This window comes from Carassius carassius, chromosome 15, assembly GCF_963082965.1.
Source record: "Carassius carassius chromosome 15, fCarCar2.1, whole genome shotgun sequence".
NCBI lineage: Eukaryota > Metazoa > Chordata > Actinopteri > Cypriniformes > Cyprinidae > Carassius > Carassius carassius.
In genome coordinates, this window is record NC_081769.1 from 25,844,560 (window position 1) to 25,963,047 (window position 118,488).

General features: G+C 37.7%; 6 protein-coding genes and 2 long non-coding RNA genes across 12 annotated transcripts; 4 read left to right on the forward strand and 4 right to left on the reverse strand.

Moving 5' to 3' along the window:
- The first annotated feature begins 599 nt into the window (after positions 1-599).
- LOC132158697 (collagen alpha-6(VI) chain-like) lies at positions 600-28,582 on the forward strand. The gene is made up of 40 exons (XM_059568228.1): positions 600-675; positions 1,373-1,963; positions 2,477-3,031; positions 3,552-4,169; positions 4,531-5,088; positions 5,973-6,530; positions 7,513-8,085; positions 8,189-8,761; positions 11,220-11,569; positions 11,686-11,764; positions 11,889-12,034; positions 12,396-12,488; positions 12,573-12,626; positions 13,638-13,709; positions 13,811-13,837; positions 14,181-14,225; positions 14,543-14,596; positions 14,701-14,763; positions 15,119-15,184; positions 15,658-15,711; positions 15,807-15,842; positions 15,918-15,980; positions 16,249-16,311; positions 16,417-16,479; positions 16,559-16,621; positions 16,799-16,849; positions 17,015-17,050; positions 17,156-17,218; positions 17,298-17,360; positions 17,440-17,475; positions 18,023-18,059; positions 18,153-18,164; positions 20,348-20,841; positions 21,184-21,280; positions 21,477-22,145; positions 22,365-22,473; positions 22,859-23,004; positions 23,475-23,645; positions 27,632-27,679; positions 27,815-28,582. The coding sequence occupies exons 1-40, from the start codon at positions 600-602 to the stop codon at positions 27,985-27,987; spliced, it is 7,698 nt and encodes a 2,565-aa protein (XP_059424211.1). The 3' UTR covers positions 27,988-28,582.
- A 275-nt stretch (positions 28,583-28,857) lies between these two features.
- LOC132158698 (phosphoinositide 3-kinase regulatory subunit 4-like) lies at positions 28,858-44,850 on the reverse strand. Of its 4 annotated transcripts, XM_059568229.1 has the most exons (22): positions 44,590-44,850; positions 44,313-44,436; positions 43,212-43,972; positions 42,989-43,122; positions 41,801-42,410; positions 41,103-41,237; positions 40,727-40,948; positions 40,478-40,651; positions 40,252-40,397; positions 39,928-40,131; positions 39,196-39,397; positions 34,973-34,993; positions 33,719-33,816; positions 33,264-33,486; positions 32,762-32,927; positions 32,503-32,667; positions 32,146-32,357; positions 31,831-31,962; positions 30,307-30,407; positions 30,121-30,209; positions 29,616-29,736; positions 28,858-29,527 (listed from the first exon to the last, which is right to left on the reverse strand). In XM_059568229.1, exons 3-22 carry the CDS (start codon positions 43,927-43,929, stop codon positions 29,357-29,359), a joined length of 4,044 nt encoding a protein of 1,347 aa, XP_059424212.1. In that variant the 5' UTR covers positions 43,930-43,972; positions 44,313-44,436; positions 44,590-44,850; the 3' UTR covers positions 28,858-29,356. The 4 variants fall into 4 exon arrangements, with proteins under 4 accessions (XP_059424212.1, XP_059424213.1, XP_059424215.1 ...); XM_059568230.1 differs by lacking the exon at positions 44,313-44,436; XM_059568232.1 differs by lacking the exon at positions 34,973-34,993.
- On the forward strand, positions 35,934-37,272 carry LOC132157813 (uncharacterized). The gene is made up of 3 exons (XR_009437624.1): positions 35,934-36,021; positions 36,697-36,838; positions 36,954-37,272. It is a non-coding gene; the product is annotated as an uncharacterized LOC132157813 (long non-coding RNA).
- A 7,099-nt stretch (positions 44,851-51,949) lies between the features above and the next one.
- LOC132157814 (2,4-dienoyl-CoA reductase [(3E)-enoyl-CoA-producing], mitochondrial-like) lies at positions 51,950-57,939 on the forward strand. Its single transcript, XM_059567086.1, has 10 exons — positions 51,950-52,127; positions 52,588-52,787; positions 53,218-53,275; positions 53,740-53,826; positions 53,917-54,064; positions 55,859-55,958; positions 56,839-56,911; positions 57,147-57,293; positions 57,624-57,686; positions 57,791-57,939. The coding sequence occupies exons 1-10, from the start codon at positions 52,059-52,061 to the stop codon at positions 57,857-57,859; spliced, it is 1,014 nt and encodes a 337-aa protein (XP_059423069.1). The 5' UTR covers positions 51,950-52,058; the 3' UTR covers positions 57,860-57,939.
- A 2,012-nt stretch (positions 57,940-59,951) lies between these two features.
- LOC132158699 (calbindin-like) lies at positions 59,952-73,545 on the reverse strand. Its single transcript, XM_059568233.1, has 11 exons — positions 73,398-73,545; positions 73,033-73,109; positions 68,232-68,306; positions 67,634-67,714; positions 67,167-67,223; positions 63,926-64,003; positions 63,768-63,823; positions 63,637-63,676; positions 63,502-63,555; positions 61,271-61,342; positions 59,952-60,709 (listed from the first exon to the last, which is right to left on the reverse strand). The coding sequence occupies exons 1-11, from the start codon at positions 73,474-73,476 to the stop codon at positions 60,596-60,598; spliced, it is 783 nt and encodes a 260-aa protein (XP_059424216.1). The 5' UTR covers positions 73,477-73,545; the 3' UTR covers positions 59,952-60,595.
- Positions 73,546-78,007: 4,462 nt separating this feature from the next.
- Positions 78,008-90,309, reverse strand: LOC132158701 (purine nucleoside phosphorylase-like). Its single transcript, XM_059568234.1, has 7 exons — positions 90,225-90,309; positions 88,042-88,099; positions 86,123-86,295; positions 83,441-83,544; positions 79,561-79,736; positions 79,239-79,429; positions 78,008-78,540 (listed from the first exon to the last, which is right to left on the reverse strand). The coding sequence occupies exons 2-7, from the start codon at positions 88,062-88,064 to the stop codon at positions 78,293-78,295; spliced, it is 915 nt and encodes a 304-aa protein (XP_059424217.1). The 5' UTR covers positions 88,065-88,099; positions 90,225-90,309; the 3' UTR covers positions 78,008-78,292.
- On the forward strand, positions 90,220-101,228 carry LOC132158702 (uncharacterized). Its single transcript, XR_009437708.1, has 3 exons — positions 90,220-90,359; positions 100,215-100,458; positions 100,625-101,228. It is a non-coding gene; the product is annotated as an uncharacterized LOC132158702 (long non-coding RNA).
- A 9,305-nt stretch (positions 101,229-110,533) lies between these two features.
- On the reverse strand, positions 110,534-114,203 carry LOC132157815 (tyrosyl-DNA phosphodiesterase 2-like). 2 transcript variants are annotated; one of them, XM_059567087.1, is made up of 7 exons: positions 114,163-114,203; positions 113,728-113,861; positions 112,962-113,582; positions 112,247-112,338; positions 112,050-112,168; positions 111,776-111,946; positions 110,534-111,694 (listed from the first exon to the last, which is right to left on the reverse strand). In XM_059567087.1, exons 2-7 carry the CDS (start codon positions 113,766-113,768, stop codon positions 111,389-111,391), a joined length of 1,350 nt encoding a protein of 449 aa, XP_059423070.1. In that variant the 5' UTR covers positions 113,769-113,861; positions 114,163-114,203; the 3' UTR covers positions 110,534-111,388. The 2 variants fall into 2 exon arrangements, with proteins under 2 accessions (XP_059423070.1, XP_059423071.1); XM_059567088.1 differs by having other exon boundaries at positions 113,728-113,829; positions 114,163-114,197.
- Between the last annotated feature and the right edge of the window lie 4,285 nt (positions 114,204-118,488).

A 118,488-nucleotide genomic window follows, 5' to 3' on the forward strand; every position in this document is an offset into this window, starting at 1 on the left:
CTTCATGCCAAGAACAGATTGGTATTCCTTTCTTCTCACCACATGAAAGATTTGGGGTCTTGATCTATGAGAGCTTGAGGGTTTAGACAGGCCCTCAGTTGACCTTACATTTAAGGTCAGTGTGTGCTCTTTGTGTGAAAAAAATGCTCTCTGCTTTCATTCCAACTCAAACATTTCTTAACAGGAAAAAATAAACACTTTTGTTTGCCTAACATAGTAGCTAATTTATTTGGTCATTGCTATGTTTTTAGTTCATTTTGTAACAGACAAACAGACATGCAGACTCATTTCAGTTATTTGTTAAAATATGTATTTTAAGGAATAATTGTATCTTTCTGATGTATTTTTTTGACTTACACACACACACACACACACACACACACACACACACACACACACACACACACACACACATATATATATATATAGAATTTTAATTAACCTTTTATAAAAGCCAAATGTCCACTGAAGTATGAAGAGTTATGCTTAATTTAGAGGTCAAATTAGGTTTAGTATCAGGTGATACTACATTTTTTGGATATATGATGCTAAAATTATTATTTATTTTTCTGTTAAGGTGTTCGGGACTTGCTCAGACAATGGGGAAGATACGGACATTTCTTTCTGGTTTAATCATTATATCATGTTTCCTTGTAAGCACTGCACAGCAAAAAGGTAATCTCCTTCCAGACAAATACTTGCCATGTCTAATTTACTGAAAATGAACAATTTCCTAAATAATATATGGATATTTATTTTAACATGGTCCAAAGAAAATGAATGTTATTGATACGATTATGATTTTTGACCAATTGTGTATTTATAATTTGAATTGGGATTTCTGACTCTTTGGTCAGAAATATAAAAGAAAACATATATTCAACGAGGAGAATGCACTTTACGGATTAAAAGTGAAAGTACAGATTTAAACTGTAACAAGTAAATTATATTCTTTGTAACTTTCTATTAAAAAAAATAAAATAAATAAATGTATCATGTTTCCCACAAAAGAAAAAACAAAACACAAAAATTAAGCAGTTCAACTCTTTCAAAATGTGTTTTGAGCATTAAATCATCATCTTTGAGAATGATCTCTGAAAACTGGAGTAATTGCTGCTGAAAATTCTGCTTTGTCATCAGGAACAAAAATTACATTTAAAAATATCTATTAAAATAGAAAATAGTTATTTTAAAACTGAAATAATATTTCACATTATTACTGTTTTAATGTATTTTTAATCAAATAAATGCAGCCTTGATGACATGAAAGACTTAACATTAAAAAAATCAAACAGTAGTGTATATTTGTGTCATTTATGAAACTTATACATGTCTTAATTGTCATTGTTGTCTATTATATTCTCATTGATAGGATGCCTGGATGAAAATCCACCATATGACATTGCATTCCTTGTGGATAGTTCTAGCAGCATTGGTACTCGAGACTTCAGGGAGGTTAAGACGTTCATGCACACTTTCGTGGATGGTTTGGATATTGACACTAAAAATGTACAAGTTGGCCTTGCTCAGTTCAGCACCGATCCCCACAAAGAGTTCCTGATAGGGGACTATGCAAACAAAGCTGATCTGTTAAAGAAAATAGATAACCTTCCATACCGAACAGGAGGCACATACATGGGAAAAGCCATGGATTTTCTTAAGGACAACTATTTCACGAGTGCGGGTGGAAGCCGTATCAATGAAAAAGTGCCTCAGATTGTTATGGTTGTCACAGATGGAGACTCAGTTGATGATATAAAAGAACCTGCTGGAAAGCTGCGAGAGAAGGGTATTATCATCTTTGCCATTGGTGTTGGTCCAACGAATATGACTGAGTTAAAGGCTATTGCCAACACACCACCTGAGCGTTTTGTGGTTAAAATTGACAATTACCAAGCACTGGGAGGACTGACTGCCACCATGAAGGAGACAGTGTGTATCTTGATGAGGGATCAGGGGAAAGGTAATACTATTTATATACAGTTTGAATTAGCTTTGAATTTTCTTTTCTTTTTAAGTTCAAGTTTAAATAATTGTATGTGTTGTTTGTTATTATATAATGTACATCAGTGATGTTACCAACTAACTGTTATTGTATATTGACAATACAAACACACACAAAAGAAAAAAAGAAAGAAAAATGTCATTTATATCAAGCATGTTGATGAATATTTACTTTTTTAGTCCAAGCTGAGCTACAGTATGCTCATGCTGAGTACATATAAAACAAGTGTTGTGCTTTTGCCTCATGTCTTTTGCAGCTTTTCTTGCTGAAGTTGAAAGTAGTTCTGCCTTGTGTCTTGTATTCTAAAAATCATTATGTGTGAATGGCTTCTTATGAACTTTTATCTTAAATCACCACCACTGCTGCTTAAGTTGTAAGCAATAACTGTGTAATATGTTTAATATTTAATCATTCATCCTATGTGCAAATTTATAAAATAGTTGTCAATTATTAATTTTGTGTCTGTTTCAGCCATTGCCCCAAGGTTTGCCGATGTATTTGTCCTGGTGGATAGTTTGGCCCAGAGTGAAACGCGGCAGATAAGGGAACTTCTCAACCAACTGGCTGTGCAGCTCAATGTGGGAGATGGATCACATAAGATCGCACTGGCTCAGTTTGGAGAGAAAGTTGTCAAGGAGTTCCTGTTTAATGATTATGAATTAATGGAACAAGCCAGAGGGTACATAAATCGGTTCGAGCCCAGGCCCAATGGAGAGCGAAAATTAGGACAGGCCATAGATTATGTTCGTACTCACTTTCTTAAAACGGTGTCTGGCAGCAGAATTTCTGAAGGCTACAAACAGTATCTGCTGCTGCTGAGAACAGGGAACTCTGCTGACTCCACTCTGAGGGCCATACGAACCATGGAGAATGAGGATGTGACTGTTATTGATATCAGATTGGAAGCAAATTTACTCTTCTTGTCACCTACGCTACGCACTTTCCAGGTTGATCAGAATATCATTGATGTTGCAACAAATATCACAAAACGAATTCAGAAAACAGAAGTTTTCAATGTTACAGGAGGTTAGTTTCCCTTTATTTCAACTATGTACAATAAAGACATAACAGGACATTATGAATTATGTGTTCTTAAAGGTGCATTAAGTAAGTTTGACACATGATATGAATAATATTTTCGATTTAAACGAGATGACTCCAATCATATACATGAAGCTGTTTTATTCTTATATTTATTCTAAGGTGGGTCACCACCAACCTCATGGTGGCTGCTATGTTGACATCATGACAAGCCAAGTTTTGCAATTCAACCAAACAGTAAACATAATTTTTTTCAAAAAAGCATTAACATATGTTGCATTTCAGTCAGCTTAATATTGTTTTTTTTTTTTTTATCAAAATGAATAAGAGCCAGTAAAACAAACTGAAAACTTAATTTGATTAAAAAAACATGCAGTGTACACCATAATATACAAATAAAATGTTAATAATATGTGTAATTTTGTTATAATTGTTACTGTTAAATTTGACCACAGTATTTCCACTTGTTAACCTATATTCATGTATTTTTATTGTATTTGAACAGATTGCACATCAGCCCAAGTTGCGGATATTGTGTTTATTGTGGACGAATCAGGTAGTATCACCAGTAGCAACTTTCTACTAGTGAAACGTTTCATCCACCGCACAATTAGTGGCCTCGATGTGAACTCTGACAATGTGAGGGTGGGAATGGTTCTTTACAGTGAGACACCCAGTTCTGATTTCTACTTGGACAGTTTCAATAACAAGATGGATATTCTGAACTATATTAAAATCTTACCATACAGAGGCGGAGGAACTGCAACTGGTGCGGCCCTGACGTTTGCCAAGGACAATCTCTTTACTAAGAGAAGGGGCAGCAGGAAAGGTTTAGGTGTTAAGCAGGTAGCTGTTGTCATCACTGATGGCAAGTCACAAGATGATGTCACCGCCCCAGCTGCTGAGCTGAGGCGCTCAGGAGTCACTGTATATGCCCTCGGGGTGAAGGATGCTAGTGTGGAGGAGCTCAAAAAAATAGGATCTTACCCTGCACGGCAGTTTGTGTTCAATGTGGATAGTTTTGAGATGCTAACTTCGCTGGAGAAAAGCCTCAGAAAGAGCCTTTGTAAGGTTGTGGTCGATAGAGGTTTTGAAAAGAACAATAGATTCAACCTGAAACAAGGTAAAAGCAACAAACAATGTAGGACACCATTAACTTCCTACAGTATATTGTCAAGGGAGTACATACTATTTCAAGTAACTGATTGATCAATTTGATAAATTAGTTAGATTCATCATGATTTTTTTTTTGCCTCATAACTTTTGATGAAATTTAAAGAGAAATTATTACATAATATTAAGATTTTTTCCATATTAATTGTATTACTTTGTATTCTTTTCCATACATTTTTAGTTTCAACTTCATAATACCATTAATTTAAAGAGCTTGTGATGAATATGTTATGCTTTAATTTAGTATGTTATTTTTGCTTTTGGTTTCTGCTTATAGTTTCTTTTCCTTGTAATTCAATCCTCACTTTTAGGATGTGTGAACACAGAGGAAGCCGATATTTATTTCCTGTTAGACAACTCTGGCAGCACTCGTGCCGACTTTGAAGATGTGAAGAAATTTATCCTAGGCGTCCTGCAGCTATTCATCATTGGACCCAATCAAGTTCGTGTGGGAATTGTGAATGTCGATCATGATCCGACACTACAGTTTAACCTGACGGAGCATGAAAATATAGTCTCCTTAGAAGCGGCTGTGCAAAACATCATTCAGCCCTATGGAGGCACAGAAACAGGAAAAGCGCTAACTTATGTGGCCAGTCTCTTTAGTCAGGCTAAAGCATCCCGTTCTGCTAAGGTTCAGGAGATTCTCATTGTCATTACTGATAAGGAATCCAAAGATGAGGTGGGTGAACCAGCGGCAGAGCTGAGGATTCAAGGTGTTTCAGTCTATGCCATTGGATTAAGAAATGCGGACCAGGAGGAGCTCTTAAGAATGACGGATGACACAGCTAAGCAGTTCTATGTGAGCAACTATGATGCTTTGAATACCCTCAAGACTGAAATTATCACTGATATTTGTTCACAAGAGGGTAAGACTAATAAATATACTGATTTTTTTTTGTCTGGTTTAAAACAACATACATTCAAAACTCCAACCAAAAATGTAAATGTTGTCATTAATCACTTAACCCAATGTCGTTCCAAACCCGTAAAATCTTTGTTCGTCTTCGGAACACAATTTAAAATATTTTGGATGAAAACCGGGAGGCTTTTGACTGTCCCATTAACTGCCAAGTACATTACATCCAGAAAAGTATGAAAGACCTCATCAGAATATCATTGCCATCAGTGGTTCAACCGTAACATTATGAAGCGACAAGAATACTTTTTGTACCCGGAGAAAACAAAATAATGACTTTTGGGGGGGGGGGGGGTGGAATAACCCTTTATATATATATATATATTTTTTTTTTATACATTAATGCTTTTATTAAACATGGACACAGTAAACTGATGTGACAGTAACATTATACAATATAACAAAAGCTATTCCTTTTTTAAATGAACACTGTTCTTTTGAACTTTCCATACATCAAAGAAGCTGGGGAGAAAATACCATAGTCTCCGCTAAACTGTTATGCAACACAGTTTTTCCTTACATTAATGATAATACACTTTTTTGAACACCAAATCAACATTTTAGAGAGATTTCTGAAGTATCTTGTGAAATCGAAGACTCAAGTGATGGCTTTGAAAAATCAGCATTGCCATAACGGGATTACAATTTTGAAATCCATTAAAAAAGCTATTTAAAAATTTTATAATATTTTACACTATTACTGTTTTTACTTAAACATTTGAAAAATTATTGAAATTTCACAAACTTTTGGATAGTAGTGTAGCGTAAAGATTCTATTTCTAATTTTGAATATGTTAGATTTATTTACTGGATTTTTTCTTCTACTTTCTTTAGCCTGCAAGAACAAAGTGGCAGATATCATGTTTTTGATTGATGGCTCTTCTAGCATTTATGGCCCAGACTTTAATTCAATGAAGACGTTTATTACCAAAGTTGTAAATGGTACCGTCATTGGACAAGATAATGTGCACACTGGGGTGGTCCAGTACAGCGATAATCCGCGGGATCAGTTTCCACTGGATAAGTACTACAGCCAAGACAAAGTAGAGAAAGCGATTGACAGCATTACGCAGCTAACAGGAAACACATACACTGGAAAAGCGCTCTCATTCATTTCAAAGTATTTTGACAAATCCAACGGCGGTCGGCCTGATGTTCCACAGTTCCTTGTAGTTATCACAGATGGGGAAGCTCATGATGCTGTCGCTGCACCCGCAAAGGCAATCAGAGACAAGGGTGTGACCATCTTCTCAATAGGTGTGGGCCAAGTTAACACCACACAGCTTTGGGAGATCAGTGGAACTTCAGATAAAGTGTACGTGGAGAGGAATTTTGAAGCACTTCAGTCCATTGACAAAAACCTCCAATTCAAGCTCTGCAGCCCTGAAACAGGTGAATCATAAACATTCCTAAAATGGTCATGTATGCCACATTTACAGCACATCCTTATTGAAAAGATCAGCTTTGTTGTTTTGGTCTCTTGTTGTTTATACAAGGTTTAGATCATTTTGAATTTCTGTCTTTCATTTCATGAGTTGAATAGTGAATTCTGGAAGAACTTGAATTTGAATTTGTATTAGATTGACAGAAAGTTCAATGTACTGATTTATAGTTAAAAAAAAAAAATCATCAGGCAATGGCATTCTGCAAAATGCCACCCTTGATACATTTTAATTCAAATTTTTCAAAAGTAAATACATTTTTTTTTTTATAGGTCAGTTTTACAAACAATTTTACTTGAAGAGTTAATAAAGGGGTTCGTAAAGGCCATTTGAAGGCAAAGCAATGAGTTTGTGTTAAAAAAATATCCATATTTAAAACTTTATAAATCTTAATCTCTAGCTTCAGCTAACTGTCGTATGTGCATACAAGGGAGAGTGGCATTTACAGCAATGGAAAACCAGCCTCTTCTTGGATTATATCGAAATCCTCTGATGTTTTTCTTTAAAAACCTTTGTTTTGTACTTCTAATTCATGACCAGTGTTTTCTTTTGCCTTCCCCTTTGTACTTCTGCGTTAGTCATTTCTCACTGGATCTTAGGCTATCCCTATATCCTATGTCATTCGCTCCACTCTTTCGTGTACACGTGTATTACAGTTAGCTGTTAGGGTAAGTAAATCATGGGGCCATTTTAATTTTTGTGTGAAGTAACTTACTTGAATAGTAATTTTGCTTACTGTTTGTCACCAGGTTAAAATTATTCAAATGTAAACATGTTGGTTGACTACAAAGTATGGCTGTGAAAAACATACTGTAGATATGAACAATATCAATCAAGCACTAGAATAAACCATTTTAGAACAGCCTGGCAATTTATGCTTATTGGAGTATTTTTTTTATGAAATATTAATAAATGTCTTTCTCATATTGTAGATTGTCCGAGCAATCCGTTGGCTGATGTGATCTTCCTGGTGCAGTGCACCAGACGGATTCGTAATCAAGACTTTGAAAACATTAGAAAATTTTTAATCTCCGTGGTGAACAGCATCCAAATTGGAGACAATCTAATTCGCTTTGGTGTTATTGTTTACTCGGGCACTCCATATCAATTCTCTTTAAACCAGTACAACAATAAACGTGAGTTAGTTGAGGCCATAGAAACCTTGAAGCCTCCAATTGGAAACGTCAACACGGACAAGGCTCTTGGATACTCAGTCAATTACTTCAAAGAAGAGAATGGTGGGCGCCATGAACGGGGCATCCCTCAAATGCTGTTCGTAATTACAGATGGTGATACTAAAGACCAAGACAATTTACGTGCACGGGCTAATGAGTTACAGTCCAAACATATAAATGTGTATGGAATTGGAGTGGCTAGAGCACAAGAGAGCGAGCTGGAGATCATTACCAAGAACAAAAACAAAATCTTCCACGTTGATAATTACGAGGGCCTTAAAGGACTGCAGAAGAACATCTCCAGTGTGCTTTGCAAAGTAACCAAACCAGGTAAAAGCTTTTGCTTCAGTCTTTAAGAATTGAAAGTCAAATTATATGTCAGATTTATCAACATGACCTGAACTGGATTGTCTCTGATTGTTTTGTCTTGCAGAATGCCATATGGAGGTAGCCGACCTGGTGTTTCTGATAGATGGATCTGAAAGCATCAAGGAGGGGCCATGGAAAACTATGATTTCTTTCTTGCTAAATGTTGTGGACCGCCTCCGTATTTCTCCTGAACTTTTCAGAATTGGTATAGCCCAGTTCAGCAGCTCATATCGAAAGGAGTTCTACTTAAATGAGCACAAAGATGTGGAGGGGGTGAAATCAGCAATTAAACAAATCAAGCAAATTAGTGAAGGAACATTAATTGGAAAGGCTCTAAGTAATGTTGTGGAATTCTTCGAAAAGAGCAAAGGGAGTCGCAGAGAGAGCCACATACCACAAAATCTTGTACTTATTACGGATGGCGATTCATCAGACAGTGTGAACGAAGCAGCCAAATATCTTAGGAGCCTTCAAATTAGCATCTTTGTTATTGCAATTGGGGATGTCTCAAAGTCACAGCTCACTAATATTGCTGGGTCACCTGATAGGATATTCAGTGTGGAGAACTTCGACTTACTTGATCAGACAACAGAAACATTTGTTGATACCCTTTGTATTCCTCAATCCGTAGATCCAAGTGAGTAGAAGTACCATCTATGTATATATATATATATATATATAAAAACCTATATATATATAAAACCTTTTTATGTGTACTGCGTTGGGTTAACCGAGACTTGCCATAGCACTTGCATTTAATTGATCTTTTTTTGGATTTGATTGCTTGATTGATTTACTTCTTCATTTGTAAATCGCTTTGGATAAAAGCATCTGCTAAATGACTAAATGTAAATGTGTGATATTAAATAAATTAGAATATAACTTTACAACTAACAGCGAATTAGGAATACACAGTATGGGCCCTATTTTATGATCTAAACGCAAAGTGTAAAGCGCACGGTGCAGGTGGACTCAGGGAGTGTCCAAATCCACTTTTGCTATTTTAACGACAGAAAAACGGTTGGCATGCCCGGGCGCATGGTCTAAACGGGTAGTCCCTATTCTGTTAATGAGTAATGGGTGTTTTTTGGGCATAACATGCAATAAACCAATCAGTCTCATCTTCCATTCCCTGTAAGAGCCAACTGCGCTCGTGCCATGACGGATTTGCTATTTACACGGCGGAATTTGGCAAGCATAAAAACATAACGCGTATATATATATAATATATATATATATATATATATATTATTTATTTATTTATATTAGCCTACAAAAAAATCGTATGCCTTGCAATCCTTAAATTTTTTATATTTGGCATGTTTGTGTACTGCTGTGCGTCACTATGTTTAATAAGCAGCGTGTACACTCTTTAAATAACAAAGAAAAAACATTGCGCTAGACTTTAGACCAGGTTTGAGTTGGTCTATGGCGCAGTATATTTTTAGCTCCTTAAAGGTCCCGTTTTTCGCGCTTTTTTTGAAGCTTTGATTGTGTTTACAGTGTGCAATATAACATGTGTTCATGTTTCGCGTGTAAAAAAACACAGTATTTTTCACACAATTCACCTATCTGTATACCGCTGTTTTCACTGTCATAAAAACGGGCTGATGACTTCCTTGTTCTATGAAGTCCCTCCTTCAGAAATACGTAACGAACTCTGATTGTGCCATCGGCTCCGGTGTTGTGATTCGACAGCAGCTGAGCGCATGCTGCCCTCCTGGAAACGCGATTGGGCTAGTTTTGGACTAGTTTTGAGAAGCAAGTGGGCAGGAGCACGTGCTGGAGATGTACTTATAATCACAGGAGCGTTTTTTTACTAACAAGATGTGCATTCGATTGTTTTGCACAGCCCTAACATCTAGTTAACAAACCTAAACAGTGTTGCCCTTTGAGTTATAAGTTACAGAAACTGTTAAACACACCTTAAATTATAAAATACACTTACCGGTTGTGGTTCATAAACAACGCCTTCTCTAGACAAAGAGGGAACTGCTCCATCTTTCAGGAATAATCTTTGTGCGAATCCGGCATTAAACTGATTGAGATTGAGCAAGCTGTCCTCAGCAAAATATGCTGCACATAGTTTTACATGTGGATTATAATTTTCGGGAACCGAGTTAAACATAAATTGTAACCATTAATCTCCAAGTACAGCGTCCCTGGGAAGGCCAAACAAAGATGATTGGACTCCGAGATGAAAATAACAGCGTTTCGACGACATGGCGACAAACACAAACGCAGCTCTTCCTCTTCTCCGTCGGAGCGCAACAAGACCACGCTCCCCTTTTTGCATATTCATGTGGGCGGAGGTTAGTCAAAAAACTGTTTTAGGGATGTCACTACTGCAGGAACTAGAGCGAAATAGCCAAACGGGTTGTTTTTTGTAGGCGAATTCTGTTAAATAAAATATCTCACTTGGCATTGAACTTTGAGCTTTAGAATTTTACAGATATTATTTATACTCTAACAACAACATTACACACTAACTAAAGTTTAAAACATCACGAAGAACGGGACCTTTAACACACCTCTTTTTTAGACCGCACGCCCATGGGCGCAAAAATGAGCGCAAATGATTTTGCGAATTAAATGATGTGGCGCTGGACGGGAAAATGCGAACAGCACCGGACTGAAACTAGAAAACACACTTGCGCTGCGCCTTGCACCGGGTTTATTAGAGGGCCCTATGTTTGTACTACAGTATATTGGTTCTTTGGCCGATATTATGATTTGTTTCTTAAATGTTCAGAGTTAATTTTTCACATTTTTATTCATTTAAATTACCTTTCAGTTTACCCGTCATCTAACTCTCCCTTAAAATGAATCTTTATTAACACTAATTGTTTAACTATTAATTTACTGTTAAATGAAATCTTTAGCAAATCTCTAAATGTAGATTTTCCAAATTAAAATTTTCTGATGCCTAAATTAACTTGTAGTATTTAAAAAATATATTTAAAAAATCATTTCACTTTTAATTAAATAAGGTGATATTTTTTATATATGCGTATACTTTTTCACTTATTTTGTTGTGATTAGAACATCGACAGCATTCAATTTATCACATATAAATTCTGTCTCTCTTTATTTAGGTTGTTCTATTGACATTGGCTTTGGATTTGATAACTCACGCACCAGTTTAAGTTCTCTGTCAATCTTTAAAGACCAAAAAAAGCTGCAGACCTACCTTCCCGAGATCATCCGGTATGTTTCTGTTGTGAACAACCTGTGCTGTGTCCGCAACCCAACCATCAATACCAATTTAGGGTTCAGACTGGTCGAGGATAGTGGAAGAATACTGGATGATTTTTCCTTTGAAGAGTACGATGGCGGTATAGTAAAAAAAGTGTTGGCACTTCAGACTTCGCGATCTCTGAAATTCAACACCCAGCTTCTACGCTCGTTTGAGGAGAAGTTCAGAGCTTCGAATTCTCATGTAAAGGTGAGAACATCAGTTAACAATCCAGCAAATCTGAAAACCACAGATAGATTTTTTATGTTGTTCTAAACTGGTCTCTTCATCAGAGAAGAAAGTTTTTCCTTGATTTCTCTTTCTAGGTGCTCATCATCTTTACAGATGGATTGGATGAACCTGTTGAGAACCTACTGATTGCTGTCAACAGCCTCAAGACCAGTGGTACAGCGATTAAACAGCAATGAGTTTCTTTAAAACACTGCGCTTCATGCTGCAGTTACAGTTACAGAAAAGCCTGCTTGGTTGAATATGCTCTTTACTAAGACTCCCTTTGTGACATTCACAGGTGTAAAAGCACTGATGATTGTGGCGCTAGAAGGGTTTAAAAACTCTGCTGTCCTGCAGAGGCTGGAGTTCGGTCGAGGGATGTACTACAAGCAGCTTCTCTCTATCGGCATGCAGAATGTGGGAAGTGTCATGCAGAATCAGATTGTAAGTCAACTTAAATTTCCAAAGGATGAGACTTTGAGAGAATTGGATCGTGGCGATGAGGAATGGCTCTCTATTTCACAATTATTTGGGCCTTATTTGTCACATGCAAGTACATTGTTATTTGAAGTACATTAGCTGCCCTAGCAATCATAACAGTGTTTGGACTGCTATGTAAACAAATGGCTTCCTGTGGGTGGGAGTGTGAGGCTTTCTTAGAGGAAGGGAAACAGCTGTTAGTTTTTAAAGAGTGCTGAAGAAGATGTCATGGTGTCAAGTGCTTGGGATCAAGTATGGTCACTTTATAACATAAAACGCCTCCCTCCTAGTGTTTCTCACTCTCACACTTTCTTCCAATCCACAGGATACAGTTGCCTCAAGGGAGTGCTGTAATATAATGTGTAAATGCACCGGTCATGAGGGAGCACGTGGAAAATATGGTCGTCCTGGGGTGAAGGTGATTAGATTTAAGAATGAAGATTACTGAACAAAATTCGAAAATGGAGATAATTGTTTAATTTGTCACTGTACTGCTGATCAGGGGTCACCTGGACAAAGGGGACTTCCTGGTTTCCCTGGAGAAGAAGGAGGACCAGTAAGTTCCTCATTTTTAACTATTTTATGTTTACATTTATTTAAAAATTTTCAAAATCAATTTTCATCTGATAAGCAAGTTACAATGCCATTGTACCTCAATGTGTTTGTCGTGTGTGTATCCTTAACATGATAACACATTTTTTTGTAATAATGTTAAACTGTTACTCTGGTCTGACGCAATAATGGCCTTGGACTGGTGCGGATGGTTACAAAAGGATTTTGTGTAGGCTACAATTATCAAACTGTATAAATAGCACTTTTATAATACACATTGTTCAGTTTTATAGAAGAAAGTAATGTTGAAAATGAAGAAAAAGGAAAACAATTGAAATTAGTTTTAATTGATTACATACTATACATGTATAAATCTTACTATAACGATTAAATGTAGAATAAAACAACTTTTTCTTGGTCAATTATGTGACTGTTATGATAATATAATATGAATGTGCTATTTAAACACACTTCCATTAAAAGTTTGGGGGTCAGTAAGATTAAACAAAATATTTTTTTTTCATCAAGGATGAAATTCATCAAAAATGGCAGCAAAGAACTGTATATTGTTACAAATTAATTATATTTCAAATAATTGCTGTTCTTTTGAACTTACTTAATCATGGTTTCCACAAAATATTAAGCAATACAATATCGTTTCATTGATAATTATAATTATTATGATTATGTGTCACTGAAGACTGCAGTAACTGATGATGAAAATTCAACTTTGCCCTCACAGAAATAAATGACATTTTAAAATATATTGAAATAGAAACATTCATTTTAAACTGTAATAATATTTTACAGTATTAACATTTTACTGTGTATTTTAGTGGGCATTAGAGACATATTTAAATCATTAAATACCTTACAACCTCAAACTTGGTACTGGATTTGTGAGAAGTATTATTAATTTTTGTGTAAAACACTTATTGCAATATCTGAATGTATTGTGAATATACTAAAATACTGATGTCCTATGACTTTAATGTACAATGCATGTGTGTTTCAGGGTGAGAGAGGGCTTCCTGGTTTGAATGGAACTCAAGGACATCAGGGATGCATGGGAAAAAGAGGCGTAAAGGTAGCATGCAGTGCTATGTGTTTTCTTACTTAATTTTAAATGTGCTTTTAGCGCTGAAACCTGCAACATCTATTTTTCGTTTGTTTTGTTTTTTTCTTCAGGGTGGCAGAGGCTACACAGGCAATACTGTGAGTACATCCATAAGAATATGGGCACTGACATCTTAAGTTCACATTAACATTTAAGCTCTGTTAAGAAGGCAAATTAACTTTGAGATAGTTTTATACATCATACAAGTTTCTACCTAATTATTGTCAGACCGCAGTTACTAGCTTGCATCTGAATACTGTCTTTAATTGGCATCTGGAAAGGTTTGTTTTGGCCTGCGTGTTTTGTTGTTTTAATTCTTGCATATAAATTCTGTTCCTGTCCCCTTTCTTTTTTGCTTTCATTTGGCTTGTTAATGAATGTAATGTAACCGCCAATTATTTATTAATATCGTGAGTCTCTTTTAATCTTCTTTTTTAATAGGGAGATGAAGGAGAAGTTGGTTTAGATGGAGTAAATGGTGAACAGGTAAGAAAATTATAGTGCACTTCTAACATCCAGTGAGTAATCCAGGGCTGAAACATAGATAATGCAAACTAAAATAAACAAAAGTTATCTTAAATATATAATATCTGTATAATATCTTAAATGCTTGTTAAGGCAGTCTCATTATTATATTAAGTGTATTCACAGTCACAGAAGATGTATTATATTAACCACTTAGCAAGAACCTAATTATTACATGTAAAAAAAAAAAATCTAATTCTAATTTCCTGAATTTTCAAAATATGAAAGTCATGCATTTCTGTTGTTAAACCAATTTCACATTTTTTTGTTCCTCTCAGGGTGTAACAGGAGCATCTGGAAGCTCTGGAGAGCGAGGAGATCCAGGCAGCCCAGTAAAATCCACCACATATATTCTTCTTTGTACTTTGTCTCTCTTCAGTGCTTTAATTTAATTGATTTATTCATATGTATGATTGTCATTGTGCTCAAACCGCAGGGTCCAAGAGGTATCAGTGGAAACCCTGGGGACCCAGGACAGCGAGGCCTAAGAGGAGATCCAGTTAGTAGACTTTAGCTGCACATACTTATTCTTTTATGTAACAAAACACAGTTCATGCTATCATTAGAATGGTGATTTTAAATGTACATTGATTTCAAAAGATTGGTCAAATTAGATTCAAGTAGTTTGCATACAGTAATTCAGTCCATTTGTCAAACTCACTCTGTTCCAAAGGAATGGTTTTTGGATAACATTGTTTCTTGCAAAGAACATCTCTAGCATCTTGAAGCAAAATAGTGCACTTGTGGGGCACAAAATAGCTGGTGCAAGAACAGTGACTGATAAACATCATGCAGATGTTCCAGTAGTGTTTGGCTGAATTTTGACCCCTGTTAATCCTCTTAATTATAATCAGGGAAGACCAGGATTAGACAACAACTCCCGCGGTCCTAAAGGTGACATCGGCGGCCCAGGCATTCAGGTATGGGGAGATTATTTAAAAGTCTCATTTTACATTTACATGTCTAAGTGTATTAATACAAATCTTAGGGCTGTTAATTAAAATTATAAACTAATCTGTTCCTTGTAATCTTTTTGATTAATACAATAAACATTTTTTTCTGTATTTTCTTTTAAACGTGTTATTCTGCATCCCAGCCGATGTTCTATTCCAAAACAATTCCCATTTACAGTAATTCTATTAAAACATAAAATCAGATATAACAGCTGTAACCCAGAAAACAGTGACAAAAGACCAGACAATAACGATCGATAATGAAATTTGTTGCCAATTATATATTTATTATACATTTTCATTATTAGTATTTAATTTGTATAGTTGCTTTGTCTTTGTGTGTGTGTGTGTGTGTGTGTGTGTGTGTATGAATTTATATATAAATGATTCAACAACAAATATCAATTATTTTATTATCTTTTTTTTCTCTGTGTGAACAGGGTGAACCAGGTCAGGATGGTCTTCCTGGTCAAATTGGTGTTAAAGGCAGACCAGTAAATGAATCTTAATCTTTGATATGTAAATATAGTACAGAAGTATGAACGTATAAGCCTGTTTTCTCTTTTAATATCTTGACCTTTATTTTCAGGGTCCTGATGGCAGAAGAGGCTCAGCAGGGCCGCTGGTAAAGTACTGTCAAAATATTATTTGAGCCACTTTTAAAATTATACCGAATGACTTTTTTTGCTGGTGAATTCAGGGTCCCAGAGGGCCTACAGGAGCACCAGGACAACAAGGACTCCCTGGGGCCACAGGTCCACTGGTAATGTACAAATTGTTCCTATTTCTTTATTTTTAAATCTATCAATAAATACAAGTTGGATCCTGTAATGATAATCCAAAAAACATTTCAAGTTGTAGCTTATTTGTTTGCCAGTTTGTTAACAGTGATAAAATTTAAAGATGACATTGGTGTTAGAGTACTATTAATTAAGTGAATTGTATGTAACCCCCATTCAGTATGCATTTGATCTCAAATTGGATGTATGTAAATGTTTTGAGTTTGAGTCTTTCTTTTTGTCTCTGTTCAGGGTGCTATTGGTCCACCTGGTCCAGTTGGGCAGAAAGGTTATATTGGTCTACCTGGACCTCAGGTGCACAAACAATGAACTGATTATTTTATTTGGTTACTGTTGCAAGTAATATCCAGTAAACCACATCCGGCCATCAATGAGATTGTGTTGATTTCTTTTACACAGGGATCTCCTGGCTCTCCGGGAAGGCCAGGATCTAAAGGAAGCTCTGGGTCCAGGGGACAGAAGGTCAGTGACTTCTTCCTCTTTATTTATAAATGTAAGCTTTTTTAGCACTAAATATTCCCATCTTGCTTTTGCTTTACAGGGCCAGCAAGGTGATCCTGGAGACAAGGGAGCTTTTGGACCTCCAGGGCCTAGAGGACTGCCGGTTACTGTTTTTTTCTATTTAAACACTAACAGAACTCAGCAATGTTGGGCATTATCCATCATCATTTAGAAAATTCAGAAATGCTGTTTCGTTCTTAAATCTAACATTTTGCCTGGTTGTCTTTATTTGACATAAGATACAAAAGCAACCACTTAATGCTAAGTTCATTTCTTATAGGGAAAAGATGGTGCAGATGGCTATGGAGTCCCAGGAACCAAAGGACAGAAGGTTTATAGAGAACTATGTTGCAATAATGTGTTCTAATATATCACAAATTTGTGAGATGCCACAATATACAGTATGGTATTATTTTACTAAAAACAACAAATATTATTTTAACATATATGTAAATATTTTTTTTTTTTTTAAATCTTTATTTATTTTTTTTATTAGGGAGATTCTGGTTTCCCAGGTTACCCTGGACTTCAGGTGAGTTTGCATTCATCAATAACTTGGAAGTTCTAAAATAATCACTTGGTAGTGTAACCAATAATGAGTGAACAATGTTAAGTCACTCTCTTTTTTGACATTCAGGGTGAACGGGGTTTTAAAGGATCAAGTGGAGGTGGTGGTCCTAAAGGCAACAGAGGAAGAGGAGTAATAACAATTTAAAGCTTTATTTTTTTTTACTCATTCTATGAAACTTAAGGAGACTTAATTGGATGTCTGATAACAGGGCAATGCTGGAAGGCCAGGACAACCTGGAGATCCTGGGAGCGAGGGCATAAATGGACACAGGGTATGTTTATATAAAAATTATTCATATCATATGATCATGGGAATTTAAAGGGATACTAAATGTTGTTTTCTTCACATAGGGCCCAAAAGGACCACGAGGAACCAGACAGATTTCTGTAAGTTTCTGTCTTTAAAAAAACAAAAACAAATTCATTCCTGCTGTACAGTTTAACATTTAAAATGTTTTATGTACCAAAACCTGGAAAGAAATTGTGGGATTTTGAAATATATATATAGTTTAAAACAACATTTTCAAATAATTGTTTTTTATTTTAATATATTTTCAATATGAATTTATTTCTGTGATAGCAAAGCTAAACTTTTAGCAGCTATTACTCCAGTCTTCCGTATCACATGAATCTTCAGAAACCATTCTAATATGCTAATTTGGTTCTGAAGAAATATTTCTTAATATTACCAATATTGAAAACGTAATATTTTTGTGGAAACTGTGATGCATTTTTTTCAGGATTCTAACTGTGGTAATGTAAATTTAATACAAATAAGTACAAATATAGTATATTTGCATAGTTACTCCACAATAATCAGAATAGAGTGAAATATATATGGTGTCTAAATGTTAAATGTGAGTAAATACATTGAAATAATGTTTAATATTTAATTAAATATATATACATCTAAATAATATTCATTCTTTTTTAGGACTGTAAACTGATCTCATATGTCCGAGACAACTGTGGTAAGAAACCTTTATTTAATCTTTTTTTTTTTCTTGAAATAGATAATAGCTTTATGATGATGCTTTGTATTGACAATTTTTTTTTTTTTTCAGTTTGCTGCAGAGGTAGGTAACTTTTTATGTCATATTTCTAAGAACACTGAAAGGAGAAGCCAAAAATTATAAATTCATTTTATAAATGAAAATTAAAAATTCATTTCATTTATTCATCATTCATTCAATAAAAAATTAAAGGTAACACTTTAGAATAAAGGTCCAATAGTTAATGTTAGTTCACTACTTTAGTTAACATGATCTTAGTAAGAACAATCCTTCTACAGCATTTATTAATCTTAGTTGATGTTAATTTCAACATTATAATTATTTAACATTAGTTAATGCACTCTGAATTAGCATGAACTAACAATGAATAACTGTATTTTCATTAACTAACATTAACAAAGATTAATAAATACAGTAATAATAATGTAATAATTATTAAGTAATAATGTATTGTTCATTGTTTGTTCATGTTAATTAATGAATTAACTAACATTAACCAATGGACCATTATTCTAAAGTGTTACTAAATTAACCCTTTCACGCATAGTGGTCACTACAGTGGACAGCTATTAAAAAAGCATTTTCTTGAATTTGCACGGGTTTTTATGGCAAAGTTGCACATCAGTCTCTTCATTGGACCCTGGTGCATTATCCTATAAATTGCAACCAAGTGGCAAGCCTTTGTGTTTCGATTTTTTCCCCCTCCAAACCAAGATGGCCAAGGGTCAGTCAGACATGCCAAGTTGCTCCAGAATATCCACCCATTCCTTCTATCCTAGGAGACTCTTGTAGGTAAAAAAAATATTGCAGCATAAAGCAATATCTAATGAGTCATATCACAGTAAAATTTTCCAAGTTTTGATTTTAGATTGAGAGAAAACTCTGATTAATCACATGTCCACTGTAGTGGACGTCATGCATGCAATGGCTATATTTCAGCTACAATTCATAATTATAATGTGAATATTGTTTTTGAAATTTAAAACTTAAAAACTTAATATGCATTGACCTTTTCTACTGTAAATAAATGTATTTGTATTATTAGAATGTAATTTTCATTGACATCGAAAAAAGTCATGTGATTACATAATGTATGGCACTTGTAATGCATTACTTTACTTGTTAGATCAAAAAATCTGATTTTATAATGCATGTTATTGTAATGCGTTTTTTTTACTAATAACATCAAAAAGTAATCTGATTACGTAATGCATGTTACTTTTAATGCGTTTCTTTACTCATAACATCAAAAAGTAATCTGATTACATAATTCATGTTACTTTTAATGCGTTTCCTTTCTCATAACATCAAAAAGTAATCTGATTATGTAATGTGCGTTATTGTAATGCGTTTTTTTACTCATAACATCAAAAAGTAATCTGATTACGTAATGCATGTTACTTGTAATGCGTTTCTTTACTCGTTACACCAAAAAGTCATCTGATTAGGTAATGCACATTACTTGTAGTTAATTACTTGTTAGATCAAAAAGTAATCTGATTAGGTAATGCATGTTACTTGTAACACATTACTTTACTTGTAACATCAAAAAAGTAATCTGAATGGGTTATGCATGTTACTTGTAATGCGTTACCCCCAACACTGATCATTTCAGATGAGATTGAAAAAACGTATCGCTAGGTTTTCTCAGAGGAGGGCTATGATAGAAATGTGCATGTCCATCTTGAACATAATCATAATTATCAGCTAATAAGGGTAAATCTCCATACTCTGGTGCACTGGAGGGAGCATCTGAGTGGTTTCCACAGTTGTACCTTGACAGGCTGTAGAAAATTCTGATGGAATCACGTCCTCATGTTCTGATATCATAGATACGCGAAGTGCAACTTGTATGAAGTTGTATGAAGCCATTGCAATATTTTGCATTTATATTTTTTCATATTTTATAGTTTTCACATTATTTGATATAATTGCATTGATTCGTTTGTTAAATTCACATACTTTATCTGTTTGATTATTGTCTTATATTTAATACAGTATATCTTCAGTTTAAACCAACCGCATGCTGTCCACTCAAGTGGACATCTGAAGATCTCTTTGAAAAATTTGTAAAAAAATAAAATAAAAATCAATTCTTGTTTTTCATGCCCTAAGAGCAATAAAAACACATAGGAAAAAAATCCTGACTGAGGTTATCATAATTCTTGCATGAAAGGGTTAAATTTTAATTCATTATTTAAACATGGTCTCATACTCTTCTCTCTCTTATATATTTGTCTCTCTAGATAACGTAAAATGCCCTGCCTACCCCACTGATCTTGTGATTGGCTTGGACATGTCTGAAGATGTCCAACCTCAAGGCTTCGAACGCATGCGTTCTGTAGTCCTTAGACTGCTGGACAATATCCACATTGCAGAGAGCAACTGTCCAATGGGGGCTCGGGTGGCTGTGGTGGCCTATAGCTCCTACACCAAATACCTGATCCGCTTCACCGACTATCACCGCAAAAATCAGCTTATTGATGCGGTGAATAACATAGCACTGGAACGCACTTCAAACCGACGTAACATAGGCGCTGCCATGCGGTTCGTGGGCAGGAATGTCCTGAAGCGTGTGCGAAAGGGTGTCCTGATGAGGAAGGTAGCGATCTTCCTCACCGCTGGAGAATCGCAGGATTCGACGTCCCTCACCACAGCCATTCTAGAGTACAAAGCCCTGAACATTAAGCTTGGTGTCATCTCACTAAGAAATGTCCCAAATATTAAGAAAGCTTTAGAGGTAAAGTTACAGCAAAAACACTTAAATCTGTATTATTCTTAACTTTTTATTATTTAAAGGAATAGTTCACACAAAAATGCCACCATTTACTCGCCTTCATGCTGTTACAAATCTGTATGAAAGATCATTTTTACATTTTTAGGTCAAATTTAATTATTACTTGTTAAGTTTAAGTTAGTGAATTGGTTCTGCAAACCTTTCTGAATGCTGACTGAATTTTTACTTTTGGGTGAACTGCCCCTTTAATAATTAAACTATGATGTGTGTGCCTAACAGAGGAAGTTTTAATACAAAATGTGTAGGCCTATTCATTCTCATTGTGTGATGTTTTGTTGTATGCAGGCAGATGAAACCAAGAGTTTTATTTTGACTGTGCTGGGTAGAATGCAAGATCAGAATACTACTCTCAGTAAGGTCCAGAGTTGTGTTATTTGCTTCGGTAAGACCCAGTCATTTCTCTCCATCTCTCTCATACCCAGTGAAAAAATATGAATGTGTCCAATAGGAATAAGAAAATAAGGAAGAATCATGATTCATTTTATAGAAGATTATCTATTATTTAACAGTGCTACATGAAACCAAAAGAAGACCCATATCATATCATATCATATGCCCACTCTCTTTTCTCTTCTAAGACTCCTGCAGACCAGCTAGAGAATGTGATGGCACCAACCTGCCATCTTCTCCTCAGGAGTTAGACGTAGACTTGGCAGTGATTGTGGACGGCTCCCGTAGTATCCTGTCTGACGAGTACGAGGGTGTGAAGGAGGTGCTCGGTAGTGTGCTCGATCAGATCGTCGTGAGCAGTCAACCACAAGGGGCCGACAGTCAAGCGAGAGTGGCTGTCTACCAGCAGAGCTCCACCTACAGTGAAGCCCAGTCCGGTGTCAAAGTGATATTCGGCTTCCAACAGTTCCCAGATCGAAGTTTAATGAAGCGGAGCATCTACCAGGATCTACAGCAAACCGGAGGCTCTTCCCAACTGGATCTTGCGATGGAATACGCCATAATGCAGGGCATCCTCACTGCTTCTAAGGGCCGCAAGAACAAGATGGCTTTGTTCATTATTGGAGAGGATATGTCATCTCAGGACAGAGCGAAACTGGACTTTATCTCCAAGATGGCAAAGTGTGAGGGTGTTGTTCTCTTCACCCTGACGTTGGGTGACCACATCAGCACTGCTCAGGTGGAGCAGCTTGCGAGCTACCCCTTAGAACAGCACAACATTCACCTGGGACACTTGAAACATGGAGAACATGAGTATGCGCAGCGTTTCATGAGGACGTTCTTCCACATTCTAAGCAGTAAGGAATGCTTTATGTCCTTTAATGCAGATTTGAGGACTTAAACGTTGGGATAGTTCACCCAGTCAAACTATGCTCACACTCAGAAAGCACAAAAAACACTGAATAAATTATACTATTTTCTTTTTGGAGTCAATTATCCCCTTAATGATGGCTTTACATAACTTTGTTCATCTTGAGGGGCTTGTCTGTGTTAATATAGTCTATTTGTGATTGCAGAAAATATAAACTCCTACCCTCATCCATCACTCAAGAGTCAGTGTAGCAATTTTCAAGGACGTCCAGGTCAGCATCCGGATTACGAGGCTGCAGAGAGACCTGTGTATAGGTATCAGCTGACACAATCTGATCTGTTGTCATCTAATGTAAAGTATCTGTTTGTTTGGAGTCATTTTTTTTAATATACATAAATTTGTTTATTTACAATGTTATTTACATGGAAAGAAAACAGGTACTTATTTATAAAGATGCAGGTTATTAAAATAATCCTGCAGTTAATAAATACATATATAACATTGCTTCTTTTGTTCTCATTTGTATGTAAGTCACTTTGGATAAAAGCATCTGCTAATTGACTAAAATGTAAATGTAATTAAGTTTGTTAAAATCTAAATGTATTTATAATTAATTATAAATTAGAATCATTTAATTTATTAGAAATGCACAAAAAGTGGCGCAGTCAAATGGCCTGTTGACTGTGTGCTATTTCCTAGTGTTCTTGTGCCATCCACTCCATACCCAGAAGAAGCAGTGGAAGAGGAAGTGGAGGAAGAAGACGTTGGAGTGGAGGAGAATGAGGACCAGCAGAACTCAGGCCGTGGAGATTCAGGAGTCAAGTCTCCTTTTGACAGCACTGACAGTACGTTCTTAAAAACCTCAGTTCACATCACAGTGTCTCTAGTGTTAGTGAATTAAATTTCACTTTAAACAAAAGCAATTTTACATATACTGTACATTGTTTACATAAGTCGTGGCCTAATGGTTAGGGGAGTTGGACTTGTAACCTGAAGGTTCTAGGTTCGAGTCTCAGGTCCAGCAGGAATTGTTTGTTGGGGGAGTGAATAACCAGCACTCTTTTCCACCCTCAATACTACAACTGAGGTGAGACCCATGAACTGCTCCCCTGGTGCTGCAGCAGTATGGCTGCCCACTGTGGTGTGTGTGTGTTCACTACTCTGTGTGTGCACTTAGATGGGTTAAAGGCAGAGCACAAATTTAGAGTATGGGACACCATAATTGGCCTCACTTCACCTATTTTTTCACTTTATAAATTATTACTTTACAAGACCATCTGCATGGCTTATCAGTAAATAAGTGTTTTGCTTTCAGATCTTTGTCACCTGAACAGTGACCGGGGCACCCTCTGTGGTGAATATGTGCAGCTCTGGTACTATAATGAAGCGGTCGGTACATGTTTACCCTTCTGGTATGGGGGTTGTGGTGGTAACAGTAACCGATTTAATTCAGAAAAGGAATGCCTTCAGACCTGTGGAGAACAAAGTAAGTCCTTTGTGCAGTGTCTCATAAATCAGAGTAAATATGCTTTGCTGTTAAAGTACATATAGCTGAAAGTAACCTAACCTTGAATAAAAGATACTTAATTGTTTAATGTCTGTGGCACTAGCAGAATCAAACCAAGTTGCAAAAATAACTACTGTAGATTTTTAAAGAAAATATGGAGCTTTTTTGGTTTAAACTTGTCTTCCAGCCAGGGAAAACTGACCTTCAGCTACTGTAGAATAATGTTTCTTTAAATGTATTGTCTTCATTCTTTAATTCATTTATAATACCATGTGAGATTTCAGTGGTATTTTTATAGTGGAACTTCAAAATGTCACCGATTTCCATTTCAGAAATGCCCCAAACCCCTCTATATCTAGCCAACATACCATTCTGACAGACTGACAAAAACCAGCAAAACAGATTAGTCTTAGTCAGATTCCATATCGCCCTGTAGCCCAAGACTGGAAGCTCGCTGAAGCTAAGCAGGGGTAAGAAAGGGGAAGAAACTCAATAATTAAAGGGTTAGTTCACCTGAGAATGAAAATATGTCCATATTCTACTCACCCTTGAAGCATCCTAGCTGTATGTGACTTTCCTCTTTCAGAATAATCCAATTGAAGTTATATTAAAAATTGTCCTTGGGCTTCCAAGACTATCAATGGGGTAAAGCAGGTGTTTGTTGTCAGCTGCTCAGAAGACGAGAAATAAAGTGTCTGTAAAAAAGTTTATCTGTAATAAAACATCCCTCACACAGCCCCCTGTAGTGAATCCATGCGCTTTTGTAAGATAAATATCCAGATTTCAAATGTAATAAACACTCTTTTTCTCACTTCTGCTGACTGTTGGGAACCAGAAGACATACAGGTGGAAGATGGAAGACGTATGGGTCACGTGCCCGCCTCTGGGAAATGTAGGAAGGGAAAACCAGTCTTGCTGGCTTATTTCGAAATCCTCCGATGTTTTTCTTTACAAATTCTCCTTTTGTGCATCTAATTCATGACCAGCATTTTGTTTTGTTCTCTCTCTGTGCTCGTTACTAATCACACAGCACTGACACACTAAGACATCCGCCTGGACGTCTTCTGGTTCCCCACAGTCAGCAGAAGTGAGAAAAAAATAATATCTGGATATTGTGACGGTGCGTAACCCACATCACATGTTTAGCCTCTACCACCGCTTATTTGGTTATTGTTATATTTAAATTTACTTTGTTTATTAGTTAATGTTTTATTTAGTTATTTTGTAAATCCCCTTATTCCGGATTATTAAAAAAAAATCACACAAGGTAAAGATTACTTAACAGTTTATTGTACATAGAAGGGTGCACACTTCTTATGTTTCTTTGTTTATACTTATCCTGAGTCCTAGAGTCTCTGGCCATGGAGTGAATGGCCACATTCCATGTGTCACCAAACAAAGGGAGAGGCAGGACTTCAGTTCCTCTTCTTTTCTTTTTAATGGCGGTTAGCAAACCCACTTAAAAGGTGCATTTCCGCCACCTACTGGACTGGAATTGGAATTGGGATATTGGTATTGTATCAGACACTTGCACTATAAGGCTATGTGAAAAACAAGTTCAAATGGAGTTAAAAAGGTTTTTTTGTAGGCATATGAGTAGATTTGTGTTTTGTCTGTCAATAGAACGACTGCATCTGACCGAGCGCCAACCTCCCGCTCTCTCTCGTGAGGCCAATAAGGAAGTGACTAAAACTGCAATTCATCGACTGGCCGCTTGAGGCTGGCTGCAAAAGGGAGTCAGTCCCATAGACTCCCCATGTTAAAATGCCCAACTTTACAGCAGGAAAAAACATGTTTACAGCCTGGTTAAAAAATTATTTTGGTCTAAATAGCTAATTTTGCCCTTCATGACAACTGTGAGGGGGGTGAATTTTTTTATATAACTCATCCGTTTAAATTATATTAAGACTTAAAGTTCTGCATAATTAAGGGCGTAGCCACTTGAGTGACAGGTGGATTGCCGCTGCTGACACTGCCGTCGTGCTAGGTGGGTGTGGCTACAGCAACTAGCTCCCGCCTTATTGCCCATTTTTGATTGTCCGGGAGAGTCGCGCGGTAACACGCTGCCAAGATGGCGACGGCCCGCTCTACACGCTTTAGGCTTCAAAAACACACTTCAGGAGTCTACGGGTGATGTCACGGACACTACGTCCATGTTTTTATACAGTCTATGCATCTGACACTGTGTCTACACCAGACGCGACAAATTCCTGACAGTAAACTGCTGCTGCCTTCTATTTATGACATACTGACACTAATTTCAAATGATTTTCAACAGTCGCTTTGTCGCGTCCAGCATTGTTTGGTCTCTTGTTTCTCATTTTCCTCTTAACAATACTCCATAGATTCTCTATGGGGTTCAGGTCTGGTGAGTTTGCTGGCCAGTCAAGCACACAAACACCATGGTCATTTAACCAACTTTTGGTGCTTTTGGCAGTGTGGGCAGGTGCCAAATCCTGCTGGAAAATGAAATCAGCATCAAAAAGCTGGTCAGCAGAAGGAATCATGAAAAGTGCTCCAAACTTTCTTGGTAAACGGGTGCAGTGACTTTGGTTTTCAAAAAGCACAATGAACCAACACCAGCAGATGACATTGCACCCCAAATCATCACAGACTGTGGAAACTTAACACTGGACTTCAAACAACTTAGGCTATGAGCTTCTCCACCCTTCCTCCAGACTCTAGGACCTTGGTTTCCAAATGAAATATAAAACTTGCTCTCATCTGAAAAGAGGACTTTGGACCACTGGGCAACAGTCCAGTTGTTCTTCTCCTTAGCCCAGGTAAGACGCCTCTGACGTTATCTGTGGTTCAGGAGTGGCTTAACAAAAGGAATACGACAACTGTAGCCAAATTCCTTGACACTTCTGTGTGTGGTGGCTCTTGATGCCTTGACCCCAGCCTCAGTCCATTCCTTGTGAAGTTTTCACTCAAATTCTTGAATCAATTTTGCTTGACAATCCTGCGGTTCTCCCGGTTGGTTGTGCATAATTTTCTTCCACACCTTTTCCTTCCGCTCAACTTTCTGTTAACATGCTTGGATACAGCACTCAGCCAGCTTCTTTGGCAATGAATGTTTGTGGCTTTCCCTCCTTGTGAAGGGTGTCAATGATTGTCTTCTGGACAACTGTCAGATCAGCAGTCTTCCATATGATTGTGTGGCCTAGTGAACCAAACTGAGAGACCATTTTGAAGACTCAGGAAACCTTTGCCAGTGTTTTGAGTTGATTAGCTGATTGGCATGTTACCATATTGTAATTTGTTGAGATAGTGAATTGGTAAGTTTTTTATAAATGTGAGCCAAAATGATCACAATTAAAAGAACCAAAGACTTAAACTACTTCACTCTGTGTGCACTTAATTTATTTATAATTTAATTACTGAAATAAATTAACTTTTCCACAACATTAATTTATTGAGATGCACCTTTATATTGGCTAGACAGCATGTAACCTACATCTCTGCTCTTCAGACACACGAAAACATTTTGAAGAATACTATTGACATACTATTCAAACATCAGTTATTTACCTTTGCACTGTGAAGAAGCAGAAATGCTCCTCCAGGCTGTGTGTGGCGCGTCAATCTGAATGGACACGGCTTGAAGTTCAGAGGTTTTGCTGAGAGAGCTTGGTGTTACGAAGTTTAACTAACAAACTCTTTGTAATACTTATCATTAGTTAAACATTTGTAAAACACCTGATTTAACATAATAATCATGAATTATAATAGAGATATGAAATTTGGATCATTTTTCACGGCACACCGGACTGGGCTAGTGTAGGGCATGTAGCCCAACCCAAAATGTGTCAAGTCCTTTGAACAATTTGCGATTCTATTTGGTGCCTCTATGGCACGGAAATTACAAACTTTACTCTTAACAAATCAACAATCACACAAGGTACTTTGTCTAGGCCTATGTAAAATAACCGCTGAAATTTTTTTATTCTTTATTAAATCTCCAGATACTGAAGAAATCTTTCAGGCAAAAGAGGAAACGGCATTCATTAATGGTGAGAAATTAGCTTTCTCTGTAACTGCTTGTCTGGCTTTTGCTTTTGCATGTGGCTAAAAGGATTTGATCTGGCGATTACAATCTCGTCTGGAGTCTCACTGACCGAACTCTTTCCTGATGTTTCCACTTACAGATGCGTGCTTCATGAAACAAGATGCGGGGCCCTGCAGTGACTATGTTTTAAGGTGGCACTTTGACATCCAGCAGAATAAATGCATTTATTTCTGGTATGGAGGATGTGGAGGAAACGAAAACAGGTTTAAGACGCAGGTGGAATGTGAAGCTTTTTGTGTACGAGACATTTAATCAGGATGACTTTCCGAGTGACATTTATGAACAAAGACTTTCTTCACTCTCATATTTACCAATCATTCTCCAAGAGCTAGAAAATTATATCTGTGCAGGTTTTACAACAAAAAACACATAATTATTCAACAGTACCCCAACACAATTTGGTCAGCTGCTTCGGTCATACTTTTATGGTCAGCTACTGTAAGTAAGTATGGAAGCTATGCTGTTTTTGCCAAGGGATTAAAAAGGTAATTGTGGCTTTTTATTTCACAACTCTTACTTTTTCTCTTGCACTTCTTAGGTTATATCTCACAACTATGGCTTATTTTCCTTGAAGTCCTAAAAAAGTTCGAATTTTTATATAAAATGAGTTTTAATCTCGCTTTTTTTAAAAAGATTTTTTATTTTCTCAAAATTACGAGAATATTTTTTTAACTCAGATTTGTGAAATAAAAAGTTGCAATGACTGACATATAGCGCCATTGTGCTATGGGCATCCCAAGTTCGAATCCAGATTTAAGGACCTTTCCCAATCCTGCCCCCATCTCTCTCTCACACTTTGCTTCCTGTCAGTTCTGATCTGTCCTATCATAATAAAGGCAAAAATGCCCCCCCCCCCCCAAAAAAAAAAACTTAAACCTTCTAACAGTCACATTGTGTGTGGATTAAAATGTCAATATATATAAAGTTTTCCAGTCAAGATGTTCTGTGACAGCACTAGTAGTCTGCAATAATATTTTTTTATACTGCTTTGATTAAAATAGTTTTCAGTAATTACACATTTGTTCAAATGTATGCATTTTTTTTATCTTTAAAAATTCTGAAAAACTGATCACAACCTGTTTTACTTCTGTAATCTGACTAGGTTTTCCATAATAAAAAAAGTACTGTTGGATTTGATTTTATTCATTTGGGAATCCATGGGTCTAGAGGTTTCATGTTCACTTGAAACAATGCTAAATATGCTGTGCTCAATGTTTTTTAAACCAAATAAGCAAATAGATATATTTCATGACATTTATTCAGTAATATCCATAACTATTACACAGTGATTATAATGAAAATTTCATGCTCATCCATGTCTTGCACTCAGGCCTCAAAACAAAACTATATGAGTTTAGCTGTGCAGAAAGAACACTATAAGTGTACCTACTGTGTGAAGACCCACCATGTCCTGTTTTCTGCAGTGTTATGATAGAAAAACAAAAACATACAAAGCAAACTTTTCTGTTGGCTTTCAGGGTTTTATATATTTACATTTAATTTATTTAAAGTGGATTTGATGCTAAATGGTTTAATTATATTAATTGGCATTATATTTAAATTTACAGTGCACTTGATCAGATGTCAATTAAACGTGTCCCATCTTCGCACAGGGTTTCTCTTACTTCCAGACTTTGACAATTCCATCTCTAGAAGAGGTGACTATAAAGCCCTGGGTGGTCTGGAAAGTCGCAATATCAGTAATGATGTCATGGTGACCCACAGGAAGCGATTCTGGGCCACGGCGGGGGGTGTCTTCAGTGGGTCCGCTTTTCTGCTTACTGTGGATTTCCTGGTTAGGTCAAAGGGAGACAGAGCAGAACATCAATAAAATATAAATGTGCAGAAAACAGAAAATCAGATGGAAATAAGGTTCAGACCTGTACAACTTCTGTTCCTTCAATGATCTTGCGGTTGTAGAACACAGAAGGACAGTGAAGCGAGTCGTTTGCACAGCCTGCGACGATGTATGATCTCTCAGGGTAGGCCAAATCCCAAAACCTGCAGATATCATACAGAACACACTCAAATTCATAACATGCTCAATATACCTGCACATGCTCTCATAACTTTGGGAATGTAAAACTTTTGCACCCAATTAATAATAATATTTGAGGAAATATCGGTTGTGTCTAAATCTGAATGCAGCTGATTCTGTATAAAGGTATCATCTGAAATTCAGGGTTCGAGATATTTGGAAATTGCTTAAATTGTTTGAATGGAAACAAAAACGTTGCTTTTAAATATGAAATTTTTCACATTAATGTGTTGTAGTCTTTGTAAACAGGTTGTTGTGCAAACATTGGATTTCGAACAAGCCTTGGTGCCTTCTAACCTGCTAAATCTTCACCCCTCAACAGTGATTAGTTTGCTAACTAGTTTCACCTGATTCTCATGTCAGATCCAGCTGTAAGTAGGAGAGGGTTGCCATCAGCAGGGCTGCAGTATATCCCATGAACACTGTGTGGAGACGGCTGCAGAGAACAACAGATTCCAGTGTAATGACAGCAGGCAAGTCTGATTGTATTTTTTATTGTGAAAGTGTATTGTGATGCAGAAGTGACAACATACCTGCATCTCTGAAAGCGGAGGTGCAGAGCTAGCCCACAGGGTGAACTTCCTGTCTCCAGTCTCCATATCCCACATGGACACCTCATTGTTACCTTGGACAGCTAAAGAGAATACGAAAAACCTTTATAACCTTAACCTTTAAACCGTGTGTGTGTGTGTGTGTGTGTGTGTGTGTGTATGTATATACATATATATACATATACATATACATACTAGTGCTGTCAATCGATTAAAAACTTTAACTAGATTAATCACACATTTTTTCTGTGATTAATCGCAATTAAAAAAGAAATGTTTTTGTACGTTTTTAATATATTTTTTAATGTAATAATTTCACAGTTAAATTTAAATACTTGTTTAAATGACATCTTTTTATGAATGAAGGCCAGTATTACTGATATTAATACAGCTACTGATTTTTTTTTTTTTTTTTTTACATTTATTATCAGGCTTCAAAAATATAACAGTTTTTAATTTAAGTAAACTTAAAACAATGCTAACATAAACCCATAATAAATGTCATGTTAACATGTTTTACATGTTTGCCCTTCCTGTCTTAACGGTTAGGAAATATACAGAAATTTAATAAAGTTATCAAAGTTATATGCAGTCTGCACTGCATAAACTATAAATTAAATAGTTAATCCTTATTAAAGCTACAAAAGTTATTTAGTCAAGAGCAGCGAGTCATTTTCTCTGTTCCCTTTGTTCTTTAACTTTACTGACAGGAAGCTTTATTGGCTGCTGTCCCTTTAAGAGCAGACAGACACGCGAATCTCACCGTTTATATACTGTCTATGGATCTCGCCTCATTCTCTCACAACTCTTTTTGTTCATTTTAAACTTTATATAAATCATTTAAGATTGCTCTTATGAGGATAATCGACAAAACTGGCACTTTGGGATGTTTATTGTTAGTTCAAGCGCTTAAGAGAACTGGATTCTGGCGCCCTGTCTATGCATTGTGTGTGTGTGTGTGTGTGTGTGTGTACGTGTGTATGTGTCACATAAGGGCATTCACAGACAGCGCATTCTCTTTTGTCTTGCCGCGCTTGAAATGTTTAAAAGCATTTAAATGAATAAGAGCGTGATCATATAATGTAAAGCTAGCCAACGGATAGCAGAAAATACGGATATATATACATATACATATACATATATATATATATACACATATATATACACATATACATATACATATATATTATATACATATATATATATATATATATATACATATACATATATATATATATAATATACTTTTATTCTTAAAGGATACATTAAATTCCTCAAAAGGGACTGTAAAGACTTGTAATTACAAAAAAAATTTCAACAGAGAATCTTGAGCATCAAATCAGCATATTAAAATGATTTGTGAAGGGCCATGTGATGGAGTAATTGCTTCTGAAAATTCAGCTTAAAAAAAATCTATTTTAAATTGTAATAGTATTTAAAATATTTCTGTTTTACTGTATTTTGATCAAATAAATGTAGCAGTGGTGATCATAAGAGACTTTATACCTGCAATGACAGAGGACTGGTAGAGGGGATGCATTTGCAGGCGTCTGATTCTCGCTCGGGCTGGGTGGGAGTGGCTGGAAATTGGCAACTGAAAACGCATATCCCAGCAAGCCATTGTGCCATTACTTGTGCCTGTGTAAGTATGACACAAAATAAGTCCAAGCTTGACACGGCAAACTTTACGAATCACTACAATGGTATAGGAATTTGCTGAAAACATTCTTCAGTAATTTGGGTTTTGATTGGTACACATGTCTTCTTCACTTGCTTGTACGAGCACCATGAAACACCACCCAAACTATCCAGCCCTCTTACCCACACACAGCCAACACTGATGCATGTCCACAGCAAAGGAAGTGATGAGGCCCAGACGCAGGTCATGGCGGAGGGTCCAGGCATTGCTATTGCTGCGGAGATCCCAACCTACCAAAAAGCCGTTCACAGTGGCATAGGCCAGAACCGTCTGTGCCCCTGAGTTGAAGTGATGTACGTCCACCGCACAGCCCTCATCCTTGGGATCCAGGAACCTGGAAGAGATTCAATGGCTCACTGATCTGACTTGTTGAGTGTCACTGACCTGAGGCTGATGGTCTTGATTTACTCATTTGTACTGTTGTATGGCCTCACACAAATTTAAGATGCTAGAAGTGGAGTTACATAACCTGGACACACCTGGTCTGACAGGGCTGGACTTTGGGTGATTTGGGCGGCTTGTTTGCCTCCACTGCAAGAAGCTGGATGGAACCATTATCTGATGCAACAGCAAGGTAATGTGACCCCTGACAAAAAGTCAGTGTTTTCACATGGCCTCCAATCCGAGAATACGTCAGCACAGACCTGAAACGATCGCATTTTCAATAATTTCAGCTCACATAACAGTAAAACAACAACAACCTAGACCATTTTTAGACGTTGTATAGATATTATCTACCTTGTGGTGGTCGTCTTGCCCTCCATTTTCTGACTGTCCCAGATCTTTACAGTTCCATCATTGGAGCATGTAGCAAAGATGGAGTGCTCGTCAGAGACACAGATTCGATTCACGGCAGATTTGTGCTCGTGGAGATGGGCCACTAGAAGACCTTTTGGATGCCACCCTGCAATGAAACAGCTGTTATTACCAGTGGAAATAACCCATGTGAGGCACACAAGCTAGGAAACACCAACCAACTCCAATTAAAGTAGTTCAAAAAAGTTAGTTACACTACAAGCCACTAACAAAAAGTTACTTAATGGAGCAATATCTTTTAACTCCATGATATTCAGAATTTGATATATAGCTTTTAGTTCCCAATTAAAATGTCTATGCATTTAAAAAAAGAACAGATCAACAAAAGTCAGCTGCATATGTTTTCTATACAAGATGGAGCAAGCAGAGGCTAGACAGCCACACAATGTACTTGTATTAGCTAGATGACATGTGACTGCTGTACCTGGCGGTGGAGGCTTGCTCTCCCACTCTGCACTCTCCATCATCTGTTTGGCCATGCGCTCTGCATTGCATTGTTCTCTTTTCTGCTGCACCAGCTGCTGTAGCTCTGCCTTGCATGTGGTGATGCGCCGCTGGTACGTGGACGTGCCGGTTACAGACTGTACCACTTGAATAATAGGGACTCCTGTGGTTTTCTTGGGCTGAATGGCTCCACTTTCAGGAATCTGAAGAGCAACGGGGAGTTGTGCAAACATAATGAAAAATAATACAAAGCTGCAACATGGACAAATGCACACTAAAAAAGGTGTTGATGAAGAAAGTATGATTGAGGGGGCAGAGAAAGAGCAGGGGAGAGAGCACACTGTTGGCTCAGCAGTCGACCTGGGCTGAGGATGGAACATGAGGGAGGTAAAGAGTCTGTAAGGAGTGCTCAGATCGAATTAGAACATTAGGTACCGTTGAGGGTGCCTGGGCTGAGCTGGGAGGGTCCAGAGAACCAAACATGCTCTTCCACTCTTCGTTCAAGTTGGAGTCCTGTTTCGTATGTTTGCGAGCTGAAAAAGAGAAACAAAATTGACCTTTAGTACTTTAAATTGACCTATTTAAAATAGAAGATGCATTTCTGGATTCTAAAACACTCGGTGCTCAGTTAAAGCGTTAACATGCGGACTGACTCATGTAAATGAAATCAAGCAATTGATTTAGTCACACAGTGACATATAGTACTTAAATTAAGTAAATTCATTAGTTCAAAAAGTTAACTTTAATAGAAGCGAAGCAAACAAAATCAACTTTACTTCCCAAATGCATTAGAAATGAAGAGGACTATACAATATGTTGAAAGTCAAAAAAAAAAAAACTCCTACAACTCCATCTATAGCTGCAGTTTATCACACTTTCACACTACGTAGTTCAAAAAGTGTGTGAGGACTAATAAGGTATAAATCTATTGAGGATAAAAAAAAAGTATAAATGTATTTTAATCCATTGGAATGGGGTGCCTTAAAAAGTAATCATTTATTAAATGATTTTGAAATGTTTTTGAAAAGTCTCACAAAGGCTACATTTACTCGATTAATAATACAGTAAAAACAGCATATTACAATTTGAAAAAACTTTTCTATTACAATATATTTTCTATTGTATTTTTATAATAAAAAAGCTGAATGTTTAACTGACAGTCTTTATTGTTGCATGATCCATTAAAAATCATTCTGATATACTGATTTGGTGCTTATTTCAATATTAATGTAATAAATATATATGATTTAATTTTAGTATTAATGTAATACAAGGTTTAAAATAATCAAATGTATTTTAAATATAAATATTTTTTAACATTAAAATGTTTTTACTGTAACTTCTTATTTCAATTCATTCTTGCTGAATAAGAAAATTATTATAATTTTTTAAATAAAACTAACTGCTAGCGTATACTGGAAAATCTGTTATCCTTTATTAATTCAGTCACCAGCAGCAGCCATACTGAACACTCTGAAAGTACACTCCAGCTAGTATGTACGAAAACTGACTGAAAAAAAAGCATTAGCCAACGTGAGCTGTCGTGCAAAACAAAATGTATACATCCACATCACATCTGCTTGTTATAATGAATTCTCAGATTTAGACACACAAAGCCTCCGACTTAGTCAAAGTGAGTGATTTATAACTTCAAACAGAGCACGGCTGCTTGAGATCTAAACAATTTACCAGAGGCAGAAGGGATGAAGTCTGCAAACAAATGAAAATTAAAGACATTCATTTTAAATGGCGACCCAGTGACATGAGAAGTGTATACATATCCTCAAATAACAGTAAATATGAATGCAGACAGTAGAGCTGAAACTACGAATCGATTTAATCGATTAAAATCGATTATTAAAATAGTTGTCAACTAATTTAGTCATCGATTCGTTGCTAAATAACTTATTTGCCGTAAGCGGCTCATTTCGTGCATATTTCAAATCTGCGGTGACCAAAGTGTGGCAGTAAGGAGCCACCGGAGGTTTTACTCAGCCAGTACAACAGGAGAAGTAGCGAATAGCCAATAGCTGGCCTCGTTTTATGTCACGTGCTTCCCGAACAGCATCTCTGCAGCATACAGCGGGATGTGTGAGTACTTTACTCACGTGTCGCCCCGCCCATATTTCTTTTCCCCGCCTTTGACATTTTGCTCCGAGCCAGCAGGGGGCAGTTTGCGTTGAAATAAACAGAACGGTGGCAACTGCAGCAGCAGAGTAATAACGCTATTCCACGTTGATTGCATGAGGTGAGTAAAAGTGGTTGTGTAAATATCTTATACTATTAAATTCGATGTTCGATCATTTATTTATCCATGGTACGTTCAATTTGAATAATTATTGTTAATAATTGTTATAAATTGCTCATTTTATTGTTCTTTCTGGATTGTAACAGTACACTCTGTACATGGCTTTAGTTCTTAGGTTTGATTTTACAGAGGTATGCCATTACATTTGTCAAGTTATTTGAACAGACATGCATGATTATTGTGTGTATATTATTATTATTATTTTTCAGGATGACATGATCAGGAGGAGGTGGTGTTCTGTTCTCCTCCTGGACAGCTTCACTCCGCAAATGTATGTAGCTGTTTGAATGTTGCTACATGAAACATTACTCTGTACTATATCTAGCAATATACCTACCTCTTGACATTTGTTCTTTTAGAGCTCAACCACTGAGGGGAGGAACTTCACAATTCAAAAGACAGTGTCTTCAGGCAGAGTCCAGCAAAGCAGGTTATTTGTGCACATACATTCATTAAGAACTAATCATTACATGTGTGTACATGCAGAGGTATTTTAGTTTTTACAGCTACATAGTTGTTCAGATATGAAATTGGGATTATGTACAAGTACTATATTGGTCAGCACCGTGGATTATTTCATATATAGCTATCAGTTAACATCAGCATCAAAGACATTTAAAAACATTTCATCTTAATTCATTTTCAGACAGCAGCGAGTGTTTTAAATAACTTCTGTTTGCGATCTAATGTGGATTTTGTTCACCATATAAGACAGAAATATTTATATTCAATGTAAAAGATCTTCATGTGGATCATGCATACAAATATATACAAATATCTCACTGGATTATTACAATTAATGGCAAAATGAATGTGTGGAAATGTAAACTAATATACCCTACTGACACACTACAGCAAAAGATATAAATAATTGTCTTAAAACTATTTTTTTCAATGTGAAAATACTAACATGCCTAATACTTCTGCACAGTACTGTATATATTAACATTTTATTAGTGGTATTATAAAAGAATGAGTATGCAGTTGTGACAACAATCTATAGAGTTTGTTTAAAGCAAGGTTGTCTGTATTCAGTGTTTATATAATGTTTAATAACTTTTATATACTTGTATAAATAAACCTATGTATGTTTTTGATTCAACAGCTTCCCCTGGAAATCCTCAGTGAAGTTATTTTGTCAGCGGGTGACTCTGCATATTTGACACTTTCTCTGGTTTGCAGATGGTTTAGGGATGTGGTCACTCAAGAAGTTTTCCGGAAAGCGGCACACTTTGCCTGGCTAGACAGTAAGATTTCCCCCTGTTTAATGCTCATTCTCCAATTGAACTTTGTAGTATGAGGCTGTTAAACTTTTTTTATTATTATTATTATCTTTCCTGTATTTTGTCTTTACACTATAAGTTGTGGCCAACTGGAAGAATTGTCCTCCTGTCTACCAGAACGAGTTCAGACGGATGTACAGCATCAGGGAATGCTTGCAGTGCAGAGCCCTTTTCAAGTTTAACCCACCAGGGTACAGGGAAGAGGCCGGCGTGGTGATCTTCTGGGCTTTTGTTTACACAGGATTTTGTTCCAAGGATGGTTTTTTTTTTTTTTTTTTTTTGCGGCATGAAACACATTTTTGTGTTCATTGAAGGGAAATAGAGAATGAACTGAGATCAACTGGTTTTGATGTATTAATTGATGTCATTTAAAGTTAAACTTTGCAGTGTATAATGTTTTAATAAAAAAGCTATGGCAAACGCGTGACGAGTGACAGAAAGTGACGAGTGTTTTTGGGCAAGTTCTTCAGAACCTGTATAGTTCCTTCTTTGCAAAAGTTTATTGTAGTAAAAATATTTGTTGGCATATTAATTACCATGTGCTGTAATTATAAAAACACCATAGTTTAACTATAGTTTTTGTAGCAGATCCATGGTAAATTTTCGTAAGGGCTAAGGGAATGTTCAGTATATTATTGGTGACGTTCAAAGACTGGTGACAATTTGTTACACACACACACACATACATATATATATGTGTATATATCATTTGAATATATAAATCAAGGTACTCCATGACTATCTACATAACCATACTTCGCATTATATTGCCGTGTCATTTTCAAAAACCAGCGAGTAATGCCGAGGTAGCGTCTACAGCTGTTGAGGGAGTAATTGTAAATTAGACCATTTATTTCTGTTCTGTTCGTCGTAATCCAAAACTCTTTGTATTTATACGGGATGTTGTGGAAACGCAACAATAAATGCAAAAACACAACATTTATATTCCCTTTTTAATTTGTATTAAAAGTTTATTCATCTGAGTGTCTACTTCCGCATTCCAATCCTGCTCACAGCGTATGCGCGCTCATAATGGAAGCGACGCACCCGTTTTTCCAGGCGCGTCCGCACCGCATCGAGTTAAAAACATTTCAACTTTTCAGAACTTTTCAGAACCGCGGGTCATGTGACAAGAACTAAATAATCAGCTTCATCCTTTCCCGTAACAACGTTAAAAGCTCAGCCAAGATGAAGGAACAGCTGATCATAGCTGTATATGGATTTCCATTTTGAAATAAATTTAGTAGCAGAGCTACTGCAAGCGATTTTTAGAGCTGCAAATCCATTTATCCTTTGCTGAAATTTCCGCGTCTTCAAGGAGAGAGCACGTCATGGTTGCTTAGCAAAGGCAGACGCCTCAGGGGCGCAACTGCATGAGCGCTTTGGAAAGAAGGAGAAAGCGGTGCGCCTAGCGTTTTCCACGCGTTTTTAGGCGCGATATGTGAACGGCCCCTAAGACTTTCATTTGTGCAGATTCTCCAGTAACAATGTTGTTTGCAAATGTTTAGTTGTAAAAGCTGATAACATTGCTTTTTAACAGTTAACATTTAAAGCTTTACAAACATGTTCTGTGATCAGTTTGTCGTTTACCAGTTCCATAATTCAGTCGTGCAGCCTAATTATGACTGAATGAGAGAGGTAAATATTTAAAGATATTTGAAATGCATTTCTTTTTCTAAGTATTCACTGCTCTTATTCACACAGCAGGTTTTTTGTGTGTCCGATTTTTTTTCTTCTGGACAACCTTCTGATGGATTTTACTTTAAATTGTGAGTTCCATTCAGGTTTCATGCCATTGGCACTTTATTTGAAGGATTGTTTACAATTTCACAGCATAAGCTATAAAGCTGTTTCCCAGTAAATAAAAAAAACGCATTGCAATCTTATTCTGTTTTATCCTTATTCTTCGTGAAAATATGTTCTGAAAGATTCCTTAATAAGCTTTGTTCGGGATGTTAAACTACTTTAGGAGCTCTAAGGACTACCATGGTGAAAACATTATTTGAAATCTCCTTGTGAAATTTGCTAGAGTACGGGTCAGTGTTTTGATTGCAGAAGAGTTCAACAAAGGATCACTAACACATAATAAAACAACTCCAGGTATATTTTTTATGAGGATATGACAATTCAAAATGGTTAAAATCTCTTAAAAATATATGCTGAATGATAAAGACCCTTTATTAATAATTTACTTGGGGGGGGGGGGGACTAAAATATAAGTACATAAACCGATTAATTGATTAATCGTAAAAATAATCGACAGATTAATCGATTATCAAATAATCGTTAGTTGCAGCCCTAGCAGACAGTGTGTCACCCACCTCTCTTGTCTTCAAACTCCTGCTTGGGCTTGATGAGGTCCACCTGTCGGCCAGTGATGCCCACTGTACCGAGATCAATGACTCCACTGTGGGCTCCATCACTTAGGTGGCTCTGGTCTATGATGTTGGCTTTGGCCTTGTTGGATTTGAGCATGAAGTCTTTCAGAGCTAGGAGCTTGTCCTCTTCAGCCTCCGTCATCCCCTGATAGAAACCATATGATACGGCTTAACAATTTATACAAGTGTGACATAAGGCAAGGCAACACTTCTATTAATCAGTTATTACTCATTTGATAGCATTCTAGTGGAAGAACATAGAGGGTCCATCCACTGGTTGAAAGATTTTGTATTGTATTGGCACTTTGTATTGTATTGGAAAGAATAACCTACAGTATAAAGGGCAAAATAAAGGACTACCATAAAATTTGGGATCTTTTTATTCAGTTTCTGGAAAATAAGCAAATATTGGCACAGGAAAAAGATACCTCACCCTACTGATTGATATGCATATACATACACTTTTGTACATGAAAATATGTAGATATATCTGTCTTAGCATTTGCATAACAACTTCTTTATCTGTATAACTGAGTTTTAGATGCTTTGGAGGTGGGGAATTAAGATTTAAAACAGCAGCCTTATACATAATGAAGACAATACAAATTAAATATAAAAATAAATCAATAGTAATAATAATAAAAAAAAGTAAAAAAAAAAATTATTTTTCCTGACCTGTGAAAGAAGTTTCTTAAGCAGCTGGGCAATTGCGGGATCCTCAGGAATGGGGCATTCTGGGATGGAGCCGTTGCGCTTTTTTTGGCGGAGTAACAGATGTCTGAAGAGGCTTCCGATGTCTTTGGAACGCAGCGCATAATCAAAGATGGAGCGACTTATGGGTTCTTTCAACACACTGAGCAACACAATCTCCTTATCAATCTGTCCAAAGAGTTAAATACTGAAGTGAAAATTCTGCCATCATTTATGTTGTTCCAAACATTTATAACTTTATAACAACCTTTCTTCTGTGAAACACAAAAGGAGAGTTTTATTCATCACCTGTATAATAGGCTGTGTGATGAAAGGGCTGAGATGAGGCATGAGTTTGCAGTAGACGTCAGCGATGCTGAGGTGCTGAGCGACAACTGTGATGAAACCCACAGCTCCATAGCGGATCCACAGATTGGGGTGACATAAGAAAGGAGCTGTGGAACAGTAACAATTATACACAATAATTATGAAGCACATTATACAACGGCATACAAAAGAGCAGAATTTCTCTCACCAATATCACTGACAAACTCGTAGATGTGAGGTTTCTGCAGTAGCCCCAGCTGACACATGCAAGTGAGAGCATTGAGAGCTTTATAAATTACAAACTCCTCGGCATCACTCAGGCCTTGCTGCAGAAGAGGCTTTAGGATGGAGGAACTCTGCCAACCCACATATGCTGCTACACCTGCAGGGAGGAGGACATTTGGTTACATGTTGTGACTGTCTGATATTATATTAAGTGACAGTGACGGCAACCTACCTACTATGCTGTCAAAGAAAGCTCCACGGAGGTGCCAGTCATTCTTGTCGTTGAGGAAGGTGATCATGTGGGAGAGAAGGACATCATTGGCTTTCTGCCTGCCGAAGAACACGCAGAGGCGGGTGATGCCGTTCTCCATCAGCGTCTGTTTGACAATGTTCTCGGGGTCGCTCAGTAAAGTCACCACCTTCTGCTGAACCATCTCATGCAAGGCCTGCAGCTCTTTGGACAAGGGATGGATCATATCCACAGCATTTTAATGACAGCCGTGTAAGCTGGCTATTACTGTAGTGCAAAAAGTTATATACGGACAATATCTATTAATCTTTTTAAGACTACCATAAAAGTGAGATTTTATTGGAGAGTAGTTATTTACCTGAATCATAGTTTTCATTGGGGGGGAGGGTTTCTTCTGTGTCCTCTCCATTGAGGTCTTGCTCAGAGCTCAAATTATTCTCCTGCACCAGCTCCAGAAAACGAAGTGCTGTCTCTGCCAAGTGTGCTATGTTCTCTATATATATATAATATAACAATTTTTTAAATATTTGGGGTCGGTAAGATTTTTTTTTTTTAATTTTTTTACTCACCTAGGCTGTGTTTATTTGATTGAAAATACTGTATAAATAGTAATACTGTGAAAAATAATTACAATTTAAAACAACTGCTTTATATTTTTTATATAATTAGCAGTTAATTGAAATGTCAATGCTATCACTTTTGTACAATTGAAAGCATTACTGCAGAAAAGTGTAAAACTATGAATTTCTTATTTTAAAAAATCTTACTGACCCCAAAATTTTGAACTGTAAGATAAGGAATTGCATTAAATTTTATAAATATATATTGAGTCAATATGAAATGGCTTTCACAATCCATTTCACTTGTGTGATCTAAGAAATTTCAAAGTATTTCCAATTTAAATGGATTTTTTTGTTTTCTCAAATTATTTGTTTTATTTAAAATAAGAGACTGATTGGATTGTGAAAACTAGTATTTACACATTTAAAAAGAGCAATTTAGACAAGACAATTTAGGAACAATTTACTCCAGCATTTATTTTATTACTAAAAATACCTGCATAAGCAAGTCTGACAATTGTGGCTTCATCTTGGGCCAAGTGGGCAATCCCAGGTAAAATGTATTCTGGGTAGATATTGACATCATTGCGAGGAACTTCCTTGACCAGCGCCAGCACTTTAGTCAGTGTGCGGACAGCCTCAGCCCTGACGCGCGGCATAGAGTCATTGCAGAAGTGCAGTAAGTAAGGTGTAATCCTGTCCAGCACAATCTCCACATTCAGCCGGCCTGCCAGATGAAGAATCAGCTCCAGTGCTGCCAGCTTGGAGTCGCAGTAACGCAGTGTCTGCAGACAGGATGTGATCACTGACACCAGCACCACCAGCCCCTGCTCCTTAGATAAACTAAGCTCCTGAGATTCCTTCTCCGGTTTTTCAGTTTTCCCGGTTTGCCCGCCACTGCACAAGTTATTAAGGATGTTCTCCAGGTTCTTACGAATGACCAACACCCTTTCATCAGCAGACTGGAAGGTCTCCTTGGCAAACTGAGCCATGTAGGGCTGAAGGAAAGTATAAAAGATTTCTGGGAAAGCTTTGCCTCGCTGCTGCTTTAGATATTCTTCGGCTGTAAGACGCTTTTCCGGTTCTCGCTGCACCATTTGTGCAACCTGCATAGAGTGGATGAAATTATACAGAGTACTACCTAGTATCTAACTAACTAGTATCATATTATTTATTAAATTTCATAATTATTATGTAATTTATTACACACCACTATTGAAAAGATTGGGGTGAGTAAGATTTTATATATATATATATATATATATATATATATTATATAAATATTAAATTCTGTCTCTGCTCTTTTGAACTTTGTCAAATCCCGAAAAAGAAGGCATCACGATTTCCAGAAAAATTAAGCTGCACAATTGCTTAAACATTAATAATAATAATAATAATGTTTCTTGGGCATCAAATATGCATATTAGAATCATTTCGGATCTTTGCCATCAAAATAATAAATTTTATTTTAAAATATGTTAAAATAGCAAAATATTATTTCACAGTATTACTGCTTTTATTATACGAAAAAACAAAAAATGTCTCGGTGAGCACAAGAGACATTTTCACTCAAAAAAACAACAACTGACCAACCCCAAACTTATGAATGGAAGTGTAAAAATTTGCAAAACCTAAAGTGAAATAATACAAAGTGTCTAAAATCTCATATGAATAGAAATGCTACCAGTTCCCTAATACTGCGATCTTCAATTTTCATCAGCACTTGTTCGGTTTGGAAATGCCCTTTACGGTAAGCCAGCAATTGTGAGAGGTCAAAGAGTGGGACACCCTCTGTAAACAACTCTGCAATCACACAACCTGTCAAAAAATAATAAAAGAGAAAGATGTTTGTAAAATGTGTCATATTATAATGCAACAAACAGAACAAATATAATGGTGATGGCTACCAGCTGAGAAGATGTCCATGGGCTGCTTGAGTTCTCCCCTGGTCCTCTGGCTATTGCTGGAGAGATCCACAAGCGGAGTTGTCTGGTCACTTTCTGTGGCAAACATGCTGCCATCCACAAATCTTTCTGGTGCAATATAGCATGTTCTCCTCCTGGATGTGTCGAAGAAGTAGTTGAAATCTGCAGGGTTGTCTTCAGGTAAGTATGTAGGTTTAAAACTAGCAAAGTCTGTGAGAAGCACCCAGTTCCAGCTTGTCACCATAACATTTTCTGTTTTAATGTCACCATGACGCACTCCAGATTTATGGGCCTGGTCCACAGCATTGAGGAGCTGGAAGGCGATCCACTTCTTCTCCACATTGTTGAGGAACGGTCGCGTGCTGATGCGGTCATACAAGTTATCCCGAACATACTGCCGAAATAGTATGGCTGCTTTCTCAGTAAGAGTGGCTTTTTGAAAAGGCAGACAGTTCTGACAGGAGTGCAGTCTGATTTTCAGCTCCTCCAGCTCTTGTTTGTAGCTGGTCAGGGGCAGAGAGGGGTCCTGGATCGCAAAAACCTTAACCACAACCAATCCTTCTTTGTGTTTCGCCCGGGCCACTTTGAAAAACCGCGTACTGCCAAGACTTTTGTCATATCCATAATCATGGATGTCAGAGAAGTAACTATCCACTGAAAGAATCTGTGATGGAGCAATTCCAGCCAGCTGGTTCCCCATCTCACTGGATCAGAGATGGTTGTGCTCAAAGACAAATGTATACCTATTATAGATAGACAGAAGATGGTTCTGCAGTGTACTATTACAACATTCAGCTTTTTCTTATTACCCTGAATCAACATACAGAACTAACAAATATTGCTAATTACTATGCATTCACATAATCATTGCTGTTAATAGTGTTCATCGTCTGGTTGACTACGTCTTGTATTATTATTATTTTTTGAAATACCTGTCATATGCACCTAAACTGACAGTCACCACTTATAAGCTACTACTAAATATTGTAGAAACTTAATTTTCTGTAAAGTTGCTTTGCAATGATTTGTATCGTAAAAAACGCTATACAAATAAACTTGAATTGAATTATTACTAATAATTACCTGCAACTGGAGTAGATGCATGCAAAGTTTTGTCATAAATTTAGTATAATCTTCAGATTCGGTCTTCTGCACATACAGTGTCACGAGACATAAAATGCTGCATCATATCTGTTAGCAATACAAGCTAGAAAACATATTTACTATTTACATTACTAACTATTTACATTATTGCAATTTTCTCTCGATATAAACTGACAGTTATAAAGTATTATGTAAAGTACATTTGCGTATATATTGTTTGTTTACAGCACTGATGTAAAAATAAACGATTGTTTACCTGATTCTTTGAGCCCCGCGCGCTGTCACCTGACCGACTGGTAAGCAATAGTTATTTCTTCCCGCCTTAGTCAAAATGACATTCTACATTTTGCCCACGTTAAAACGAACGTTACTTACAAACATGTCAAAACACACGAACAATATAGTATACAGACATTTACATAAAAGAGCCGCTTCATTTGTTATTATGTCAAGGGAGTGAACTAGAGATGTGCGTCTCCATTGGTTGATCTGAGATCTGTTCCTCAGCTCAATAGCGATAACGTATTGGATGAAATGTCTTATGTGACTGATCCCAGATCAACCGCTAAACCGGAAACTGGAAGACATCGTTCAGGATGTTCGGACTTTAGTTGTGTAGAGCCAGAGCCCGTCTACGGAGAGCCTTCCCACTGTACCGAATTGTTTTTGCAGTTCCACCAGAGTTCCACTGGGGGCGATCGCCATGAGTGCAAAATGGATGGGAGTCTATGGGGCTAGACGGCTAAATTTGTCCCTTTCACCCGATTGCCGTTGAGAAATCTCAGACCTGATTGTAGGTTTTGCAAGTTCAATATGGGTTATAGGTCGAAAGTTGAATGAACGAGTACTTATGTCCTTTCGATTTCTTACAAGTTGAGTTGTTGTTGCCCATAACACGCTAGCATTCTGCTAATGAACGCTGATTGGTCAGTGAAGGACTAATTACGAACAGAGATACCGCTTGGCATCCGAATCCGAATCAGCGGGATCAGAACGTTAGAAGATGTTTTTCTTTCTCTTTTTTTTTTGGTTGCTGGCACATTTATCTGCCTATTGTTATGTATGTACTGTAAAATTTACACGGAAAATAAATTGAATTTGAGTACTTGTTGTGTTATTCTTGTGTTAAGAAATACCGGATACATATGGTATATATCGTTCGCGTATTTACAATAAGAAAGGAATTCATAAAAAAAAAGTTTTAATTCTTTGCTGTATAACTGACTACCCAATTAAATAATGTTGTCAAACCAGTTCTTTAAAAAAGAGATTTGTTTGTATTGAATGTTTCTATAATTTCGTATGAAATAGCGATGCAGAGAAAAATTATGCTTTTATAGCTATTAATGACCAAGATGGGAGCATTAGTTTGTTTATGTTTACTGCCTAAAAAGTGTGTTTTCTATTCGTAAAACCCCATTATAAAAACCCACAGGAAAACCTTGAGGGAACCAGCGGAGAATTAGTCTTTATTAGTCATGTCATGTTATGTTATTTTGACATCACAACTAAAAAGACACGCAGGGATAGCAATAATTTAAACCTGATCTAAACCTATTATACATCTATTATTATATACTTATATTTTATTGTATGTTGTACTCGTAATGTTATTAACACTTTAGTACGATTTATACTACATTTACTTTTTAAATATCACATCACTTTTACTATATTTCTACTCTATTGCTCTGCACTGTATCATTGCATACTATTTTACCACTGTAACTCTTACTGGATCCATAAAGGATTATCAGTTACATTTCTTATTGTTTATTGTGGAGTTCAATATCTTGCTATGAAAATATAGAAAGCAGACTACCAGTGTGTACATTTTTTATTTGTATTTACTGATTTTTATTTGTATTTACTGATTTTTATTATTATTATTAGTATTATTATTAGTAGTAGTATTATTATTATTATCAATGATGGTCAATTATTAGCAAGTAAATATGAATTATTTCGATTTGTTTTCAGTATTTCAAAGGGAATGAGCTGTGTTCTGCGCTGAAGCACAAGAAAAGATAAAATGCTGGGGTTGAAGACAGAGAAAACAATTTTCACAAAAAAAACAAATTTACATTAGATTATATTACATATATATATAACACAGTTATACTACATTAATATAAGAATTGTTACCAGAAAAAAATAGTCAAATCAACAAGCGTGACAAGTGTAAGCTTTCACAATTTCTAACGAAAAAAAACAGTTTTTTTTAATTCCATGTAGATCACAAACCACTGAAATCGGCCAATACAGACCTATGTGAACGTTATTGCGTTTTTATACAGAAAAAAACGCAGCTCCTCCGTTCCCTTTCATAGGTCACTTCAATGCTGCGGTGACGTCACCGCTATGGGAACACCTTCGGTGAGACGAATGTCTGAAGCCCTATACCATCCCGCCAATCCTATTGGCCAAATAGCGCGTGGCACCGCCCATGCATGCGTACGCATATATATACCTGGTGCCGCGCGCCATTTCACTCAGATTGCATTCCTTCAGTACGAAGCGAATCTTCTGTGCCCTATTATCTCGCGTTCTCAGCGATCATCTACGAGCAGTATACTCCTCTCCGCGGACGCGATGAGTCAACGAAAGGTAGGAGCCGTATGATGGGTTATCACGAGGAGGCACTTATGAGAGGTTCGTTGCAGCCTCTCTACAGGTTCTCTCCTTGATAGCCTATGGCTACAGTAAAATATGCATACACTTCCCCTGTGCACTACGCCAATAGGAAGTATCCGCGCTCTGGAGTGTATTTCTTAAGTCGCCTCGCGTCTAACCCCCACCGTTTTGCTTCTGCGGTCGCCGAGGTCCTGCACGAGGTGTTGGTTAGGGGCGATATGTGCGGCTTGACTATGAATACAGTGATGCACTGGAGTTCCATGTGCTCGCTCTCCCCCACTCGAGCGCGTTAATCAACAGTTTTTGCTCTTCAAATGGTGGATTACGGCTCACACAGCCGCCGCGTTTTCGCTAGCGGCTTGGCCCGATGTTATCTTGTTGGATTGAATCCTGCCGTGGATACGCTTTAGGATTATATGTTAATATACCAGGGACTATGCCCTTCACTGAGAGTGCTGTTAGACTGCTAATGCACATCTACCCTCTCACTGCAGTCCCCATACTCTAACTTTGACTGTCTCGCAGCAAAGGCACCTCGAGCGTCATTGAATGGAGCTATCATTCGCGCGCCCCCTCAGACACTCTGCACAATCCAGCCTTCAGAGTTTGAGGGACGGCGCGGAGGCTGGCAAATATGGCCAGCGTATGACGGCTCACACAGCCGCCGCGTTCTCGCTAGCGGCGCGGCCCGATGTTTATCTTGTTGGATTAAATCCTGCCGTGGATACGCTTCAGGATTATACACAACGAAACGCAGCGAATGTGACGCATGCGTTTTTCCTTCATGTTTGCCAAGGACTGTGCCCGCCTCCAGAGAGCGCTGTTGGACTGCTAATGCACATCTAAGCCTCTCACTGCAGTTTCCACACTCTAACATTTGACTGTCTCGCAGCAAGGGCACCTCGAGCGTCATTTAACTGAGCTATCATTTGAGTGCCCCCTCAGACACTCTGCACAATCCAGCCTTCAGAGTTTGAGGGACGGCGCGGAGGCTGGCAAAGATGGCCAGCGGATGATGGTTCACACGGCCGCCGCGTTCTCGCTAGCGGCATGGCCCGATGTTTATCTTGTTGGATTAAATCCTGCCGTGGATACGCTTCAGGATTATACACAACGAAACGCAGCGAGTTTGATGCATGCGTTTCCTTCATGTTCTCTAACATTGACTGTCTCGCAGCAAAGACACCTCGAGCGTCATTGAACTGAGCTATCATTTGCGCGCCCCCTCAGCTCTGCATAATCCAGCCTTCAGAGTTTGAGGGACGGCGCGGAGGCTGGCAAAGATGGCCAGCGTATGACGGTTCACACAGCCGCCGCGTTCTCGCTAGCGGCGTGGTTCGATATTTATCTTGTTGGATTAAATCCTGCCGTGGATATGCTTCAGGATTATACACAACGAAACGCAGCGATTTTGATGCATGCGTTTTCCTTCATGTTCTCTAACATTGACTGTCTCGCAGCAAGGGCACCTCGAGCATCATTGAACTGAGCTCTCATTCGCGCGCCCCCTCAGACACTCTGCACAATTCAGCCTTCAGAGTTTGAGGGACGGCGCGGAGGCTGGCAAAGATGGCCAGTGTATGAAAGCTCACACAGCTGCCGTGTTCTCGCTAGCAGCGTGGCCCGATGTTTATCTTGTTGGATTAAATCCTGCCGTGGATACGCTTCAGAATTATACACAACGAAACGCAGCGAGTTTGACGCATGCGTTTTCCTTAATGTTTGCCAGGGACTGTGCCCTCCACCAGAGAGTGCTGTTGGATTGCTATGCACATCTAACCCTCTCACTGCATTCCCCACACACTCTACATTGTCTGCCTCGCAGCAAACGGTGCTTCGAGCAGCATTGGATTGAGCTGTAATGCCAAGCGTTCCCTCAGACACTCTGCGCAATCCAGCTTTCAGAATTCGAGGGGCGATTCAAGGGTCCTGCACAGACGACCCATTTATGACGGCTCGCACAGCCGCCGTTTTTCGCTAGCGGCAGAGCCCGATGTTCAATCTGTTGGCCTAATTCCTGCCGTGGACACGTTTCAGGATTATACACAACAAGACGCAACGGCTCTTATACATACACTTCCCCTGTGCACGAACGCCACAAGCTTTTCGTACCCGGACATTTTAACATGTATGACAGCGTTGCAGGAAGCGGAAATTTTGAGACCGCTAGTATGGTCTCGGGCCGTGTGTGAACGCTTGCCTGACATTTCTCTATGGGTGTTACGCACGATTTGTCACGGATACACCATTCAGGTTCAATAAGGCCCGCCTCCTTTCCGCATAATTCTTTCCACGGCGGCGAAGCCGATGGAAATAGCGGTGCTACGACAGGAGATGTCAACTCTGCTGAGCAAAGGGGCTATAGAGGAAGTACACCCCTCTCAGATGGAGGCGGGGTTTTTTACAGCCGTCATTTTGAAAGAAAAAAAAAACACGACGGATTACGACCCATTCTGGATTTACACCATCTGAATCTTGCACTCAGGCTGAGGAAATTCAAGATTTTGATGATCATCAGGAGACTCAGGAAGTTCCTCAGATTCGCTTTAGAGAGCAAAGCGTATCAGTACTTCTCAAAGTGCATGGATGGATCTCTGGCCCCGTTGCGGCCCCAGGGCGTTCGTGTTTGAACTATTTTAGGCGATTGGCTGGTGTTTAGCGCAATCGCAGACTCAAGCACACTCTCATGGGGACTTTGTGCTGAATCATTTAACAGCCTGGGCTTACGCATGGAATGTTTCACCCCGTTGTCTCCGCATCGGACGATTCCGGTGACACGGCGATGTGTGATGTCGTTAAAACTATGTATGTCAACCGAATTCTCCTGACCAGAGTCCGGCTGGGGATTTGCGCTTCCCGAGAGACTGTCATGACGGATGCGTCTTTGACCGACTGGGGAGCTGTTTGTCAAGGGAGTTGGCACATAAACAGGTTGGAATTACTGGCTGTTTTTCTGGCTCTCCAGTATTTCTCGAATCTGCTGATCGGCCGTCATGTGCTGCTCAGATCAGACAACACAGCGGTTGTGTCATATCTGAATCATCAGAGAGGATTATGCTCATGCCCCCTGTGCAGGCTGGCGAAAAATGTTCTTTGGTTTCAGAACTAAATTCTATCGATCCGAGCTGTTCATGTCCCCGGACGTTGGACTTTGGAGCGAATTTGCTATCCAGGCAGACTCTGGAGCAAGCGGAGTGGGGATTGCACCCCCAAACGGTAGTCTCCTATGGCAGATTTTCGGGGAAGCAAAGTGGTTTTGTTTGCGTCAAACACGACTACGCATTACCCGCCTTGGTTCTCCCTATGCCCTCCAGCACCCCTGGACTTGGATGCATTAGCCCACAACTGGCCCAGGACCAGTTTGTATGGGTTTTCCCCCAATCTGTCTGATTTCGGCGGTATTATGCAGAATACGGGTGGACAGGGTGGAACAGCTGCTGCTGGTGGCTCCGCGGTGGCACACACACAGCCGTGGTTTTTGGATCTGATCAATCTGTTAGCGGGCTCTCCATGGGAGATTCCCCTCAGACAGGATTTATTATCACAAGCACAGGGACTGATTTGGCACCCGAGGCCAGATCTATGGAATCTGTGTGCGTGGCCTCTGAGCGGAGTGAGTTCATATGTCCCGGTCTTTCTGCTGAAACTACCGAGACTATACTGAATATAGTCAGTAACCCTAACCCTAACCCTAACCCTAACCTAACCCTGGTGTGAAACTCATAATATGGATCCAGTTTACTGCCCAGTGGCGTTAGTACTGGAGTTCCTTCAGGAACGTTTTTCAGATGGAGTGACACCAGCTACCCTAAGGTTTACGTGGCAGCAATTCAGCTTACCACGAATATATAAATGGTGCCTCAGTGGGCCGTCATCCACTGTTTCTCGTTCATACAGGGTGCGCGACGGCTGAGGCCTTTTCCGCCCCGTGCGAGTTCCTTCATGGTTTTTCCATTGTTTTGCATGGTTTATCAGGGCATCTGTTTGATCCCTTGGAATTTGTTCCGGATAAATCCTGACTTTATAGCACAGACTCTGTGAAAGTGTTGTTGCGACCAAGGCCTAATTATGTCCCTAGGTCGCATCTATCTCTTTCGCTTTCAGCAGGTGGTCCTGGAGGCTTTTTCCCCTGCTGTGGCGAAGTCTGGAGATCTAAGTCTTGCCCTGTGAGAGCTTAAGACTTATTTGGATCGTACTGCCCCATGATTGAGTCTGACCAGCTGTTGTCTGTTTGGACAAAGGAATAAAGGCCATGCGGTTACAAACAACGCATGTCCCATTGGCTGGTGGAGGCAATATATTTAGCCTATGAGGCGCGCGGGCTCGCTTCGCCCTTAGGAGTAAAAGGTCATTCCACGAGAGCAGTGGCTTCTTCTCAAGCCTTTCTCAGTGGATCTTCTATGGATGATATCTGTGCTGCGGCAGGCTGGTCCTCACCGAGCACTTTTATCAAGACTTACAGTCTGGATGTGAGGATGGCTTTTGGCTCCCGGGTTCTCTCCGTTTGAGCAGATGCTTCCTTGGATCCCAGCTATCAGGTACGTCAGGCGTGATGGTATAGCGTTCCCTTAGTGGTGACGTCACCGCAGCATTGAAGTGACCTATGAAAGGGAACATCTCGGTTACGTATGTAACCTTGGTTCCCTGAATAGGGAACGAGATGCTGCGGTTCTGGCCGTGCCGTACCTTGATAGCATTCTTCTTCAGTCATGAAATCTGAGTGAAATGGCGCGCGGCACCAGGTATATATATGCGTACGCATGCATGGGCGGTGCCACGCGCTATTTGGCCAATAGGATTGGCGGTATGGTATAGGGCTTCAGACATTCGTCACACCGAAGGTGTTCCCATAGCGGTGACGTCACCGCAGCATTGAAGTGACCTATGAAAGGGAACCAAGGTTACATACGTAACCGAGATGTTTACCTCATAGACGGGGGTTTACCTCCATTTGTTTTTAAAGCAGTCTTGCCCTGACCAACATGGCGGGTGCATCTCTAGCGGAGAGGTGATTTCCACTCTTGACTGGAGCTCCACTCACCCAGCATGTCTGCAGCCAGACGCTATTGAAAAAATATTAGTTTTGACGCAATGTCGCTGCTCAGAAGACTGGCCGTGTTAAACAGAGTTTCTCCAAACAAGTGCTTCATACCAGCACGAGTAAGAATTACATTTTGTCCACGTGCAATTAAGGTTTTGTGCATGTATTTAGGCTACAATTTAGTTTCGAAATCTTATAAAATCCTGCCAATATAAAGTAATTTCTTTACCTGGAACTTTAGGTAAATAAACCATATATAAAATATAAGATTGTGCATTTAAGTGTATTTTAGAGAATTACATTTTAAATAGCTTGCAAAGTGTGTAATATTTTAGTAAAATATATCGTTATATCGTTATTATATATGCACAGAATAGGAAAACCGTGCCTTTCAAACTTGATTTTTCATTTGAGACCTATTGCATGCATTAGAATGTATAGTTGTCTAGCTTCAGCAGAGAACTGGCATTGTCATTATGACCTTTCACCCAGTTTCTATTTATAATAGCTAGGCTACTATTTATTCCTGACTGAATTAATGTATTAAATTAAAGTGACCATCTTTGCATCCTCTAACAGCCATTTGGAAATGGGACAAACACTTTATACCAGAGCAATCCTCCTCAAGCTAGATTCTTCCCACCTTCTGAAGGTATTATGCTTCTCCCAGGAACTTACAAAAACAAAGTGGCCTTCATCACTGGAGGAGGAACAGGACTTGGAAAAGCCATGACCACCACTCTGTCTTCACTGGGAGCAGAGTGTGTGATAGCCAGCAGGTTAGTTATTCTTCTTGTAAAATAAAAAAAAAACAAATAATAATAATATATACATATATATTGGTAATAGGAATGTTTCTTGAGCACCAAATCAGCAAGCATGTAAGAATGATTTCTGAAGGATCATGTGACTTACTGAAGACTGGAATTCAGCTTTGTCACCACAAGAATAAATTACATTTTAAAATATGTTCAAATAGAAAAGGGTTATTTTAAATTGTTAAATTGTTATTGTTTTTACTGTAATTCCGATCAAGTGAATATACCCTGGTGAGAATAAAGAGACTTCTTACTTTTGGCACACCTTGAGTTTATTTGTAGGTCTTTTAGTTCTTGAATAATTGCAAATGCACCCTACTAGCATAGCCAAAACTTAAAATAACTTTGAATTTGAGCGATTATCTGTCTTCTGTCGTCACATCACTTCCAGAAATCTTGAAGTTTTGAAGAAAACCGCTGATGAGATCTCACAACAGACAGGAAACAAGGTACCTCTGCTTAAGAAAGTCTATGCAAACTATTGTCATATTCTTAGAGTGATAAAGATAAATTAGAGATAGATTAGAGCTTGATAGATTAGAGCGGGAAGTCGTGGCCTAATGGTTAGAGAGTCGGACTCCCAATCGAAAGGTTGTGAGTTCGAGTCCCGGGCCGGCAGGAATTGTGGGTGGGGGGAGTGCATGTACAGTTCTCTCTCCACCTTCAATACCACGACTTAGGTGCCCTTGAGCAAGGCATCGAACCCCCAACTGCTCCCCGGGCGCCGCAGCATAAATGGCTGCCCACTGCTCCGGGTGTGTGCTCACAGTGTGTGTGTGTGTGTTCACTGCTCTGTGTGTGTGCATTTCGGATGGGTTAAATGCAGAGCACAAATTCTGAGTATGGGTCACCATACTTGGCTGAATGTCACTTCACTTTCACTTTCACTTTGATAAATGTGTTCCTGTTTCAGGTCCATGCCGTCCAGTGTAATGTTAGAGACCCTGCTTCAGTGGAGGCTGCTGTTAACCAGCTTGTAAATGATGTCGGCCTGCCTGATGTAGGTTTAGGTCTCCATATTTACAGCAGTGATGCAATAGATTCAGTCAGATAAACAAAACTGCTTCTGATATGCTTCATCAACCCACAGGTGGTGATAAACAATGCTGCTGAAAACTTCATCTCTCCTTCAGAGAAGCTTTCCCCCAATGCCTGGAGAACCATCACTGACATAGTGCTGAACGGCACTGCATATGTCACACTAGACATCGGGAAACGCCTCATAAAAGCTGAGAAAGGTGATTCTTTTATAGAAATGGAGCAAGGAATTTGTAGGCTAATTATTGAACGTTTTATTATGATAGAAAGCTTAACGTTATAAACAGTAGAGCATAGTGCTAGCAATACCAAGGGAATGCACTAATAAAAAATAAAAATGTGTACATGAAATGCAATGTAAGGCTCTTTGGATAAAAGCCTCTGCAATATGCATAAATACAGGAAACTGATGTTCGATTGGATGAATGGAAGTAGTTGATTTGGAGTACATGACCACTAGAGGGCAGTAATTGCAAAAAAGTATACCCAAATTACTGATAATCTGCGGTATTTGTCTTAGTGATTCTTTAATAGTTAACAAAATGTTTTGAATTTAATAGAAAGTTATATCAATAACATCTGTGAAAATAATGTTGTGTTGTTCCTTGATTTGTAGAAAGCTTGACATTGCAAAAAAAATGTTTACTATGTACAACATACCAAAAGTACAGCCACAAAATTACCTAATTTTACATGTAAACATGGTAAACCATGATATTAAATCAGAAATGTATAACCAAAAGTCCATCCATCCAGAAATGTAGTCCTATTGCTAAAAGGACAGTTTAGATCATTTCATTTTTTGTTCTGAAGAGTTTATATAAGTGCATTTTTGTTTTTGAGGGACCTTTCAAAATTATTTTCAGTAGTATCTGGTCACAGATGCTGTCAATAGAGATAAATATAGAACCCTAAAATATTTCTTTACTTTTACATTAATGTTCAAATGTTGTTTTTTATGCATGAAGTTGATCAAAAATGAAAGTAAATAAATTAATAATGTTACAAAATTTATTTAAATTAATGCTGTTCTTTTGAGCTTTCCATTCACCAAATAATCCTGAAATAATGAATCACGCTTTGCATAAAAGTATCAGCAAATCATCATATTAGAATCATTTCTGAAGAGTAATGTGTGGTGAGCTTTGTCATCACAGGAATAAAAAAATTATATTTTAAGATATATTAGAATGGGAAACCGTTGTCTTCAATTGTAATAATATTTCACAATAGGATTGTTTTTACTCTAATTTTAATCACATAAATGCAGCCTTGGAGAGATTTATGGTGGTCCAGATTATCCATATTTTTCTTTCACTGCCCATTTCTTCTGTGTAATGAGCTTGCCTGTGGCTTGTTGCACATCCCATGAGCCATGCTTTTGGAAATGTGGCATAAAATGTTGTCAAAATGTGGGATTTAGTTTTGGTATTCAAGCCTGTTTTAAAATAGGCTAATTCATGTGCATTCATGCTGTTTTCTGCTCTCTTTGTTTCCTGTTAAGATAACAGCTTCTGGCTGTAACCAGTAAGCCAGTGTAATTACTTCTCTGTAAATTAAGAAATCATTTGTCTTGATGTACATTTACTTTGCAAAGATAAGAGCCAAGTATGTGTGTGGGTACAATGACAACAAGCAAGAGAAGATGATTCTGCTTCATTGCCTCAGTCACATTAGTGTGTGTGTGTGTGTGATTATTTTGACCTCTTTCTGCTTCCTTGTACATTGTGATTACAGACTGTTCAATTGCTCCATTAACTCGTAGTCTAAAGATATTATACTATTGATTATAAGTTTGATCTTCACGACACTGTATTTGTGTTTGCATTTCACTGGGAATTGAAAACAAAGATTTAATTTATTATTTTTCTTCTTGATGCAACATAACAGCTTATACTGTCTTATCATCATCTAATTGTGTCTCAGATGACCTGAAGTTTAGTTTCATGTTATTTGAAGAACCAGAAACTGATAATATTGTTGAATTCATAAAGGTGCTGCATTTCTGGCCATCACCACAATCTATGCTGAGAGTGGCTCAGGATTTGTTGTGCCAAGTGCTGCGGCTAAAGCTGGAGTGAAGACGCTTTGCACGTATGTATGAATGTTACACTACAGACACATTTTTAGGTCCAGTTGTCTCCTTTGAGAATCAGGTCCTCCTGACAAATGCCTTTCTTGGAGGGCTGCATATATTATCATAAAGATGGTGTTGTGTGCTATGTTTCATTTACATTTTAATTGTAAGATGGGGGTCTTGATCCTCTCCCCTCAAGGGGTGTTAAATATGTGGAAAATACAACAGGCAGAGGTGAACAGCACCCTATCTAACTGATGATTCAGATCAGTAGCTCATTAATAATAATATCATCTCTGCCAAAATATTTAGTTCAGTGACAGGATTTATATATTTATATAATTTATACATTTCTTTATATATTATTACACACATTTTATATTTGTATTATTTAGTTATGTATATTATATTAAAATTGGTTATGCTGTATTATTAATGTTTACATATTCATAGTGTTTTAATATATTAATATAATAAATATAATGAATAAAATATTTTAAAAATTATTACATTTTCTCATTTTGTTTAGTTCAAATGTTTGAATGTTAGTGAACCACCGATGGTACAAACTAAAGGGGAAGTTGTTACTACTTCTTGTCCCTTCTGCTTTCTTAGTGTGGAAGTGTAATAAAAGTTATTTTTTCTAAATCTTACAAATACTAAAAAGCAGCCATTTGATTGCCTTTTCCATGGCTTGACTGTGAGTCACTATGTTTCTTATTGCTTTCCCTGTGTGCTAAACATAATGGTAAAAGGTCGTCTCAGGAAGTTAATGACACTAGAAACTGTGGTGGCCATGTCTGATAGATAGGATGAGCAGATGTCCCCAAAAAGTGGGACAAATTTTTAATATATCAGAGCATGTGTAAAAAGTCTGACTGATTCAGATACCCATAGGTCTCTGGCAGCAGAGTGGGGCAGATACGGCATGAGATTCAACATTATTCAACCAGGACCAATCAAAACAAAGGTAATGTTCATGTCTTTAAGTCCTCTCTGAAAACATCATCATCCAAACTTAAGTGAATTTATGGAGAAGTAGTGATGTCCAGTTTGTGAATGAATCATACTTCTAAATGTCAGATCTTTGATCTTTCTATCCAGTTAGGCTTTTTTCAATCTTTAAAGCTTTATGTTTTTAAAATGTTATGTAATCCATATGAAAAACAGTGCTTTACAGTGACTCCTCCGGTATTTTTCTGAAGGGTGCCTTTAGCAGAATGGATCCCATTGGTACGTTTGAGCAGGTGATGTTAGAGAATATAGCCGTGGGTCGTCTGGGAACTCCTGGAGAGATTGCCAACCTTGCTGCCTACCTCTGCAGCGATTATGCCAGCTGGGTAACAGGCGCGGTGAGTTTGGTGACCTTGTGTGAAAAGTGCTTCGTCTCTGTGGGCGAGAGCTCACCTAGCACCATCCCCACAGGGCCTCTCCGTTTACAGCCAAATGGAAATGGAGCCAAGGGCACACACTCCATCCCTCTTTCTCTCTCTGAATATCTGAGGGACTTTTTTTAAGGATTAGAGGAAGTGCTCCAGAGATCAATATGGAATTATATGGTCCGGCACATTACTGTAATGACCCAATACTTACAAAGTTAAGGACCCATGACAGGGCAGCTAATATATTTTTTCACAGTGAATGACAAATTTCCATATTATATATATCCTCTGTCCTCACAGATAATTCGAATGGATGGCGGTAAATACGTTTCCCTTGCCGGCGAGTTTAATGGCATGAAAGAGGTGATTTATTTATGTTTTTCTTCAAAGTCAATCAATCTGAAATTTACAACGGGGAGTTTATATTACTTTATTTATTATATGTTTACCTTGATTTCATTTGCTAGGTCACACAGGAGCAGTGGGCCATAATGGAAGCAAAAATCAGAAACACAAAAAGGATCGTAAACCTCTGAAACTGCAGTAACTCAGCACTAATGACAGTCCTGATCTCAATCTCCCATTGTAGCACAGAGTATCAACTATTTAGATATAAGATTTTATTTTATTTTGAGTTCTAGATTTGTGTACTTTTTGACCAGTCTGCCATTTTTGCCTTAAAGGTACAGGTTGTAGGACCTGCCACGAGATGGCACACTACCAAAACAATAACAATCGCGTGGTTTGATGACGCTAAGAAGGAGCGTGGAATGATGGGATTTGTTGTCTTTTACCCAACCGCTGACGGCCATCAATCAGATGGAAAGATAAATCATGGATTTAGCGCGAGTTCAACAATTTGCGCGAGTAGATTACATACAAAGTCAATGCAAAGACGCAATCAGACTATGGATCAGACGTGTCCTCGCGCGGGTCTAGAGACGCGCCCAGCGTTTGGCATGTATGCCCTATAATACTAATCTTGTTGATCGTTATAATAGCATACGTTTTCTGTAAAGATACGAATCAAAACAACTCACCTGTCGAGTAAAACACAAGCGAGATCGGCATCTCTTTCTAGTTGAAGTTTGTCGCGAAGCTACTTCCCATTTTGTCCACAACGCTGTTGTCATGTGGTTTCTACGTCAGTAAAGGCAGTAACAAAGGGTAACTAACGTCATTGATAGGCGACTGCACTGCCCCGTGTCACTGTTTAGAACGGGAATTTTCTCATGATTTACAAGTAGTTGAAAACATTAGAGATATTGTTAGTAATCAGCTGGACAAAATATATAACACTAGCCTAGTGGTTTTTAGATATTTTACTGCAAATATCTTACAAATTGTACCTTTAACTACCCATTGTAACAATGGCAATTACATTATGTATCCTGTAAACATGTAGGTTACCTTTTTAGTAGATATAGACCGTTTGGTATACATTAACTCATGTTATGCTTAGAAATTAATTTAGTCAAATATATATATTCTGAAGAATAAATTCTTCCTTAATTCTTATTTTATCCTTGTTTAATTATCAATTTGAAGATAAAAAAAAAGGTAAAGTAAAACAGTAATGTAAAATTATTATTTAAAATATCTAATCTATCTATAGTCATTCAATTAATTTCTTTTAAAAAATTAGCTGTCTTTTGAACAGTAGTGATATCATTTAATATATTATGTACTGATATATTTAAATTCTTAATATGTAATTTAATATATTTTCTGGACAAAACCTAAATATTGATGGTTTTAGGCCTCAATATGTCTTTATAGTCATTAGCGCTAAATATATAAGTTAGCCTTAACAATGGCATTTTCAGGTCAAGCCTAAATCACTGCATATTTCTGGCTGGGTGCTAAAATAGCTCATAAATTGGCATTGAAATTCTGGTTTCAAAACAATTTTCTGGCTACAGCTCTTGAGGGTAAGAGGCACTTCTCTTAAACGCCAATCATCCTTGGTGTTCCAGTCCAAAGGTGTCTAATCGAAAATTCCACAATTCCATAATATCTTGATATAGATATGGGAAAATATGAAAATCAAATTCATTTTCAATATGCTGCTTTAGTTTCATCAAGCTCTCAACGTTCCAACTAAATAAACAGGTTTAAACACAGTGTCTCTGTTTGTTCAATGATGCATAGTTTTATGTCTTGGGGTATCTGCTTTGGGAAGGTCAGCTGTTCAATTATAAGATAAGATCACGATCTCTTGAAACTTTAAATGGGAAGGAGAACTCTGCTGAGTGTTGCTGTGTTTTTGCTAGAACTCTCTTACCCTGGCTTTATGTTCATGTACTGTTTCAAAACCAGGCATTCATTTTGAGAATGATTTTATTTACTGAGCAAACTAACATTTGCATATTGCACTGAATCGCACAATGAACAATCTTCATAATTTACTCGTATTGTTCCAAACCCAACTTTCTTTCTTCTGCAGAACACAAAAGAAGGTATTTAGAAGAATGCTTCGACTGTTTTATCCATACAAAGAAAATCTTGTTTGGGTAAAAAACCAAACAACATTGGATCCCATTGGCTTTCATTGTATGTTCTGTTCCACAAAATAATAAAAATTTGGCTGGTTTTTAGGGACTAAGGGATCCATGACAAACAATTGGATTCAGGTAGTCATTCAATAAGTTTAATGTTTTCTTACACAGTGTCTGTGGTGTTTAGCATAGAGTAGCATGTCATTCTTTACAGTGCAAAATCTAACAGAGACAGGACTGGGGCGATGCATTACATTCGGCATGTGCTTGCAGTCAAAAATACCCCACTAGCAGGGCCTGCTGTCTGATACAAACATGCATTGCAAAAGTAAATGCAGCCTTTTGGAGATTTACATAGATCCCACCAACAGGCTGTGTCTCATCTGCATTCCTTGATGACATTATTGCTTTTGTCTATGATATTGGAAGATAAATCAGTACTTATTATACTTACTGAATAGGTATTGGTGGATACTTTGGATATTGAATCGAGATGGGGATTTGTTAGCATGTTGGGTCCCTTCTTTTGTTTAAGGAATTGTTTTGTTTATGTATGCAGTGTAGGTTGTTAAGTATTGTACTTGTGCCATTGTTAAAAAATCTGTACACTTAGAAACAGTATAGAAACAACTAATTGAAAAGTGCCACAGGGTTGCCTGTCTATGTGAACTCTGTGTTCCAAATGAAAGAACGTAAGAGGGTTCTAGCTACTTTATGCATCACAGGTGAGTTGAGGACGGGGTTCTGGGATAGTGTGAGCACCCATGGAAGTGTTCACATCTCCTCTGCGCACAACACCAGTGCTAACTCTGTTCTGTAGAGCTTGCCGCCATCAGACAGAGCCATGATGGCGCTCTTGTATGTCGGAATTTTGCTGACTTCTAGAACCTATGAAGATATCAAAAGAGCATCTAAAAGAAGAGCATATAATTTATAATATAAATTTTTTTATTTTATATATATATATATATATATATATATATATGTATATAGACACACATACAAACACACACACGAAAGACAACTACACTTCATTGAATCTTAAATTCTTGTGGAATGCATTTCCCCACAGACTTCCATGGTGCATTTCTATAAGTGCTAATTTTGTTTGTTTTTACAATCTGAGGGACTGAAGCTGTTATCTATGGTGTCTATAGATTTCTAGCTGAACTTGTACTGATCCCAGACAAATGCCTTTTTAGTAATAATAGTTATGTATGACAGTAATTTCTTCCTTTTTCTGTCCTCTAAAGCTGAGAATTTGCATGCAATCCACATGAAGCAGCAGGAGATTAGAGTTCTCACTACTAGTATTTTAATTTATGAGTCCTCTTCAGGAAAATAGTTTGTGCTCATCTGGAGCCTCAACTAAGACTCAGAATACATCAACAGATCTTATAAAAAATGAAAGCTTGAAACCTCCGATCAGCTGGGGTTTTAGATGCGTACCTTGTTGTTTTTCAAACAAAGGTCTTTGAGGAGGGCGTCAAGCTCATTTTCGTCCATGTAACCGTTCCTGTCCTGGGAGAGGCGGAGAGCATAGTTAACATTAACGAGCACAGATGTGTGACAGCCACTGAGGAAACTCAGCGTCATGCCACTTTACTATCATTTCCTGTATTCTCTATTCAAACATTAGGGACGCCTCATGCAATGTTCTCTAGGGAGAGATTGGAAATCAGGGCATTAAGGATTGGTTTTGCACACAGAGTCAATGCAATGACATGCTGGGTCTTGGGGTGCTCATTTGGTGCTTTGAAGAAAAAACAGCCAGAGAAAGTGGGCCTGTAGCATCCTTTAGATGGTCTCAGACATTTAGACATGCTTCTGAAATATCAGTCTATGTACTATTTGATTTAAAGGAAAACACCTCTTTTTATTCACCATCATGACCTACCAAATCCTTTTGTTTTCATATAATGTTTATATTTTTATATTTTTTTTTTAATTTTAAGGAACACAAAAGTAGATTTGATTAGATTAGATTTATATATTTTTTTTAATAAAATGTATATATATCTAAACATTAAGGGGATAGTTCACCCAAAAATGAAAATTCTGACATTAATTAACCTCATGTTGTTCCAAACCTGTAAGGCCTTCATTATCTTTGGGACACAAATTGAGAAATTTCTGATAAAATCCGAGAGCTATCTGACCCTCCAATAGACAGCAAGGGTCCTACCACGATCATAGTCTAGAAAACGTAGCGAGTACATTTGTAAAATAGTCCATGTGACATTAGGGGTTTAACCATCATTTTACGAAGCTATGAAAATACTGCAACATACTGCAAATAACAACATTTTTCAACAATTCTTCTCTTCCTCATCCTGTATGCTGTGGTGTGCCACAGAGTATCATGATGCATGCGCTTGCTTCAGCTTCATGATGCATGTGTGTGGGTTTCAACGTAAGCAGCAGCATTATGCGCATGTGTTGTTTACATAATGTGGAAGCAAGCGCATGCGTTGTGATACTGTCTCCATGATGGCAGAGCAAGGAGGAGAATAATTGTTTAATAGTCATTATTTTTGTTTTCTTTGTGCACAAAAAGTGTACATTTCTGGATCTTGATCATGTAAGGATCCTTGCTGTCCATGGCAGGGTCAGAGAGCTCTCGGATTTTATAAAAATATCTTAATTTGTGTTCCAAAGATGAACAAAGGTCTTACAACATGAGGGTGAGTAATTAATGACAGAGTTTTCATTTCTGGGTGAACTATCCCTTTAAATTAAGAATAAGCTAATCAAGTAAGTCTCTTATCATCTACATTTTTAGGAACACAGAAGTATTTTTATTATTTATATTTTATTTTATTTTCACAGCTTTTGGACAAAAAATAACAATTTAGCAACCTGGGATTGCAAATATGCCTCATTGTCACACATTTTTTTCTGTATTATTTTTATATATTGATATAATGTTTTGAGGTTAAATAATAACATAATTAAACTTCTTTTGTGAACTATTTTGTTAACTATTGCATAATGCATTGAAAACAAGCTTCATTGTGATTGTTCAAGAGAATTAAAGCATTAAATTAGGAATAAGCCCGTCAAGGAAGTCTGTGTATCTCTATAATATTTGTAAAGTGGCTTTAAATCGCCTCTTAATGACCTGATGAAAGAATGAGCTGGCCTGTTGCGTTGTCCAAGAGCAAACAGTATGAGGCCAAACCACATGTCTGCTAAATGCAGACCAGCAGTCAGGGTGTCTGTAATGAAACGCCTCAGAGCTTTAAGCAGATGCTGCATCCTCTAATGCCGCATCATCGCTCTGTGTTTTCTAATAGCCCAAAAATGTGTGCGTTTGAGCCGGTCTCCATGTAAGTTCGCAACCAGAACCTGCCAATCAATAAAGATCAGGAGTGCTGTCATCAGCAGTGAGGTATTTGCCCTATTCAGGGACACTGTAATACATTACAATGGAGCCAGGGCCAAACGATTCAGTGGTATTGGAGGTGTTATCCAGAAAGAGCACTGTCTTTGCATACTAATGGCTGCTTTCCTCTGGTCTTATACAATTGGAGACACTATGGCTGATCTATGCATGCTTGGTTATGCATAAAATCAACCAGTATTAAGTTTAGGCTTGAGGTATTTTAAGGCTGTCGGGCACAGAGGATTTTGATAATTAAATGATTTGACAGGGTGATTGATCAGTGCAAGAGACTTACCTGATCATATAACTCAAAAATCTTGTTGAACTCTTTTCTGGCCATTTTTACCCCCTGAGGAAAAGATTTGTTCAGTTGTAGGAGGTTAAGGGTAAATTCAGTGCATTTATGGGTTCATTCCTAATGCTGACAAACCTGAAACTTGAGCAGAAAGTTCTCCTGGTCTGGTAACAGCCTGTTTAAAAAATAAGAGGTATTTGCCATTTTTATATCAAAGTTAATAGGGCAATGATGAATATTCATAACGAATTTGCAAGCTTACGAACCGTGCCATTTCTGACAGACATAATTTTCCATCCTTATTTGAATCAAAAATTTTCAGCTGTAAAAAAAGTAAATAATAATTATTCTCTCAAGTGGCAAGTTTTCAAGGTGATACTAAATGCACATTTTTGTTGGGCTGTGTAGTTCACTCTGCGCTTACCGTAGTCAATGTGTACTCCTCTAATTTCTTCTCATTATATGGTTTTTTTGCCCTCTGAAGCAGGTCTTTCAAAAAATTCTGAAAAACATTATGTTGGTTTATACAGAGTCACTAAGAAATAAGGATGTTTAATATATTTTGAACAATAACTTCTAAACCTTCAATGACAGAAATACTTTGAGGTCCAAGGTTGTTAACTGATGCTATTAATTTCTGTTGAAGCCATCAGCCTGCATTATTTTAATTTATTTTCTAAATAGTCCTGTTCAGCATCAAGATTCCTGGAGGGAAAAAAACATGATTCTGCACAGAAATCTCCACCAATCAGAGAATCGCAACAAAAAAACTGCACTTCTGTTAAGCACTGCAAATGACAAGAGTCAGTTTCTGTACACACTCAAGACTACCTAAATATTTGTAATTTTGCATAATATGCATTTTTTTTCATTAATATGCATATTTTAAAAAGCTGACATTTTGAAAGCTGTCATTTTTAATTTGATCTTTTGCAATGCTTCATGTGATTTGTAATTCTTTTCCAAGTTAAAGCCTTGTACCTTTTGTCTTTGTCTGATTTCAAATGCTAAAGTTGTGATTCACCTTGTAGGTAATTGGTTTAGGTCAAGGCTTATAACTATTAAAGAAAGACCTTTCAAAATCCATATGGGGAAAAGTTCATGAGTAAAATACTTCCAGAACCAAGGCTGCTGGCATTTTTGCATTTGTTTATAGAGTATAACCAGTTTTGACCAATCAGCATCCATGACCGGAACTATCCATATTATGTTTTGTATAGTGGTGCTGTCTCCAAAATGCAACGTCCATAATTCACAGAGCTCTCAGAATTTCGCTTTCCTGCTGGAGGTCCATTAGTGCGTCCAAAAGCAGTCCGGTGTTGACAGATTGCACTCATCAATTCACTGACTGTAAATCTGGCAGCTGTTCAAAGAAACCGCTCCCTATTTGAATTTAAATGCACAAATCCTCAGTGCTTCCTTTACTCAAGCACCTTTGAGGGATGCATAATGTTATTAGTGTTGGTCTCAAAATCAAATCTTTTGTTCTGTTTGTCGTTGTACCCTCCAGTCCACATGCTGGAGAAAGACCTAGAGCGCTGCTGACTTTTAAGGTACAAGGTGCCTTCTGAGGAGATTTGCATCTTTAGTTTAATTGTGTGTTGTTAATTAGTTTACTCTGTCCTGAGTGATATGAAACAAGATCATAAAGAGATAATAGGATGGAACTGAACTTTAAGTATGCTGATCAGCAAGTCTGTGTGCCAAATGTGTTACTACTCCCTGCCAAACCCAAAAGATGTTAACCCTCATGTCCATGTTCATCTGAGAGCTCTGAAGGCTAATTTAGTGTCTTAACAAACAAACTTCCCTAACCCTTTTTTGTTGGAACAGATTTGGTGAAATATAGCCTTATATCACTATATCACCTGCAGCAAGTGGGTGCCATCAGAATGAGAGCACAGCTGATTAAAAAAATCACACTAATCTACAAGTAATCCACAATCATCAATTAATGTCTTGTGAAGCAAAAAGCTGTGAGTTTGTAGGAAACAAATCCACCATTAAAGCATTTCAGCTTTGAACCATTGCTTCTGGCCAAAATAGCAATCCATAATCCATGATAACACTTAACATAATAATGAACAAAATCCACCAACATTTGTTTAGAACGGTTGTGGATTGTGCATATTGTGCATATTTCTCTCCCAATTTAGACAAGATGACCTTTTCACTGAAGAAAGCAATATAAAGGATTTTAGCTGGAAGCAACAGTTAGAACATCTTAATGATGGATTTATTAAAAACACACAGCTTTTCACTTCACAGAATGTTTATTGATGGCCTGGAGTTTTGTGGATTACTTGTGGATTATTGTGATTTTTTTTTCCAGATGTTTGAATATGATGGCACCCATTCACTGCAGATGATTCATTCATTCATTTTTTTGCATTTTAACCAAAAAAGTACAGTTTGCTTCAGATTTCAGTGGCTATAATCAAGCTTCCGGCTGTTGTGATCCATTTCTTCTGTATTCTAAAATCCATTGATGTGTAAGAACAAATACGCGCAGACAGATGGGATGTGTTGCTATCTTCAGCCCTCATTGCACAATGCTGATTGTGTTTTCATACTGCTTTTGATACAGATGAGAGGAGTTCTCATTCCTCAAAAATATAAAAATAAAAAATGCCCATCTTGGTATAGGACACAGAGCAGTGACTGTGCAGAAATCACTAAAATGTAAAACACCTCAGTTCATTCACATGATGGGGTAATGGTTTCGATGAAAGTTAGGTCCAGACTGCAGAGTTGGTGCATCTGCTTCAACACCAATAAAATGCAACCCACCAAGTTTTTTCTAAACTTTCGCCTGTTTACCAAGAGTTATTTGTCTTACTACAGTTTCATTGAGAATCAATAGGGTGACTGAGAGGCATATCCTCAAGCAGGCATCTCTGAGAGGGCATGGCACTGGTGTAGGGCAGAATTCTAAACTGAGTGTATACTGTTTCCAATATGATATGGAAAGTTTTAAAAGATTTTTTATTTTATTTTATTTATTCTTTATTTTTACTCGATATTTCTTGTGGCTTATAATAAAAAAATATTTAGATTTTTCATATGTAATATATGTTTCATATGTTTGAATATGATGGCACCCATTCACTGCAGATGATTCATTGGTGAGCAAGTGATGTAATGCTACATTTCTCAAAATCTGTTCCAACTGAGAAACAAACTTATCTACATATTGGATGGTCCAAGGGTGAGTAATTTTTATTTTACATGAATTTTTTTTTTATGTTTTTCATTTTTGTTGAACTATTTGTTTAATTGATACTTCATGACTCAAGTATATGAGAACAGATTATGAATGCCAAAAATGAGTCACTTCAATGCATTTTTTCATATTAAGATGCAGTACGTTACTTAGTTTTATTGTATTTTTCTATAACACGTTTTTGTTGAGGTCAAACTGAAAAGTACATGTTGACCTTTTTTGTAAAATACAGGGTTAAAGCTGTAGTGTGGCCTGGTTTAGTCAGGGCAACACATATTTGAAGGGAAAATAACAGGACTGAAATTACTAGTATTATTTTTACTCCTACAGCACTGGGGTCTCTGGGTCTTGACACACAAAGATGTTAGACCATCTTTGTTTGTTCCTCAAACAAAGCTCTCTGAGCTCACATTTTGTGAAAGGTTAAAAGTTTGTGTCTCACCTTAAGTTCGTCAGCTTCGATGTATCCACTGTGATCAGCATCATAAGTTCTCCAAGCCTGGTGGAGAAATTAATAACATTAAACATTGGAATTGTTACAGAAATCTGAAACTGATCTTCAGAATTTAAATTTTTAAATGTCTTTAAGATTTTACATATATATGTAAATATGTGAAATATGTAAAAAATATATATATATATATATGTTTTTGAAAGAAGTCTATTATACTGTTTGGTGAGAAATACATTACATACAGTAATATTATGAAATATAACAATTTATTACAAAATATTACAAAAATGTTTTCTATTTTAATATTTATGGTTAAAACTGAATTTTCAGCAGCCATTTCTCAGTGTCACATGATCCTTCAGAAATCATTTTAATATGCTTATTTGGTGCTGTCATCGCTGTAATTATATTCTTCAAAGACATGCAATGTATATTCTAGTTTGTATAAACCTCACCTGCATAAATTCTGCACAGGATTTCAGCTGTTGTCTGAAAAATAGCAAGAAGTTTTCCTCTGTTGGTAGGATTTGAACCAGCTGTGAAAGATGTAAAATCAAAGATCAGGTAAACAAAATGAATGCATTTTTGATTCATGTAATGTGCATCAATTCCTATGGGAAAGACAAGTTGACTGTCAGCTATGAAGGGATGTCAATTTATGAAATGTCAAAGGCTGCTGGGTCTGAGGATATCTGCTCAGTGATAGCATCTCTAAAATGATTCACCCCGAGACTGCTGCATCGATGGCTGTAAATCACTCCTCTGAACAGGTTACACATTCAGGAATCTGGACAAGTGATTCTGTTTTCATAACCGAAGCTTTGATTGTCAGAAGTGGCTCATGGTACTTTTGTTGGATGAAAGCATTTCATAAATGAACAACCGGTAAATCAACAGCACATGAGTTGAATACTGGATTGTGTCAACATGCCAAACCTTTTTAATTTTGGAGCCTAAACTCTGCCAGACAAAATTCCTTGTGCTAGCCATTTGGACAGTAAAGAAAAATATAATATTTTAATTCCATAGCATAGGGGGTTTTAGCTTTCCTACCTCAATGATACCTATTTTTCCATCAGCATTTTGCTCATATTTCTCCACAAAGGCCTTCATTTTGTCTGTTAGTTCCTGGGGAAAAAATAAAATAATTTAACAAGCAGGCATTCTAAAGAGTACAATTTTTTTTTTTTTTTTTTGGCATTTTAACCAAAAAAGTACAGTTTGCTTCAGATTTCAGTGGCTATAATCAAGCTTCCGGCTGTTGTGATCCATTTCTTCTGTATTCTGAAATCCATTGATGTGTAAGGAACAAATACGCGCAGACAGATGGGATGTGCTGCTATCTTCAGCCCTCATTGCACAATGCTGATTGTGTTTTCATACTGCTTTTGATACAGATGAGAGGAGTTCTCATTCCTCAAAAATATAAAAATAAAAAATGCCCATCTTGGTATAGGACACAGAGCAGTGACTGTGCAGAAATCACTAAAATGTAAAACACCTCAGTTCATTCACATGATGGGGTAATGGTTTCGATGAAAGTTAGGTCCAGACTGCAGAGTTGGTGCATCTGCTTCAACACCAATAAAATGCAACCCACCAAGTTTTTTCTAAACTTTCGCCTGTTTACCAAGAGTTATTTGTCTTACTACAGTTTCATTGAGAATCAATAGGGTGACTGAGAGGCATATCCTCAAGCAGGCATCTCTGAGAGGGCATGGCACTGGTGTAGGGCAGAATTCTAAACTGAGTGTATACTGTTTCCAATATGATATGGAAAGTTTTAAAAGATTTTTTATTTTATTTTATTCATTCTTTATTTTTACTTGATATTTCTTGTGGCTTATAATTAAAAAATATTTAGATTTTTCATATGTAATACATAGAAATAGTTTAGGTTGAGTGGGCCTCTTTCAGAGAAGGATGAACAGAGTGAATTTCAATTAACCTTATTTGTGTGAATTAATTTGAATCTAAAATATAAACACAACCAGTCAAAGGTTTTTGAACGGTAAGATTTATAATGTTTTTTAAAGAAGTCTCCTCTTCTAACCAAGCCTGTATTTATTTGATCCAAAGTACAGCAAAAACCAGTACAATTTAGAATTATTTTTACTATTTTAACATAAATGTTTTCTATATGAATGTATTTTAAAATGTTATTTATTCTGGTAATTTTGAAGCTGAATTTTTATACATTATACTTATATATATATATTTATACATTATTCCTGCATAAATCTTCAGAAATCATTCTAATATTCTGATTTGGTGCTTAAAAACATTTATTATTATTATTATTATTATTATTATTATTATTATTTTGAAACAGCTAAGTAGATTTTCAGAAGAACAGTATTTTTCTGAAAAAGAAATCTTGTAACATTTTTGTAAAATTATAAATGTCTTTATCATTAATTTGTGATCAATTTAAAGCATCCTTGGTAAATAAAAGTATTCATTTCTATAATTTCTTTCCCTCACAAAAAAAAGAAAGAAAAAAAAAAGATATATACTGAAGTCAAGAGTTCGAATGGTATAGTGTGTAATGTAACGAAAACGTTTTATTTCAGATAAATGCTGATCTTTCTATTCATCAAAGAATTCTGAAAAGAAAAGTTTCCTGAACAGCAAATCAGCATATTAGAATGATTTCTGAAGGATGGGAGTATGCTGAGAATTTAACTTTGATCACAGGAATAAATTACATTTTAAAATATATTCAAAGCAGTTCTTTTAGTGCCAATATTTAATTATATTACTGCTTTTGCTGTATTTTGAATCAAATAAATGCAGGCTAGGTGAGCAGAAGAGAGTTCTTTAAAAAAAATCTAAAAAAAAAATCTTATTGTTCTAAAACACTTGACTGGTAGTGTATGTTTGTGTGTGTGTGTGTGTGTGTGTGTGTGTATATATATATATGTATATATATATACACACACATATACACATGTATATATAAATATATATATATAGTTTAGAAATATTCCTCTAAATCTTTAGAGTTGTCTGAACAAGCACTTTCATATGGAGCAATGTTGTTGATTTGTTCAATGTTTTGGAGCATGAATAAATTATGCAGTTAATCAAGGATTATTGTTTTGTTGCTTGCTGTCCTTATGCTGCTGTTGATGTTTTTGTCATCAGTTATTTGTTGGCTCATATTTTTACTCATTCGATGTTTGTAGATTGTCACCATTATTGAGGTTTGTGCGTTGAGTTCCATGTACTGTACATCTATGAATACATTTTCAGTCTGCTTTTTTCCAGAACAGTGAAGTACGGTAAGCAGAGATGTACAAGATTAAATGAGTCTTAAAGTCTGAATAAATTAAATTGTTATATGCAGAGGCCCATGAGAGACATTCAGGGAGCAGAAAAGCACAGCACAATATCATTAGAGGTGTGAAATGACCCAGTGGCTGCTTTTCCTCAGTCCTGTCACAGTCCATCACTTCCTCTTTACGCCTAATAGGGCTGTAACTCAATGACATGGGAATCTCAATAAAGTACAGCGACTGGACACAACCTCGAGAACAACATGGAGGACAAGGAAGTCACTGTTTTAAAATGTCAGACCAGCTGCACACCTGTATATTTGGATCTTGCTGGTAAAATATGAAATGGAGTGATTGTAGAAGTTTAAAATCAGTGCTTGTAAATGCTTGTTTGTATAAAAGGTTGAGGTTTACCTATTAACAATATCATGGTGATTGATACTGTAACTACCAAACTGGTTCAAAAAGCCTCTTTAGTCAAAATGGACATTTAGAATTAGCAATGTATTCTATCAGATTTTATTGAACAACATACACTGTATTGCCAAAAGTATTGGGACACCACAATCTCACTGTTACAAACCTTATGATATTGTGATAAATGATATTGTAGGGAATTGTGTGTAGGGAATTGTAGGGAATTGTGTGGAAATTATAAAGTAGTCAAATCTGTTCATTAGAAGGGGGTGACCCAATACTTTTGGCAATATGTGTATATTGGTAATATTTTATATTTTTATATTTTCAGTGCACATTTTATTAATTAATTTTTTATTATTTTTTGTAGTCATTAATGAAGGCCTTTTCACCTTTTTGTTTTGGCAACAACCAATCAACATTATCAATATGTTTTATTATTATTAGCAGTGGCGGTGATTATTTTATTTTATTTTAATAGCTTGTGCATGTTCTTGGTGTTCCATCACCCAGTCAACATTATCAATATGTTTTATTAACATAATAATTGGTTAAGTTTGAATTTTATTTTATTTTATTTTATTATCAATATGTTTTTATTTATTTATATATGTATTTATTGTCTCAAAACAGTTTCAGTTGTTCCCTTGACCAGACATTTTCAGTCCTTTACTTCCAAGGGTCACAGAGCAACTGCCATTGCTCCCATAAAGAGCAAGCCTTGAGACCTTGAGCATGATACCAAACCCGGGTTGCTCATGGAGGACTGCTAAATGACTACGTACTCTGACCTTCATGATGGAACAACTCAAAACTTCACGTTTGTTAATATGATGTTCATTGCAGTCATTTAGTTCCAAATTATTCAGTATGTATTCAGTCATTCCCAGCCCTTATAAACGTCGTTTGCTTGACAGTTTCATCATTTGCATTTTCCAGACAAGAACAAACCCTCATTCGTACCAGTAATGAGTTTCATCCAAGGTCATTCCACTACATCAAGTCTGCAAGCAGTTCTCTTCATGAGGCTTAGGTTCTTTCATCTTTTTTTTCAACACAACTTACATTGCTGTTCTTTATAGATAACAGCATAACTAGCATATTGCAACTACAAAGGATGGTAGAGTTATTGTAAAACAAATGCAAATGAGGATTTATTTTCTATGAAGCAAATGAGGGGAGGAGGCAGCAGCAGATGTGCATGGACACAGATGGGGAGACAGACTGACTCTAACGTGCTGACTGAGACAAACTGGGACAAAGTCTCTGTCCTCTATCAAAGCTTTAACAGGTCAATATCTTCTCAAAAGGTCACAAAGATAAAGTATAATTTTACTGAAGCAAAATGAGATTCATTTAGATGACCTGTGACCATGACCAACACCTCATATGATTAGCAGATATTATTTTGTTGGGTTGCAGTGATGCCTGATGCAAAATAATTTTTCAGTGTTAACAAAGTTATTGTTTATATATATATATATATATATTTTTTTTTTTTTTTTTTTTCATTTATTTATTTTTTTTTTTCATTTATTCATTCATTCATTCATTCATTCACATTTTCAAACTCCTCTACAGCTAAAATAATTCAGGGAAACTGAATTTTGCCATTTTCTTGCAATCTGCTTCCATATCCTTAAAGTATCAAACAAAAATGAATCAGATTAAAAAACATTTAGACAAGAGTTTTTCCAGATTTAGGCAAAATTTTGACAAGAACATTCTTTATTCTATAGTCTTAAAACCCGGAAATTGGGTTGTTTTGACCCAGCGGATGGGTTATACCAGAAGGTTGAGTTAAACATTTAACCCAACTGCTGGGTCAAAACAACAGTTGCTGGGTTTTTCTGTATTTATCCTAGCATTTAACTTAGTGTATGTTTATATATTATAAATTTAATAAATTGCATTTTGCAATTTTTTTATTCTATAAAACAATACCGTTTTTTAATTTATTTTTTTATTTTTTTTATTCAATTTAGTGATTTTTTCGAGAAATAGTTTTTTGCTTGTTCCCCAATAACAGATTCTGGATACTGTGCTTATTATTATTATATTGCATTATCAACACAATATCTTCTTGGGATATTTCACATATCTAGTCTGATGCTAATATACCAATATGCAGCAGAAGACTGAAGAAAACTGTGACTTACCAGTCCTGCTTGTTTTCGAGCTTGCTGAAGTTCTCTGATAAAATTCTGCAACTCCTTCCCCTCGATATATCCATTACCTAAGAGCATTTACAGCCCAAATCAATGACATAACACAGATGAGATGTGTTTCATCAGTCAGCCAAAAAAGTGTATTTGAAAACCATCTGAAATGACTAACAATCTATCTCTTCACATTTTCACATCCTCACAGATTAATGACTGTCTGTTAGGTAAGATACATTAGACAAATAATTTTAACCAAACTTTTGGAAACCAGTTGCAAAGCAGGTGGCAAGGATAATCCCAATTTTTTTTTCTTCCCCAAAAATGTTTCAGTTCATGAAATCCACAGAATAAGAAATTACCATCGTTGTCATAATGATGGAATATATCCAGGAACTGAGAGGCTGAGATCTCTACTCCTTGCAGGTAGGCGTTTGCCATGTTTTCGTGTGTCAGGCGCTGATGCTGTGAGACCGATGCTGTGAGAATGGCTCTGTGATGTCTCCAGTATTTAAGTGAATTTCCGCCCTCCCCTCAGATGATGGCAAACGCGCAGCGCACCTCTGTCTCCGCGCGCCGCAGGTAGCGCGCGCACTGCTGAGCTACACAGATGTGAGACGCATTTAAATCAGGACTTCTTTCTGCGCGGATGTCACATACTCCAACCGATTTTTGTATTGTTATTTGTTTCAGCATTATGTTAATTTCAACAATGCTTTCTGTAACGTGGTCAAGATAGCCAGCGCGCCTTTTTTTTTTTTTTTTTTTTTTTTTACGTGTTGCAAAATGATCAGAGTATTAATTACATTTTATTTTGCAATCATTTCCGATACTACGTTAAGGCATGATAGACTTGCACGTCACATATTTCAGAAAAGGTTTTGTGGTTTATAAAAAAAAAAAAAAAAAAAAAAAGTAGTTTGAGGCGACTTGAATCTGGACAGATATCGTGACTGACTGACACTTCCTTCATATTTTCACGCAGGCTAAAAATCTAGAAAATGTTCAACAGTGCTTTAAAATGATTTTTGTTCAGAATCTGCAAAGTTAAACTTGCAGTTCCCAGACACAGGGCTTTGGAAAGCACCACTAATAGCTTGGCCTTCACAATTCAGAGACTTCATCATCCAGAAGGACAAACTTTTCTGTATGCTGTGTGTAAGAATTTATCCAATAATGCTGAACTTATGGAATAAATTTTCCCTTTGCCTCTCTACTGACATCATTCCCTGTTCAGTTTTTTTTGTTAGTTTTCTCTTGTTTAATTCATAAAAAATGAGGAATGACCCATTAGATAATTGCTCTCCATATGTTAATTAATGAGGCTCTACCCATATAATGACGGCTGGGTCTCTGGTCCTCTGTCACGACATCCTGCCTGGCAAGTAGCCAGGCGGACAGATAGATGGACAGTTCACCACACACAGCCACCCTCATGCAATTATAAACTTCCCCGTTAGTCTGGCAGAGTGGGTAAAATGAGCTTAAATTAGACTGCATGGTGCTAATGGTGCGTCCAGATGTTATCACAACACACCATTGGAGTTTCTTAGCACTCGATGTGATATATATTTGTGGTGTCGGCCACTATTTGCTGTATAGACACACAGATGGGTTGGCTGACAGTTGTAGTGTGAACCGAGGCCATTATGAAACACTCCTGCAGAGCATTGTTGTGAGGAGCTTGCATCACACCTTAGCAAGTAAACAGTGGCACCTGCACATTTAAACTACACCTCAGATGCTGAGATATACACCATATGCAATCAGATAGAGTAATTGTAAACTGATTTCAGAAGTTCAGCTTCACTATGCCATAGAACTGTTTTATATATATATGCAGTATCATACGAGAAAGAGTGCAATATGGTAAATAAGCACAGCTGTGACTTTTGCATACAGGAACAAGGCCATAATTAATCACAAATGTGCTGATATAGATCCATATCATAATCCTGCTTGTGTGATAATAATTCAAGTCCATTTTTGTGGTCTGCGTAACTTCTTATAGTTAATATAGAAGCACATCTTGAAAACTTTCCTTATAAAAAGATGCCTCAGTGTATGTTATTCATGGAAGAACAATTTATCCATTAAGCAGATCACTGTTGAGCAACCAGTGGGAAATGAGGAGCCATTTGTGTTATTATTTTTGGTTTGTCTTGATCACTCATACGCCAATTTTAAATTATCTCTTACTTGCAAATTTGACTTTGGTTTTTCATTATAGAAATGTCTTCACTGAAATAATTTTTATATGAAAACTGCTTACATTCATATTTTCCAATAATTTGCATCTCACTCAGCCATTTACAAAGTAATTCAACTTTGCTCCCAAGTTAATTGGCAGCTATTTTTAGGAAGTCTGATTGCAGTCAATCTTAGCCTGGACGTACGACAGTAAGAAAGTACTTTTTGTCCCTCAGACCCTGAAGATGCAGCAAATAGCCTAGTGCGCAATCAAATCTGTGACAGCTGAGGTCTATCAGCAACCACACAGACATTTTGTCCTGGGTATTGTGGAACACCTTCTAACTGTAGTGGCATTTGTGGGGAAATAGCAAGTCTGGATTTCTCTGATTATACCACAATAAGCCATTTCGTCCTTAATAATGTATGTGGAGCTTAAATGGTCGAAGTTCAGCCTTATGTTCAGTGAGAGATTTAACAGTCTGAAAAGAGTTTCAAGATCTGCCTTTCTAGCAGAACTTTCAAAGACCTAAAGACTGTTCAGAAGGGACAAGTATTTCATGCTGACTCCAAAAAACAGGAATGCGAATGTCTGCATTTAAATGATTTTGGGCCAGGCGAACTTTTGGTTTCCGTACTTGACATTCAAAGAAAATCAAAGAAGGTTATGCCCGCAACACCAACACAGTCAAAACTTCAATAAAGTAAAAATCCATTTTATTGATAAGAATACTCATTATAAGGTAGTGCTAATTAGAAGAATGACTTTTTGACCCAAAGAGTTACATCTTAGAAGAGCAAAAATGAAAGTTTTTATCAGTTTAAGGGTCATTCATAATAGTTTGCCCCAAGTAATGGACACTAGCTCATAAACACATGGAAAAAAGCAGCACCTGCATATCCTAAACCACTCATCTACATATAATATGAATGAGTTTTGCTGTTTTATTGGAAATTGATTTAAAACATTCATGGTTCATGATGAATTGAAAATGAATCTATGTCAATACGCTCATGATAACAGAAAACTCAATGGTGCAAGAACAAACGGGTATAAGAATTATGAGAAAATGCTAAATACATAATTAAAGAGGTCATGAACTGTCTTTATTATATTGTACTGTTCTCTGGGGTCTCCTTATAATGTTAGATTTTTACATCAAAAAACATCATCATTTATAACTAATAGGCTATTTTCTGTCCTGTCTTCGACCCCCCTCATCAGAATGCTCAGTTTGAATAGGTGTGGCTGATTGTAGCCTCTAAAGTAAACGCCCACTGCTATGATTGGCTAAAGGTTGTGCATATTTAACAGCCTACATCCTTCATAGATGGAAGCTGCTGTGATTTAGGTCAAAAATGAATAAATACTCAGTAAATATCAAACGATCACATTGGTGCAACATAAATGTTGGATACAATATAGCTGGCAAAACTTTGTATTTTAGTTTCTTGTTCCTTATTCCTTGTTTTTAAACAAATCCACGGTTTAAAATAAAGTGAACAAATGGACCAAGTTCTTACATATGTAGTCTGGAACTTTATTTAATAAAAATAAAGTTTATCCACTTTTTCCTAATGTTGGGATTGGAAGGAAGGTAATTCAAAGACCTATGCACAACTTGGCACTGCACAGTGTCTTCTTGTATTCTGAACGATTTTAACATTTGGTTTCGGCATTGACCTGCATTCACCTGTAGTTATTTACAGTACATACTGTATGTGAATCCAGGGGCGGGGCTAAACAGGCAGCAATGTAGAAGCAGGATAGAGTGTATGAGAAGCAGACGTTGACCTTTTAGGTAGAGACGGTTTAGCACTATTACATCATAGAGTGGCACATTCCACCTTTTGTTTTGGCATACTACTTTCAATATAATATATAAACTTTAATATAAGTTTTTAGACTAATGAGAAAGATTTGAGTTCTTAAATGTACAGGAATTTACCTCTTTTATGTGTCAAAATATCAGGTCATAAACACCTATGAAAACTTTTGGAATGAATACTCATCATCAGGCTTTTACAAATATGTATGACCATCTTCTGTAGAGCGCGCGCGCGCGCGCGCACGCACGCACGCACACACACACACACACACACACAAAGTAATCCATGCAACAAAAGTAAAAGGGGTCCAGTTTTGTTTTGGACACCAATGACTTTCATTGTATGGACCAAAACAGTTGAAACATTCATCACATCATCTTTTGTTTTCTGCAGTGTTCTGCAGAATAAAATAATATTGAATATCAAATAGGTATAGGTGTAGTTATTGCATCTAGCAGCAGTGACAAAATGCTGACACTAAACAGCTAAATATTGTTACATTGGGCATAATACATATGTTGATCTTGTCACATATACTGTTCAAAATGTATCAAAGCTAGCTATTTTTTTGCAGTCCTGTTTTTTTAAAAAATACACAAAAAAACAGTCCTGGCAAAAAATGATCCGTACCTTTTCTGTTTTTCTGTTATACAGCATACATACACTTTCTTTAAGTCTGGCCTTCATACAAAAGCAATAGAGCATGCTCCTAACAACACCAAGATTATGGGTTTGATTTCCAGGAAAAGCAAGAACTGATAAACAGAGGTGTACTCTGAATAAAGTGTGAGTCACTTTGGATAAAATGTATAAATGTACAATAAATGTAAATCTTAAAACACAGCACAATGCTTAATTCAAATATAGAAATATATTTCTTATAGTATAGTGTTTTATTTTGTTTTATTTATTGATTTATTTCTTGCTTTTAAATGCATGTTCCATCTGAGCATTGTTTTTTTTTTTTTACATAATTTCAACTGAGGGAGATTTATTTACATTGTACATTTTGGTTATTTACATATTTTCTTTTTTAGTCAGGGAAATACAATAGTGTAACAAAACAACAATCACATTCTGAAGATCAAATAAATCCTCCACAAAGGCACAGTAACATATGACTTTGGACATTTTCATCCAACCAGATTTAAAAGGCTAACCATAGAGCCTTCTAGATCTGTAGTACTATAGATTCACATGACATCACGTGCCCTCAATCCAGCTGGTTTGATTGACCCTACACAGCATTTGAGTAGATGCAGTTGCTGTTGTTGATGGTCTCCACTTGATGAGAGCGAGCAATGAAGGTTATGAGCACATTCTGGAGCATCTCAGCTCTCATCTTGCTGATCTGCAGCACCTCCTCGTGATTCACCTTCTCCTCACGGCTGTAGTCCAGAGAAACCTTGTTGGTGATGAGTGAGAGACCCAGGACCCGCAGTCCACAATGCTTGGCTACCGTCACCTCAGGAACCGTGCTCATGCCTGAGAGGGCAGCAGGGGGAAAAGAGAAACAGAGAGAGACTCTTAATTAAATGGCAGTCATCTCTGTTGTGGCACAGTAGGTGATTCATTAATAAAGCAGAACCAGTCTGGGTCTCCCTTAATACTTAATGATGAATATTGGGTATCTTGTTGGATACACAGGAAGAAGGACTCACACAGGAACTAGGAACTGACCAGTACTTCACCAGCATCACATACCTCACAATGCAGCCGTTTGGTAACAGGAGCCCAATTATCTAAGACATCATTCAGCTCATCAGAGGACCAGGGATGAGTATAGTTTATGCCAATCGTATGGTCAAGAGAGTTATTCAGATCACTGATTAAACTAATCACATTGATTAAAGTGGGCCACTCTGGGTGTGTCTCATCTCCATCAGCAGGTCCTCTCTGCTAGTATGGCACATCATTCTTAACCAGTTATAATTTTCATGAAAGACCGATTAAAGGACAGGCACTACACACAAGAAAACAGCTTGTTAAACCACTCAAACTCCTTAGAGAGAGGACACTGATGCAGCAATGAGGAACTAAGTTTCATATTCCTAAAAAGTACTTTAACTTATTTATTTCAGTTAATTGTCAAGACACATTGTCTAATGTTTAGTAAAATAAAAAAGACAGATACAAAAGACAACATTATCTTTTTTTCCCTTGTGTTTTGTGATTGTCCATACCAACAGAGTCGCTTCCCAATATGTGCAGCATGCGTGCCTCAGCGATGGTCTCAAAGTTGGGTCCACTAACCATACAGTAGACCCCCTCATGCACAAAATTAGAGTAGCCCAGCTCAGCAGTGATGTCCAAAACTAGTTTCCTCAGGTCTTTGCTGTAAGCATCAGACATGCAAGGAAATCGGATCCCAAATCTGAGGAAGAGATGAAAGAAAACACACCATCCTTTCCATTAAATGGAAAACAGTTCTGTAAAATTATATCAGATACCCCCTCCCTCTCTTTTACACTTTATTCTGTCTTTTTCTCTCCCTTATCTGCGTACCGTTCATCATTGGGTCCGCACAGTGGGTGCTGCCCAGCAAACCCTGGCAAGTTAATATGGTCCTTAATGACCATGATGTCTCCCACTTTGAAATCCTGACAAAGACCTCCAGAGGCATTTGTTACGACAATGGTCTCCACACCCATCAGCTTGAAGATCCGCATGGGGAATGTAACCTGCAAAAATTTCCACAGAAAATACAAGCTGTTACTCACAGCAGGGAACCTCTCTGACTAAACCGTGAAGTATATCATTTTCACTTTTAACTTATTAAATTAATGAGCCATTGCCTCTCAAGTTCAGGCGTATTTAATGGAATATATATTGAAGTCAGAGGTGTAAAAAAAATAGCATGTGGTATGTGCGTTTTTTTCATTTTCTCAAGTTTGGATACGAAAATAATAAAAATTTCCAACACCGGGTAATTTCTATAGGCACAGGCGAACTAGGCGGTCACCTGGGGCACCACCATCTGGAGGGGGCACCAAAGAGTGGCCAAACACCCTTGTTAAGAATGAATTGTCATCATTTACTCATATTCAAGTTCTTCCAAAGTCATATGAGTTTCTTTGTTCTGCTGAGGACAAAAGAAGATAAGGCAAAATAACCCATATTATGATTTCCATGACCAAAGTTTTGCTATATATATATATATATATATCTATATATACATATATAGATATATATATATATATATATATATATATATATATATAGATATATATATATATATATATAAAATGTCTAAGAATATTTTGAGAAATTGTCATTATTATTTAACATTAAGAAACAAACCTATGAAGTTTTTATGAAGTTTCCAAATGTAACAAAAATATAATTATATATAAATATATATATTTTTTACATTATTTGATTTATTCATTTAGTTTACTTTCATTTAATTTACATTTATTTATTTAATGCCAATAGGGATCTCACTTAGGGTGCCAAAATGGTCTTAAATGGCTCTGGATCAACATTTATTTATATGATTATACAATTTTATTCATAATCAAATTATTATTACTTTTCTTTTCTTTTTTTACAGTTACATTGCATTGGAAAGGGGCCTCATTTCATTTCAGAAGACTGTGTGAATATGACAACGTCCACAAGCCTAAATGTGCAATGGTGCTCCACAGTGCCTCACAGTTTTAGGCTAGTATTAAATAAGCTTTAGTGATTCTAAATGGGATGAATATAGGATTGTAAAGCAGAGAGCCATTAACGGAGGTGTCAGTGCGAGCAGGAGATGAATAATGAACTTGCGGGCTCAGTATAGCACAGCTCAATAAGGATGTCACAGTCTGTCAGCCTGCTCTCCAGCTGACGAACCAAGGTGGACGTGCGGGGCTGCCACAAGAAACACGGCCACATACACAGAAGGGTCAACGAGGTGGACCGGCATTCTCAGGAAATACGCCCCAGTCTGGTACCCTCTAAATCAAAGCTGACTTCTTTGTGGATTGCAAACTCTCAGAGATCAGATCACTTTATTTTTGAGAGAATTGGTCTATAGGTGCTGCATTATAGGTCTATAGATGGTCTGTTGATTACCCGCCACCGCCAGCTTGATTAATGTGCACTATTATGGGGTAATGATAATATGTCTATACGAAAATCATGTATGTCTTGGCACTGTATGAATTGGCATAGATTTCAATTTTGTAATAAGACAAGTAATTAAAGGAGGAAACTCACTAAGAATAATTTGCACTTGCTGATTACGTCATTGCACTCTGTATCTTTATTTTGCACTGGATTTACTAAAATTAAGCAAATTAGATATCAGAAAAAGACAAATATTCTATTATGCCTCATATGTGCAAGCAATGTTAATGTTAATGAGCTGATATTATTTTTTTTTTTTTTTTTTTTATCTGTATCATATCTTCTAGCTTGTTAAGGAAATTATAACCAGTTAAAGTATATAAAACCATCAGTCTAAGATGAATAATGCAACAATATTATAAGAGATTTGAAAATAGCACTGGTTACATTTACTGATGAGAAGATTTAGGAAATATGCAGACAGGAGAATAGATTAACGTTGGTGGTCTATGTAAACATCTAACCCATGTTTACATAGAAAAACAATGAAAAAGCAGCAGAGTGGAATGCAAAAATGCAAAAATGCATTTTGTGTGAACGCCCTCTTTTCAGTTTAAACAAGCGCTCTAAATGCATCTGAACACCATAAAGCTTTTTTACTTGCTGCAGAAAAACAGAGGTCAGTGAAGGGCTAAACAACCTCGACTGTCCAATTACTCTCCAAAGCACATCTCTCTATAACAAAGAGATCACTTAAATAAGCCATAATAACTGTTTGTGTTACCAAGGGCAAACGTGAAAGCAGGTTTACATCCTAAACTGTAAATTAAATGAGTGGGGTGCACATTTAAGGCACAGTGAGTTGGCACAGATTCGCACAGTGACTCAGATATGAGTCAGCTAAAGGGAAATGAACAGTGGACTGAAGGTGCATTTACAAACAATACAAACAATAACCAGATTGGTCGAGCTACTGCTTATTATATGAGGAGCTTCATTAATTATATTATTATTATTACTGCATATTATTATTAGCATCAAGGTAAATTCAAACCTTTAAATAGATTTACTTTTAGATTCAGTTTTACAGATTGCTTTGGCATGTTTATCCACACAATCCTTGTCATTTTATGCAAAAAAAAAGTGAATGAAAAATTTGTACCTGGCAGACATATGTTAGTTAGTACGCTGTGCTAGCAATGCTAATGTCATGGGTGAAAATATACCAAAAAAATATTTACAACATTTGTCTGATAAGATCAACATCTGATTTAAAACAGGTAGGCTGCAATGCAAATTGGGATGCAGTATCAGTGAGTTTTATGTGCCACAGCCATTAAGACATTTAATACAAAATAGTGTTTTGAAAGACTGGTGTTTGCTAATACAGGGGGCTGATGGATTTAATGCCCTACCAGCGTATTAAGAGTGAAAAGCTCTTGACTGGCTGTAGAGGGCACGGTGGCCATGACAACTGATTGTAATGCATTGTGTCATGTTGTCAGGGCTGCAATTACAGTGACAGTCCCACCCCAGGGCAAGAGGTTGTAGATTCCTCTGTAATTTAGTAAAAAGTGGCTCTCCGGCCCATGTGCAACAGATAAATTATTCCCCTGGACAGACTTTGATGAAGAGAAAGAAGAAAGCTCACAATGCATGCTGCTTAGTTGAACTCTGGGATAAATTAACATGGAAAACTTACTTAGCATGTAAATTAACTAAGACTTTCAACCGATTTGAAAATGTATTCACAATTAATATCACAAGTTAATTTGTTAATGCATGCGGTTCCATTTTTAATGGAAAACAAAAGTGTTTTCTCTCCTGAGAATAAGGTTCACGGTCACAACGGACTACAAGTGCAAACTGAAAAGTGTCAATGAACTGCTTTGAAATGAGAAGGACAGCAGCAGCGAGCAGTTCGTTTCTCCTCCGCACCAGCATTCTCAGCTTTCAGCCTCTGTATTCATGCAGTGTGGCTCCTGATTGTGACAGATAAAGTTAATGGCCCATACAGGAGGTAACGTTTTTACAAATAGGAGCTGTTTACAGCAAGTTCACTTGTCCTTGAGGTGATGCTAAGAGACACCAAGGCCACCGCTTGAAGCACACGCTATAATACTTTATGAGACATTAATGCCAAAAACGGGGTTTGTGAAATAGCTTTTACTTCAAGCACAGAAGCCTCTGAGTTTGTAAGTATTACAAATGGATGCATCTAAGAAGCCTATCGAAAGGCAAGATGAAGTTGAATCCGTTAAGTGAAAGGAAAACAAGATGGCTGTGGTAGTACATGCGACAGAGACATCAAACTATTTTTTGAGCTCACCTTACACAACGAGTAACCCTCGTAGAGATGGAACCTTCCTTGCATAAAGACACAGGACTTGCCTTTGATTTGACCAAACACCAGGCATCCTTCATGACCTGGAACTATGTGTAAAAAGACAAACATGTAAGTAAATAAACGTATACAAATTTTTATATTCTATATAAGCCATATGATTCATAAAGATTTTGGTCAGTAAGATTTTTTCTGTGTTACTGAAAAAAGTTTTTTATGCATTATATATATTAATAAATATATAATTGTCACAGTGGGGCACTGTGACTAGAGACTTTGGCACTGGACTTAGAACACAACACACTAGGCATACATACACTTTTCATACAACAACACATATTTGTTTTGCGCAATATAACATCAGTTAACACCAGGTATGTGTGTGTGTAATTGATTGTGTATTATTTATAACTGAATAAAAATTACAAAAAATAAATAAAATAACGTGCAAATTTCATGATCCCTCTCATTTTGTTAAAATTATTAACATTTTGCATATTCTGCAAGGGGTTTGTAATCTTATGAGCACAACTGTATCTTTAACTGATTAAAAACCTCCTGCTGTAAAGCATTTACTCTTTGCTCTCTTCCTAATGTATTGCATCTACCCAAGGGGTTATACATCTAATAGCCTCTCTGTAATGAACATATAGAGGGTCAGATGCTGCTATTGATAACAGAAGCCATCTAATCATTTTCTATAATATAACGTTAACTGACTAATGACTATTCCTGAGTCTCAGAGATCCTGCTGGTTTGGTCGAATTTGGAAGTTTATCGATTTGTATTTGCATGCTCATTCAACATCGGAAAAGTTGATATCTACTGCTTAGGGATGACTGCTGATGTCATCAAGGATGGCATTAGTGAGATTGATTGTGTATCATTAGTGTACGAACTAAGTGGAGCAAAATTATGAGCAAGTAGGAGGCTACAGTTTGTTTGTGGCTCCAGGAACTTACTTTGACACAAGGCAACTGAGCCAAGTGAATGGGAGCTTATGTAAATGTAACCTTGAATTTTGGCTGATGAGATGTGTTTGGCCCTAAAACCTGCAGTGTAATGAGGTTCTGCTGGAATAATAGCTCTGTTTTTCCAGGGGCCGATTCCTCTTTTCTTGCACGAGCGTTGATGAATGACTCTGAGGGAAAAAAAACTCACTCAGAGAGGGGGGCTATTACACTCACCGTGAAATGTATTTCCTGCAACATTGTAAAAATGAATGAGCAAAATGAACGTTTCGGTGCATGCTGCCTGATCAGATTGTCATGCAATTTGGCAAAACAATAACTGTAATGAGAAAATTTCTGAGAAAAATGTAGTTATACTTAAAAATTCCTAATTATCTACATTTGTTTTAATGAAAAAGAAGTGAAGTGCATATTTTCCAAAGTTAAACCTTAAACCTTACTGGGTTTAGTTTGATTGTGTATATATACAAATATATATATATATATATATAAATATATATATATATATATATATATGTATATATGTATGAATATAAAACTAAATATATATATATATATATATATATATATATATATATATATATATATATATATATATATGTATGATTTGTTGGTGGAGACTTTTTACATCCATCTATACGGTGTAGTGACACTAAAGTGATTTGAATTTTGATTTATTTGATTTGATTTGACACTAGGTTATTTTTATGACTGATGCAACAGGCAATGCGAAGAATTTGTTATTTAAAAAATGAGCACAAGGCATCCATAGTTCTCATTATTCAAACTGTCAGTCATTCTTCTGTTGATCTCCGTAAACCAGCACATTTCAATTTGGAAGTGGATTAGAGAAAGAATGACAACACAAATGGATTCTAAGACCCTTGTTATACTTTCCCTTAATTACAAGTGCTCTTATTCTTCAGCCGTCATTCAAGTACCCACACACTTACACACACACACACACACACACACACACACACACACACACACACACACACACACACACACACACACCTGTTTCAGGTAGTGCAAATATCATGATGCATCCGAATGCTTCTCAAGATTATTCACCTCACCATATAAATATTTAAACCTGTCCAAGATATAATAGTATGAACTCCCTGTTGCAGATATTAGAGGCTATTTTTGCTCCAGTCATGATATTTTATTCATAGGCAGTAGTAATTCATTTTGTAGCTCATATTACCAAGAGCTGGTCATAATTTGTTAACCATACAATACAATGAGGGACAGAATGAAAACCTCTGTGCCTCTATGCAGATTTGCTCCCTGCATTAGCAACAACTCCTTTATCTGTCTAGTGGCTTTTTTATAGACTCAACATGCTGAATGAAATGACCATGCTGTGTAAATTAACAAAAGAACATCCACCGACTCTATCCTTTGCTTTATTACTGAATATGCCAAATCATGTTTTATTACAGAAACATAATGTTTCTGTAGTTTGTTTCAACAACTCCTCAGTTGTGCTCAGTGTGAGAAGATGGACCTCAAAATAATACAGTCACTGTTGGAAAGGGGTCAATATGCAAAAGATGCTGGAAAATGTGCCTGAGAATGTGCAGGAGCTGGAGGATTTTTCTGAAGAACAGCAAGCAGTTAAGCTGTTTCTTTCTAAAGAAAGAAAGAAAGAGAGAAAATCAGCTCTGATACGCTTCCATGAATCCGGTACCTGTGCTCACTGGGAAATTGGGAATGTCCTCATAGCGGAAGGTCTGTTTATTTGAGACATTGTCTGCGAGAAGTCCCAGTCCAGAGCCACACACGATAGCTATTTTTGGCCTGTGTCTCGTCCTGCTCAGCAGCCACTCTGTAGTCAGTTTGCAGTCATCAAAGGAACAGCAGCTGAGTCAGGAGAAAGAAAGAATGATTCATTATAACAGGTCACATTGATAACTGCTCAAATTGTGTCAGATAAGTGGCAAAATACAAGCTTCTGATTATTAGTCTGTGCTTACAATGAGAAACATGATGATCTTTCAAATTGCAAATTCAACATAATTTTAATAAATTCAAAGCATCAATATTATTAATTAACAACTGGTTTATTTTTAAATGTTAAAACCAAAATTTTATATTCATAAAATGTTTAATTTGTGCAATGCCAGATGTTTTGAAAACATTACTATATTTTTGTTGTTGTTTTAAAATAATTGAATAATATGCATAATGTTAAGATCTTATTAATTAACTTTGTTTCCTGCTCCTTCAGCATATTTTTCCCCTAAAGGAATACTCCACTCCAAAATGAAAATTTTGTCATTAATCATTTAACCCCATGTCGTTCCATACCCATAAAAGCTTTGTTCATCTTTGGAACACAATTTATGATATTTTGGATGAAATGAACGCAGGCAGCGTATGCTCTTCTGTGTCAACCGCGCCATACGGATGCGCTGTTTTCTTTCAATGCAAAGTGTAAATACACATAGAAAACATATCCTTGTTGCGTGGCTGACACAGAAGTCGTTTTTTGTTTTTTGTTTTCTTCATGTACAAAAAGTTTTCTTGTCACTTCATAACATTACGGTTAAACTACTGATGGCAGCTTGACTATTCTGACGATGCTTTTCATACTTTTCTGGACTTTGACAGTGTATTTTACTTAACAGTCACAAGCCTCCCAGTTTTCATCCAAAATATCTTAAATTGTGTCGAACAAAAAATGAACAAAGCATTTACGGGTTTGGAACAACATGGGGTTAAGTGATTAATGACAACATGTTCATTTAGGGGTGGAGTAATCCTTTAAGCATAGATCTGACAAAATGTTGTTTATTTTTGTTTTATAAAGAATAATAAAAATAAGATTAAAAACAACAACCGGAAAACAAGAAAAATGCAAGTTAACTTATTATTACTCTTTTACGTTTTTTTTGTAAATAAAGTAGGAACATGTTCTCTGATCAGATGTAAACATTTTCCCTGACAAATTTCAAAGCTGATACTCATCTCTTTCATCACCGTCTGACTTCATCCTAAAAAAAAAACCTTTGCTTCTCTTTAGGTAATCCCATAGCATACTTCTGTGTCTGTTTGCCTCTATAAGATAAATTGCTTGTTGTATTCCACAAATTGAAAGTCACTTTGGATAAAAGCATGTGTAAATATCAATACACAATATGGAAATACAGAACAGACCTTCACATTAATGTAAGAACAATCAAGCCTATTTATTTTTAACACTCACAACAAGTGCACTGTAAAACACCACATCATTGTCTCTAGATATCCGGAGTCAGTTATTAAAATGTGTTCCCAATAAAGCACACAGGAAATTAACTAATATAATTGAAACCATTGAAACCACCTCTTGATATTTGAAAACTGGCTCGTAGCAATCTGAAAGTATAAAGTTGCCATAATGTGGTCAAAGATGAATAGGTAAATGCCTAGAAAAAATTACAGTGAAAATGAAAAGATCATACTCTAAGATAACAGCTGTGAATCCAAATTACACTGACTACTGATTCTTTAGCTAGATAAATAGTAAATATAAATATGCTTTCAACAATAATGTTTTTTAATAATAATTGCTTTATAAATTGTCTGGTATGTAAATTATATCAATGGCATACAACTAAAATTTACCATGAGTTTTCCTTGGTGTGCATGATCTCAGTCACAGGTAATCACAGGCTGACAGCACCTGCAAAAAAAGTGTGTTTACTAGTCTTATCAGAACAGATAAGAGAGAGAAAGAGACTGAATAACCTCTCAAAGGTCTTGCTCATTGGCTGCATAAATGGTGAGAGCAGGAAATCTCCATATCCTTCCCAGAAATTATATGACACTGTATCCTGAGATACCTTCAAATCCTAAAATAAATACAGTTTACTCAAAATGCAGACAACCATGGGCTTGTCTACAGGCTGTTATGCACTACATTTTGTTTATGCTGTAGCCTGCTGGCAATGTTTTTAAATAATATATATAAATAATACACATCTTCTATGAATTAGAAAATATATTTTAAACAGTTTCTGTCCATAAAGTGAAATTCACTGGAGTCCTAAAGAACTTTGGTATCCAATGACTTCACACATATACACACACACACACACACACACACACACACACACACACACACACACACACACACACACACACACACACACACACACACACAGACACACACAAAAAAAATTTGAATTTTTTTTTATGCATTTTTATTTTTGGAAGAACTTTCTTACCATTGAAGGATGCTAAAACAGTTCATATAATATAATATTTCCCCCCAATAAATTGGGGAAAACCATTTGTAAAAAGTTGCTTTGTAGATGCTGTACAATGACCTTAGCTTGAAAAAATAATAAAAACATACTGTCTACCCACATCAGTCTGTAAGACTGTCAGCAGGGGCAGAGTGACTTATACTATGGTAAATAGAAAACACTTTTACATGTTTGTGCACTTTGCTGAGCTGTGCGATTACTGAATACATTATAGCTTAGAGCTTCAGGGTCCATTATAATTCTCCAAAGCCTTTATACTGTGGCCTGGAAATGGATTGGCAGACTCAGTATTATTGGAGAGGTGCGACTCGAAATCTAAATACACTGATGCAATTACAGCAGTGTCTGAGACATCATTTCTACACAGAGATATTGAGCTGATAACTTACTGTAATATGGAAAATAACCTAATCTGAACATTATATGAGAAACCACAATTAAGCAAAGTACCTAACTTGTTTTTCACAAAATTACTCAATAATGTCTTTGTATGTACTGTTTTGTTGAAGGAAACAAGCTCAGTATCAGGGCTTTTTTGTGCCAGGGGTTCAAGGTAGTTCCTGTCAATGAGTAACATGCCCTGATGTTAAATTATGTAACAGTTGCATGATGTCCACTGCACGCAAAGCACAGACTGACCAACAGGGACAGAAAAGTGATTGCTCGTTCATTGAGTTCCAATAGTTCAAAGATCATCCTGGTTTTTGTTAAGTACATTTTTTCTTAATGAAAATGAACATAGCTCATGATTATCCAAAAGGAAACTAAATAGATTTGTGTGAGTGCACCATTCAGAAATATGCTTACTATTAACCTAACTCTGTTAGCACGGTCTACTCACTATCAAGTGTAATGTTAGCACATGTTAATAGATAAATATTTGAATTTTTGTTTCTACAAAAATATTAAGCAGCACAACTGTTTTTAACCTAGATTATAATGAGAAGATAGTTCTTTAGCAACAAAGCAGCATATTGTGACACTGAAGACAATAACTGGCATCATACGGAAAAAAATACATTTTAAAATATATAAAAATACTATTGAAGCATATTTCTGCTACAGAATTTAAAAAAAAGATAATAGCATACAAATGTAGATACAAATTTGAAATGATCTTTAATTTTATTTCATAGTGAAGGGGGGGGGCAATTTCAAGATGTAAACTCAGTATCCAGAGAAAAGAAGTTTCTGAGTAAAAAAAAAAAAATCATAATTACTACACATAAACTAAGAATTGGGGGGGGGGGGGGGGGGGGTCAGAATTGTGAGATCGAGATCGATGTCAGCACCGATAGTCTTGAGGGCAATTGTGAGACAAAATGTTTATGAGAAAAACAATATTTTAATTCTATGGAAAAATAAGCTTCCATTAAAATAGTTGTTTTAAATTTGAATAATATTTCAACATTTTCAACATATGGTTAGATTTTTCAAGCCAACACAATCTGACTCCTTCTGTGCTGCTATTCAGCTGGTGTTGTGTTTTGATCAGTTTTCATTTGACGAGGCCCTGCAGGGAGGATGTGTGAGACTGACCGTAACTGTTTGTCCAGACATACAGTCCTCCAGCTGTCTCACCAACATGTGCTGCCAGCGCACTGGGGTCCCTTCAGTTAGCAAACAAGCCTCTACTGACCCAACAGGAGAGGGGACTGTGAACGTGAAGTCAAGGTAAACGAACGGCAGTGCATGTTGTGTTGTTCTTGTGTGTGTGTGTGTGTGTGTGTGTGTGTGTGTGTGTGTGTGTGTGTGTGTGTGTGTGTGTGTAAAGGTAAAGGATGATTTGATGTTGTTGTCAAACATGCCATCTGTCCACTCATCACCACATAGCTGGTATGTTGACACCGAGCAAGTGAAAAAAGTTATATTTAAAAAAAACTTGACAATGCTGATTAGAATGCAACAATATAAAGTCACTCCAAACACTACAGACCATCTAAAAGCCACATACACATACAAAACAATACTTGCATAAATGTGATTATTAAAACACAATTCAACCCAAGACTAACTTTCCTCCATGAGCTGTCAAAGTGACTCTTACCCTGCTGTGAACTACAATATTTCTATAAGATTTCAATAATGATACATGCTCTTATAACAATAACAATAACAATAAATTGCATCATAAACTCTGCAAGTAAAAATATATATCTTTTGAGAATCACATAATATTATTTGCAGTAATTTATGCTCACAGAAGAAAGTCGCACAGGTTTGGAACGACATAAACATCTGATGACAGTTGAGGTGAATTATTCCTTTAAAGATCATAATCTGAATGTAAATGACTTAGGCTTGTGCTTAGATTTGGCAGGTTTGTTTTGTTTAAAACGAACTCCAGACTGCTTCCAGATGAAATCTAGTGTGGTTTCGACTCAATGTAGACATCTAAACAAACAAAATGTGTTTACTTTAAGATACTACACTAATATACCTCCATCATTTTCAGTACAATATGACTTTAAAAAGGCTCCCTTCATTATCTTACCTATAGCAACTCCATAATGCATCTTAGCTGTTCTAATTGACTGATGTCAGCACAATGGACTCAAATCAACCTATAATTAATCAACTGACCTTCGTCTTTGTTGAGGGCAAAGGTTAAGGATTCATCAAGCCTATATCCACTGGGCGGCCTTGGCTGATGTCAAGTCTGAATCCTCTAGACTGTCGTTGCCTGTTCTTTACTCAAAAACGCAATTTGTAACATAAGATGACTACAATAACAATGACATCATTTTACAAAGTGTCAATAAAATCTTCCTTTCGAATCAATATACAATAATTGTGGAATTCTTCCTCCATTTCTTCTCTCAGAACGCAGTGCTTATTTAACTGTGAAAATATTGATGTGGTCCTCTGGGGCATTTTAAATCGGTAATATTTCTGCCTTTCACTCACATTGTACTTGGATCTTCTGCCAATAAGGCATATCCTGTAATCAAGGTCACCCTGTGTGAACATGCAAAATCAGATATTGCATATCCAGGCCAATAGTTCAGAAAAAAAAAAAAATATAAGTAAAAGTCAGATTTTCTTTGTTGTCAATAGATGAATCATCACAGTCTCGAGAGGTTTCTGTCCCAATGAACTCGACAAATCAGACTCAATTACATTTCAATAGAACAAACTGCTGATGCAAACAGGGAAGCACATATCCAGATCCATAATTCTGTGCAGCACATCAGCAATTTCTCAGCTGAGAGCTCAGGACTAATCATGTATTAATAATGATCTTAAAGCACAGCCATTGCAAAGCTATTCTGACATCATTTACTCACCCTCATGTTGTTCCAAACTGGAATGAATGCCTTTCTTCTGTGGAATGTAAAAAGGGTGTTTAGATAAAAATGTGACTTATTCTCTATAGAACTTAGTCAATTTCTGACACACATACAGTGTCAGAAATAACAGAAATATCCTCATTTTCTATTAATCAACAGAAAACGTTAGTAAATGCATGGAACCATGTTTACCTTTACATTTATATTGTATATTAGATTGAAAATATCCTGTACCTGTTTAAAACATTTTTTGCAATCTACTGCGATGTGTTGGTGTCATATTTACAGCCAGGACTGAAATCTGTGATGCTAAGAGAGCTGTTTTGCAAAGTGAAAATTTATGCGAGAAGAGAAGGGAATAAGATTGTGAATTTGTCATTTTATTTTTGCCTTTAATGGTTATGCACATACATACGGATACACACAGAAAAACTTGGGAACAGCTACTCCAAACTTCAATCATGGATTCAGATTTATACCACTTCAACGCTAGCCACCCATTTGCTGTTACTCAGGAAATGTCTTGTGTAATGTAACAGAACAGGTATTACATTTTCCCCAAAATGCTTAATGTTCCTTTTTATGGAATTTTCTTCTGACAAATCAGCTGAGGAAACTGGGAAATTACATTTTGACAAGTCACATGTGAAAGACCACTTTCTATTCATCTCTGAATAAATTCAGTTTCAAATGAATTCAGATATTCACCATCTAATTTAATTGTGTATATATATAGCCTATTTATTTGATGCAAATATCTAAATTATGTTTTACTATAAGTAATAGCCCAAATATTAGCTTCTATAATATTTTTCTTTTATAAGTTTTTCTGTTATAGTAAGTTGGTCGTGCAACTTTGTTGTCAAATCTGTCACAAAGTATCTTACCATCATAAAATCTGCATTCATTGGCCATTTCTGTTGGCTCGAGACTTAAGAAAATGTGACCAGCATGGCATTTCAGTTTCACTGTGGGGATATTTTTAGGGTTTTATTGAACTGACAATGAGACAGCCCTATAAATTCTTACATTTATTAAGAAATAATAAAGTTTTTATATTTGTCTTAAGATTTTCTGAAGAAAACGTGAGAGGTGCTCACCATTGCCAAGGTCTAGTGAGTATTTTTGAGTACTGCTAGAATGTCAGAAGACTTCCAAAAATGTCAATGATCTCATACTGTACAGATTAAAGTCTCATGAAATGAAAATTCACCCAATTTTCTTAATGCATTTTATAAATCTTATTATTAATGTGTTTCATTTAAAAATTAAAACAAAATCAGAATATCATAACGGCCTTCAAGTTTCATGCCTACAGCTCAAAATCAAGAAAATTATTATATTTATTTATTTATTTATTGATAATCTCTGTGTAATCAGATCAGAAAATAACCACCAGCTTTAATGGTCCACTCAGATTTTCCCATCATTTTCTTAGTGGCGGGGGGTTATGACATGCCTTAAGCATGTTTGCTCCACAGGTGAGCATCACCTCCATCTAAAAGATGAAAGAATGCTCACTGTGGAGATGACAGGGTTAGATTATGAGTGATGACATGCTATCTGAGGATGTCATTGGTGGGTTGACAGTTCATTGATGGGAGAATAGATGATTGAGCCCTCACCATCTCACTCTACCTGTTATCTGTCGCTGCTGTGTCACGAGAATGTACTTTGTAAACTGTCTTCATGGATTCATCGCTACAATTTACCTCCCTCTGCCACAGATCTGTGCAGGGACATGTTATTCATCTTGCGTCGTCCATATGGCTGTTAACCTGGAAAAAATGCCTGAGGCATCATATCGGCAATGATGTGCTCATGATAACACCATTATGAGATATGGCTGGGAAGATGTCCGGCTAGAATCATACATCAGATGGTCAGATGTGTGGTAGAGGTATTAAATTGTGATAAACTGGCTCTTTTTCTGTCAGTGTTCTGGTGGTGGAAAGATAATATAAATACATAATAAAAGTAATAGAGTCCTATAGATTTAACAAAATTGTCACAAACTGATGAGGGCTAGTTGTCACAGAGTATGTTGTGTTCTTAGGAGAAGGGTGTTTTTCATATTGGGTCTGGGCAAGTTGTCATATTTAAATGACACTTTAAATGTTTTATTAATTACAATATTTTTGTTCAGCAAAAATAATTTATAATTTTTGTTACATTTTAGATTTTTGCTTTTTAATTCATTTTGTCTTTCAGAATTATTTTATTGCTTGTCTGTCCGAGGTTCAGTACAAGATCAATTAACAACATTTCTGACATAATGTTGATAACCACACACACACACACACACACACACACACAAAAATAATAATAATAATAATAATAATTTATTCCCTTTTTGGTTAAAAAAGTAAAAACAATGATTATGGTGAGGGACTTAAATTGGAAGTGAATGGGGTGACTTTTTGGATAATTTAAAAGAAAAAATATAAAGCATATGGTTTTATAAAATTACTTACATTAATTATGATGTTAAAATGTGTGTATTATTTGAGCTGTAAAGCTGTTTAAATCTTAATTTTGTCATTTTAGTTGTCAATGTCATGGCAACAAAGTTGTAAAGATGGATATAGTGTAACTTTACACAGTAAATCACAGTAAAATGATGTTAACATGCACATTGTTTACATTTTATGGCTATACTTTTAAAACAGTGGTTAATTTAATGTTTACAGAATGGCCATTTTGACATTTGTCATTGTAAGTGCCTCTAATTAATTGTAAAAAAAAAAAAAAAAAATTAAAATTAAAAATAGAGGAGGAACTAGACCTAGAAATATAGTTTGTGGCTATCAAGTGCTGTTAATTTAGCTGAACCCAGAATATTGCTTTAAAAGGCAGCTTACATTGAAAATATACCCATTTAATGTCCCTCAGTTGAGGCTAACATGTTCAATAAACTGTATTTTTTATTAGTAGCCAACGTTTTAAGGTATGTTTCTATAAAGAAACAGACATATAATAAACTTACACCGATAATATTCACTGGAGTAAAATTGTGATCTCTTCTGTATAGGTTATAGATTATTAATATGTGCCTTTTAAAAAGAAAATGCAGTATTTTATATTACCCAGTATAAATACTGTAACTGATCTAAGTGTTAGTTAAATCAAAGAATATTTGGTCGTCAGGTGAAAAAAACGAAAGCAAATCATTTTGTTACGAGTTTTTTAAAAAGGAAGTCTTGCAGGCAGCTGAGGCACGTCACCTTTTATGCGTTTGACCTGAGAGAAAGCCAGATGTGTCAGTCCTCTCAAGCCTGACAAGTGAAGAAAGGTTAATGGTTGTGTTTTTTAATGAACGTGATTTATTCTGTTTTACATTATCTGAATGAGCGGCCCACGTGGGTTTGCATATCTTTGAATTCATTTGGGCCCTTTAGCAACAGGGCTTGTTATAAACTGATCCATCACTACATTCAGGATGTGGGGGGCTTTTGTTCCTCAAATGCCAAACACTTAACGAGTGTGCACCACAGCTACGCTTCCAGGTTTCAAGCGAAAATAAAATGAGACAGAGGTCGGACAAGACTAGAAAGTGAAGAGGACACTTTCAGGTGTCTGCCAGAATTACTAAGTGACTGGAAAATATCATTTGGTAAATAGGTGAATTACCTGAACCCCTATATTGCTTGTCATTGCTCGAATATTCTGTAGATTATTTAAATTGGAGGACGATAATTTAGGCCAATAAAACAAAGCACAGTGAAATGGATTCAATGATTCACTGCTTGAGGAGTTTTTATGCATTGCTGGTCCTTGCAATCAGCGCTCTGCTACAGTCAGTGGTCTAAGCCACTCATAAGATGACTAACAGTGCTAACACAGTCAAACTCAATTTTTTTATTTGTATTTTTATGTGAGATTTAAAATTAAGCCATAATGTCACAAGTTTTTAATCCCCTCAGCAAATTTTTACGATTATAGTATAGACAAGAGCCTGTTATAGTATAGTATTGTAGTTTATGAGAAAATACTATTTTAGTCTTTCTACTTTCAATTTCATGTATACTTCAGTGTGTTACTTGTAGATTTTTATAATTATTTGTGGAATTTTTTGGCAATGTCTGGTGAAAATTATTTCAGCACAATTTTTTTTTCAGTTTGGTTGGGTCCCAAAGTCCACTTTACCTCTACTGAAAATTAACTTTAGCATTTTTCTGAATTAATAATATTTTTATATATATATATATATATATATATATATATATATAATTGTTTTAATTGCGTGAATGTGAAAATCTTGTCAGAATTTCAGTATTTGATTTGTTCATCTACAGCTTTTAATATGTTTCATTTTTTTCAATACAAATTATATTATCATCAATTAAATATGAATATTTCAGAATAGTTTTAGTGTTACATAACATTTTAGTGAAAAGTTAATAATTTATTTATTTGTATTATTCTTTTTTTTTTTTTTTTTTTTTACAATTTGTTATTTCAAGATTTTATAGTATTTGGTTTGTCCATCTTTTTCTTGAATACAATCTGTTAATTACCATTTCTTATTATCAGTCTACCATTGTACATTTTAATTTTTGCATTTGTTTTGAATGAAAACATCAATATTTTATTTCCCCCCTCTTTGCACAGCAGCAGTCAAGCTGCATGAATGCCCCTAGGTTTGTGTGAAACCTTATAGTCATGATTTCCTAAAATATATAAAGATCATAAGCAAGGACATCTGACTGTCTGTAAAAAGAAAAAAGAAAAAAAGAGATCTCACTACCTCTGTCCAGACATCCCTCAAAGAACATTAGACAAGTCTGAAAGTCAGTGTTTTGCATCTATGACAGTGTTTAGGTTTGGAAGTGCATTTTTATTCTCCTCTCGATGGTGTTTACACCCCAGTGTGTTATAATTTCATGCATGATCACACACACGCATACACACATACGCATGCTCTGATGCTTGGCCAAGTAGAGCTGGCTTTCCACAAGCAGCTGCTCTGTACTGCCACATCTGCTAAGAGCAAACAGAGAAGTGGTGAAAAATAGAATACTGTTCCTTTTTTCAAGCCCACATATATGTATTAGTTATTACATTATTACTTTATTTTTCACAATATATATTTTCTCTATTTGACGCTGATATTGTAATAAATGTCTAGTCAAATCAAGTTTAAAGGAAACATCGATTCAGATGATATTCTTTCACCTCTTGACCCATTTCCTTTAAAGCAATGGTTTGTTTCATTGCTGATGGAAAATTCACAGCTATTAAATTGAACCCTGATATAAAGGCTTAAACCAATGAAAGCAACTATTACCAGGACAGCACATTAACCCTTTCAATTTTTGAACTTTATGACTCATATAAATCTTGCCATCTGGCTCCCCAGCATTGTGTTTTCATGAGTGGTTCATTTGAGAAGGGAAAAGGCCTTCACAGTGGTACCATCATGCCCGCTCATGCCAACTGCTTTTCATAGGCTATTGGTTTCATAATAATGTATGTTGTAAATCTTGTGAGATTATAACAGTTGTTTATCTGCCACTATCTCCGAATTTATTACGTGTAGGCCCTAAGAGCCAAATGAAAACCAAAAAAGCCAAGAGGGAGGCAACGGAGAGTAAAAACCAGTCTAATTATCTTCCTTTCAAGCCATCAGTTACAGCAGCTAAGCTTTACACCTCTTTGTGCTTGGTGAAAAACAGCAAATACTAGACACTTGTGTTTCTTTGCACCATATGCATGTGAAGTCAAGGAGTGACAGCTTCTACATGTCACTGGTTAAAGCCTCTTTTAAAATGTGGGAGGGTTTAGGAGTTTTATATATCTTGGCTATTATTCATTTGGGTTAAAACATGGAAGGGATTTTTTTTTTTTGCAACCATGCACACATTTAATACTTAATGTGATTTTTGTCAGCTCAGACTGACTTCAATCAGTCATATGTTTCTACATTACATTAGTCATTTAGCTGATGCTTTTATCCAAAGCAACTTACAATTGCTATATATGTCAGAGGTCGCACACCTGGGACACATTGGTGTCTCACAGTGGATTCAAACCTAGGTCTCTCACACCAAAGGCATGTGTCTTATCCACTGCGCCATCAACACCCTAATTTCTAATTCATTTACAATTTGAATACTAGTAATGTTGTATTTGTTACTGTATATATTTGTACATATTTGTATAACTATTGACCTAAATGAAAAATAATTCAGCAAACCAAAAAATAAAAAAAACAAATACATTTTGAAGCCCTTTATTTTATTCTATTCTATTCTGTTATATTTTATTTTATTTACGTTTATTTTAAATCTATATTTTATAAATATTTTGAATATTTTATAAATATTTAGATTTCTTGAAATAAACCGCTTTTTCAATTAACATATGTCAGCATATTAAATTATAGTGTTGTTGTCCTTTTAAAAAAAAATTCAAATAGATTTGTTTAAAACCATTTATTTAAATCTAAACTATTTGTTTAAATGAGATTTCATTGTATTTTAGCAGTTCAGTAAATTATATGGTTCATTGTATGCATAAGATGATTATTAGTCATTTTTATTTTTGTTTAATTTACATTTCTATTATTTATTTCATAGTATTATTTTATACCTCAGTAAATTATGTAGCTTAATCCAACTTAAATCAAATCTGCATGCATAAAATGCCTACATCAACATCTATGAATTGTTTTAGTGTTGCTTTCCCTTTTCATGTGTCAGCATGCTTGTTCTACAATATTACCTCCGTAAACAGTCTGTCCCAAAGGCTTGATGTGTGTTCATGCTGTAGGAATACAAATGTGCCTATACTATCGTCTACAGGCTGGTGATAATGAGAGCCCGGCTCCTGGGTGCACTTTGGTCACTCCAAACCTGGCAGTACTTTTGCTTTTCATTAGGTCCCCATTTCATCTGTAGGCCAGAAAGCTTTGTCTCCTAAAGCACAAGTGTCAGCAGACTGAACCTGGAGAAAATCTATTCCATTTTCTCGTTTTCACCCTGTCTTGACACAGAGCTCTTTATATAGAATGTGAATTGCTGTAAAGCACCAGTGTTATAGGAATTTGTGTTGACATAAAACGCAGGAAACAGAAAGTCACATCTCAAGAGAAAAATAGGAACAAGTGGATCAGACTGATTCTCAGGATGGATAACAAGATGTATACTTTGCCAGTCAGCCCTCATATCCATCACCTACAGAGGCAGTGAGGTGGCAACAGTGTTGGAAGTTTATAAGGTTATAATGATGTGAATCGATGCACAGAGTCAAACATAATGACTTGTCTTCTTCATAGTGATGAATAGACTGTCCACATGCAAATCAATGAGGATGAACAAGTGCACTCAACATAAAACATATGCACACACACATACAGTACATGCATGCACACCCTGCTCAACCACCGTGGACATTTGGTGTCTTATCCTAGTGAGGATGATTCATTATACTGGACACTGTTTGTTTGGCTCTGTTGCCTCTTTTTGTTTTTGTCCAATCAACAGCCAGTGCAAATAGTCATGGGTCATGTGTGATGTCCTACATAGCCATAAAACTGAACAGCAGAGTTATCTTTTGGTGCTTTAAAGGTCTTTTAAGAAAAGTGATAATAAATTACACATCGGTGTAACATTTTTTTAGTTATTTCATCAAAAAAAGAAAGCAAAAATGCTACTAGCTAATACAAAAAAACTAGGTGAGTGGTTAACAGTAGGTACATTTTAATTTTGCACGCACTGTAAAAAAAAAAAAAAATAATAATTTATAGGGTAAAACCACAATTTTGACTTTTTTTTATTTTTTATTTATTGTTTTATTTTTTATAATTACATCCCAAGACATCACAGTGGATAATATTTTATTCAAATATGATTACGATTATGTTATGTAGTGTAATTGAAATTAGTATATTAATGGCATGGCATTACTACATTAATTAATTTGACTGTATTTCTTAATGTTCACATTTGTATATGAAAATTAAAAGATACAGTCAGACTGTTCATTTAATGTTCATAAGTATGAGTCAAATTAAGTAATCTAGTAATGCCTGAAGCATTTTCACAGCACCCATAGCAACTAATATTTTATTGTACTTTTTCTTTCATGCCGTGCTAAGGAATTGAACAGTATGCACCTGTTATCGACTAATCACTACAGATTTTTTAACATTTCCATTCAGGAGGTTCACAGGTTAGCAAAAGCTGTGTTTTTCCCAATCACTATCATCCTGTCATACAGAGACATCTTTTTTTTTCAGGGAGCCACGACAAAAGTAAGGCAAATAATCAAATCAGCATTGTGTTTCCCTGAGGTTCCAATCAGACTCTGAGCGATGGTGGGGTGGGGGAGGATCTGGATGATGCTGATGATAATAAAGGCATGATTTTTGACAAAAGGTTTCATGGGAAAATTATAGAATGATTTGATTTCCATGCCACATTTCTGCCTGGTACAAAAAAGATGGGCCTTAATAAATACTCCCCTGTGATGAATTATAATTGGTAAGCAATCATTTGGAGGGTTTTGTCTTATGGGTAATCAAAATCAAACAGCTATTTGGAATAATAAGTGCAAATTTGAGCTAAAAAGCAATTTTGTTTTTTTAGCAATCAACTTCATTGTCTTCATGCTCACAAGTTGATGGGTGCATTTACTAATTTCCTCTAGAACAACAAAAGAAATGTAGGAGCATCTGTCTGAAGGAGCATCAGATGATCATGAGCAGCATGGCAAAAGCAGCAGGTGAATGTTTTAAGTGACAACATCTACCAGCTGGAGAAAGTGTGTGTGAAGCCATGCGCCAACCTTTTCTCCACAGGTCACTGCCATGTCAGACGCCGCCCACGTGGTGTTCATGGCAACCACAGCCTAGAAGAACAATAGGGGCACAACAGAGCACAGTGAATTGCTTTCCAAAAATAGGCAAAACTGCCACTAGCTGATAATTGTGTGTGTTCAGTGTCATCCTATTCAAAACTTAGATATCTCATCTTTCAACAAGAGTATGCTCGTTTGACACACAGCCAAATACACTATGGAAGACAGGATGAGAGATGGAGAGCCCTTTGGGTGTAATTATAGAAGAACAAGCAGGACGAAAAGACAGGAGAATTAAATGAAGCAGTCTAAACTGACACATCAGGTTTCTGAAGGTGAAACTTGTGTGTTTACTGTGTCCAGCATGTCAAATAATTCAGCTGCCACACTTAATCACCAGCTTATTATTTGACTAATGATACAGCATAGGATTGTTTCCTTCACAGTATCTCGGTATCTGGGAAGTGAAGTCAGAAAAGGACTGCGAGACTATTGCAATGATTGTGTTTGAAAATGTCAGATCATTGTGAGGATTTGTGATCACATTGTGGTTGTTTGTTTATGGAGCGTGTCTCAAATTTATGAGGAGAGGGAATAACTGGCATTTCTTTCACAGTTTTAGACTTTTTATAACTCAAATATGATCACAGAAACATCTGTTTTGTTTAAAAAATTATTTAGCTAACTGGAGGCACAAAATAACAAGAAGAACCTTAACATTTTTTTTGCTCATATATGCAAATGTATTTCATTTATATATGAGAATCCAGGAATAGCCATTCATTTAAATAATTACATATAGTACATTTGTTGCCACTTGTGCTGGATTATGCAATCACAGTAAATCTGTCTGGGAATGTGTTCCAATGAAGCTGAATTCTGTCATATTGAATTCATCTGAAATATTACATTGTTTACAATGAGGCATTCAGATGTGTGAGAAACTAAATTGCATTGTCAAGTAATGGAAAATTGTTAACTATTATTAGCTATGTACCTTGATTTATATATAACCGTACAATTTGAAACATTGTTACCATAAATATATTTATCAGGGAAAGCAGATGAAAATTAGGCATTATGGCTGGCTGAATTATGGCTAACAACATCACAGTGCGATGTTAATTAATGTGTTCTGTTCTATATAAACAAAAACATTTTACCTTTAATTAAATCATTTAAGTCAGCAATCTGTAAGCCTGTTGTTCATTTTCACTGTATTATCTGCCCCACCTTGCTCTTATCCTTATTGACAGCTCAGGCTTATCGTGTCTGAAATATGTCTAGTGTAAAGTGGAGGAACCCTTCTGATATAATTATTTCCCTGCTAATCTGAGCACACACAGGTGGGCTGCTGACCGTCATGCTATTGGTTCATCTCTATGCTGTCAAGTGACTTAAATTGTCACCCACTTTAATAGGGGGTATGCAGGACACCCAGATAATGTGGCAGTCATTTGTCATATTTTGCTTTAACTCGAGACTGTGAATTATGTTCTTCAGGTCATCAGCATTTGCCTGACATTGACACTGATGAATTAGGGAACTGGCATGTGCATTAGGATCATCTTGTTTGTAAAAGGATGGTGATGAACTATAGGAGCAAGTCAAAAATCAAGTTCAGTCATATGTGACCTTGAACCAATGGATCCAGAAGCCAAAATATGAATTTATGTTAGGTTACTTAATTTTTTAATTTTTTTAAGTATTAATTCAAGTACAGATGGTAAAGGGATAAAAAAAAATGTTCTAAACTTGTATTTATATATTTATTTCTTTTGTGGAACATACATTTTGAAGAACATGGGAACCAGACATTATATGGACAAACAGCTATTTTTTGCTAAATATTGTCATTTATGTTCCATTGAAGAAAAAAAAATCCAACATTTTGGAAAAACACAAGGGTGAGTAAATGATGACAGAAGTTTCCTTTTGAGTGAACTTTCCCTTTAAGGTAAAACAAAATCAGCTGAAAACACTTTTTACAGCACACCATGTCTCCTCTTAGTATTCTCTGGTTACACGCTGGGTTTTGCAGTAATGACACTTCACAAACTGTGACCACTTTAGAAAATATTTATAATAAATTTACTGTCAGTGTAAGTGTTTTATAATAATGTATGCTGATATGTCCATTGATGTCAGGCTCGCTGTTTTTTGCCATGACCCCTGCTGTTGTGTCAGTGAACAGGGGAAAAACTGCTGAAAAGGCCTTTATTTAAATGAACTCAGCACAACATGATGTTTAGACTCTGCAAGTAAAAAGTGGAGGATAAGTTATGCAAAAAGTATCAAGAAGTGAATCAACGTGTCAAAAAAGGAAAATGCTATAAAAGAACCCAAGATGGCTGATTCTGTAACCCTCAAATATGTTATTCCCTGTAACTGTACTGCTGTCACTAGGCACATCAGTCCAGCCCAGATGTTATTTTTGGTCTTGCTGGTGGTAATCATGACCAAACTCCTGCATGATATGGAAATAGGAATCCCAAAATCCAAGAAAAAAAAAACCCTGTACTGAGGCATTGCTAACTCCAGGTGTTCAGAAAGGTTTGTTGTATGATAATCCATTATGCTGCTGCACACAAACAGTCTTTTGAATACTTTAGCATTCAACGTGTAATTAAATACTTTATATAGAGATAATATGGCAGTTAATTCATCTTATTCTGTGAGAATGAAACAAATAGATTAGCGTGACAGAACATTGATCCCTTTACTGCGTAAAATATTTGTCCGATTTTCAGCAGTTCACTGCATTGAATCAAAATGCATACAGTCTTAAATGTCATTATTTTACACCTCATTGTCAATTTAAACTATATGTGGCAATGCTGCCAAATTATACTGGTCTCAAAAATAGGTAGTAATCCTAAATCTGTGGTTGATGACTACCTTTATTCGATAGAAGTATTGGACTGTAATAGGTGAAGATTTATTATTTCTAGCTTTCCTCAATGGGGTGTCGATCAGAACACAATGGATTCGATCAGTTCGATGCAAAGGAGGTTTATTGTTGACAGTTTTGGCTATGCACAGAACAGCAGTACACAGGTTGCTTAAAGTATTTAGATGTGTGTGTTTATGGTATATATTTATTGACGCACTTTGCACACACAGTCTTGCTTGTACACTCCCGCTCATACAGTCCCGCTCTCTGCTGACGATGACTGACAGTAAAAAGCGCATGCGCACATGACTCGGCCTTTCCAACAAAGCCGCCCCCAAATTTGGTTACAAATTTGCTCCATTGAAAGGCCGACACTATAGGGACTACCGTTAGTCACTAGTGTGGCTTTTATCAACTTCATCTCGGATCTCCGGAAGAACAATCAGTCGAGCGATGGGTCTTGTGTAGACTTTGTCCTTAATCTGCACCTCGACTGTTCGAACTCGATTATCAACCCCCGGAAAGACATTAAGCACTCTCCCGATCTGCCACAATGAACGGGGTAACTGAGGGTCAACAAGCATGACAACTGTCCCGGGTTTGATGTCTACTGATGGATTCTGCCACTTTCCCCTGGCCTGCATGTCAGGTAAGTAATACTTTATGAAGGCCGTCCAGAATCTGTCAGACAATACTTGGGAATGTTCTCCATCTCTGTCTTCCTAGGAGCTCAGACACTGGATATATGACTTGGGGTAGGGACCCATCCGGCCGCCCCATTAGAAGGCAGTTCGGGGTGATCGGATCTGCATCAGCAATGTCTGCTGAAACGTAACCAAGAGGTTTGGAGTTGAGGATGGCCTCAATCTCTATGAGGACAGTTTGAAGCACTTTTTCGGTTACTGATTCTGAGCCCAGGGTTGTATAAAGTGCAGCCTTTACTGAACGAATCTCACGTTCCCACACCCCTCCAAAGTGTGGAGCAGCTGGAGGATTGAAACGAAAGCTAATTTGTTGCTTCGCTAGCTGCTGTTGCAGATCACCACGGAGCTGACTGAAGGCTTCTCTAAGCTCTCTCTCACCACCTCGGAAGTTGGTGCCTTGGTCCGAGTATAACTCTGCAGGTTTTCCACGGCGACCTATAAACCGACGTAGTGCCATGAGAAAGGCATCACTATCTATAGATGTCAGCACCTCAAGGTGCACCGCCCGGGTGGTCAAGCACTTAAATAAAAGTCCCCACCGCTTCTCCGTCCGACGACCTATTTTGACCAGAAGAGGTCCAAAGCAGTCCATTCCGGTTGAATGAAAAGCAGGCTTGAACAACCGAAGTCGTGGTGGAGGGAGATCAACCATCTTCTGGGAGGCTGGCTTCGACCTCCATTTACAGCATTCAAGACATGTTCGCTGGTGCTTTCTCACTGCTTCTCTCCCTTTCAGTATCCACACATTTCGACGGAGCTCCGCAAACACTCGCTCTGGTCCTGGATGGCAAAGGCGAGCATCATATTCCTTTATGAGTAGCTGAGTGTTAGGGTGACTGGAATCCAACACAATAGGGTGTACTGTGCTTGGGTCTAATCCTTCCACCCGCCTTAATCGTCCTCCAACCCGTATTACCACACCGGTTCTGTCGAACTCTGGGGAGAGACAAAGTAAGCGGCTGCTAGAACGAACAGGTTTACCACTCTTCAACAGATGGTAATCTTCATGAAAACTATCCATCTGGACCTGTCTCAGTGCGGTCAGTTCTGCCTTTTGGTAAGCACTGGCTGGAGGGGAGCCACTTTGTTCTGCCGCCCCGTGCAACTCCTGTGCTACTGCTTCGACCAAGTCTTTTTTCTAGCTACTAAACTTACTACCATCTGCTGTCACTGCTGCTGAGTTAACCACGCCACAGAAGGCACTTTGCTTTAATTCCGTAGCATCATCAGGCACTAAGCTGTGCACAACTGGTGGTGCTGGCCAAGTACTCTGAGGTTGGAGGAGGAATTTTGGCCCTTGGATCCAACGATTGGGTTCAATAAGGTCCTTAAGGCTCTTACCACGGGTAAGATCATCCGCAGGGTTCCTGACAGAGTCAATGTAATTCCACCCTTTAAGGTCAGTCAATTCTTGAATCTCTGCCACCCTAGTGCCCACAAACACCTTGAAGCGGCAGGATTCGGAATGTAACCAGTGGAGGACAGTTGTTGAATCTGTCCAGAAAGTGACCTTCTGGATCTTCAAGGTGAGCTCATTTTCAGCCAGCTTGGCCATCTGCGCTCCTATTAGAGCAGCACACAGCTCCAGTCTAGGAATTGAGCACTGCTTACGTGGGGCAACACGTGATCGGGCCATGAGGAATGAAAGGTGTACCTTCCCGCATGGATCTTCTGAGCGAAGGTAAGCGACTGCCCCATAAGCCTTCTCAGAAGCATCGGTGAAGATATGGATTTCCCGAGTGATCTCTGAGTTGTCCATGCTGGATGGAATGTAGCACCTAGGGAGTACTACAAGAGGTAAGCACTGAAGCTCAGCTTCCCACAACCTCCATGCCTGCTGAAGATCATCGGGAAGTTGTGGATCATCCCAGTTCCTGTTCTTAATCCAGAGCTGTTGAACAATCACCTTGGCTCGTGTGGTGAAAGGAAGAATGACACCAAGGGGGTCATACTGACTTGCTAACACACGATATATGTTCCGCATCGTCAGAGCACTGTAAGTAACAGGTCTATGCTTAAATCCTAGGTGGTCCGACTCACAGTGCCAATTCAGTCCCAAGGTGGATTCACGTGGGTCTTCTTTATTCTGTGAAAGCCACAACTCTAGTTTGGGAGATCTGGCTTCTGGTGGCAAGTGACTGACGACTTCTTGCACGTTGCTGGCCCATTGACGGATATCAAACCCTCCGGACGCTAGCAGCTTATGAAGTTTGTCTAGTAACTGCCGTGCCTCTTGAGCAGATGGGAAGCTCTGTAGACAGTTATCCACATAAAAGCAGCGTTCCACAGAATGTCTCACATCTTCATCCGCTGTGCTGTGCGATGAGACATGTCTTTGGAGGGCGAAGGATGCACAGCAGGGACTGCACGTGGTTCCGAACGGCAGCACCTGCCGTTCATAGACGTCAGGGGGATCGCCGCGTCTCATGCCACGCCAGAGAAAGCGCAGGAGGGGTTTGTCCTCAGGTAAGAGCAGAACTTGGTGGAACATTCCACGTATATCACCGCTGATAGCAACACAATGCTCTCTGAAACGAAGTAGAACACCTAACAGAGAAGGGCTCAAGGTTGGACCAGGCATCAAGGAATCATTGAGGTTCAGTCCTTTATATTGGAAAGAGCAATTGAACACAATACGGTCCTTATCATTGTGGCTGACTAAGTGGTGCGGGATATACCAGGTCTCCCCTGCCATAGTGCTTGCAGCAGCTGAGAGTTTGGTAACTGCTCCATTCAGTTCCAGCTTTTCAATTTCAGCATTGTACACGGCTGCTTTCTCTGGATTTTGGGTTAGTTGTCGTTCCATACTCCGGAGACTTGGAACCACAGCCTCTTTCGGAGCACTAAAGGAGGGTGAAGCCTTTCTGCGCAACAAGGGTGTCGCGTAACGTAATATTCCATTCACCTCCACGCGAGTTGTCCTGGTCTCTAAGAGGTTAATGGCATCCTGGTCCTCCCTGGACCTTGTCACCTGCTTTTCGCAACGGAAAGGCAAAACATCAAGTTGCCATAGCCTTTCAACATCTCTTTTGAGTTCTAGTTCCGCAGGGGTGAGAGACAGGAAAAGGCACTGCTGTGGCTGCAACTTGGTCTCCAAGATCTTGGCTGGTCCCTGCAGTGTCCATCCTAGCCTTGTCTTTATGGCGGCCGGACCACCAAGTGGACCAATTCGGACAGGTGCAATTGGTGTGATTAGATGGGTGTTATCAGCTCCGATGAGAAGTAAAGGACTCACTCTTTCAAAGGCCTGCAGGGGGAGATCTTTGAGATGCTTGTACTTCAACAAACTGACAGGATAGGAGTAATCGGCCAGACCAAGACGTTTCGCAGTGAATGCTGCATTGATCTTAAAGGTCTTCTGTGGTTGAGTGGCAGGAGATATGTGGAAGGTAACCGTGGTTCTACTGATGGTCTGCACATCTTGGCGGATGGTCCGTAAGGCTATGTTTTCGGCTTGACCTTGTATACCAAGCTCATGGGCGGCATCAGGAAGAAGAATAGTGTGCTCGGACCCATCATCCATGACAGCATAGGTGTCGAGCGTCTTGCCTCCATAGCGCAGCAAGACCCGGATGACCTTTAGGAGAACACTCCTGCAGTCGGTGGGTCTGTCCAAGTACAGAGTCTCAGTGGTTGAACTAACAAGGCAAGAACCTTCTCTGGTACTCTTTGTGTTGACCTCATGCAAGATTTGTAAGTGCTTCCCTTTGCAGATGCTACAAGGCTTCTTGAGTGTGCACTGGGCTGCTTGGTGTGCACGTCCACAGCGCCAACAACGATGATTGGTCTGGATCCATTCAATCATTTGCTGTTTATCAAAGGACTTAAAAGTGGGAAATTGACTAAGATAATGGTCCTCGTTATCGCAGTAAGGACAAAAAGCTCTAGGTGGGAGTTTAGGTTTCTCCACTTTAACTGGTCTAACTTGAGACGGTGCTGAGGGTATCTTTGTGGCAATGTTGTCCACTCCATGAAGGATGGTAGCTGAACGGGCAGTGGGTTTGGTTTCTCTCCAGCGTTCTGGTCTCTGGCTCTTGTAACTGATCTGTGTCTCACTGCTTTGACACCAGGCCTCATACTGGAGCCACTGTGAAAATTCACGAAGGTTATACACAGACCCAGGACGGTGGTACATCTGTCTTCGGAATCCTGATCTCATTTCAGCAGGTAACTTACTCAGCAGCCTCTCTACATGTGACCCACAACGAAGCTCGGCTTCACCTTCGTCTCCAAGAGTTTCCAACATACCCACCAAAGCCCTAATCTGTAAAGCAAATTTGTCAAAGGCCTCAGTATCTCCTCGTCGAATATCTGGGGAATCCATCACTTTGGCAATCTTCTTGAGTGCCAACTTGTGAGGCTGGCCAAACCTTTCATTGAGAGCAGCCATGGTAGCAGAGTACGGAAATGGTGAATTGAGATAGGAATCTGCCACCAGACGAGCTTCATCTAGCTTCAAATGATCCAGCAAGATTTGGTACCGGAACAGCTCTGTGGCATCTGATGGTAGAAGGTTCTCAAGAGCTATCTTTAAACGAGTAAACTCACTGGGGTCCTTAGTACAAAAGTTGGGTATGGTTGGCACTGGACCTCGGTAAGTGGTTTCTTGTCTTACGGGATTCAGGTTAGAGGCATAAGGATCTCTGTGTACTAACTGTGGCCCTGTGGGTTGCTGGGACTGAGAACGCACCTGTGTAGGGTAATCTAAAGACTCTCTAGGGGACTTATACAATGTCCTTGAATGCCAGTGAGGGACAGGAGTATCTGTTTGGAGGCCCGGCATAGGAAGAGCTGTTCTCTGATAAAGAGGGTGAGTTGGGTTTTCAGCATGTTGCCAGGAAGGGAAATCATGGCCAGCATGTTCACCACCCATGGTGGGCCGAATATGTGATTTAGTAGGTGCCGCCGCTAAGATCTGATCTTTCATTATCTGAAGCTCACCCATCATTGTTCCCAAAATGTCTAACATTTTAGAGTCACCTGTTGTGGCAGGAAGGGGCTGGTGTGGCTTTAGAGGTGACGCTGTTGTGTAGTCTGTCTGGCGATGCTTACCATAGGTAGGTGGGGGCAAAGATGTAGACACCATGGAGTGTGGATTGTAGGATGCCGTTCCAGGATGTGGGAGGAGTCTATCCTGTCCAGGGAAAGATGTACTTGGCAACGGCGTGGACTGATGTTTTTCCCATGGCCGATGATATGGAGAAGTCTGAGGACTATTAACTGGCTGCACTGGAGCGTAGCTGGCGCTAGGTTGTTGCAGTTCTATATTATCCATTCCTTGGATAAAAGGATCCCTTTCCCCGACTATGGGCGACTATTCATCCACTGTGTCCCATGGACCTTGACTTATAGGACTCATTCCTCTGGTAGAAGGTGAAGAGATGTAAACTGCAGCATCTCCAAGCCACTGTGTATGCTGTATTGTGTGAGGCGATACCGGTTGGCTGCCTGCTCTATGATGTACTGTCGTAAGATCATAATCTCTTAGGTAAGCAGGAAGATGAACTTGACGTTTTGGTCTGACAATCTGTGAAGATGCTTCTTCAGGTTGCATAGTGATACTGATCAATTCTTTGTCCATAAGGAATGCCAGATCCGGCTCGAAGGACCTTTTATTCGATAGAAGTATTGGACTGTAATAGGTGAAGATTTATTATTTCTAGCTTTCCTCAATGGGGTGTCGATCAGAACACAATGGATTCGATCAGTTCGATGCAAAGGAGGTTTATTGTTGACAGTTTTGGCTATGCACAGAACAGCAGTACACAGGTTGCTTAAAGTATTTAGATGTGTGTGTTTATGGTATATATTTATTGACGCACTTTGCACACACAGTCTTGCTTGTAAAGTCCCGCTCAGACAGTCCCGCTCTCTGCTGACGATGACTGACAGTAAAAAGCGCATGCGCACATGACTCGGCCTTTCCAACAACCTTAGATGTAAACATAAAACCATTAGAAGTAATCATATATGCTATGTAACACTACATACTCTGTTCTAAACTGTTCTAAACCTCTGAATATTATGAATTAAAATAAATGAACAAAATAAATAATAGTGCTTTTTTTAGGTTTTATGTTCTCAGGCACAGCATGAAACTGTATATTCTGTCCTTTGAGCTCCCTCTGGTGGAAAAATAAGGGAAGAATCTTGCAAATTAAGGATTGTTGATATTACACAATTTTATTCACAATATTTGTTAGCCAAAACAATGGTTTGATTTTCATCATTGTTTAAATTTTGTTTAAAATCCAGTAATAGGCTATTTAATAGCAGGTTTCTTTCCACTCCTAATGGCATGTTGTCACACGTTCAGTGTGTATAGTGAACTATATATTTTTTTCCTAGGCAATATTCCCAAACAAACTGAATGTTTGTGGTGGCTCTTTTTGTAGGCAAGACGTCAGATACAGTAGTATAAAGAAATAAGTACTGAATTACTGGAGCAGAAAGTGTGACAAATAGCCCTGGTTTCCCCTATAAGTATATATTGTTGCACAACCGGTTATTCTCCCAACAGTTTATGATTATCAGAGACCATTTAAACCTAGTTCAGAGTTCACATCAACAGTGATTTGTTTAAAAAGCTATATAACTATATAATATTAAGCCATTAAAGGGATAGTTTACCCTAAAATGAAAATTCTGTCATTTAAACTTGTAGTTCAAATGACAGAGTATGTGATTTGGAGGAGAAGAATTGTTGGATTAATGTACACAAAAAGTATTCTCGTAGCTTCGTAAAACTGTGGTTGAACCACCGATGTCGACTATTTTATCGATTTCCTTACTATGTTTCTGGGTCTGGGAACATTTCCGTTACATTGCTGTCTATGGTGAGTCAGATAGCTCTTGGATTTCTTCAAAAATATCTTAATTTGTGTTCCAAAGATGAATGAAGGTCTTATGGGTTTGGAACAACATGAGGGTGAGTAATTAATGACAGAATTTTAATTTCTGTGTGAACTATCCCTTTAACAACCCATTCATATAATCAAGTGCAGGCCATTAAAAAAATCAGTCAGTGACACACTGCTCTTCTGATGCTCCAAATATGAAAGTACAAAGGATGCCCCAGTGATCGCTGATGAAATAGTCACACTTCAGCTTCTCTAGACCGATTAGGGTCATGCTTTCTGGCTGTAGTTTGGCACCCTCTGCGGTTGCTCTGAGAAAGAGTCTGTCAAATCTCAGGCGTATAGAATTAGGGATTTCTTTGTTATCATTGATGGATGTGTCCCAGGTGTATCTGCTTTCCTCCGGCTCACCCAGCATCTCCCACACATCAGAGATACCATCCGGCAGCCCCCCGAGCTTCTTTACCTGTCATAATAAACACGTCAAACAAACTCATTATTGAGATTGAGGACGTCAGGGCAAACATGTGTTAGTATCATACACAACCTCCCAATCTCTAAGGTTGGTATCTCCTCCAAATATAACTGTGTGGTCCTGTGGAGCCTCTTTCATCCATTTCCAGACTCTACGCAGCTGATTCAAGCGTTCTTGAGAGCTTGCCTTACAGCTCTCCAGATGAGATGTCATAATGCATAGTGGATGGCCTAAAAAGCTTGCCTAAATAAACATGTTAACAGAAACAGAAAGTGAAATATTTAAATTCTGTATGACCATTTCATTATAAATAAGCTCAAAAGGAAAAGGCATAACAAAAACCCACATGTGCTATTAGCAGGTTTCTACCCATCTCTGTGGTGGGGTACTTCACAATATTGCTCTGGAGGAACTGCACTCTGTCCTTTCTGAGCAAAATGCCAGTGAAATAGCCATCTTCACTGCCTGAAACGCAAAATGATCTAAGATTCATACCAGAAACACTATTTATGTATATATTGTATCATGCAATTATTGACATACCTTGCAAAAACTGATAATCTTTCATAATGTCCTTTAAAATCTTCCAACTACCAGGAACCAGCTCTTGCAACAGTACAACATCTGCACGGTACCTGCGTTAAAAATCATAACTTGGTAACTCATTCATTCAAGTCTTTTTGTAAGTGGTTTTGTAATACATTAAGTATTTTTAGTTAATTCAGAGTACTAAATGATGTGGACATGAAGTGCGCAATGCCATTAATGTTAAAATACTTATTTCAACATAATATGAAAAGAAAACAAGTCACTTATTTGTAGGTTCAAAACATTAATTGTTTCATTGAGCATATCTATTAGTATATAGTAACACTGGCTCAACAAGTTTAGGGCAGGACTACTTGTTTGTCTAACCAATGACAAACGGGAGTGTTCAGGGAAAACTGATTATTTGAAAATCATAATTTTTAAAAATAAATTCTGTTTAGTGCCACTGGTATTGTAAAAATGAGCCACTTCATAATATTAATTAAACAAACACTATTATGCTCTCTAAACTTCCTAAACCTGACCTAAACCATGATTTAAAAATGCTATTCAACACAAACATATTTAATTTATTCATCATTAAATCTGTGCATAAGAAACCTATCCACATTGTATTAATGTTTGGACATTGTATTACAGTGTTAACATATTGTATTAAAATGTTATCTAAAGAAATTTGCATTCTAAAAAAAACAATAGTAACACTTACTTTCCTAAGTGTGAAAGCAAACCTTTGGCCCGCTCAAAGACATTATCTGTATCCAGACCATCTATATTCCAGCATAAGAGTGTCAGATGACTGGACTGGGTTTTCTGCTCATCAGCTGACTGTTCAGTGAAAGATCTTCCCCAGTATGCCTGTTGCAGCGAAAAACTAGACTGTATTGTCTGGGTGGACTTGCATTCTGTTGATGGTGTGTGTGTATCCTGGATCGGAGGGGTTTGTGTTGACTGTGTTTGGACAGACTGGAGTTGGGAAGCCTCTGTCTGGGTTGACTGGTCACAGGTAAAGAGAGGTGATGTTTGCTTTGCATTCTGGGTTTTATCTTGATGAGATGAACTTGCAGGAGAAATAGATTGATTTCTTGTTTTTCGGGTATGCTTTGATCCTGCAGACTTGTTTTCAGGGCTCTCAAGCAGGAGTTGTGAGGACGATGACTGCTCTTCAACAGTGACCTGAGAGCACTCATTGGCTGTTTTCATTTGGGATGGGACACTTTGTCTCTTTTTCTGCTTTTTCTTCTTCCCAGTTTTATTTTTAACTTTGGTGTCCACAAGACCTGATGCAGTGTCATTACAGCCTAAAGGGGGCTCTCCTGAGCAAGTATGACTGTATCAGAAAAAAATGGCTATTGTTTTGCTTATAGGTTTAGTCAATTTAAAATAAAACACTGTGGCAGCATAATATCTAGGATGACAAAAGTAGCTTGACATTTTGAAATCAAAACTAAAATAATACTAAATAATTGACTTACCTTGGTGAACACGGTGGTTTATCCATTTTAATAGGCAACATATGTTTGTGAGCACTTCTGTAAGTTTCAGGTTCGATTTCTGTTCTAGGGATCGATCCTTTCCTGACAGTGATTAATATGAAGTCAAGTTAAACCTGACATGAACAAGTTTATTCAGTATATACTTATGAAAAGCATAGTTAGATCATTAGTCACAGCATGCATTATGCAACGGGTTAGACTTCATTCATTAGTTAATTTTATATAGCTTATTAATATCTGTTGAACTGCCATATATATGTTCATAATCTTAAACCTTTACATAATTTATATTATATTTATCGAACTACCATACATTCAATATGCACTTAGTACTGAGAAACAGTATCACAAGTACTAGAATTACAGTTACAGGTTTTTATTTATGACATACAATAACGTAAGTTTAATACTTACAAACAACTGTTTTTAACTCTGAAGTCCCAAGTCTCAAGAATAAAGCATCATCATTTCGCTTCCCTTTCATAGGTCACTTCGATGCTGCGGTGACGTCACCACGTATGGGAACACCTTCGGTGTGACGAATGTCTGAAGCCCTATTCCATCCCGCCAATCTTATTGGCCAAATAGCGCGTGGCACCGCCCAGCATGCGTAAGCATATATATACCTGGTGCCACGCGCCATTTACCTCAGATTTCATTCCTTCAGTACGAAGCGAATCTTCTGTGCCCTATTATCTCGCGTTCTCAGCGATCATCTACGAGCAGTATACTCCTCTCCGCGGACGCGATGAGTCAACGAAAGGTAGGAGCCGTATGATGGGTTATCACGAGGAGGCACTTATGAGAGGTTCGTTGCAGCCTCTCTACAGGTTCTCTCCTTGATAGCCTATGGCTACAGTAAAATATGCATACACTTCCCCTGTGCACTAACGCCAATAGGAAGTATCCGCGCTCTGGAGTGTATTTCTTAAGTCGCCTCGCGTCTAACCCCCACCGTTTCGCTTCTGCGGTCGCCGAGGCCCCGCACGAGGTGTTGGTTAGGGGCGATATGTGCGGCTTGACTATGAATACAGTGATGCACTGGAGTTCCATGTGCTCGCTCTCCCCCACTCGAGCGCGTTAATCAACAGTTTTGCTCTTCAATGGTTGATTACGGCTCACACAGCCGCCGCGTTTTCGCTAGCGGCTTGGCCCGATGTTATCTTGTTGGATTGAATCCTGCCGTGGATACGCTTCAGGATTATATACAACGAAACGCAGCGAGTTTGACGCACACGCTTTTCTTCATGTTAATATGCCAGGGACTATGCCCTTCACTGAGAGTGCTGTTAGACTGCTAATGCACATCTACCCTCTCACTGCAGTCCACATACTCTAACTTTGACTGTCTCGCAGCAAGGGCACCTCGAGCGTCATTGAACTGAGCCATCATTCGCGCGCCCCCTCAGACACTCTGCACAATCCAGTCTTCAGAGTTTGAGGGACGGCGCGGAGGCTGACAAAGATGGCCAACGTATGACGGTTCACACAGCCGCCGCGTTCTCGCTAGCAGCGTGGCCCGATGTTTATCTTGTTGGACTAAATCCTGCCGTGGATACGCTTCAGGATTATACACAACGAAACGCAGCGAATGTGACGCATGCGTTTTTCCTTCATGTTTGCTTAGGACTGTGCCCGCCTCCAGAGAGCGCTGTTGGACTGCTAATGCACATCTAAGCCTCTCACTGCAGTTTCCACACTCTAACATTTGACTGTCTCGCAGCAAAGGCTCCTCGAGCGTCATTTAACTGAGCTATCATTCGCGCGCCCCCTCAAGACACTCTGCACAATCCAGTCTTCAGAGTTTGAGGGACGGCGCGGAGGCTGGCAAAGATGGCCAGTGTATGACAGCTCGCACAGCTGCCGCGTTCTCGCTAGCAGCGTGGCCCAATGTTTATCTTGTTGGATTAAATCCTGCCGTGGATACGCTTCAGGATTATACACAACGAAACGCAGCGAGTTTGATGCATGCGTTTTCCTTCATGTTCTCTAACATTGACTGTCTCGCAGCAAAGGCACCTCGAGCGTCATTGAACTGAGCTTTCATTCGAGCGCCCCCTCAGACACTCTGCACAATCCAGCCTTCAGAGTTTGAGGGACGGCGCGGAGGCTGGCAAAGATGGCCAGTGTATGACGGCTCACACAGCTGCCGCGTTCTCGCTAGCAGCGTGGCCCAATGTTTATCTTGTTGGATTAAATCCTGCCGTGGATACGCTTCAGGATTATACACAACGAAACGCAGCGAGTTTGACGCATGCGTTTTCCTTAATGCTTGCCAGGGACTGTGCCCTCCACCAGAGAGTGCTGTTGGATTGCTATGCACATCTAACCCTCTCACTGCAGTCCCCACATTCTACATTGTTTGCCTCGCAGCAAACGGTGCTTCGAGCAGCATTGGATTGAGCTGTAATGCCAAACGTTCCCTCAGACACTCTGCGCAATCCAGCTTTCAGAATTCGAGGGGCGATTCAAGGGTCCTGCACAGACGACCCATTTATGACGGCTCGCACAGCCACCGTTTTCGCTAGCGGCAAAGCCCGATGTTCAATCTGTTGGCCTAATTCCTGCCGTGGACACGTTTCAGGATTATACACAACGAGACGCAACGGCTCTTATACATACACTTCCCCTGTGCACGAACGCCACAAGCTTTTCGTGCCCGGATATTTTAACATGTATGACAGCGTTGCAGGAAGCGGAAATTTTGAGACCGCTAGTATGGTCTCGGCCGTGTGTGAACGCTTGCCCGACATTTCTCTATGGGTGTTACGCACGATTTGTCATGGATACACCATTCGGTTTCAATAAGGCCCGCCTCCTTTCCGCAGAATTCTTTCCACGGTGGCGAAGCCGATGGAAATAGCGGTGCTGCGACAGGAGATGTCAACTCTGCTGAGCAAAGGGGCTATAGAGGAAGTACACCCCTCTCAGATGGAGGCGGGGTTATTTACAGCTGTCATTTTGTGGTAAAAAAAAAAAAAAAAAAAAAAAACACTGACGGATTACGACCCATTCTGGATTTACACCATCTGAATCTTGCACTCAGGAAGTTCCTCAGATTCGCTTTAGAGAGCAAAGCGTATCAGTATTTCTCATGGGGATCTTGTGCTGAATCATTTAACAGCCTGGGCTTACGTATGGAATGTTTCACCCTGTTGTCTCCGCATCGGACGATTCCGGTGACACGGCGATGTGTGATGTCGCTAAAAATATGTATGTCAACCGAATTCTCCTGACTGAATTCTCCTGACCGGAGTCCGGCTGGGGATTTGCGCTTCCCGAGAGACTGTCACGACGGATGCGTCTTTGACCGACTGGGGAGCTGTTTGTCAAGGGAGTTGGCACATAAACAGGTTGAAATTACTGGCTGTTTTTCTGGCTCTCCAGTATTTCTCGAATCTGCTGATCGGCTGTCGTGTGCTGCTCAGATCAGACAACACAGCGGTTGTGTCATACCTGAATCATCAGAGAGGATTATTCTTACGCCCCCTGTGCAGGCTGGCGAAACGTGTTCTTTGTTTTCAGAACTAAATTCTATCGATCCGAGCTGTTCATGTCCCCGGACGTTGGACTTTGGAGCGAATTTGCTATCCAGGCGGACTCTGGAGCAAGCGGAGTGGGGATTGCACCCCCAAACGGTGAGTCTCCTATGGCAGATTTTCGGGGAAGCGAAGTGGAATTGTTTGCGTCAAACACGACTGCGCATTACCCGCTTTGGTTCTCCCTATGCCCTCCAGCACCCCTGGGCTTGGATGCATTAGCCCACAACTGGCCCAGGACCAGTTTGTATGCGTTTTCCCCCAATCTGTCTGATTTCGGCTGTATTATGCAGAATACGGGTGGACAGGGTGGAACAGCTGCTGCTGGTGGCTCCGCGGTGGCACACACACAGCCGTGGTTTGTGGATCTGATCAATCTGTTAGCGGGCTCTCCATGGGAGATTCCCCTCAGACAGGATTTATTATCACAAGCACAGGGACTGATTTGGCACCTGAGGCCAGATCTATGGAATCTGTGGGCGTGGCCTCTGAGCGGAGTGAGTTCATATGTCCCGGTCTTTCTGCTGAAACTACCGAGACTATACTGAATTCTAGAGCAGCTTCTACGAGACGCTTATATGCTTTCAAGTGGAGACTGTTTACGGCCTGGTGTGAAACTCATAATATGGATCCAGTTTACTGCCCAGTGGCGTCAGTACTGGAGTTCCTTCAGGAACGTTTTTCGGATGGAGTGACACCAGCTACCCTAAGGTTTACGTGGCAGCCATTCAGCTTACCACGAATATATAAATGGTGCCTCAGTGGGCCGTCATCCACTGTTTCTCGTTCATACAGGGTGCGCGACGGCTGAGGCCTTTCCGCCCCGTGCGGGTCCCTTCATGGGTTTTTCCATTGTGTTGCATGGTTTATCAGGGCATCTGTTTGAGCCCTTGGAATTGTTCCGGATAAATCCTGACTTTTATAGCACAGACTCTGTGGAAGTGTTGTTGCGACCAAGGCCTAATTATGTCCATAGGTCGCATCTATCCCTTTCGCTTTCAGCAGGTGGTCCTGGAGGCTTTTTCTCCTGCTGCGGCGGAGTCTGGGGATCTAAGTCTTTGCCCTGTGAGAGCGTTAAAGACTTATGTGGATCGTACTGCCCCATGGCGTGAGTCTGACCAGCTGTTTGTCTGTTTTGGACATAAGAATAAGGCCATGCAGTTACGAAACAGCGTATGTCCCATTGGCTGGTGCAGGCTAT

Coding starts and splice junctions, on each gene's coding strand:
- LOC132158697 (XM_059568228.1), top strand. CDS start 600: ATGGGGAAGATACGGACATTTCTTTCTGGTTTAATCATTATATCATGT. Junction 15,843..15,917: donor GAGGCTCAGCAGGGCCGCTG/GTAAAGTACTGT, acceptor TGGTGAATTCAG/GGTCCCAGAGGGCCTACAGG. Junction 16,312..16,416: donor TTGGTCTACCTGGACCTCAG/GTGCACAAACAA, acceptor TCTTTTACACAG/GGATCTCCTGGCTCTCCGGG.
- LOC132158698 (XM_059568230.1), bottom strand. CDS start 43,929: ATGGGGAACCAGCTGGCTGGAATTGCTCCATCACAGATTCTTTCAGTG. Junction 41,238..41,800: donor TGTCAGACTTGCTTATGCAG/GTATTTTTAGTA, acceptor ATATATATATAG/AGAACATAGCACACTTGGCA. Junction 33,487..33,718: donor CAGCCCAGGCACCCTCAACG/GTACCTAATGTT, acceptor GTTGCTCTTCAG/ATTCCTGAAAGTGGAGCCAT.
- LOC132157814 (XM_059567086.1), top strand. CDS start 52,059: ATGTCGCTGCTCAGAAGACTGGCCGTGTTAAACAGAGTTTCTCCAAAC. Junction 53,276..53,739: donor CACAACAGACAGGAAACAAG/GTACCTCTGCTT, acceptor TTCCTGTTTCAG/GTCCATGCCGTCCAGTGTAA. Junction 57,687..57,790: donor AGTTTAATGGCATGAAAGAG/GTGATTTATTTA, acceptor TTCATTTGCTAG/GTCACACAGGAGCAGTGGGC.
- LOC132158699 (XM_059568233.1), bottom strand. CDS start 73,476: ATGGCAAACGCCTACCTGCAAGGAGTAGAGATCTCAGCCTCTCAGTTC. Junction 63,824..63,925: donor AGGAGTACACATTGACTACG/GTAAGCGCAGAG, acceptor CTTTTTTTACAG/CTGAAAATTTTTGATTCAAA. Junction 63,677..63,767: donor TGTCTGTCAGAAATGGCACG/GTTCGTAAGCTT, acceptor TTTTTTAAACAG/GCTGTTACCAGACCAGGAGA.
- LOC132158701 (XM_059568234.1), bottom strand. CDS start 88,064: ATGCACACCAAGGAAAACTCATG. Junction 86,296..88,041: donor CACACCAAGGAAAACTCATG/GTAAATTTTAGT, acceptor CTCCTGACTCAG/CTGCTGTTCCTTTGATGACT. Junction 83,545..86,122: donor CAATTTCCCAGTGAGCACAG/GTACCGGATTCA, acceptor TTTTACACATAG/TTCCAGGTCATGAAGGATGC.
- LOC132157815 (XM_059567087.1), bottom strand. CDS start 113,768: ATGTTGCCTATTAAAATGGATAAACCACCGTGTTCACCAAG. Junction 113,583..113,727: donor AAACCACCGTGTTCACCAAG/GTAAGTCAATTA, acceptor TTTCTGATACAG/TCATACTTGCTCAGGAGAGC. Junction 112,339..112,961: donor TTGCTTTCACACTTAGGAAA/GTAAGTGTTACT, acceptor TTTTTAACGCAG/GTACCGTGCAGATGTTGTAC.